This window comes from Pholcus phalangioides, unplaced genomic scaffold (assembly GCF_987345545.1).
Source record: "Pholcus phalangioides strain wild (caught in Gottingen) unplaced genomic scaffold, Ppha-v1.0 ptg000009l_1, whole genome shotgun sequence".
NCBI lineage: Eukaryota > Metazoa > Arthropoda > Arachnida > Araneae > Pholcidae > Pholcus > Pholcus phalangioides.
The window spans coordinates 36,755,219-36,868,549 of NW_028301602.1; the positions used below are offsets into that span (position 1 = coordinate 36,755,219).

The 113,331-nt window shown below is 33.3% G+C and overlaps 2 protein-coding genes and 1 non-coding gene across 3 annotated transcripts; 2 read left to right on the forward strand and 1 right to left on the reverse strand.

Moving 5' to 3' along the window:
* Positions 1-546: 546 nt before the first annotated feature.
* btv (dynein cytoplasmic heavy chain beethoven) lies at positions 547-90,262 on the reverse strand. Its single transcript, XM_089236050.1, has 76 exons — positions 90,199-90,262; positions 88,915-88,996; positions 88,565-88,784; positions 86,871-87,177; positions 86,226-86,492; positions 82,878-83,110; positions 81,776-82,024; positions 78,773-78,846; positions 78,446-78,602; positions 75,013-75,182; positions 73,939-74,131; positions 72,532-72,759; positions 71,388-71,486; positions 70,307-70,446; positions 69,923-70,151; positions 69,391-69,518; positions 69,051-69,297; positions 67,972-68,121; positions 67,222-67,424; positions 66,371-66,523; positions 66,047-66,182; positions 64,766-64,933; positions 64,444-64,602; positions 62,675-62,898; positions 61,062-61,194; positions 60,126-60,356; positions 59,771-59,896; positions 57,248-57,510; positions 56,983-57,122; positions 54,407-54,525; positions 53,044-53,226; positions 52,311-52,534; positions 52,077-52,198; positions 51,584-51,798; positions 50,261-50,437; positions 50,034-50,121; positions 49,678-49,885; positions 49,348-49,477; positions 48,427-48,582; positions 46,205-46,297; positions 43,568-43,725; positions 41,973-42,219; positions 40,190-40,341; positions 36,918-37,062; positions 36,314-36,584; positions 35,390-35,509; positions 34,108-34,340; positions 33,417-33,639; positions 33,012-33,154; positions 31,788-32,021; positions 31,342-31,479; positions 30,465-30,594; positions 30,174-30,318; positions 27,693-27,816; positions 25,570-25,691; positions 24,953-25,166; positions 23,843-24,094; positions 23,426-23,524; positions 22,998-23,121; positions 22,540-22,703; positions 22,192-22,446; positions 21,808-21,951; positions 20,923-21,078; positions 18,737-18,856; positions 18,279-18,483; positions 17,010-17,167; positions 16,483-16,608; positions 14,934-15,044; positions 14,563-14,718; positions 12,813-12,894; positions 12,511-12,710; positions 12,158-12,379; positions 10,839-11,057; positions 4,956-5,155; positions 3,821-4,019; positions 547-781 (listed from the first exon to the last, which is right to left on the reverse strand). Exons 3-76 carry the CDS (start codon positions 88,760-88,762, stop codon positions 623-625), a joined length of 12,870 nt encoding a protein of 4,289 aa, XP_089092176.1. The 5' UTR covers positions 88,763-88,784; positions 88,915-88,996; positions 90,199-90,262; the 3' UTR covers positions 547-622.
* On the forward strand, positions 56,449-56,520 carry TRNAA-AGC (transfer RNA alanine (anticodon AGC)). Its single transcript has one exon. It is a non-coding gene; the product is annotated as a tRNA-Ala (tRNA).
* On the forward strand, positions 90,221-110,123 carry LOC149083001 (type 1 phosphatidylinositol 4,5-bisphosphate 4-phosphatase). Its single transcript, XM_089236051.1, has 8 exons — positions 90,221-90,588; positions 95,923-96,116; positions 97,338-97,444; positions 98,712-98,811; positions 101,063-101,112; positions 103,367-103,451; positions 104,558-104,615; positions 109,401-110,123. The coding sequence occupies exons 1-8, from the start codon at positions 90,510-90,512 to the stop codon at positions 109,484-109,486; spliced, it is 759 nt and encodes a 252-aa protein (XP_089092177.1). The 5' UTR covers positions 90,221-90,509; the 3' UTR covers positions 109,487-110,123.
* The last annotated feature ends 3,208 nt before the right edge of the window (positions 110,124-113,331 follow it).

Below are 113,331 nucleotides of genomic sequence, written 5' to 3' on the forward strand. Positions count from 1 at the left end.
GATTGCCAAAACATTTTTCCAAGAAACGAGTGTTCTTTAACAAAAGCCATTATTTCCATCATAAATGAAATGTAAAACAGGCTTTTACTAAATTTTAATAGTAAATCTGCCACTCGCAAGCCCAATCCCACTCACTCCCAAAACCAGTGACAACATAAACAATAACAATCACTGCGATGTTATTCTTGAGAAGGTAAAGGACAGTGGAAGGAGAACTTGAGGTCAAGACTAGCATGCAACAGGTCTACTTTGTAAAATTCCGTCTCTAACATGAAGAGGAGGAGAAATGTGCATATGGTCTAAACACTAAAAATATTTTTCTTTTTGACCTTGAAGATGGGATAGCAAAAAAATTCATATATTTTGCATCAGAAATATGCAAAGTTAAAAAAATTCTAGCCCTACCCCATGATTGAAACAGCATTAATTATCTACAACACTATTTCTCTGTTCTGTTCAGAGCAGGTGTCCATGTTAAACTCACTTCACTGTATAAGAGAATTATGAAACTTCATATTAAAGTTGTAGGGGGGGGGAGAAGAAACATTCACAATATAATTTTATTTCCCGTAAATAAATACAATGGCGAATACACATCCATATACATACGAAATGTGTGTGACTAGTTGTTTTTGATGAACAGTGCCGCTCCGAATTTTATGCATGAGTCTTGATCTATACCACAAGGCACATCTATTGAAGTCACAACCTTGTCTCTTTCCGATGTAAAATATACAGGCAATGATACCAGCTCATTGCTAGCATATGGACCTCTGGAGTCCTGATGACAAAAATAAGGAGTTTAATAATAATATTAGAACAGGTTTTTTTTTTTAAAGCAACAAGAAAAATATTCCTCAGTTAACATTTTAATACAAACTATGCACTTAGAAATCAGCTATATACAGGACACTACACATGGAGTGGGGGAGGGGGGGGTGATTACAGTCAATTCAGAATAACTCGTCTCACTAAGTTATGTGGTCCCAGAAACTTCAATGATTAATAAATCAGTTTATTGTCAGCCGCTTTGTGTTAGACTCTTCAAGATATGAATATTTTGATCGCTACCATCTCTCTTCAATATAAGATGATTCGGTTCAGTTTGAATATCTCGGAACATACAATGAATGAGTAGAACATGTCACAAAGAAAGAGTTGTGCTAGAAGTAGAACAGTCGAAGACTCCGTAGAAGTCTAAGTGCATGCTGCAAATGCGGGCTGGGCTCCCATATGAAAAAGAGTGTCTGCAGAAGGCTGCCAGACCTTTAACATAAGTCATCTACTGCTTTCAGATCAAAATATAAAAGACAGATGGCAGCACTCTTCGAGGTGTAAATGTGAGTTGATATTCAATTTTAAAAAAAGTCTCTCCATAAAGAGAGGTCAAGCTTACATTATTTAAAAATTCATGCAAGCAAAAAACACCCAGCCAATTTGTCTGCTTCCAAATTTGGCAGCACTTTGCAAGCCTTCCACAGAAACAAACTTTACATTTGGTACACAGCACATTTTGATGTACCTATTTACCTCCAAAGCAGAATATGCCAAAATCTGCAATATATGTCATACAACAATCAGTGCTGCTGCAGAATAATCTGGAACAATTTCAAGATAAATTATGAGATTATTTACTGCAGAATATTTCCAGTCAGCCGAGAGCTCGTTGCAGAACAATGTGAAACATTTTGGGTTTATAGAGGAATATGGACGAGAGAGAAACGTGTGATTCGTAGATGACAGCACCACAAAAACATGAAACTGCAACAACATAAATGCCACACATTCGGGCATGTGCCACAATTCATCAGAAATTTCCAGAAAAAATCGAAAGAGAAATCAGATAAATCGAAAAAATAGACCTGTATGGATATTATGTCGAGGTGAACTTGGTTCAGAAGTCACATGGTCTGTGCCTGGAATTGAACTCTGGTCCTCTGCAGGATGCTAAGGATTCACCCTGCAGTGCGTAGAATTTGAAAGGCAGCATCATTTCTCCACTGGTGTAAATAGTAGCACACTTGCCAGTTCGTAAGACGACCTGGGTTGGATTCCCAGTGGAGACCAGATGACTTTTCTTATGAGTTACCTTGGCATAATATCCAGAAAAAGTATTTCCTTGATGTATTGGGATGAGAAAAAAGCCATCTCACTCTTTTCCCAGAGGAATATTTATGAGGTCAATGCAGAGTTGTTGTAGTCTAAAGACGCATGTGTTACGTGCTGCCATTTATTTTCAGAAATAATTATCAGAATTCTGCAGAACATTATTGTATAGAGTAAATTTTTTTGTGGTGTGTGAGTTTGGAATGATATCAGAAGTATAACTGGCTATGACACTGTGTTGGTCAAAGTGACAGGACCCAGGTTTGAACCCCACTGTCGCTACAGTGGTGGTCGGCGGAAGTTGGTTTTCTGCGGTTTCCAACTTCGAGCTGATCTCCCCTTTAAAAAGTCTCGCCACAGACAGCAGCAGGCCTACAATGTTAAAAATCTTCAATCAGTACACTTCCCTTATGGTTCGAAAATTCGATGGCAGCACACTACACATAAGCATTACACAGAAACAACTTTACGTTGCGTTCACAACACGAATACTCCAACATTTACCAATTAGTTAGAATTTCCACAAAGGAATACGTGGTTTAGTAGTATAACTGGCTATCCCTGTTACAGATATGAGAAGTAGCTATAGTAAAAAGTGTCTTTCAGAAAACAAAAGCATTAGATAATAAAAAATATGAGAGTTTCATGTTAGCTGTGTACTACTGTTTACAGCATTAAATTTAAAAACGAGTGATTGTTCTTTTAGGTTTCCCACACTGCCTTTCAACTAGTAAAAAAGTTGCACATTCTAATATTTTGTTTGATATCATTTAATACATAGAAAACACATTTGTCATGACGTTAATTTTACAAGGACATGCTATATCTCAACATTGCCGCTGTGTTGTGAGGGCATCATACTGGACTTTCATCGAGAGATTCCAGGGTTGAACCCTGTTGATGCACAGTGATATAGTTGGCTTTCTGTGATTTTCCAACTTCAAGGTGGTGATTGTGAACCGGTCTCCCATTTTAAATTCTCTCTCCACAGAGAGTAGACAGTCCTTTTATACGATACTTACATAACATGAATATTCAAGCATTTACCATCTTTACTTCAAAATATGAAAGGCAGCACCAGCAAGAAAACAAATTAAGAACGATTCTGATAGCTTAAATTTGTTAGGGCCACATTTACACTCAAAACACACATTCCAACATGTACTGATTCGTTAGAAATTCTATTGAGGAATGCGTACGAGGTGCATGCGTGCATTTTACTTTTGAAATATATGACATCCATATTTGTTATGGGTATCTTTTTCTCAGCCACCTCGTTGCGCATTTTGCCTGTTGTGGCGTTGTATTTGTATGTATATACGGTTAAGTAGCAGTGGTGTCTCAGCATATAAATTTTTATTAATGATCAATTTTACATGATTTATATGTTTCAAAAAGATCTGAGGTGGATCCAAGAGGAGTCGAATGGCTCCTTTGAATCCTCTCTAACAAGTTTTCTTCTAAGTGCTCAATTGGATATAGATGGAGACATGTTAGTTGACAATTCAAATGTCCCAATGGTAACTCGTGTTTTTTGTTACGTGTTTCGAGACAAATGTATTTCATCAGTCATTCTGAAACATCCCATTCTGAGAAAAAAATATACATTTATGGGTAAATATAGTCATTCAGCATGCTGAAATACTGTATAACTTCATTTTATCACCTATCATACTATTAAAGTAAATTTTGATTAAGGGGAAAGAATGTTTACCACTGGAATCCAAGCAACAAAGAATGGAGGCATTGTTACAATAACGGGCGAATTATGGCTGCTCCTGGTCAAATGAGTGCCATCGAAAGAACATCCTTCTAAGTATAAACCAGTGAGTTTCATACATATAGATGATCCAGTGATAGACCCTTGCCAACTGCATACTAGTTTCAGATCACTCATGGACTGCTTCACTAATCTGTGCAAAACAGGAAATAAACTTTTATTACATTTTGTTATAAAAGCACAGTGGTACTTTGGCTATCAAAGGTAATTCATTCCAGAATCATCCATTTGTTAGTTAAAACACGATTCTCATAGGTTTCTATGGAAAATTGTTTAATTCGTTCTAGACTCCAACCAAAATTTAAAGATAAGATGTATATAAAACACCAAGAAGCACTATAACAAAAGACAAAACACTGACAGAATGCTATGATGAATAGTTTTGCAAGCTTAGAGAGATCATTTTATTTTTTACACTATGTATGCAACCCAGTCATTCATAGGAGGCCCCCACATGTGGTGCAGTCAGCTCATTTTTTGCTGTCTCATAAGTGCAGATGGAAAATATGAGCTCCAGACTAATCAGTCTGTTGCACTGAAAACAAGTCTAGGTTATTTTTTTATGCATTTCCAGTTTGCTTAATCTATCATTTCACATGAAATGGTTCGAAAATGTTCTGAAAGAGAAGTGGGCATGCATCTGGAAAGAAATTCCAAAGCTGACATAATTAATCGAGCTCAAGTGAAATCAGTAATCAAATGATTATTGTCGCAAAAATTCACCTCACAGCGTGGCTGTGTAAGATTAGTATGTGCATCCTTATCTAGAAGTTCCCAAGGAATATTAACCATGAAAACCGGACACGGTTTTCATGTGCATCCTTATCAATAAAAATAACTGTTAGTCGAACCTGTATTTCTTAGAAGAAACCAAAAACTGTGAAAAAAAATCTTTGTTAGCCAAGGTATCACTGTAAAGTTAACTGATAAATCAGATTCAAGTTATAAAATGAAAAATTCATTTATCTCATAAAAGTCCCATTTAAGATAATTATTATTAAAGTGAGAAAAAAAGATCTTAATGTAATCAGTGTAAAAATAATATTTTATGTTTCAAAAAAATCCCAACCTAGCAGTTTGCTGTCTCAAGGCATTTAGGAACGCATCAGGATGAAATAATTCAGATACGTCAGTAAGATCAGAATAAAGAGTGTTGCTAGCCATCCTGTCCAACCATCTACATAATGCCTGAGCTCTTCTCATAACACCACGTAAGTATAAAAGTGGGTCATCTGGTCCTTCCCACAACAACTGCCATGCCAGAGGTGTCTAAAAAGAAATAGATTAGTATCTATTCTCAAATAAAATTCCAGGAGAAAAATTTCGTCAAGCATGTTAAAATATTCAAACAATATGGTAAGCTGATGTGAACTCCTTAATCCAAAAGGTTCAAATTAAATTATTGCTTCAAGGAAACACAAATATTTTCTGGATATTATGCTGAGGTGATCTCTGAAATAAAATTCTCGAACCCAGGTTCTCTTGCATACCGGGAAAGCACACTACCATCTACACCACTGGAGACATGACCCTGACTTCCTTCAAGATGACTTTTCTTTCCCAATTCACCTCAGCATAGCATCCAGAAAATATCTGTTTCCTTAATATCTTGGGCTGAGAAAAAAATGTCTCTCTCTAATTTATTTCTTATTTAAAAGCTGATTTTTTTTATGCTTGATGAACAATCATTGTCCAAAATTCATTATTCAGTAAAGAAAATAAGAATGAGAGGAATGTGGATGCTTATATTGTTATTATATCTGTGCTGGCATTGCCACTTAGCAAGAAATAGGTGAATATTATTTCCATTAGATACATCTTAAAAATTTTAAATTCAGAAATTCTTGGTCTAATCCGGTGGTTATCAACCTTGGAACATTCTAAGGGAGACCAAGAGTGAAAAGAAGTCATGATAGGTGGTTAAGGGACCACAGAGAGCTGTAAAAAAATTCAGATGAAAAGAAAGGGTGTTTGAGTGGGACATGGTTTGTCCATGGCAATAGGATACCACAGTTATGCTCGGTCTGAAAAAAAAAGATGGGGGAAAAGTGTGAATATATACTTTCAGAATCCAGCAGAAACCACCCACCCAGAAGAAGAAATCCAGAGCTATCCTAACCAGGATTGTCAAATTTGCTCCCCGGGTAGATACCCATTTTCCCTACCGGGCTGGGTTTTTTTGGGGAAAATGGGTTTTTTTAGGGAATATTGTTTGTTTTCAAAGAAAATGTGTTACTTTCAGGTTAAAATTTTAGTTTGAGCTTAGTTTATGTATTCCAAAAATTGCTGCATAGTGCAGTGTTTAGAATATGTATATTTTGAAATATTTTTTAATGATTTTTTAGGAACAAAAATGTGATAATAAATAATTTCTTGGAATCACAAACACCCTTTTTATAATTCTTCTACCTTTTTTATGTAAGCATTTAGGTATGAGATTCACGTATTAAAATATTTTACAAGAAATCACAAACAGAAAATTGTAACCATAGACCTTAGTTTAAAAAATATACCTGATATATGTGATAAGCATACCTACAGAAATTTATTTATAATACACAATAATTTTTCACACACACACAAATCTTTGTATAAATAAATTGAAGCATCTGTGAAGAAGCGAACCAATGTATGCAAACTGAATTTTCATTTAAAAAATATTTACATGTTTTTGCAATACTTTTTTATAAGTTTTATACAGGTACATCAGACTTTCATAACTGAAATATCAAGAGACAAAAATAACATTATCTTATAATGAAAAGAAAATAACTGTGGGATTCTTGAATTGAACATTGGCAACGAACATCTTCAATTGAAACAGAACGAAAAGTATAGTTTTTCTTATGTGAAAATAACTCCTAAGCAAAAAATAAGCCTTATCTTGATTTTTCAAGATGCTGGTAATATAAGTCCGACCCAGAAAATTTGCCTGTTAAAATCGTCAGCCAGATGAAGGTATTCTGTAGGTCTGTTGCTATACATGACAGGTTTCTTGTATAAAGTGAAATCAATATATAATAATGTTATTGACAGTTATGTTTAATGATAATTCAAGTTATTCTGTAGTTTTAAGTTCCCAAAAATGGCTAATTTGGACAAGTGGAAAACATCTCCAGAGTAATGAATCCTCAGAATGACGGCTATCTCCTCCTTTTAGCCAGATCATTTTTTAATTATCACTGCTCCTTTAAAAATATTTCAGAATTTAATTTAATGAAGTAGGGATATTCTTTAACAGTAAGGAATCTAAGAAAAAGAGAAGCACGCAAGACTTTAGCTCCTGAAAGTTTGGGTTCAATTATAAAAAAAAACTGTGGTTCTGGTTACATAGCTGAAAGGTTTTATTTTTGACTTATCAGGACACTTTTGGTTACATTTTCTGCAGGGTCTGAAAAATTTGGAGAACAAAAAAATTTAGGCACCATTCTGATTTCTCAGAATTTTCATTATCTCCAAATTCATTTATTTTACCACAATTTTCTTGCTGCAGTTCTGCATACAACTCAAGGTTCAGATATAGTTACACAGAAGTGGGTGTGTTTGTGTGTGAACAATTATTCCCTTACTTATAATCATGGTCAATTTTATTGATCAAATACATAGTTTAACATTCACCAAAAATGTATACTTAGACATAATATAAGATGTACACATAAAGTATGTGCATTAGGGCGAGTCGAAAAAAAATATTTTATTTGAAAATGGCTATAGTGCGGAAAAGTAGCCTCCTTTAATAGAAAGAAAAATGATGTAAAAAAATTTAAAATCGATTGACATCTTCCATGCATTGTACTTGAAGTTTATGAAAATTGAACATATTACTTAAAATTTGATGATCGATGTGCAAAAGTTTTTTATGCTTATTTTATGGTTCAATAAAGTAAAATAAATTAAAACATCATTGATATTGCAATGTCTATCGGTCGCACAATGTGTTCAGAAAACTGAAATTGACCAAATTTTTGCAAGTTTCATTGCATAACAAAATGACCCAGAATTTACCATGAAGAGGTGGCTGCACATGATGAGTTTCACCTACACTCTATCCAATCAACCATCCAAAGTAGGAGAGTGTATGTACTTTACATGATAGTTACCAAAATTGACTAGGATTTACTGGTTTACAGTTTCTTCTATTGTTTCTTTTCCAAGTGTTCATGTTTCAAGTCTAACTTTTGCACAATGAAACTTGCAAAAATTTAGTCAATTCCAGTTTTTCAAACACATTGCACGACTTTACTTTATTAAGTAATATTAAAAAATTAAGAAAAATGTTCAATTTTGTCAATTTTCATAATCTTTAAGTACTATGCGCGACCGGAAGATATCAACTGATCTTAAAATTTTTTATGTTGTTTTTCTTATTAAAAGAGGCAACTTTTCCACACTATAGCAATTTGAAAATGAAACTTCATTTTTTTTCAACCCACCCTGTTGTACATACATGTTTAAGTTACATTACATATTTTGAAGTTGTGGAAAAAGAAAATTCAACTTTCCTCCCATTTTGCCAAAAAATCCCGCCTGGGCTGTAAGTGAATAATTATTCTCTTATTTTATTATTCCCAATTTTATTAATCAAATACATAGTTTAACATGCACTAAAAATATATATTTAGGCATAATGTAAGATGTACACATGTTTAAATTAGATATTTTGTGGTTGTGGAAAAAGAAAATTCAATTTTCCCCAAAAAAACCCGGGTTTTTTACAACCCTGATCCTAACCCAGTGATAGCCAAACATTTTTAGCAGCGGGCCAAAAATCAAACAATAAATTTTGGCGGGTTGGACATATTTTTACATTGATTCTCATAACTGGAACTTTTATGCTTAGAAATGATGTGGAGAAATGTGTTATATACTTTGAAAACCACCACAGCTTTATTGCAAAGGGGTCATTCAAGTAGTAGATCAGTATTGATGGGGGGGGGGGTTCAGGTTTGATGACAAGTGCTGAGAGGTTTGAATAATGCTTGCGTCATCAACCACCCTTTATAACTTTTATAGAGTGCTGTAGTGGTGGGTTGGTAAGAAACCGAGTTAGAGATGGGAAGAGTTTAGGGTACATGAGTTCAAATCCACCTACCTCCAGAAAATTACACTTTTGCCGCTGTGGTGGTCAAGTGGTTATAGTGACAGACTCGCGATGCGAGGATCCAGGTTCGAACCCCACAGTGGTGGTCGGCTGAAGTTGGTTTTCTGTGGTTCCCAACTTCAAGGCGCAAATGCGAGCCGATCCCCCCGTTAAAAAGTCTCGCCACAGAGAGCAACAGTCCTACAACGATAAATCATTCAATCATAACACTTCACTCATAGTTAGAAAAACTGGTGGCAGATGGCAGCACTACACATAACAAGCATTACAGGGAAACAAAAAAAACTTCATGTCAGGTTCCACTACACGTACACATACACTCCCGCATGTACCGATTTGTTGGGGGTTCTGCGGGGGGGGGGGGAGGGGTGCATGTGTGGTGTAGCAGTAGTAGCCTCCAAAATATGGCTCGGGGATCCATGATGTTCTTAAGTCAGCCATCTCGTTGGGCAATTTACCTGTTGTGGCGTTGTATTTGTATTTGTATAAAAATGTGAGATATTAATGACATCTTTCTTGATTTACAAAATTAAATATGTACAAATATGTTTACAAATATGTAGCCAGCCACTTAAGTGCTTTGGAACTGTGCAGAGCATCACTCAAATGCATAGCCCCACATCCTGTAGCAGGGTCCCCTAGGCTAGGTTCTTTGATGAGCCCTTCTACAGTTAATTAGAATAGGGGCCACAAGAAGAAAATAAGGTCCAAAGTGGACCATGGCTACTACTACTTAACCATTCATGCTCCTCATACACAAATTTCTACATGCTGAAATGTGTGTTCTGGGTGTATGTGTGCACCCTAATGTATTTATGTTGTCAGAATTGTGCTCATTTCGTGTTCTTGGTAGTGCTGCCATTTTCCTTCCATATTTTGCTTGCAAAATTAGTAAATTCTTGCAGTTTCATGTGTTTTACATGTGCCTGCTCTCTGCAGAGAGACTTTTTAAGTAAAAGACGGGCTTGTATTCACATCTCGAAGTTGAAAACTGCAGAAAGCCAACCACCACTGTGCATCAACTGAGTTCCAACCTGGACTCACATAATTAGATTCCAGCACAATGCCCTTGCAATGCAGAGTGGCTGAATCATGATCTAAAAAAAGTTAAGAAACACTAGCATAACCTGCTTTTATCTAAAAGCAGGTTATCTGTAAATCGGGCGTGTTCAACAATGCATTCACACAGTGCAGGCTACATCAGAAATTTGAATTTCAAATTGCTTATTAAATTAATGAATTCAGTATTAATGTTATACTAAGAGAAACCTCTACATTAAATGGTGACCAAACAACATTTTGGTAAAAGTGGAATAATCCGTCAAGCAGAAAAATAGATTGTTCGAAATACTGAATTCATTAACTTTTTACTAACGACAAGGAAATTCATGGTTTTTCTTGTTAGCCATGGTATATTGTATGACTGAAAAACAAAAAAAAACAGGTTTTTGCACAATTATTATTTTTAGGAATATCCATATGATGGAATTGATTTGTATCAGGCCCGAGTGTGTATCAGGCCCGAGTGTATATTTTTAGCTGGATCTGTTATTGCAGTGTTTCTCAAAGTGTGGGTCACTGTTCTTAGCAGCATCGCCAACCTTTGTCAAGGGCGTCATGAGTTGGAAATATTGATGTGTGTGCCTATTTATGCTTTGAAGTGTGGCTCTTTTATGGATATACCAAACTATTCTGTGGAGCTGCAGATGAACCCATGAATAGAACAAAGGGAGTCGTGAGTGACAAAAGTTTGAGAACCACTGCTCTGTTGTAATAAGATATCTTCAGTCACAGGAGCATCAAAGGTGACCTCAATTTAACAAATCAAATAAATTTCATACCACCATTCACCTCATTATGAAGAAGAGATGTTGCAAGAGTGCGTGTTCTGCTGTCAAGAGGTGCAGAATTCCTAATAACTCTGCTTAATACTGTCAAAGATCGATGGATGCTTTGTACCAAAGATATACCGTTTTGGTATTCCAACAAAACAAATCTTTCAACTGGGAGGTCTGATCCATTTTGAGACAGGTGGATAGGCTTCAACTGCACATGTATCAAGTCTAAACCCTGAGTGGAAAAAAACATTAACTACACTTAACAGCAAATATACACATACAATTCATCCCATTGAAATGAAGAAAGATAATTCTGTAAAAGAAATTATATAATATTATATCCAAATATATATTAATTGGTAAAAGAATAGCAAATGAATCGATTCCATAAAATAATAAAAAAAAACAAATACTTTTTTGTTCAAACTAAAGCCTCATTTAAATGGGAAATTTAGAAAAAAAAAGGAATTTTTTAAAATTCCTCCTTAAAAAATTAGAGATTTTTGCTAAAGCCAGTTAACACTTCACAAGATGTCTGACAGTTTCCTTCATTTTCCAAGAGAGAAAAAATTAGGTATGAAGCCCCAATATATAATTCACAAAGAATAGAATACTAATTTCTTCTCTCTACGGGGAAAAAAAATTGTCACACAAGTTCAATATCAAGAAATAAACTGGCCTTTAACCAGCAATCTTTCTCAATGTAAACAAGGCTTAAGAAGTAAACTGTTCCCCCTTGTCATCTACATATGCAACCAATAAATGGCAACATAAGGGCAAAAACATAGAGAGAGCAGTAGGGATAAGAAAAATTTCAGTATTACAATCAAAATGAAAAAGAATATTAGAACTATGCTATTTCAATGAAGAAAATAAAGAGGGACTGAGATAATACAAAGTGTGGAAGGGTGGAGGGGAATCTGATAGGCTCACTTCTTATCCGGCCCAAAGGTTCAAGGGCCCCATTCACCAGTGCCGTCTTAATGCATGGGTCAACCCGGGGGTCTCAAGAGAAGAAAGAGCCTCACAAAAATTAAATGTGGTTGAAATTTTCGAGAATTCGCTTGATAGGGCCTCAGAAAAGTCACTTGGCCCGGGGACCCATGATGCTCTTAAGACGGCCCTGCCACTCACTATTCTATTCTAGATGCTAGTCCTCGACAAAGTGTTTATTAATAATCCAAACATTTTGCTGTTGTTGCCAGTGGTGTCCCTACCAGTCTCAGATGATGTTCATCTATAAATGCAGCAGATTACCTGCAAACTAAAAACATACCTCAACATTGAATTTCACTCATAGTAATGATATACCCACAACGATTTTACTAATACCTGATTGAGCTTTTTCCATAAAACTAAAATTGGTGATAATTCTGTGTTCCACTGTTGGACATTGAATTTATCTGCTGCTTCAACATTTCTTGATAACTGTTTCAGCTGAATTATGACATGGCTGCTGTGAGTTCTTTGAGCAGTGCGTTCTATGTTTGCAGGTAGACCAAAATATTCTGACTTATCTTCATCTGGCAAAGTCTTGATATACTTGACAGAACTCTTTCAAAAAAAACGTTAAAATTTTTTTAGAGAATTTCAAGAACGAAATTTTTATTCAAAATCATACAATATAAAAAATTTGGGAAATTTTTGGTTATTAAAATTATAAAATAAAATATATTGTAAACTACCTTAAAGTCGCATGCCCCAGGCACTGTAATACTTTCTGCAAGGGAGGCATTATTTGTACTAGACCCATTTATTATTCTTCCACTGAAAAACTCCTTCAAATACACATCAAGCACTCTCAAGTCAAAAGGATTGTCTATATGATTACCATAGATTGCAGAGTTGAACAAGCCATGGACATAATCCCATTGGATTTCCTGAGCTTTTTGACAACAATTTAAAAAAAATTGTCACTAATGTAAACCATAATTTAAATGATAAAAAATATTTTAGCACAATTTCTCTTTAAATTTCTTTTTCTTACCTGATTTTAAACATAAGCGATCTATAACATCAGCAGCAGCTCTTAAATCAGCTGAACTGAATTCATAAAATTTTGTCCATCCCTGTAAGATAAAATTTCTAACCAGTTTAAAGTAAGAAAACCCACACATAAATTCATATATTTTTAATAGAAAGCAAATTTATTCACTATTTAATTAATAGCAATGAATAACCAGTACATAACTGCCACTGTGGTGGCCGAGTGGTCACCGTGAGGACCCGGTTTTGAACCCCCCACCGTTGCTGCAGTGAAGGGCGGCTGAAGCTGGTTTTCTGTGGTCCCCAACGCTGAGGTGAAAATGCGAGCTGTTCTCTCCATTGAAAAGTCTCACCACAGAGAGCAACAGATCTACAATGGTGCAATTATTCAATCATTACATTTCACTCATAGTTAAAAAAATTTATGACAGCACTACACATAACAAGCATTACACAGAGCCATACTTCACATTAGGCTCACAACACGTACACACACACATTCTGTGCATAATAACTGGCGCAGAATAAGTTGATGAATAAACCCAGTCCAATGCATTCAATCAATTTGTGCTTGACTAGTTTTATGGGTTTCCTACAATTTGAATCAAACTTTACATTATTACTCTCCGGTATCTGACAAGAATCATGAAAACTAATTGAGAAAGATTTACAAATGCCAAACTATACAGGGTGCATAGGTAATAGGGCGTATGGTATTTTACTGGCAAACTGTTTATTCTAGAGGTATACTTCCAATTGGAAAAAAGTATCCAAATAATATATAGTACTCAAATATATCATTCATGATGCAAGGGGGTTGCATAGTTTTTAAAATAAAGTGTTAACTTTTTATATGGACACCCTGTGCTCAGGAACTCAATTACAAAGTTTTGGTTTGTCTCTTCAGATGCCAACAAAAACATTTATGCTTCTAAGGGCAATATTAGCTGAGATATTGGAATTCGAAAAACGGAGGAAAGGTGGGGACGGGGAACAGCATTAAATGTGGATAAAATGGTTTAACCACATTCACACACAATGTTTTTTTCCAAACTTTCCTCCATTTTTCGAATTCCAATATCTTAGTGAATATTGCACTTAGAAATGTGAAACTTTTTTGTTGGCTTCTGGAGTGACAAACCAACAAATTTGTAATTGGGTTCCTGAGCACAGGGTGTTCGTATAAAAAAGTTAACATTTTTATTTTAACTGCACAACCTCTTGCAACATGAATGACATATCTGAGTACCACAAGTTATTTAGAGACTTCTTCATGATAGGAAATGTACTTCTAGGATAAATGGTTCGCCAGTAAAATACCATATGCCCTGTTACCAATGCATCTTGTATATTCACCTTTTTACAGGCTGAATTCAGATCAGAGTTGATTTCCATTATTTTTCTCTTTTAAATCCTCCCCTTTTTGCCTTCTGATCTTTCACTTCAAAGCTATCAATCGAGAAATTTACAAAATAATATTTTCCTATATGTTTTCTAGACTTACCAAAGTGTCCATAACAAAGCAACAAAATAAAAAATTATTTTTCGTCCTTGAAAATGGGGGGGGGGGGGGGAGGGGTGATTAAAAATAATTAATTTATGGCATAAGTGCTTAAATGAGAGAAGCTTTTGTTTTCTAAATTAAATTTAGAATCTTGCACCTTGAGGAAAAAACAAAAATACAAAAAAAATGTGTTAAAAAGGTCAATTATTATTTATTAAGACATGATTTATTTTTTCTGATTTCTTACATGGGGAATATGATTCCGGCGTTCTTGAATAACTGCATGAAACCATGATAACACAAAAAGTGCTTGGCATCTGATAGGATTTGGATTTTTAGCGATGTACTTATTAGTCCAAGTCTCGTATGTTCTCATCAAATTTCTGCGTATTCCAGGTGGTGACTGCAACATAAAAGGGGGGAAAAGAATCAAAGCTTTTCTATTCAAGTCCATATCAACTAAATGTGTGTTAGCATAGGCAGAAGAATGTAGAATGTGGCAAAAAAAAAAAAAAATTGCCACTAGTCAACAAATTTGTTGTGTTAATACTTCAACACTTACAAATCTATTTTTTCTAAATTTATGAATTGCATATGCAGTCAGCCATTATCAAATACCTCAAAAGTAACTTTCGTGCACATCTCAAGTAAGTGAGCTGGAAATTCTTGATGGGCTTCAGACGTCAACCACAGTCTGAAATTTTCTGATTTCTCCACATCTGAAAATTCCTTTAAAAAAATGGGTGGGTAAATCAAGAAGAAACTAGATATTTAAAACTATCAAAATACTTAAATAGCTGTTGGGTCAAGGAAAAAAAACAACTCGGAATGTAGCATTATGCCAAAGCCTTCAGTTTTTTGCTTTCATTATAAACATAGGTTTTTCTTTAATGGTTAAAATGTGAATAAATATTATATTTGTGGTAAATATTATAAATGTGGTTAAATATTATATTCAACAAAATCTGAAACCAAAGCCTATTCCTCATGAATTCAGGCCAGGGGTAAACATGAATTTTTGAGCCCTTTATATATAATAAGCTTTGAAGCATAGTGGGTGTAATTACTATTAAAATGAATTCTGAAATGTGTTGCATCATTTGCTTACTTTGCATCTTCTTGGTATAGTCTTCCATCCACGAGATGAGACTTGGCTATGTCATGTCAGATGATTCGATTCTTTTTAGGTAAAGCGAGTGTGCATTGAGAATCCCTCATCAGCAACTAAGCTTACACACTTGACTTCTCCTTCTGCAAAAGCATAGGATCATCCAATATGATATAGCCAAGTCTCATCTCGTGCTTGAAAGAATATATTCAATTTTATATTGAAAAATTCAGCAAGATATGAAAGTGAATACACAGAACAAACTCTTAAGTTTTGGAATTCTGGAGGCCTCTTTAATTTGTGGGCACTGAGTACATACCTCATTTACCCATGCGAGAAACAGGCACTGGGTAAAACTTAATCATTGGCTAGATATCCTAAATAATAAATAAAGTCTAAAATTGAAGTTGGAATGTTCTGAGCTGTTTATAATTTTAATGGCCCAATCAGAAAACTATATGAAACTTTGGGAATGTCTTAATGAAGAGACAGAAAATAAATGTAAAGTGAAAGGAAAAAATATTCGACATTCAACTCTAGAGGATGTTTTGAGTGCAGTATACAGAATATTTTTTTACAGAAGTGACAAAACTGCTCAATTTTCATGGAATCATAAAATAGTTGTGATGAAAATAAAATGTTTTATCAATTTATATACATAGGAAAGAAACTTTTCTGGGTTTTATGTAGAGGGGTGAACTTGGTAAGAAAAATTTGCTATCTCCTCCAAGAATTGAACCCCGGTCCTCTTGCAATCTGAGCAAGTGTGTGCTACCTACATACCACAAGAGACAATTCATCTTTCATTATGGGCTGAAAGAAATCTCTTCCCTCTTTTATCAATTGTTTGCATTTTTAGATGTCATAACTAATAGAAATGACAATTTAAAAAAAATTAAATTATTTATTTTCCATTTTCATTGGTTATAGTGTATAACAACTTAGTTGAAGCAAATTTTACAATGATCTTAAAGAATCATTTGTATATATCAATAGAAAATAATACATACAATATATAAATACAAATATAAATAGAAAAAATAAATACAAATGAAAAACCTTAATAAGTTTTGGCAACCAGGATATCACTAAGTGTAAGTTCTTGAGACACAGCCAAAACCCTTCCGTTGCACATCTTCTCAAATACTGCACTGCAATATCCATTTGACCCTGACCCATGGATACCTGAAAATAATTTTTGGAACATAGCTGTAAAACCAAAAAAACATAAAACTAATGATTGTGATATAGTTTTAAAATCAAATCTGACTGAAGAAAGTATTTCAAAATTGTGTATTCTGATCATAGCTTAATTATATTTTCTAGAGGCTCTTGGTGATTTTTTCCACATCAGTGCTCATTATCGTTTTATTCTGGTGAAGTAATTCAGACTCATTTTGGATAGCAAAGCAATATCAGAAATCTTATAATAATAAAGCATTTTGATAACAGTGTAATTTACAACAATATATTTTAAGGATAGATTGATCAATCTAATTTTCTTCAATAGGCCATATGTACCTAAGATAGAAAAAAAAGTTTTTAGGGAAAATATGATTATTCCCACAGAAAATGTGATTAGTCACCTGCATATAGTTTTGTGAACCAACAAATGATTCTGCAAGTTCCTGCAATTCTTGAGACGGGTCTACTCCTGCAGAGATGATGATAAGAATCGGGCTTGAACAGGGAGTATTTACCAAGCTCCTGAGACTTTCATCATAAGAATGCAGACCTTTAAAATCTACAAAAATAAGTAGAGGGTAAGGTATTAACCACAGTTTATTCATTCACAAAATATTTTGTTGAACAACACAACTCCATAAAAGTCTTATTTTACATCATATCTATAAAAAGAAAACAGCAAATGAAAAAAAAAGTAGGTCCAAACCTTTTTTGTTAAAATTAAAATGATTCAGCAGCTATAAACAGAATTAAAAAGCAAAATTCAAATATTTTCTGTATCACTAAAATAATAACAAAAATGTATTTTATTACATATCTCAAAGATGAGGATAATATTTAAATTATCCTGATTGATACATTCATAACACCTGACGGACAATGCTAAAAAAATTAAGCAGCAATGGTGTTAATATAATTGTTTTAACTATTTATTATAACCTTTAAAAAAATGCTGCATATATAAGATGTTCATAAACTGTGGAAGAATAGATAAACTTTGCCTAATAAAGTATTACAGTTACAGTATATAGTATTATAGTAAAGTATTATATTATCAACTTTGTTGATAAACTGTTTGGAAGAAATTGAGGGGGTGATAGTATCCATCAAAACGAACAACACTAACAATGAAACCTATGGTTGCAATGCACTCAGAGTTTCAGATTCAGAAAAGTGTAAAGTACATTTTCTTTGTTGAAGTTTTAACAGTGAAAAAAAAAGAAACATAATGATATAAAATTATCATATGAAGATCAGTGAAAAACTCAAAGAAGATGTTCAAGGATGTCGTTGTACAGTTCACATTGGTGAATGAATGAATGAATGAAAGACTGGCAAACTCTCTTGTGGACTCCTAGTGTCGTATTGTACTGATCTTGTTTGATTCAACAAGGATTCTTGCAACGAGATCTTCCATAGAGTCTACAAGTGTCTCGTACAGCAATGCTTTTGAATGATTGATGGTTATGTTCTGGAGAAGTGCTGTGTCTGTGGCATAGAGCAGAAATGGTGTCAAAAGCGAGGACTTGGGCTTGTTGGAAATGTTTCTATTTTCTGACGCTGAGTGAATTGTGACCATAGGTTGGATACCACCCCCATCCAATTATAGAGTTACAAACAGCCTGTATTACGCTGAATATGCCAATAGGAATATATATATATTTTTTTACCTAGAGCCTGGGAAGTGAACTTTTTCATGGCACTTAATAAACGATCAGGTTTCAGAGCTTGGATTAGTAGAAGCTGTTCAAATGTGCTCATCTGACGAGAAACATTAATGGGAATATTCTCTTCACATTGATTGCTGGTAGAAAATTTTTGCCACATATCTTCTTTTTCTAGCTGCAAGTTGGCAAATAGTTCTGGAAATGTGTTCTACGAAAGCAATGAGTAAAAAATAATTGAGAATTGCATAACGAAAAAGGTAATAAATAATGACTGGAAAAAGTTTTACAAAACAATCACTCCCTTAGGCGGTGGATTATTTATAATATCCTTGTTAAATTCATCATAAGCATTGCATGATTTAGATACAAGTTCATCAAAACTTATAAAAAATTTAGAAATTTCCATCATGTAAAAAGTAATAAAATAAGCAAAACAAGGTAGGAAAAGGTTTTTTTTTTACCTTGAGTAGCATAACTGACAGAATGCGATCTTCTGGAATCCAACTCGGTAAGTTTTCTCTTGCAGTCTTGACATCAATTTTTGTATCGGTGATAAGCATTCCAATAAAAGCATCCCATTCCTATATGGTCATAAAAGAGAGGAAAAAATTGTTAAATAGGGAAAAAATTATCTTTATATAATCAATTACCATGGAATTATACATGGTATCTAGCACTAGGTTTACAAACTTGAGAAGGCAAAATGCACTCAGACAATTCAGAATCATACAGCAATGTATGTGCAGGTTTGTAAATTCTTCAAACGGTACATGGCATTGCATGGGAGTAGGAGTTCCGGGCTTTTGGTACATTGGCTTGCTCAATCACTATCTATCATGCCTTGATTATAATCTCCTGCCGACCCCCCCCCCAGACAGAGACATATCAAACAAAACACTAGTGTATGACACCTCTGTTAACAGCGATTAGGAACTGGTTGCATGCATTGCAGAGCAGGGCCATCTTAAGAGCATCACGGGCCCCCAGGCCAAGAAATTTTTCTGAGTGATTTTACTTTGACTTCTGTTACATTGTGTTGATGTACGATTATTAATGAAACACATATTCATTTATGTGGTTGTGGTATTTCTGTGTGTGTTTTGGTGTTTTCTGTGTGTCCTACTGTGCCTCCAGGAAAGCATTCCCGACCATACAAATACAAAGACCGCCATAGACAAAATGCTCATAAAAAATATGGATGGAACACATATCTAAACTATATCAAAAATACAGCAACCCACACAATAAGGGGAAAACTCAATTCCATTTATTATAACAACCCTATTACAGAAAAACTCCCTACAACATCACAACGTAGAATTTTCTCTTACCAATCAATACTGGTATCCCCCTTGTTGAAGCAGTTGATTGACGATGTATTAATTACTCATGGTTCATTTTATCCAACCCCTTGAAAATTTCAAACACTTCAATCGTATATCCTTCCCTCGACACCTGCACTCTTCCAGTAAACATTTTCAAAAAATGAAGTCTCTCTTCATAGCTTAACCGCCATGATGATCGAACAGCGCATTGCTATTGAAGGAAGTCTGCACACCAAACGTTTGACGTTCAAACCTCTCGGTGAGAAACAATAAAGCTGTTCAGAATCGGCTGTGAACTGTGCAAGTAACGGTCCTATTGCTCAGAAAATGAATGTGGATTGGGAAAAAAAGGTTAAATGAGCATGTTTTTCATTATCCTGAATCTATATATGTATAACTAGGATGACCAAATAAAAAATAAAGAAAACAGAAAAAAAACAGACATTTCCATTGACGCATAGCTTGTTAAAATAACGAATTCACGATTTAAAAATTTCAAAGTGAGTTTTTTAGCAAGCTTGACAAAATTAACATTTTCATTGAAATGATGAAAAATAACCAAATATTATAAAAAAGTAATTCTGCCCCGTAAAATATGGATCATATGGTCGCACTATGTGTAACTCACAAATATATATATTTTTTTACACTTTTATCTACTGCAAGTGAGTATTTTCGTTTCGCAGAACGAATGCGGACTTTTAGGACACCCTGTATATTGAAAAAATATTCAAAATTTGTGAGGGTTCTGCGGAATAGCCTCATAACTATCAAGGGTTCCGCGCGAGCTTTCACGTTGGAAACCATGTGATCTAGATGTAACCTACACCATTCCTAGAAATTTGTAAACCTACTGCTGAGACACCCTGTATAAACATAATCAATAACATGAGTATATAATCATGTTAATTACGTAATTCAAACTGATATACCTGTATGAAGGACAGTCAAAATATATTATCCACAATCTATGTATCTTCACAGAAATGAAAGAATTAAAGCACAAATTTGCAACAAAAATAAAGGTATGATTATTGATCAGGTAGGATAAAAACGAATATTAAAGAACATTGATTTTTTTCTTTGTCAGTTATGTGAAATATTGTAGACGATATTAATAGAGAGAGATACACAAGTGAAATTTGAGGTTTAAAACACAAAAAAAACTGAAGTTTCTCTCAAATTAGAATTTTCAAACCTTTATGGGTTTCAAAATGTTAAAATGCCTCTGTGCATGTTTTACATACTTGGTGATAATGAGCTTAACATAATAAGTATTGAAGAGTGTTACTCTTAATTTTATGTAGAATGAGTTGCCTCACCTTATCTTGAAACATTTGAGGGAAAATACCTCTAACCAAATGCATAGCAAAGGTTAGACGATCTGATTTGAATAACGAGCGGGAATTATGCTTATAAACCAAGCTGAGGAGACTGTTTTTTAAACTGGATACGCTTTCTTTCTCACTTTCTGAATTCTGAAACGTGAAAAATAAAAGTTATTAAATATAATGTTTTTCAATTGAATGTATAATAACAATGAAGTTCAATAAAACAATTTTTTGGATGATATTATTGAATAACATAACTGGTATCATACACACGTAACAGAACAAAAAAAACAAAAAAAATGAAATCGAACATTAAAAAGAAACGAAAACAATTATCTTCATCAAAGGCCAGGATGAGAGGAATAGTTCTCATTCTCCCAACTCACATTTACAATTAAGCCAGCAAGCTTAAGCTGGAGGATTCATCATTCAAATATTTCCCATCCCATAAGTTGAGCATTACAATTTTACTTTACAAGGGAATGGGGAAGGTTAGTTGAAAAAGTTTAATAAATACTAAAAATACTATTTCACCAAACACAAACTCTGCCATATTGCTATACTGCAATTTACAGCCAAAAATGAGTTGGGTTCGAAATGAAGGCACCATTTATTGGTGGTCTCCTCAAGCTTGTTAGGGAAAACATCTTGGTATCTATTATTTTTCCCCCAGTTCTAACATGTGACCTGATGGCAAAATTCATGCTGGTGGATGAACATCTTACCATTATGCCACTTGAGCATTATTACTAAAAATAATGGAAATCGTTTCAAGAAACAATCAGCAAATATCAAGCCCTTAAAAGAAAAGAACAAAAAAGTCCCATAGCAAAAAGAAGTTACATATACATAAGATGCATTAAAAAAATATCTCACCTTATTAGAGGTTAATGCTTGACGAAAGAGAGCCAGAAAAGAAGATAAACTAACTCGATACATAATGTTCAACTTTTTCATTTTTTCAATCAAGAAGTACAAAGTGCTGGCAAATTCAGCTGCTGGTAAATAAACTTGGCGATCCTACATATGATATATATATATATATAAAATGATAATTTTCAATATATATATATATATATGATACAGAGCCAATTGACATAAAAAATATATTTATGTATCTGGTGTCGTATTATCTAGTACTATACTGCAGGTAAGATAGCAGGCAATAAGATCAAGGCAAATAGCTTGAAAAACATAAAATCTTTAAAATTTTCATTTTAACACTTGCACACCAAACATATAAAACAAATTTGTACTAACTTCCTCTAATGAATTCTGGAGAGCACGAGCCTCATTCAAAGCTGCAGAAATTTCTGTGCTGCTGGATTTCGTTTCATTGAGAGATAGAATCAACTCTTTATTCTCTAAAATGTTTCCATGTGTTGAAACTAGTTTTTCAAGCAGAAGTTCTTGTAGTTTATTTAGCTGAACTTTCCCTTCTTCTTCCTGATGTAGAAGTTGCATCCGCCGTTCTTCTAATTCTGGTTTCTTCTCGGACAATACAGCAGCCAACAACTAAGTTTTCAAATAGAATATAGAAATTTTGTTACAAAAAAATTAAAGGCAACACCCTGTCTTGAAAATGTTATGTAAAAAAAGAATTCATACTTGGTTAGTAAGTCCCTCTTTGGTAACACTGAAATTGACAACATTCAAAACTGAATACATGTAAGAGGGCTGACTTGTTGAGGAGTTCCTTGTTGCCAGAAACAACTTGAAATTCTGATTTACTTCAACCGTTTTCTCCCCGATTTGTACAGAATGTTGCAGTCCTATTTAAAGATAGAAATGAAATACAATTTTATCACTCACGATTGAAGAATTCTGTGCAAAAGAGTACTTTTTGTAATATAAGTGGACATTTTGAATTCTTGTTCGTATTATAACACTCAAAACAGTTTGAGCTCTCAGAATACAAAAAATGACTCTAGGTATTACTGTATTTATGTAAGAGTCCCACTTTTATTGTGACAGAGATTAAAACCATAAAATACATGAAATCACACACGGTCAAAATGAAACATTGATAATGAAAAAAAAAATTAATTGAACACAGAAGTACATACCATCAGAGCATAAATCTGAGCTTAAGAGAGGGAAAAGTTCTGGTCTAACTGTATCAACATCTTTAATAACTAAAATTTTGCCAAATCGAGCAGCAAATTCAATGCTTGACAATGCATTAACATCCTAAAATATGAGAGAATAACTTCACAAATATAAACTAAAATGGATGATAAAGAATGCTATTTAAAAAAAAAAAGCAAGCAAATGCTGCAGGAAGCTTTCTAATAATACATGCCCTCATGTTGAACCATAAGGGCACAATTGAACCATAAGACTAAGAACCTCATAATTGAACCATAAAGACTTAAAATAAATAGTGCAGAGTCTAGACAAAAGTGTGTAAATGCAATCATGATGAGGTATGACATATTTGAATGTGATCCCGGAATTCCAATTAGTTCAAAAAAAAAGGAGGAAAAATACATACATCTTGAGAAATCACTTTAACTGGTGTGGTCTTCATGTGTTTCTGAAGCCATTCTATTGCTTTATCTGACGGATCAATAATGAATGTGCAAAGCTTATTCTGTCAAAATAAAGAGAAATGTGTATCATTAAACCCAGTATGTGAATTCCTTCTCTTTTTTTTAGAAATCTTTTTTTTTTCAGAAAAAACCACATGGATTTGAAAGATGCAACACCAAAATAAAATTAGAATTATTTGCTAAAAATAATTTTAACTTTCAACAATTAAGTGTGAGTAGGTGGTTTGTGATTGAACCACACATGACTATATGCTTGAAATGATAACATTTTAAAAGCATAAAACCGAGTAATGAGTTTTTTAAAATAAAATAGTGTTATGATTTGAACGAAAAAGAAAAACACACACACAAGTTTATACCTTGAGAATAGCTATAGCATTTTCCACAGATAATCTATCTGATGGAAGACCTTCATTTCTCCATGTCAGTTGATCTCTATCTGAACTCAGAAAATTTGCAAAAGAGAAAAGTTTTATTCTGCATTCTTTACACCAAATATTGAAGGCATTTTGCCTGACATCCTCCGGCTCTGAAGTAAGGTAACTGATGAACGCAGCAGCTAATATTGATTTTGAAGGCAGCTCATTCAATTCATCATCTATATCTGCCAGCTGAAAACATATAAATATTCATCACACTAATGAAGTTACAAAAAGTAATGTCATAACATTAAATTTTTGTACATGGTGGGCAAAAAGTCTGTAGAAACAAAAAATTCATAAAAAACGGAAAAATAAGCGAAATAAAAAACGGTTTGCAAGGTTGCATCGCTAGGTCACAAGAATTTTTTTAAGACAGGAAAAAAATAACTAAAAAAACAGCTGATAGGTGGCACTGGCGTACACAAGTCAAAGAAAAGATATGCAAATAACAAACAGAATGCCTCCAAATCGTTTATTACAGCAGTATGTGTTCCACATGACCACCACCACAGGGGATAACATTGCAGGTGAGTCACAAATCCAGCAACGGCAGAAGGTCCACATACACGTTTTACAACGGTGAACTGCTTGCGGATTAGGAGCACAAGTTCTTATAACCGTCTCATTTGCATATTTCCACTGAATTCACTCGTACCAGCGCCACCTATCGACAGTTTTTGAATTATTTTTTCCTGTCAAAAAAATTTCTGTGACCTACCAATGCTAACCCAGCAAACCATTTTTTATTTTGGTTATTTTTCCGGTTTTTATTCATTTTTAAAGTTTCTATGGACTTTTTGCCCACTCTGTATATATAAAGATAACTTAAATGCAACATTATAAAATTATATGTATATATTTTTTTCATTGATCTATCAGGATAAACTACTCTGCTATCCCCACATGGATCATCTTATGTTGTTTTTTTTCAAGACAAAATATTGAAATAACAGTAAATCATATGAAGCTGAGCACAAAATACAATATTGTATAACATAAAAAAATTCAACATAAAGTTGATAATCTTGATAAAGACATAAAGTATACCTGTTGCGACCATCTCAAATATTCATCATTTAATTGGTTGATCAAGGACTCCGCAGCATGAATGGTTTCTTTAGAATGCTTAAGGCGAATTTCTATTTCAGCTGCTTCTTTAGTGAACTTGTTCAGTTTGTCTCTGAGTACAGAAACCTCTTCTTCAACATCAACAAGAGCTGAACTGAGTTTGGACATCCTCTTTTCAGTCATCAACAAATTACTGCAGGAATTACATACAGCAAAATATAAATGTAAAATTTGATAAAACATAATGCGATGAGAGATGAAATTTTTTTCATTTATGATTCCTTCTCTTTATGATAACTGTGGTTTTAATTTTTATCTCTTTCCTGACATGAATACTTTGCAACTGAATAAATGAATCAGGAATACAAATTATCGCAAACATAACAAAAAATCAGAGCATTTAAAACTGTTTCACTGTCACAAAACATTTCTTTTGCAAAATGATTACCCTTTGCAATTTGAATCAAATATAATTGAGCATTCATATCATAATTCAAATTCATTAATTACATAATCATACTTGTATCTAATAAACATGAATGTAAAAAAAATAATAAGTTAATAATATTTAGTTATAAAACTAAAAAGTGCTCAACTGTTTTAATTTAGCTTGCTCTTTTTCTAGTGGACCAATTTTTTCTAATACTTTTGCGTATCTGACATTTGCCTTAACCCAGGTAGCCAATGGAGCTGCAGCAGCTGATGCCCGCTTGGCACTCTGAAATTCAATAACAATTTAGAGCTAATACAATTTTCAATAATAGCATCCAAATTTTTCCACAAGTCAATAAAACTCTTTTTTACTATTAATAAATATTTATTATGAACACTATTTTTCACTTACAATTTTCGTTTCACTAAGAAGAAACATCTTAATTTCAATGAAACATATGAAATTGAAAGAGTGTTATGCAACAAAACATAAGTTGAGACCATCCCAGTAAGTGGTCTATAGGATTTTTTCTCCTGAAGAAATTAATTAGTCTATATAGGCTAATTTGAAATTCCTGGGTGGTATGTAAGACACAACAAAGCGGTATGCAATATTTAAATGAATTTTTTTATTGTCAATAAAATGAATGCTCTCAATTCTAGACCAGTGTTTCTCAACCTTTTGAAGCTTGTGGCACTCTTGGGAATAACATTAAAAACTTGGAGTACCCTTCCTTATGTGAATACAGTTTACTACAACAAAAATCACTGAATGAAAATACATCAATAGAGTTTTGTTCGATTAATCATCAATGTGAAACTGACTAATGCTTAGAGCACAGATACTTGATATTAGGTCTTAAAGTAGGCAACAAAACATGCATATCGTCCTCAAGGGTCTTGCAGTCTATTTCTTGCTTTGTATTTTTTTTTTGTCGCCACAGCAGAAAAGGCTTGCTAACATAGATATGTTAGAAAGGGCAAAGTGTGTTAATTGCTTTTTCATTAAATTAGGATACTCCTCCCTCAGTCGAAGCCAAAAAGCAGTCATTGACACCTCATTCTAGGTGAACTTACCATAGAGCGTGGAATCATCGCAAAGATAAATAAATTCATCTCGTTTGCAAGCAGTGAAATCTACTTCCTCTGCACTGTTTGCGAAATCAAATGATGAGACAACCCAGTCGAAACTCTCAGTGGAAAGAGATGGAAAGTACATATCTATCGCATCTTGCAATCTTGATAAGTGATGACAAATGAGGTCTTTCAGCTTATCCAGAGATGATGTCACTCTCCGCTATTACTACAAAGGTTTCGACAGCTGGCTGATGTGAAGATAAGTCTAAGAAGGAAAATTCAACTGGCCTTGCAGGAGAAATCAAATTTACATCCTCTCACTTGCCCAGTGAGCGACCTAGACTACAAAGCCAATGAATCCTCCTTCTGTAGAGCTTGTGTGCTCTGAATGGGGGGCGTACATGGACAACTAGCATTAACTCAGGCCAAAGCTCACATTGCTGACACTGCAACCAGATAGTGAACGTACCTTTACCTCAGATATTTCTGTCTTTCTGTAATGTGCGAGAGTAACTAATTTGTGGACCGTGATATTTTTTTATTTATCTCCATAATATCTCCTAGCACCCCTTAGCTGACATCGTGGCATCCTAGGGTGCCGGGGCACATTGATTGGGAAAGATTGTGCTAGACTATGCTGTCGGTTATGCATCTCTTGTCACTTCTATTATAAAATTTTTGACAAATGAAGGAAATAAAATTTCATTTTACCTTTTTGAGTTCTTTTAGTAACTGCACATGCCCATTGCATACCCGGCTCACCATGCTACTTGGCCACATGACTATCCTGAATGTTAAATAATCAAATAATTGAAGCCTGGTATGCAGTAAAGTAGGAATCATTTTCATAAATTGGCCACTTGATCATCATCAAGTAATCATCCCATAATGACAAAGTTTTCTGAGAACTGAGATATCGTATCATATTTTATTATTTTTATATTTAATTCATGTAAATTCTATTGGTTCTGAAAGTTTAACAATCAAGTTTTTCTCCCTCAAAAATTTTGGGACAGTATTTTTCCAGAACACAAAAATATAATAGCTGCAGCATTTTTCAAACAGTACACTCCAAAAATGAAAATAGCAGAGACACCAAACAATTACAATAATTGATAAACCAATAATAAAAAAATAATAAATTAGTGAAAGTTCAATGATTATAAATATGAATGGCCTAAAATGAATGAAAGGCCAAAAAATGACAAACCTTGTCATCAAAAGATGAAGCGTTTTTCTTCAAAAGCTGTTCAACACTTTCTCTTATGTCTGAAGAAATACTCCGAGCATCAAAAGCCATAATCTCATCCTTTACTCCTCTTTTAGAGAGAAAACTATACAATACAAAAACATATCTATAAGATTACTTGAAACAAAATTATTGTATAAACATATACATATCAGGCTTAACAAAAGCAACCACCTATTTTGATTAATGATGAGTTGTGAGTAAAATAACAATTTTTGTTTTATACAAAAAGTCATTCTTGTCATTTGTACTAAGGAATTCTAAAATTGATTAAATTGTGTGCAAGCTAATCTTTATGATATAATGGCAATTGTATTAGATAAAAAAATTAAATTAATTTATTATATTTTGCTTGTACTTCTTCAATGACATTCTATGATTTTTACATGCGCGATTCATACTTATATTATTAAAAGCAATTGAGAAATTTAATGTCTGTGAAGAATTTCTATCATCATTAAGCTAATTATAGATTGATTGATGAAATGCCACAAAATATTTATTTCAAATTCTAAAACAGCTAATTTGGAGACAAAATTAACACTAGAAGGACCATGCCGGTCATTTTGACCATTTTTCATCTTTTCGCTCAATTTTCATGATCAACCAGGTTGTTTAGAATGTTGAAATGTCATGACTTTTTCTAAAAATGCTTAAATATTACCCTAATACTACCAAACCACACACGCACCTCATGCACATTCCTCTGCAAAACTTCTAATGAATTGGTACATGTTGAAAATGTGTGTGTATACATGTTATGAATACATGAAGCTTGTCTCGGTGTAATGCTTGTTACATGTAATGAAATCAGTTTTTATAACTATGAGTGTAGTGTAATGATTGAATAATTGTACTGTTATTAGCCAGTTGCTCTCTATGGCAAGACTTTTGAATGGGAAGATCTGCCTGTATTTGCGCCTCAAAGTTGGGAATGTGAATATTACGCTGTCCAACTATCATAAATTTTTTTAAAAATCAGCAGAGATATTTTTAGTTATACCTAGAAGGGCCATCACTGGTCATGGTGATAAGCATATAGTGTGACTAATAACATTACAGGCCCTTTCATAGTCCAGCAAATATTTCATTGGATCATGGCGTCAAACTACAACTAATATAGATATGCTCACTTTAGCTAATTGAAAACATCCTTAATGATTGATTAATTACGAAATAAAAATACTAATATGCCAAAAATGTAGTGATGCAAATCATTGAATCTTATCTTAAAGATAGTAGAGAAATTTCAGCACGTGATAATTTGTTTTCCTTTATCAATGCTTGCTAAAATACTGAAGCAGAATAATACTGCCTTGGCAGGTATAATAATAAAAGACCGTAAAGAAATTTCATGTAAAATTTATCAGAGACTCCTTTATGCGAAACATGTTTGATGCATTTATACACAAACATGCATAACTGTAACTAGCATTCCTGTGCAAGAATTTGCATTTAGACCCCCCTTCCAAGTGGGCCCTGTGTGAGTGCGCCTGTTGTACCTGCCTAGTTACGGCACTGCAAACACGTTATATTTTATGTTTACTGGGTAAGAAAAGGAAAATATTCTTCTACTACGTTCAATGCATTGAATACATATTCTCAAAGTGAGAAAACTTCCTAAAACCATTGAGTTTTACAATGAAATTAAGTATAGTGTTGATCAGATGGCTCCAAATTAGCTAAAAAAGAGACTTAAGTATCCAATCTGAATTTTACTAACAACAAAAACAAGCGCTACTGTACCAGGGAAAAGATAGATGTGTCAGGTCCTGCAATGCAATAACTTTTATAAGAATAAATATTGATAATGATAATAATATTAATTGAATAAATTTTCCTCTAATGTAACAAAGGATCTCTAATGTAACAAAGGTATTGAAAAGTGTAGAAAGTGTGAATATGCAAATACAATCAAAATTATAACGTTTAGAATGGAAATATTTTTTCTATCAGTTATGCAATGAGGAACTTTTAGATAAGTATTTTCCTCTTCAAAACTGAGCTAAAACCGGCAATTAAAAAATATATTTTTGATTGATTTGTGTTTATTGTATGTCAAAATGGCCTTTAAAAAGAAAGGAAATTATAATTAATTAATTAATTAGCTATCCTTATGCATACCCCAAGTCTTGACTTTCAAAAAGAATCATTAAAAAGCATTTAAAATCGTTAAGAAAAAATAGATACACATATGTGTGCCTCTAGAGCAAAGAGGTTAAAAATAAAAAATTATAAAATTTATTTGGAAAACTGAGTTTTTATATTATGTTGCTTACCTGCACTCATATCTACATTTAAACATAAAAAAACACTAATGAAAATTGAGATTTTATAGTGAAAATCAACCTCTGATCATTTTGACAGGTACTAGTCCTTCTAGTGTTAAGAAATATCTGATTTATATTTTACACTTTATTTTCACTAAGCTCATTACTTTACCTTTTCATGCTGACCCATGAAGTGTCAAAAATTCCCATCAGTCTCAACACTCCTTCTAAGATATCTCTGATGACAACAGGTGGAGCACGTAAAGATCTTATTTCAGAGAGAGATTCTGATTTTATACTTCCTACAGCAGATTTTGCTACAAGTGAAAAAAATAAAGTGTTATATTAAAATATTCATTAAACATATAAAAGTAGGGATGCAAAAAAAAGGTAAGAAATAATATTTTTTCCAAAGCAAGTCTGTTATTTGTTAAGTTATGAAATAAATAAAGTTCAGTGTCACCTTCTTGGACAAGCGGTTCAATTTCAGAAAGTTCTACATCAATTTCCTTCTTTCGGTGCATTAATTTCACATTTTCTTCTTCCATTTGAGCTTTCAGTTTTTCCAATTCAATTTTCTGATCACCAGAGCTCTGAGAAGAAAGACAGTTGTTATTAATGAATGGTCATTTCTATTTTACTTTGAAAATCACATATAAAAATTTTAAAAAGTGTGTTAGACTAAATATAGTAAAAGCCAAAAAAAAAAACAACCAGTTTATGTAAAAACTCACTATATTAGACAACACAACAACACAATTATAACTACCTTCTTTTCTATAGTTGTACAGTACTGAATATGATCTTTCCATTCTAGCAATCAAAACTAATAAAAATACTTCAAATCTGATTTTGAAACTTGTAAAGCTATTAGTAGGCCTAAATAATTTACTTTTCAGTATCATATGCAACAACACAAAAAGTTACTGAATTGCAGCTTAACCCTATAAGTGGCATTGATGAGATATCTCACCTCCTTAAAAACCTCTTATTGGGCAATGACAAGCACAGACATTTTGTATAGTTGATTTTGCAATGGACACTTTTCCCTATATCTCTTAGTTTGCACATATTGAAAATCAGGAGGTCAACTTCATTTGAAAAGGTATGGCATTTTGAATGGGGTTTAGCGATTTCTGCTGTGCCACGTGAAGGTTAATAAACCCTTGGTGGTTTATAGTGTGTGTACAATAATTCAAAAATATGTTCATTGTTACAATGGTCAATAGGATTTTAAAATAAGCAAATATTGTCATATGGCCTGGATATCCCTAGATTCAGTGATCAATAGGATCAAATAAAGCAACAGAGGATAAAAAAATAAGAAAAAGTTACTCAACAGTCATGCTAGATGTGATCTGCCTAAGAGCTTCGTCAGCTTCTTCTTGTTTTTCTGCTAGAAGAGAACTTTGCTCAGCTGCTTCTTTTTTCATAATATCAACACTGTTTCGCACTTCATTCAGTTTTGACACACCTGCCTGAAAAAAACAGATTTAGAACAAGGTAATGCAACATTGTTTAAATAATTTCATTTCCTTCATCAAGACCATATTTTTAGAAAACATCAATTGTAAATTTTGAACAAAAGAGTTATATCCCTGTCATTGTTTTGAAATTTTTCAACAGGCAAACGGAATGCTTGAAACACAAACTAAAAATTTAATTAAGCTAGCAGTTAAAAAATTCTGAAGTTGAATCTCAATTAAAAAATTAAGCAATATAGCCATTTGAAACCATGCAAATAAGAATAATAATAATAATATTTTAATTCTTATGGGATAAAAACCTGTAAGTGAGGCCTGTCCTGCTCTATAGCTACTCTTTTATCAGTATAGATTGATTCAAAAGTCCGGATAAACAGAAGAAATTTTCTTGGAGTCATGTTCTTCTCAAGACTCATGGAGTGGATTTTGTAGAACTTTGAAGAAAGACTTTCGTCATTGCTATCATCGTTGTCATCATCCTTCTCTTCCCAATTCAAGCCATATTTCATTTTTGATTGTAATAACAGTTTTGGAATCTGCAAAAATAAAATTAAAGCAACTGAAACAGACAAGAAGTAAAATAAAAGAAACATGTAGAAGCAAATAAATAATGAAATTTCAATATGTATAAACAAATATCAATGAATTTGTTTATCATTGAAACATCAATGATAAAGAAATTTTCATCAGGGGTAGCCAACAGTTGGTCCACAGGATGTATACAGTAAATTTTGTGTAGCCCCCTCCCCTCAACAAGGTAAAACTACTGTGTATTAGATCAAATTTCTGATCATTATTTAGGCTATTGGTTCCAATAGTAGACTTCCTGATTGAGAAAATAGTTACATTCACTATTTCTAATGATTAAAACAATTTATATTCTCACCATACCAACTTACTGCGTGTGTGAATGTGTTTATGTGTTCTCTATACAAATCTACAATTTATAGAGAATCTAGGAGTTAATGGTTGAGAGATAGACATCTGACAAAACTTTGTATTGCCAGGCATAAATGAAACAGACTCTTCATCTCTGCTAGAAACATAGTTTTCAGATAGGAATCAACATACCATCAAAGTCACATCAAGATTGTAAGAAAAGATTCCAATTAAAACATAATTATTATAATTATTGTTCTTTAAGTTTAGTTAACATTTTATTTGCAAGCTAATTATGTATCTAGTTGAATAAAATTGCCTCTGACCAAAGTTTGAAGAATCACAATAACTTCTTTTACATAATAGTATCAACTTATCCAATCAAATATTCAACTTATCAAGTTAGGCTAATAATACAGTCATTACAATCTGATATGGAAACACAGATGGAGTAAATGTTTTAGCCATTTTATTCATTTTCGGACCCATAATATATTCATTTTCACTTATTCTTTTCCTTTTTTTCACATCAGTTACAAATCTTTTTTTAGAGCCTATTTTTACAATTTTTAGTGCTCAAACTTCTGGTCTCTAATAATCAGTGTACTAACGAAAATAAAAAGGTTGTGTTATTAAAAACTGCCTACCTGCATCATACTTCTCTCACTCCACCCTTCCATCCAAAGCCAAGAACAATATTTATAAAGCGATGGATTCATCTTACATTTCACAGAAAATCTTTGATCAGCGAAGTCCATAACAAAAACTATATGCAGAAACTTCTTCACTCCTGTGAATTCATAAAAAATTGATAATTATAATAAAATTACATAGAGCTACAATACTTATATATTTTATTCATTTTTGTACAATGATTTCATTTTATTCAGATTTGAATAATTCAGTTGTCATGCGATTTTAAAAATTCTTGATTTTTATAAAAAAAAAAAAGGGTAAAATTAGAAAACAATATTTAAAAAAATGCTTCCAAAGAGATGAATAAATTTTTTTTCACAGAAAAGGGAAAAAAACAATATATGAAATTAAATTACTCATTGTATAGTAAGAAAACATGGACCCTCTCCAGCTTTCTTGTGATGCTACATCTTTGAGTGGATTTAAAATTGATTCCAGCTCCTGGATTGTGTATAAGCCAGGAATGTCACCAGATGAGAGTAGACTGCAGATCAGCTCTAAAAACTGAGTGTCATGCAGCTGATGATCATCGAGCAGCAATACAACATGTTGCCCTTCTATTCCACAAACCTGCATAACCTATAAGGATTATAAATCAAACATTTGTAAGAATAAAAATTTAAAACCATATAGAAACAAAATTTAGCAGTTGATGCTTTTTTAAATCCTTTTAGACCCTGTACATACAAATTTCTAGGTTGCTTTTTCTTGCTGTAGGTATTCTTTTTTTAACCTCAGATAGTTCAGCTCTGCCTTTAAGGATTATGGGTGTTTTGAACAAAACTTTGCAAAGCAAGTTTTTGAGTTGTTTCTGCATTTTTTAAATGAACAAAATTGCAGAGTTCTAGCAAAAAACACTGCATCTTAACAGTTGTGATGTGGATTCAATAAAAAAAGAAAAATCTGCTTCAGTCATAAAATTATGGGGGAACCTAAACAACCATGTAGTTTAAGGATTTTCTGATTAACTTAGAAAAATAACACTTTAATGATTAACCAACATTAAAAAAATAGTTTTAAAAATAAAACTTTATGCGTCAGGCTTACATTCTTTAAATCATTCTTGAGAGACTGTATGCTATAATTGCTGTGAATTTTAGGAGACACAATTTTCATTTTATGCCTATGAGCAATAATCCTTGTTATTGTATGACGACCAACCCCACTGGTTCCTGCTAAAAGCAAACAACCTCCATCTAAGGTGAGTACACGGTCAATGAAAGCCATATTATCCAGCATGTCATCAAAGAGAACAAGGTTTGTTTCCTCAACTTCGTCACCTGAGTTAATAAGAAATTATAGAGATATTACCAAAACAATGAACAGATATTTTGCAAAATTGGCAATTATATAATACAATTTAGGAAAATAAATACCAGACGTTGAAGTTGCAGTCTTAATCCTGATTTAGAGAGAGACATTATAACATTCTTAAGATAATAATTTGCAATAAAATTTTTAAAAATGTATATTTTTGTTCTACTTCAAAATAGAAAGTCATGCCCAATGAAGAGGCCATAATCCTTTGTAATCTAGATTATACAATTAAAAAACTTAAAGACGTAGTTACTTATAAGCCTGCATTTAAAAAAAAAACCTATCATCACAGACTTTGTTAATGAATCATGCTATAGAAAAACAATCATACTTAAAAATATAGCCTTGTTTTCAATAGTATTTTAAAAATGTCCTAATTAATAAAATTCTTTTATAAAATGTTTAATTACGTTAATTCATTTTTACTGTGCATAATTAATAATGAAAATATTTTTGATTTTTTTTTATTGCATTTTTAATTGGGTTGCTGTATTTCAGTAATATATGACATCCATACTTGTTATGGGCATCTTTTTCTCAGCCACCTCATTGGGCATTTTGCCTATTGTGGCTTTGTATTTGAAAAATTTTGCATCATATTTAAATACATATTATGACAATTATATAATGATTTTAGTTGTGCAAAGCTGAATTTAAATTCCAGTTCCAGCATGGATGTCTTTTCAAATGACTCAAACATTCCTTGGACAAATTACAAGATATCCTTGGTAAATGACATTTAAGAAAATACTTTACATCTGCAATGACTTTTTTTTGCAACAATCTTCATTTCAGCTTCAATTCTGCTAGCAGTCCTTAAATAAGATTATTTATATGAAAACATTTGATGAATACTAAAATATTCTAAATAAGAAAAAATAAATAAAAAATTATTAGCTTAATCCAGCTTTATACTCAGTCTACAGAAAAATAAATTGAATATGAACAAAAACACACATTTCAGATATTTCAAACTAGCAGAATAAATAATTTTTACAAGGGCATTACTTACTGAATATTTTTATTTCTTTTTGAATGACGGATTTCCAATCATCTTGACTAAGTTTCTTCAATTGTTTCCCAAATGTAACAGGTCTTTCTCTGTTATCAGAGATGAAATATGAGTCCTCAGCTTCGGGAAAATAAATAAAAATGCAATTTAAAAAGATTTTCTCAGCATAAAACATTTTTAACATGTTTTGGAGGAACGTTAAGAATACTTTGCACTTATCTTATTCACTGCAAGAAATGTAGGGGTTAAGTTTCATCTCTTTCTCAGATAAAGAGCAAAAAATATATAAAAATAGATGTCAGACTGTTGAGAGAGAATAGTTGATGCAATTTATGATTTACTTTGAGCCTTTTCAATTTCTGAAAAATCCTCACTATTTTTCTTCAATGCATCAAAACCTTGCTGCAATTATAACAGCTAGGTTGTTATGTCACTCTTTCTAACTTTACTTTAGCATTATTGGAATTTTTCTGACTGAAGTTCTAAAAACTTTCAAAACCATGACTTTCTACATGATTCCAAACACCTAACTATCGATAGGTTACTCTCAGAGTCAACTTCACTTTTCATTTCACTTTCCCTCCTCACTATGTGTTTATCTTAAGTAAACAAGTGCTTTCACCTGCCATTTTCTATGCAGTCTACTACCACTATGAGTGCATATGTATATTGTCAATATTTTCATTGGAGTCTTTAATGAGGAAAGGTATTCAACAGAAAGTGTTGGTGAACCTCTAAAGGATATTTGTTACAATAAATATCCAAAGTCTAGATGTTTCATGAAGTGGCCAGTTATCTCAAAGTACAGTAATATCTATTTCCTCTATAAAACTCTAATAAATATAACCCTTAAATAAGCACAAAAATTGACTGCTAATTTGTATAGTAGTCTTAATGAATTAAATTGTCGGAGTAAGAGTTTACCTGAATATGTTGCAACTTCAATCCACTCATGTTTAAACAATTCAGATAGTATTGCATCAAACTTTGCTTTTGATGTGAAATCAACTAACGTGTCACGAAACATCCTACATGATTCATAGACCCATATGCCAGCTAATTCTTTCATAAGATTTTCATGAGAAGAATTGAAACTTTCAAAATCATAACGCATCAAATATTGAACATATTCTGTCAGATTTGCTGGGGTAAAAACGTAGTGAACCTGGTCATCAGAAGAATACTCATACCTAACCTACATTAAAAGCAAATTCAAGTATTCAAACAAATTCACGAAACATTTAAAACAAAAAAAGTATTTCAAATAAAACATGATTTAACGAAAATATATGACAAGCAAATTTGAACAATCATAAGATATGGATACATTTTGAATACAGCAAAAAAAAAAAACATCTAAAGAGATTCAGCATAAATAAAAATTAAGTTGTATATATATTGAAATGATAAATACTTGGACTTTGATACAGTATTGTAGCAATTCAACTTTTCATCATTCTTATTTCTAAATAAGAAAAATCAGCTAAACAATGAAGATGCAAATCAGATGTGTAAAATGAAATGTTACCATCTCTAAGACTTGAGTCATGCTGTCCGAGAGGCGATGTATTGCATGTCTAACCCAAGAACTTTCAGATTTTTCCAACTTGGTTTGAAGAAATTTATATAAAACAGCCCTGTATATTCTTTGAATTTGTTCTTTTGAAGGGTACCTATTTATAAAAAAGAAAGAAAGAGAGAGTTCTATAATAAGGGTGGGATAAGTATAAGCATATTGACTACAGTATACATAATGTTTGAGATACGTAAGTTGAGTTAATTATCTAATAAACTACTAATTATCAAATCACAGAATAAAATACATCTGATACTGATAATTAGCAGATTAGATATCAAGTACATATACACAACATACACCACACATCAATCCCTATAACTAATAAAATCTTATACATCAATCTAAACATGACCGTCTATTTGAAAAAACTGAATTTTAAACATTCCTAAAAAATAAATGCTTAAAGCATTTAGAACAGTGGTGCAAAACTCATGGCCCAAACCAGTAATAAATATGTGGCTTAACAAACAGATATTAAACTGAAAGAACTGAATGACTGATATTTTTAATACTGCTTCAGATAAATTTCAAGCGTTTTTCCAGCGTAGGAAAATAGATTTACTCATTTTATTGGTTTTGGAATGGGGAATTTAACTTTAAAGCTTGGGAGTTATTTTCTGTTTTTTACATGTTGCCTACAACAGTTTTTCCTCTGCCAGTGTGACCAAAAACAGTTTTCTTTTCTTCAAATGTGGCTACAAAGAACCCCAAAAGATTGGGCATCTCTGGTTTAGCATATTGGACTTAAAAAAACAAGTAGGCATTGGCAACAAATAATTCTGTGGTGTTCGGTCAGAACATGATATCTCCAAAAAATAGCTTTTTGATTTAGTAGTAAGTCTTGCTAACCTTTATAAATGTGAAAGTATGTCTGTTCTTTATACAAATCTACAGTTTTAGACAGATCGTCGCCACAGATTTTGCATATATACCAAACAGGACCAGGATTGAATCGTAGGCTACTTAAAAGTTCGTCATAGCTAGACAAATGCCCAAAATGGGCGAAAAACTGTGGGGCAACAATGGTTTTGGGGCCTCAACAATCACTTTCCGAATGTTTATTTTGGTTACCGTGGTTCCCAACAATGCGTTTCAGACGTGTATATGCCTTTACAATAGTTTATCACATCTTTAATACTGTTTATACATTATAACAGTTTATTCCTTTATAATGGTTTGCCACTTTTCCAATCCTCCCAGTAATTGAAGAAAACCCGGGAAGTGACAGATATTTTTGCTTGCCTATATACAGGGTGTCCTGTAAGTGCTAATGTGGCCTTTATCTCATCAACCACCCATTTTAGAGGTATAGTTTCAATTTAAAAAATGCTTAAAAGGTGTTTGAATAATATTTGCTGCACAAGCTGGACATATGACGTCACTAACAACAACTACGACAACAAAACTGGGAATAAAAATGTTCAACGCCAGCTGATGAACTCAGTGCCTCAAATCATCAACACTCTGGCATGAAGTTAAAAAAAATTATCATTATACACCAACATGGGAGCACCAGCACTGATATCATTTTCACATCAGTTGATCAAACTTGGCAATGGAAGAATTCCTGTAGACCCAAGCACTGGATTGATTATGTTCCAAATGGATTTTGCCAGTTGTTAAACTCAGTGTTCAAGAACTTGCAGACAAAGTCTTCCCAAACATTCAACAAAATCCCTGAAACCATGAGTGGCTTTGTGAGAGAGCGATTCTGGCACCGAAAAATGACGATGTCAACGATAAAATCCTAAAAATTATTCCGGGAGACTCCACATCTTACAAATCGGTTGACACTGTCACAGACGCTGCAGAGTTTCTGAACTCTTTGGATATTTTGGGTGTGCCACCACACAACTTAACCCTCAAAGTTGGAGCACCTATAATGCTTTTAAGAAATTTGGAGACACCAAGACTCTGCGATGGCAACAGACTCTGCGTGAAGAAATTGCATAATTACATCATTGAAGTAACGATTCTAACTGCCAAAGGAGAAGACGTCTTCATTCCATGTATCCCAATCATCACTGAAGAAATGCTATTCACTTTCAAGCGATTACAGTTCCCGATTCGTTTAGCTTTTGTCATGACAATCAACAAAGCGCAAGGCCAGTTGTTAGCAGTGGCAAGTATCAACCTACTTGAGCCCTGTTTTTCACATGGACAGCTTTACGTCGCCTGCTCGCGTGTTGGTAATCCCAAAAATTTGTACATCTACACACCAGATGGACAAACAAAAATATTGTAAGTTTTTAATTAAAATATTTAGAAATAAAAGTAATTTTTTCTTACTTAATGCAGAAATTTTTTTTGATTAAGAAATAATTAATAAGCTATATATATGTAAATTTTTTACAGGGCAGGCAACGTCGCCGGGTATTAGCTAGTTATAACTACTTAGAAGTGAGATAAATGCACAAATATGTGTATATGGCTAAACAAGATGCTGACGTATGATATTTTCATTTGCATTTGTGTGTATGCTTTATTTCTGATTTTTAAATGACAATGAAAATACTTATATCTCAAAAATGTGATTTTGGAGTTATCATGTTCTGACCAAACATCACAGAATTAAGCTCTTTATAATTCTTCAAGCTTAACAGTTAATTGAACTACCAAGAATAAAACAACATATTGTAAGAGATGAAAATGTAGTATACATTACCAAGTTTAGTAATTGATTTTATGTTGGATGTACCAAGTTCGTGATCTAAATACACACAGTGAAACCTATCTATAATGATGCTGTAGGGACCTAGAAAAAATATTTTTATACACAGGTTATCATTGTAGACAGTTGAGCATTTGCTCTATTTCCTACTGAATAGGAATTCTGCTCTGACCAAAGAAAATATCATATAGGCAGGTTTATCATTATACACAGGTTTCACTGTAATGATTCATTATTTGTTAGTTTTCCAATAAATTACTGCAAATGCTTTTCTTTTCAAAAATCTCACATACTTAAAATTTGTATTTTTTTTTTTTTTGCAGTTCACTTAACATAATTCTGAACATAAATTTAAACATGACTTAAGAAGTGTGCAACGATAATTTTTACAAAATTCTCAAAGAGGAAATTAAAAACTTTAATTTGACTACTAAAAAAAGTTTCCATTTTTATAACATTTATATTTTTTCAACAAAGTAGAATAAAACATCGTGGGAGAAACAAGTGAAATATTCAAGAGTCTGGTAAAATGAGATACACATATACTCACTCAATGCTGAATATGCGAAAGATACTGGAAAATCTTGCTGACAAAGTCTGCTTTTCTCCTGCAGCTCTTATGCATACAGATCCAATTATTTGAATTTTTTCTAAAGAAAGCCACTCCATATTTTCATTGAAAAATCCTCCAAAAGAAATTACCTAATGGTAAAAAAATAAAATGTGCAAAAATTAAGTATGCCACTTTAATTTCTATGACCAGAGTTGAAGATTCATTCAAAGGCTAAAATATTCGAAAAGTGCCATAAAATCAAAACTAACGCAATGAAGTTCACAGTAATTAGAACTTTGATTCAAAGCCAAATCTGCATCTAATGCATAAATCTACATAAAGTACACAAAAACCTGATAAAGGGCCATTCAAGTATTACGTAAGCAGATTTTCTGCCATTTTTGACCCCCCCCCCCCATCAGCAAAAGTCAGCTAAACACTGACCCCTCTCTCCCTGTCAGCAAAATTTCGTCAGCAGCTTAGAATATTTCATAACTTCAAAAAGGGGTAGTTGCTTATGTAAGCAACCTTCAAACCTCCCCCCCCCTTTTAATCAAAAGTCAGCAAATCCGAAACCGCCCCCCCCGATGCTGACATAATATTTGAATGACCCCTAACACAGATATATATATATATAAACTCTCTCTCTCTCTACTACTTTACCTCACACAAACTCTAATCATATATATCGCCATATATATAAACTAGGTTCTTTTATAAAAAGTGTGCAAAATTTCATCTCTCTGATTATAGAATTACAATTTGTTCATGCGTGGATATTTGATTTGAACAATGAAGAAAAAGCCAACATGAAGATAAAATTTGCACTAGTGATAATAAACCAATACTATTTGTGCAATATGCAATGTGCACTTTATACAGGGTGGGCAAAAAGTCTGTAGAAAATTTAAAAATTCATAAAAACCGGAAAAATAACAGAAATAAAAAACGGTTGGCAGGGTTAGCATCACTAGGTCACTTTTTAAGACAAAAAATTAAAAAAAACAGTCGATAGGTGGCGCTGGTATGAGCGGTACGGTCCTGGGTGTATCAATCCAGTCCATCCAATCTGTCGGAACTGAAAGATGCGATCCACCAAGAGGTGTCATGTATACATCCGGACCTGCTGCACTCTGCCGTTGCTGGATTTGTGACTCGCCTGCAATGTGTTATTCCCTGTGGTGGTGGTCATGTGGAACACATACTGCTGTATTAAACGATTTGGAGGCATTCTGTTCTTTAATTTGCATATTTTTTCTTTGACTTGTGTACATGAGTGCCACCTATCGGCTGTTTTTCGAGTTATTTTTCCCTGTCTTAAAAAAAACTCCCATGACCTAGCCATGCTAACCCTGCAAACCGTTTTTAATTCTGGTTATTTTTCCCGTTTTTATTAATTTTTAAAGTTTTTACACACTTTTTGCCCACCCTGTATATTCCCAGATATAGCATCCCATGAACAAAAATAAGTTGTATAAATGTTTCAGAAATGTAATGATTTAACTAAAAAAAATGAAAAATTGAATAAGAAATTTCCTTTCAAAAAGAAAAACATAGTACATTTTTACCTATATTTTAAATATTATCTAGATAGTTTTTATTCACTTGAAAAAAAAAAAAGTTTGTAATAACTATCAGTAACAATTAAAGAAAAGCATGAGAATATTCAAGGAAATCGATTAAAAATTTTTTTTTAATACAAAATTTTTACATCATAGAACTTCTTCCTTTCCCCTCTTTTTATATCACCAACAATAAATTAAGTACAAAAAAGTAATACCTGCTGCAACCATGCATGCAGATGGCATGTTCCATATTTATCCGGCTTAGGAAGGCCAATATCTTTCAAAAATAATACCAATCTTTCGCAATCTTTGGGTTTCAAAACACTTCCATTGAAAGCACTCACAGTTATACAAAACAAAGATAATTTTTGCAATACATCTTGGGGAGATGTTTGAGCACTACAGCGGAAGCTAACAAAACGAACAGTAGAGACACCAGCAAAACAGCTCTCCAGCAATATACTGAAATTTAAAAAAAAATCAAGAAGTCAACATATATTTAATGGTAAATATTTTTGCATGCATATTAATGTTCTAAAGAGATAATGTATAATGTAAATATAATAGAAGAGTTTAATGATTTAATTCTAAACATATTAGTGGTAAGAAGAGACCAATTTTGATATAATGAAATAGAATTAGTAAAACCTGAGTGCACATGGGGGTGTTATTAGAACAAAAATTCATAATCTGTAATATGCATTAAGATAATGCAAGAAGTGAAAATAAATTGCTGTAATTTATTGTAATAGAGCCACGGCTTATGTAGCTTTAAAACTGAATTTTTAGATCTTATGGTTAATAGCTAATTCAAAGCCACAGCCAATTCAATAATTTTTTTCCCTGACATTCTGGTTTTACTCAAAAATAATGTCTAATGTCAAGTCATATAAAATTCTCGAAAAAAAATTGAAAAGCAACTTAAATGCATGCACATTTAATTTTATATTGATGTGTTTTTTTAATTCTTTTATGAAAAGTATGTGCAACTTATAGGAAGCATGTAAAAACCTGGCATTTTTACAAAAACTCTTTTTTTGAGGTCATTTTTCTTAATGCAGCTTATTTACTGAAAAAATTATGGTACTAATATTAAAAGTCTTAAACTTTTGCACCAAATAAATGCAGTATATCTTTATGAGTGTTTTAACATTTTAGCATTTTTTTAATTAAAAAAAATTAAAAAATAGCAGTTTAATAGCACTAAAGGGTGAAGATAAATTCTGGCATCATCAAAACAGTTTTTAATAAAAAAATAAGCTTATATATTGAACCTTACTATAACCAAATTGCTTTATATGAAACAACAGACACAGACAACACAAAACAACAACAACAAAAACAGTATTCGCAAAACATAAGATAATTTAATTTCTTAATCATAGTAATATTATAATAATTAAGAAAATGCTGCCATTTTTATAGAAATCAGTTGTCCAATGCTAATATGACCAAAGTTAGTGAATGGTAGAAAAAGAAAGGCAATTAAGTTCTATACTGTATACTTCATTGACCTATGTCATGAATATCAGGCACGTGCAGAGAGCCAGAAAGAATGCTTCAGATAGAGTTAGAGAAAAATTAAAGAAAGAAACTGGTTTGCTCATTGGCTTTTAAACCATGCAAACAAAAATGACCATACAAAAGAGTTGTTTTCCCATTTTAAGCAACTTACATTCAAACCAAAGAAAAAGAAAAGAAATAAAATTAAAATAACAATTTTAATGTTTTAATAAGTTTTTTAAAGCACACACACACACACACGTCACTATTTTTTACACATTCGTGTACAAAAAGTATGAAGGCCTACCTTTTTCCACAACATTCAGGTCCAACAACCAGCAGATGTTGATACTTCTCTGGTTGGATCCATGGCATTATGCAGTGTCTGTTTCGAAGAACTTCCTCTGTTTCAACAATACATCCAAGTGGATGAAAAGATGTATCTTGAAGTATATTTTCTACAGGCTGGAAAAACACAGAGACCAAAACTTATCCATAGATGATTAATAACATGAATCAGAAAATATATCATGTTTTCATTTGATTAAAACTGTTATTTGATATTAGAAAGCACTGAAATGCTAAGGTTAAGAACATAGTGAGACAACAAGCAAATCGATGAATAAGGAAGAGAAGCGAGATGAAAATATAGCCGCGAGCAAGGAACACAGCACACATAGTGGGGGCGTTTGATATAGCAGAGAGTGTCGAATAGAAACTCACAATCTCTCTCTCTCTCTCGCACACAGCTTGTTTTTTTAAATTAAAGAATGCTCCCATTTTAAAATTTGCAAAAATTTCATAATTATAAAAACCATTGCTCAGACAACAGTTTAGAAATAAGTGTTGCAAATATCGCTATTTTTAAATATAATTACGAAAATATTCCCCTCATAGTTTGGTTGCTTTCCTCCCTACATCTTTTCCCGAGGCACTCGAGTGCGATCACTTCCTGAAAGATCAATAATATTTCCTACTAAATTTATGAGTAAAAAATTGAGAAAAATATCAAGTTTATCAAAGGCCCCGCCATTTAAATTTGTATCATTAGCATAGGCAGGAGGGCAGAAGTGGAAAATCCGCCCCCCCATTCGAATAGCTTTATTTGTATGAATATTTGTTGGTTTAATTTTTTTTGTACAAGAAATGTAGTTATTGACACACAAAAAATTCCAGCATAAAAAACATTTGGTATGCTTCCAGTATGAAAATACTGACAGTACAAAGAAAATAAACAAACAAATAAAACAAACTTGCTAATTTTTCCAAAGAAACAAACATACATGATTTTTTTTAAAATTCAGACTACTCAAATACATTTTCCCACACACACAGTGCATGATAAATTAGCTTAAAATTCAAAATATAAATCATTTTTGGTTTGGTTAAGCACGTGCGCATGAAAAAAGTTTGATGGGAAATTTATGAAAATTATTCGATACTTGCTGTTTCTATTTGATCGTCCAGATGATTTTGAAGTACGTCAAGAAGTTAACATCAACGATTCTGGTGACATTTTTGACCTCACTACCACTTTTTAACAGCGAAAACAAGCCCTTGATGACCATCTTCACAAGCAAGCAGTGCAGCAAAAACAAAATATCTCGATTCCTTCGCTATTATTGTTTGTTGCAGAGTTCCCACCCTGCTACAGTGCATGCCACTTTATGCAGGCACATTGAAATTCATGTGTTTGATTTCACTGCTCGGATCTCTTCTCCCTTCGTTGCTTTGCTCTCCGCCTACTTTTTATTATCACTTAAATTTTCTATCCAGAAAAATCTTTTAATGAAATATAAATATAAAATAAAATATCATATAATAGTCTTTCTAGAACAATGATTCCCAACGTGGATGTTAACGTCCCCTGGGGAGTGATGGAATGTTCCAGGGGGTGGTATAAGCTACAGGTATAAGGATTCTATGGGTTGGGGGGGGGGGCGGTGAGAAAAAAAAAATTCTGAAGAAGGGGGGCGATGGGACAAAAAGGTTGGGAAACTATGTTATAGACGATAATTTTAATTGATTTAATTTTTATGTAAGATTAACTAGACGAATAAAAAACTATGTAACGCGAAAAATGAATTCTATTTTTAAATTTTAATAGTCAAAAAAAAATTTTCAGCAAAAAACTTCCAAAAACATCATGACCATTTTTATTTGTGAATGGTTAATTCAGGTACCAGTCAGAACAAATGAAAAACTACAACAACAACATGAATTATAACAATTGAATTATATATCTATAAAATTAAATATTTTTTCATATTTTAATCTTAGAGAACTGGCAAAAGTTAAAAACCATAAACTAAAATGTAAAGCTTTAGTTTTTTGGCACTGTTGTTGTTTTAATAATTTCCCTTCCCCCTTTTGGAAACACCAATATGGTAAATATAGTTAAAACCAAAATATTATCTTCGACAAGAATGAAAAACTTACACATCCCACATTCAACAATTAAATATAGTTGAACCCCAATATAACGGAACCATTTATTTTGCAGAATTCTGGCAATATAACGAGCTTAGCATTATACTGAATTTGAATCATGGTTTTACGTATGTAAGGTTTGGAAATAGGAAATTTGTTCACTGAAAATTTCTGGCACTAAGCGGATTTGGCATGACAATGGGTCGGTACATAATGGAGTTCGACTCTGGTATGTAATTCAACCCATTAGGTTTTCTAGTCCAAGGAAAAATATAGCCCTTTCATTCTTATCCCCCTATATTTCTACTTAACTCACATGATTTTATTTCATCTATCATATACAATCGCTACAACAAAAGCATTTGATTTCATACCTTTTTAATCACATAAAATTCGTATAAAGTGACTAGTTAAAGTATAGGTTTTTAGTAACATCGGTTTCTGGTACAAAAGTTAAGGTGATTTGAAGAAAAACATTTTTCAAAATGAAAAAAGAAATATAGCCTATTTTCACCTGATAAGTTTTTAAAACACCCCTTTGTTCATCATAATAAACATCAGCAGAATTTTTTTGATCTGGAAGAACAAAGCCCATCCATGTGAATACCTGTAAAGGGAAAAGTTTTTTTTCAAATTGTAAACCTGAAAATTGTTTCTCTTAAAATGTGAAATGAACTTTTTTCTGAATTAGTTCATGGATTGAAGGTGAAATCAATAATATTATTGCTGTGCAGATATGCACAACTTTATGCGATTAGTAATTACAGTTGAATCCCATTATAACGAACTCCAAGAGAATGGAGAAATCACTTCGTTATAAAGGAATTCCAGGTCTCTGAACTTTTTCTATGTAAACCAATTTGGAGGATTAGAAAAGTGTTCATTAAAACGAGAATTTCGCTATAACGGTATTCGTAAAAAAGGGATTCGAATGTAATATATTTAAAACTCTACAAAGTATTGATAATTATTAAAACAATGGTATAGACAAATCGTCTTTCAATGTACATAGTCGAGTCAACATTATTAGGACCAACATAACCTAAACAGCACATTATATCTGAAATAAAGCATATGATGAGAGTTGGTTTGATGTGAATATATTTTAGAATGGGAGACGTGAAAATTCCGAAAATACTTTCACTGGTTGAACTATTTATCATATTTTCATAAAACAGATGATTGTTTACTTTCCAGTCAATCCTATCTCTGAAACTGAACAGTGAAATTTTTGTGTGTTGCTGTCAAAGTGTACTATAACTAGCAAATAGCACTGTTGCAGATAACCAAGGGGAAAACAGCAGAACACCAAATTAGGGGCCAACCATCCAATTGAAGTTATACGATTCACTACCGAATGAACCAAGGAGTTGTCAGAAGTGTATTTCATTATATTGCTTCCACAACATTTGGCTGCTGCATTTAAGAAAATACTCCACATCTACAATGACTTCTTTGCAACTATCTTCATTTCAGCTTCAATTCTGCTTGCATTCCTTAAATTAGATTATTTATTTAAAAGCATTTGATGAATACTGAAATATTCTAAATAAGAAAAAAATAAACAAAAAATTATTAGCTTAATTCACTTTTATACTCAGTCCAACGAAAAATAAATTGGATATGAACAAAAACACATTTCAGATATTTATTGTTGATATTTATAAGTTGAGCACATTGTGCTTGTGCTAGAAAAAGGGGTAATTTTCTGATTAGCTATGTGGTTTTGATAATGTGGTTTGAATACATATACATGTATACAGTGATCTCGCAGTTATAAGACAATTTTCTTCGTTTTAATTTTGTGGAGATGGACAGTTTACTACAAGGTGGCAGCACCTTAACTGATACCGAAATTGTTGAATGTATGATTGACTCAGGTGATGGAAATATAGCAGAAGGTGATCCAGAGGAATTAATGAAAAAGTGACAGTGAAGAATGTTGAACATACTGTAAGAACACTGTGCCATTTACTGGAGCAAACTGAGAAGATAGGGCTTGAAATAATTGCAGCTCTTGTAGTCAGAGCTACAACTAGAGGAGGGGGAAGGGAAGCACGTGCGTCAGGTACCCGGATGCTGGACCGAAGAGGGAGGGAAGCACGTGGGTCGGGTACCCCAGATGCTGGAATGGAGGGGGGCACAAATTTTACCCTTTAACCTCACCTTCAACATTACAAGGAGGCGCCAAAATGCATGCTTTCTCTGGCTGATTAAGCATCTAGTTGCGGCCCTGCCTGCTAGTATAGATGACATTGTAAAGGCTAAGAGAGTAAAAAATGTGCATCAATCTAAACTTATGAATTATTTTAAATAAGGTATGTAAAGCTTATATAAAGTACATACCTTATGTACTTTTATTTACATAAATAAAAATTGAATTGCAGAAAAAACAAATTAGAACATATTTTTAGTGTACTTGCATATAGGGCAATTGAACATATATTTAACTTGACCAATAATTTCATTAGTGTGTTGCAAAATATAGTACAGTATTTTTAATTTTTATCAATCAAAATTTTTGCCATTTTTGATGTCTTTCCTTTCCTATGCAAAAAAAAAATTGACTTCTCAAAAACGCCCTATCTCAAAATTTTTTTAAGTCCTGTAAGTTTTGAGATAGAGAGGTTTGACAGTATACACTTGTCTGGGATGTATGTTTCACGTGTTGTATTAATAATAATAAAAAGAAAGCGTGTATAAGTTTAAATGGTTGTTTTTATCAAACATACAAACCTCTTTGTATAACTCCATCCTGGAGACTGTTTTCAAATTACCCCCTAAACCTCTACACAGGTTCACTGCAAACTGTTCGGATGTTTTCACTTCACAAAGCTGGGATAACGCATTTTTGACCAAATTAGATAGAGATGTATCTAAAGAGAAGTCATTCTGGAAAATGGAAAAAAACCTATCAGAATCTATACTTGGGCTTTACTTTGATGCCATTTCTCTTCACAAAAAAAAACAAAAAAAAAACAGTACCTGTGGTTAGAAAATAACAAGAACAAAGCCAATATCGAGCTTTAGAACGACAGAATGTCTTTTAGTTTTCATGCATATCTTATTGACATGGGCAGCCATTCTCAACATTTTATCAATCTTGTACACTAGAGTTTATCATGATAGTAAGATGTTTTTTTAGGAAACTTCATAGGATTAGATAATTTAATCCAGATTTGATTCATTCTTTCTGATGGAAAACATAGAGACATATGAGAATCGCAGTACCACAGTATTAAGCAATGTCAACTATACCTGAAGTTATTACACTTCTTTTCAAGCCAATGATGTACAAACGTTTTGAATCTCATTGTTCATATAGTACAACCTTCAAGCGTGGGGGGCATTGCCCCCCCCCCCAGCGTCAAAGGTGGAGTCGACTGATCTAATGTATATATGAATTGACATCATCCTCATCGTGCCCCCCCCCCCGCAGACTTCTAAGTCTATCTCCGCTTATGCCTTCAAGCTAATTATTATCAGATAAAAGACATTACGACCAGCTTTCTCTTTTGAAATAAGCACTAATCTAAAAAAAATCACTATCACTTCAATTATTCAACTGATTGCCTTACATGAAATTTGATAAAATGAATGTGTTGCAATAAACACAATCTAAATGAGGAATGACGGAAAAAAGAAAACAAACATTACCTTTCGAACAACCCACTGCACAGCTTTTGAAAAATAATCATGAATAAGGACTTTCAATAGATTTTGTTGGGACTCTGGCTGCTTCTGCAACCATGCTTCGGTAAGAGCATTTATACTGACATCATCATCACTAAAGATAAAGTACACATATTTGAATGATTTGACAAAAATCATAATTGTAATGGTTTATAAATAAGCAAGTTATATCATTTTGAAAATTAAAAATTAAAGCTATTTGTCTAATACAGCATAATATGGTATTTTACAAACAAATGGTATTTACAATGTAATTTATGGTATTTTACGAAATTTTTAATATCATATTTATACCTCAATGACACCATTCCCATTCTCGAAATGGTGGCAGGTGAAGCATTACTGAGATCATGTGTTTCAAAAATAAAATTTATATTCGAGCCAAACTGTATCCTTTCTCCAGATGGCATTGTAAGAAGATGGTTATCATCCAGAACCGAATTCAATGATTCTATCCATTCTGGGTCAATGTCACCATCGCATATGATCCATGAACGATCAGCTACAGGCATATATAAAAAGAATGTTTATCATTTTAAATAAACTGCTGTAACTTGATTTACACTGAAATGCAACTCAAATACCATCAAAATCTATATCTAAATGGTCATGAGTATAAAAACACACAAATATTGAATTGAATTTTCTACCTGAAGTATCTTTCACAGCTTGTCTGGCTATGTGTGTCAACACGCCATCATGCCATTCTCTGGTGTCAATATCTATATATCCTAAGAACTGAAAATATAAAAGAAAAGGTTTTGCTGAATTTTTATACCAGAATATATATTTCTTTTTGTATTATATACTAACAGACAGTAATATGACATTTAAATATAAATAAGGTGAAAGAAGAAAATGAGACATTAAAATTTACCTGTTTCTTAGGCATGGATTTTGGACTGATCACATACGTGTTCACAGGATGTCTGGATTTCTGCAATGCAAGCTTCAAAACTCCCCATAAAACTGATTTACCACTTCCACTAGGACCAATGACGATAACCCCAACTCTTTCTTGTAGTTGTTGATACAGTTCAATAATTCTTTTATGCTGAATAAAAATTTAGTTTGAGAAAAAATAACATTCACACTTGTATTCAGTATAAAAATCCCACTAGTAACAGCTACTAGAAGTTTGAACACTTGGAAGTTTTTCACAGGGGGAGAGAAGTTAAAATACTGTAAATTTCCAAGAAATTACAGTATTTTAATTGGGGGAGGGGCAAGGAAAATGGGTATGATAAGGACATTTCTGACTTTTGCAGCTTTTATTGAAAGAGCGGCAGCATTCATGATAAGATTCCCTGTGCAGTGTTACCTCTGTTTTCATTGATAATCCATTTGAAAACAATCTGCGAAATCTGAAACCGATGAAAACCGAGGCAATCATTTCTATATGAATCAATGTAAATCCAATTAATTTGTTCCAGACTCTCCAAAATAATACAAAAAACACTTTTTATAGAGAATAATATAGCGCTTAATACTAAAAATAAGAATTTGTTATTTTTAATATTTTAAAAATGAATATAAAAAAACTAATGTAAAGAATATAAATGAAAATTTAACATGGAATTTATATTCTTATATCTTTCTGAAGACTCCTCTAGGTGTATGGAAGATGGCGAGAAGGGGAGGGGGTAGAAGTGCAGATATTGTTCGGAAGGGAGAATCCCCCTCCATAAGAACCTTAGGTATCAAGGCACTATCTAGGGTTACTTCCTGAGGCAGTATCCAAGTCCACTTGAACTTTGACACCAATTTTTTGGCCCCAGACTTTTCCGAACCGAACCTGCACTGTGCCTAGTAACAATGCGTATGGCAGTGCAGCTTTCAAATTTTTCGAGCCAGCCTCTGCTGGCCTGTGTATAAGTGTGTGTGTGTATAAGTACAGTCTCTCTATAATAAGTAAATACACTAACACTTGTCCGAGGCATTTTCTTAATGAGATCAGCATACAACAAAATTTGTTGTATGCTGATGTATGACAAATACGATGTCAGGGTGAGAACTGAGGGAATATTTAATTATGATGCAAATAATTAAATTCACAAAAATATTTTTCTTCTGTCGTTTTCACACTTATACATTACAGGGCTACATCTTCAGAAGAATGCAGAATTTTTAACTGCACAGTCAAATAAAAAAAACTTACTAAAATATAAAGTTTATGTAAAAAATAATAGCTAAAACATGCCTGATTTCTATTATACACAAGCTTCATGTCTTTTAATGCTTCTGTGATAGAAGAATCAAGCCATGCTAAATCAGAGTTTTCAACTTTAACTGCAGGATACAAATCTTCAACCAGCTCTTCGAAACGCTCACAGTCTGAACTAGTCAGTTTCGATATTGTACTTCTAAAAAGAGCTCCAACTATAATTTCAGCTTCCATTGTCTCACTCAAGTTTTCTAGGATGAAAATGTAAAATCAGATAAGCAGACATGATAAAAGGCATACAAATCTCTTTGTTTAACTTCAAATAAAAAAAATCCACAAAGATAAAGACTGTTATATTTAGTGGTCAATTTCTTGCATCATAGAAAATTCACTTCTAGAAAAAAGAGAGAGTTATATCCTTTACTCTCTTATAAAAAACTCACAGTTGAATGAAAAATATACCCTAGAAAATCTGGGACCCAAATCACTACAAAAAGAGCTAAAAAAATTCTCTGTTAAATCAATTCACCTTTTCTGCTTATGTCGGTTAGTCTTTCAAGGTAAAATTGACGCTGTTTTCCACAGCTCTGTAAAACTGTTTTCAGAGCTCTCAGACCCCAATCATAATGCTGATGAGGAGTAAGTAGTTCTCTATAAAATAAATTAGCAATCAAATTAATATTAATTAACATTTTGTTTTTTAACTTTTATAAATATTTTTTCCTTTTCGAAATACTGAACATTTTTTAAAACACAGTATCACCTTGACAGGCTGAAAACTGCAACTAGCTTCTTCCCCAAGACCCTAGCATACTTGAATCCTTCAGAGAATAGAATCACCTCAGAAATAAGTTCACTATCAGGAGATGTCATGGACACTGGTCTGAAAAGTTGCTTGAGATTATCAGGCAATTTACGTCGGCCACCATAGTGTTTTCCAGCAGGGTTCATAGTGATGAAAATTCCTGTATGAGGATCCATTTTGACCTTTTAGTAGTGTTAAAAAAAAAAGAAGATAACCATCAACACTGTACATTCTTATAAAAACAATTATTCTTTTTGAAATTTTCAGACTATATTGGGTAAATACAGAATTCTACATCAAAGATTAGCATATTTCATGTAATCATTAAATAAATAAAATCCAAGCTAAAAAATTATGATTTTTCCCTTGATCATTTGCTTGGCCTGCTTCAGGACTACTTAGTTTTATCCACAATAAATTGGATCAAACACATGTAGAAAGAAAGAAAAAAGTGACATGAGATGTAACACGTGTAAAAAATTGTTTCATTTATCAACTAGGTAAATATTATTCATATCAAAGCCTCTTAATGTATGACTATATTATATAGAAGTTTGATTTTCTAAGTAAATTATGTATTTAACCTATTCATGAAAATATGTGGTAACCATTGAAAATGAGCGATTAAAATTTAAATGAAGGACATAGCTTGGCTGTCATTAAAAAGAAATTTAGATAGAATGGAATATACCTTCTTATCAACAAGTTCAATTTCTTGTGACTTGTTTTTTAATGCAAACTGTATTGCTTGGATTTGTACAGACAATGCTGAAAGAACAGCTTCTTCTAAACGATTGAACTCATCAAAACAACCCCACGCGCCACTTTTCACAAGGCCAAAAAATATGCGACTCATTGACTTAACATCAATGCCCTGTGGAAGAAAAAATACTTCAACATTTGATGATAAAAAATTCTCCATATTATAATAAGCAATATAAATTCGTATTATTTGTAATGAAGCAGCAAGCTCGTAATCCAATTTGTAGCCAATTTCTGTACTCAAACACAATTACTTCTGAACATTTTGCAAGAATTTTCTAATAAATATTTGTTTGCAGAGCACAAGAACTGCTTAGAAGTTGAATTGAAAGGTATGGCCCATATGGCAATGCAGTGCTTATGTTCACAAATATATTTTTGTGTTTTTCTTATGTCCAAATGTATATTTGGCATTTATTCCTAGAAATTTTAGTGCAGGCAGTGCCATCCAAGATGGATGCTGTTGCCACAGTATCTGCTTGTATCGTCCTGTTCTTGTAGGTTCTGTAATTTTAATTGTGTAATAAATATGTTTTATAAATAATTTTTTAATACACAATTTAATACACCTTAAAATTGTGAAGGAAGTGTTTGCCATTAACAGCCACATACCCTCTACAATCACAATTAAAAAAATCGTATTTTACATGGCCATCATTTTGTACAGCTAAATAATGCCATATATTATGAATTACTATCAATTTAAGCAGTAAATATTTTTTATAAATTTGGTATCGCTTAGCAATGAATCTCTCATTTTTTTATTATAAAAATGGTTTTATTTAAATCCTTTTAATTTAAGTACGTAAGTAAAACATGATTTCAAATTCATATTTTTACAGCAAATCAAAATATCAAATCACAGTAGAACCTATATGAAAAACAAAAAACAAAGAGATTTTCATTTTATAATAAAGTTCATACATTTTGAGCTGTTATGCCATGTTTCAAGCTTTTTTGAAGCAGATGTTTCGTCCACTACTGCGGTGAACATCTTCAGTGCAGTTTGTCCACTGCAGTAGGGGAAGCCTGGAATATGACATAACAGCCCAAAAGGTGTGAACTTTATTATGAACTCCGGCCATGAAAGATTGTGTTCTCTTTTCAGATTAAATTTGAAATCTTTTAAACAAATTTTTTGTTCTATAAACATGCACATTAAAAAAAATTAATCATCGAAAAGACTATCTTTCAGTCTTGTTCAGGACAGGTTTCCATCTGATACAGTGTCAGTCTTAGACAGGTTTCACTGCATCTGGATAGGCATATGGATAAAACTGAAGTAAACTCACCTCATCACAGTTAAAAACCAAGACATGCCGGCCAAGAAGACCCCCTAGAGCTTTAACTGACTCAGTTTTTCCAGTACCAGCTGGACCGTATGGATTTCCACCCATTCCCATTAACATACCTGCACAATAAAATGTAAATAAGTGTAAAAAACTTGAAAAATTGTACAAAAAATATTTTTTGCATTAATCTGTTGATACTCTACCTTGGCATTGTAGTATATTAATCTTAATTAATATCATAGTAAGAACTATGACAAGAGCCTGAATATGAAATGACAATCAAATCAAAAGTTAGGTTCAATAATGAATAATAAAAAAAGTGAATATATTTGATAATGAAACAAATGGAAAATTTGATTTAATGATTATCAAAACACTAAGAATATCTATTTTTTTCTGTGTGTGCAGCAAGCCAATATGTCATACAAAGTTTTCAACAGCTGGTTAATGCAAAGATGAATTCGGGAAGTTCAACTGCTCTTGGGGGGAATCAAATTCATGTCCTCTCACTTGCTGGGTGAGCACCCTAGACCACTAAAGTACAAAAGCAACGAATCTCAATGAATTTTCCTCAGAGCTTGTGCCCACTGAATGGTATCATACATGGACAGTGGACCAAAGCTTACAATTTCTGACACTGCCACCAGATGGCGACTTATCCAAGGATGATGTCGCTCTTTGCTACCCATGCAAAGGTTTTCAACAGCTGGCTGATACGAATAAGAATTTAGGAAGAAAAGAAAGTTCAACTGTTCTTGCAGGGAATTGAACCTACTGTCTCTCACTTGCCGGGTAAGCGCCCTAGACCTCTAAAGAAAGATTGAGATTCATTGATTTCATAGTCTATTAGTCTCTTTGAAGCACGAATGCGAGAGAGAGTGACGACCTCCCCGTTAAAAAGTCTCGCCAGAGAGAGTAACAGGCCTACAACAATACAATTATTCAATCATTACACTTCATGAATAATTAGAAAAATTGATGGCAGATAGAAGCACTACACAGAATAAACATTACACGGAAACCTACTTCACGACAAGTTTGCTACACATACACACATATTCCAACATGTACCAATTCGTTAGAAGTTCCCCAGAGGAGTATGGAAGAGGTGCATGGGCGGTTCAGTAGTAGTAGTAGTCTAATAGTGTAGGGGAACTCACCTTGCAAGTGAGAGGACGTATGTTCTATTCCCCCCAAGAGCAGTTGAATTTTCATTCATTCCTGAATGCATCTTTGCATTAGCCAGCTGTTGAAAACCTTCATATGGATAGCAGAAAGTGACATCATGCTTTGACAATAATATTGTCATATACACCAATGGTTAATTTTAAGATTTTGCATGCACTGAAGCATTTTCACAGAGCATGTCTGAGCACATGTGCAGCTTAGATAGAACATTGACCCCCTCCCCCCTCACCTTCCATGCCCTATTTTTACTTCTTCTCACTGAGTATTTTGAAAGGTCTGATGTGCCCAGCAGAGATCTTGGCAACTCCTTGGGAGGATTGGCACACAGTTTGACACTGTTTTTTTTTTAACTAGGGGATAATTAAATCAGTTTCATTATACTTATCTCATTTTTTCATTTTCAAAAAAATCATTCAATAAATTATTATGGTGATTGCAGGTAATTATAAGATATATTAAATGGGAGGTTTTGAGTTCAGGGAGATAGTTTGTTCAAGATATACAGAAGACTGGATGTTGTGAAGATATTTATTATTTGAGATGTTAATTTTTTAAGGAAGGAAAAAACTCATCTCTGCCTCTACCGGGAGTCGAACCCGGGTCCCTCAATTGCCGGACGAGTGCTCTGACCACTAAGCTACAGAGGAGATAGAGATTTTCCTTCGCTAGAGCGTATATATGCCAAACGGAACCGTGCAATGGACGGCGAAACCGATCAGCTAATAGCTCATGGACGACGAGCCACCAGAGGGCTATATATATGACATGAATGTCGCTCTCCACTTGTTAATACAAGATATACAGAAACGGTTCCGGTCGGCATATATACGCTCTAGCAAAGAAAAATCTCTATCTCCTCTGTAGCTTAGTGGTCAGAGCACTCGTCCAGCAATCGAGGGACCCGGGTTCGACTCCCGGTAGAGGCAGAGATGAGTTTTTTCCTTCCTTAAAAAATTAACATCTCAAATAATAAATATCTTCACAACATCCAGTCTTCTGTATATCTTGTATTAACAAGTGGAGAGCGACATTCATGTCATAGATAGTTTGTTGATAAGACATGGTCAATAAACTAATTCAATCTTAAATCTGTAATTTTTTCAAGGAAGTCAATGATAAAATGATCAAAAAACATTTTGATTGAATTCATCATCTCATAAAATGAAATAGCAAAGAACTATTTGTGTTCATGTTTTAAAATAATGGGTAACAGAAATCACTTAAGTAGTTGTAATTAAAGAGCAATCTATTGCAAACCCGAGGAAACTTCAGTATCAAAATCAGCATTTATTGTTTTCAGTGTCATAATTTTAAAATAAAAAATCCTTTCTCAAAGTCATTTAGTAAAAAAAAAGGAAATAATAATGGTTTTTTTTTTCTCAACATACCTTGAGTAAGAGTGAGATAGCATTTGTCCGTGAGTGGTGTGTGTACAAGTTTGGAGGCATTCCCTTGATATTCATAACTATATTCAAAGGAAGCATCTACCATTTTGCATATGGCTTTGTTTTCATTGTTCATGTAGAACCTAAAAAAAGATATTTATCAAATAAAATTTTCCTTCACAATTGTAAAAGTTGATCTAAAATAATTTTATTCTCTCTGTCATATTCTTTGTACCTTTAAGAGTAAGTCATAGTTTGCTCCATATACCTTATTTGTCTTTGCCAAGACCAGTCTGTCACAGAAGTAACTCTTTTGCTTATCAATTCTTCAACAACATTAAGAAATTTGATGACATCAAAAATCAAAGCTTTCAACTTTAATTGCAATAAGCTGTCATTGTTTGTTACGCTCACACTGGTATATGATTTCAATTGCTCTTTCAGCTCGTTTTGAAAAACATGAAGCGATTGTTGAGAAATGGCATACTCGCATCTTTTTGCAAAAACCACTTGGCCAGCCAAACAAAGAATCTAAGCAGAATAAAATATTAATTCCATTACTGTAAGAAAACATATACATTTATATACTTGTACCTCAGTTCACAAAATTATAAACATCCCTCTGTATGTTTTGAATCAAATCAACTAAGCTCATTATTTGTTTTGGAACAACATGTCTGATATCTAATATCTCAATAAGAATAGAGAAATTAATTTATCAAGGATAAAACTGAATTAAGCCTTTAAGTAGCATTGACGAGATATCTTGTCTTCATAAAAGCCTCTTATTTCATCACTGACAAGGCTAGATACATTATAAAGTTCATTTCGCAAAGGAAAATCTCTCCCTATACCCCTTAGTTTGCACCTGCTGAAAACAAGAAGAAAGTCAACTTCATTAAAAAAAAGATATGAGATTTTGAAGGAAGATTTAGCAATTTATAATCGCCGCTTAATAGGTTAAATGATTTCTGGTTGAACTTTTTTTAACTTTGAAGCATTCAACAGATATCTGCAATCCATAAAAACTGATTAAATTCACATTAAACCTGCAATCTATAAAACTAATTAAACTCTTATTAATCCTCTAGTGTTTGGAACTTTTCTATGAAAAATTTTTGAGAAATTTTGTTATTTCAATTTGAAATATAATATGGAGAAAATATGAAAAAGAAAATGAAAAATTTGAGAAAAAAAAACAGAAATTTTAATGTTGTTTATTTTACAATATCCAGGAAATGTGGTTATCAAAAAAAAATGTATGATAGATAATAAATGTCACCCAAGTGTTAGATCCCTAAAACTTAGATGCAATGTGAAAATAGTGTGGTCCCCAAAATTGCACAAGAGGAATGTGATTTCCTGGTCGCTTGATGTAAGAGAGTTATTATGCGAGTTACAATAGTGAATTTATAGCATGAACCCCCCCCCCCCCCGAAAAATGGCAGGAATTGTCCCAGGCCCCAGAAATGAAACCGCCATCAGCCCCACTCTTGTGAGGCCATGCAGTCAAACCTCCATGAATCAAACTTCTATAACTGAAATTTTGGAGGTTTTAAAGTAAATTCAATTTCTAGTCTAATACATTTTCTATAAAATCAAGTTCTATGACTTTTTTTCAAGGTACAGAGGGATTTTCAAGGAACAAGTGTGAGCCCACAACTTATTTTCTTTGCTAGAGATTTTTTCAGAAACCACTTGCATAAAAAAATGCTCGAAAGGATGTGAAATCACTTTAGCTGCTATTGCATCAAAAATATATTGTACCAGCTATAATACCCGGCGCTGCCTGGATTTTCTTCAATTACTGGGAAGATTGAAAAAGTGACAAACAATTATGAAAGAATGAACTATTTTACATAATACTGGCAGGATTAAAGAAGTGACAACCATTGTAAAGGCATATACATGTCTGAAACACATTGATTGAGAACCACTGTAACCAAACTAAACATTCCAAAAGAGAATGTTGAGGCCCAGGAACAATTGTCGCCTGACAGTTTTTTGCCCATTTCAGGCATTCCCAGGTCTGACTAACTTTTAAAGTAGCTAATTGTTCAAGTCGGGGGCCCGTTTAGTATATATGTGGAATTAAGACAATGATTGATCTAAAATTGCAGATTTGTATAGAGAACACACACACAGATGGAAAATAAATTTCTGATATATATGTTACCGCTAAAGCTCGAAAGCCATTAATATGCACATTACCTAGCTAATCTGAAGATTAACTGATTTGCTCACCCTAGTTAATCTGTACAATACCTAAATAATCTGCAGAATAACTGATTTCCGCACTTTAGTGGTAACATACATATAAACATAGACGTACGCAGAATTTTCGCGATGGGGGTTCAGATTTTTTTTCCTTCTGGGGGGGGGGGGTTTACTTTTTTTCCTGCAAAATAACACTATATTCTTGGCTCAGAGGAGAGGGTTAGAACACCAAAACCCCTTTGCGTACGCCAATGTATATAGATATACTTGTGTACAACTCAAGTTTTAGGTTAAAAAGTTCGTCCCAAAATTGGGGGAAGGTTCGACTTATGTGCGGGCCAGTTTTCGTGAAGAAAAACCTTGATCCATATTATAGTTCTGGTGAGCCTCAAGTTGTGGGGTGGGGGAGTTGACTTTTAAATGAGGTATTTGACTGAAAATCCAGGCTGGATTTCAGGGTTTTTAATGAATGAAAAAATGCACATATACTACTGAGTTATATTCATAAGTTAAAATAATAATAAACTGATCACATATGCAATAAATGAAAAATGATAATATAATGGAACAAAACCTGCATAGGATATCTTAATGGATCTAGCATATTTGAACCTTTGTGATAGCCAGAATCTTCTAAACATTGTTGGAGTAGACTCTTTATGGTATGCCTTATTTCAATAGTTAATTCTGAAAGCCATATCTGTGAATAAAGATGAGAGGAGATATGTTACTAATAGCTATAAACATGAATGAAATGGTCAAATCTGACCATGAAAAAAAATTATCACACAGAAAGGTCATTGAGAAAAGGCTAAAAAAAATAAAATAAAAAACAAACAACAAATGCTGAAAGAAAATTACCATACAAAGTTTTGCAAAACTCAGAACACTCACACATATGATAGCTTACTAAAGAATGGAATTCTTACTTCCGGATTGCCAGTTATTTTTATGGAATGTAGTAACTCTACAATCTCCCCTTCAGATGACATAACAGCTGTAATATGGGAACAAGACTCATCAAATTGAACCTGACTAACTCCTCCAAATATCTTTTTCAAGTGAGACTGTATAATTGCAGCAGCTGTTGGTTGACCCATGATTTCTAACAAATCTTCATCTCCCAAGAAATAGAAACGAGGGAACATCGATCTTTTACCCTTTATATGGGGAAAAAAAAGAGAAAAGTTTCATAAAGAGAATGAAATGAATAACAAAAGTTTACAGATTAAAAATCACCAAGTTTAAATTTTAAATGCACCCAATATCGTATATACTAAAATGAAAACATTTATGATTTTTTACAGGCATTGAAAGTAAATTTCTATTTCACCTAAAAATTTCTATTTGAAAAAGAAAGTGAATGCTTCTATTTATTTTTATTTTTTCTTTTATTTTACTTTTTGTCCCTTAAAAACAATACAAATTATTCTAAAGTTATTATATCATTGTGAATATAAATCCACCCTTTTCACAGTTTTTACAGGACCAAACCAATATGATAATTATGTCAGCAGGGATGGGAGTTTTGTTAGCTAACAATAAAAAATTACTTTAAGATGAAGCAGTGATTAACACCATAAAATAATCTATAAGCAGAAAAACAAATAAAAAACAGTGGTGACTTATTATCATTTTTCCTTACAGAAAGGTATTTTGACTTAGTTACATTGTAATTTCAAATGTTATATCAAGGATCAATATAATAATCATTTCATGTTGAAAAAAAAAATCAAACACAAATATTGATACTTGACCTACATAGACAGTTAGGTTATTCCTCAAGAGTTGAACCATTTAAAGATAGTATGAAAAATTTGAATAATGCACAATGTTTTTTTTAAAAAAATATGGTGTATTAGTACCTCAAGATACTCTGACAAAGCTTTCTGGCAGTGAGAAAGTTGATCGGAGAGATTTTTTAAGGTGTTAAAGAATCCAGATGAACTTCCCAAATTCAGAACTCTGCTGTCGTGTTGCACTGAATTCAACACAGACCTGCAAATATGAAATTTATAAGCAACTAGCTGATACCCGGCGACGTTGCCCGTCTCTTAAAAAATGTATTTACGTATAGTTCAATTAGCCTGTATTTCCCAGGCTCATGTGAAAGAAAGTGATTCAATAATGTTAAAAGTGACAACAAGATTTAATAATTTTAAATTGATTCGCTTTAACCCATTAACAGCCAAATTTTTTTTTTGAAATTTTTGGCCAGATAAATTATATATATGCACAAAAAGTTGTAAACGTAAAGCACGTAAAATTCCAAAATCTCCAAATGGGGATCGTGGCAGCTAATGGGTTAAGTTCATAAAATTGGGTTGTTTTCATTAATTATTTTGTAAATACAACTACCTACATTTGTGAAAAAATACACTGATTGCAGCAACACTTGTACACACACACTGAAAAAAAATACATTGATCAAAGCAACATTTGTACTCGTCAATTAAGATTTGGCGTGGAACAAAAACCAATTTGACTTTGTTATTCCTTTATCCTTTGTTTAAATTCAAATTACAATGGATAACCCATTAAAATGTGCATCTTTTGTGCAGAAAAAATTTGAGAAAAAATTGGGACATTTTATTTAAAATATTGAAAAATGGTGAATCATCAATTATACAAGCTAAAGCATTCACAATGTGATAAAATAAAAATGACAAGCTTATGCATGGAAAAAGTGGGAAAAATCTATCAACACTGCTCGCCAAATGTCTTAGTTTTTTGGGTTTTTTCATACAATTGTTTAAAAGAATATTGTAGTCATTCCCAAGTATTATAAGATACTTCCCAATATAAGTTTGTAAGAAACATTTCCTCAAATAAAAATGATCCACTGATTATATCCATGAAGAATATTTTTATGAACACCCCCATTTAAAAATTACACCAAGCATTTATTTCTCTTGGTACATTCCATTATAATAACATAGTTATCATGCCTGAATTTGATATCTATGAATTAATCAACAGATACTAACTGAATTGAACTTCTCAAAAGATGATAATTGAATTCAATTATTAAACAGATGATAATTGAATTGAATTTTTAAACAGATGATAATTGAATTGAATTTTTAAACAGATGATAATTGAGTTGAATTTTTTAACAGATAGTAATTTTGAATTGAGTTTTTCAATAGATACTGATATAATTCAATACTTTTTGATGCAAAGTTTCCATCAAAAAGTTAGAACTTTTTATCAATTGATAATTTCAAATGTCAAAGTCTGGAAAACCGATAACAAAATAATTGGAGTAAAAGCAATAAAATTAATTACTTGTGAATCTGATTGCATTTCTACACCACTTCATTTAGTATAAAAAATAAAGTTACAATAATTGCAGCCTTCTTCCATAAGAAGTGATGAACCGTTAATTATTTATATAAAATGAAAAACATTATTTTTTTAATTAACACTTGAGCGAACACGATATTTCAACCTGTAAATATAAGCATGTTTAAATCACCTGAAATCTTTACTAATAGATTCAAAGCGTGAACTTTCTGAAGAGAGGGCACCACGACCAAAAATGGGCTCCAGGTAAACCCATTTTCGTTGAATTTTATTCAAATAATGTAGGTACTGATCGAGAGTAGTTAGTCGCTGATCCCATATGGCGATCTGATCCTTGAATTGTCCATAATATGGGGCATCTTTTAATGATTGTACCAAGCAAAGGTTTTCTGCCACCTAAAACGACAGTTTAAGAAGAGAAATAATAAAAAGTTATAAAAGATATATTTAACTGTTAATAAAACAAATATCTTGAACAGTGGTCCGCAACCGGTGCTCCATAAAGACCTGGGGCTCGGTGTAAAAAATGTTCCTTGGGCTTTGAATGAACTTCCCCAAGGCAGCAGGGCCACTCAAGGGGAAAAAACAAATTGGTAAATTTGATTTTTAAAAAAAGAAAAAAAAAGAGGACCACAGGGCTCCGTAATAGAAATTACAACATAAAAGGGCTTAATTCATGAGACAAAACATAAAATTAGTGGAAAACATGAATATACTTTCATGCCTGTTCATTTTTTTAAATCAGATTTGTGATAGCTGAGATAGACTATGACAAAACACCAATGGACAAAGAACTATGTTGACTAACACTTTTTGAAATAATGAGTAAAGAGCAAGGAGAACCACAAAATGAAAAGCATCATTTCTAATGCAATCAGGCAGCAAACAGATGATTTTAGCAATGCTCACATTAGCCATGATCTTGTGATAACATTATTAAGCAAATTCAGTGGTAATAGCCTTTAGTTTATGCAAGCTACATGAAAAAAATGATGATTTATCATTAATGTTGCTACAAACATCTTTGGAGACAAATTCCTTTTGGAGCAAAATAGGATATACTGTTTTTGCATGTGTTGTGTTTATTTTATATTACTTCAGTCCATCATTTCGTCTTGCCTCTATTTACATTTTGCTCATGTGTGTGTATCACAATGTACATGTTTCTGTGTAAGAAAAAAAAATACCTGGCAGTTGCCAATCAAGCCATTAGCTATAAAATAAGATTCAATTTAGTTGTGCAGTCTATAGTGGAAAGCTATAATAATATATTTTAATAACCTGTTTTTACATGAAGATAAATTTACAACTGGTAATCTTATCTGCAAAAATACATACAGCAATGAAGTGACATCAACATATATGGTGCTGTGGGCTCTTGAGCATCAATAATAGTTTATAACATTGGTATGATCACACCCAGAATTGATACAAAAATCAAAATCTCCTACTTAAAACTCAAGAACATGCTTAAATCTGAAACACTTTAGAAAACCCTGCAGAAATGTAATACTATATCTGTACCTCAGAACCATACTATCGTATGTCCATTTTTGTTAATTCTGAGATATTACTGTATTCTTGTAGTTCTTATTCTGTAGCTTAGAACCATAGTATTGTATTTATAGTAGTAAAAGTATTGTATTTATATACCATAGTATTGTATTTTAGCAAAAATCATTTTTAAATTTTAAAAATTATTTTAGCTAAAATACAATAATATGGTCCTAAACTACAGAATGAAAACTACAAGAATACAGTAATATCTGAAAACTGACAAAAATAGACACATGATAGTATGGTTTTGAGGAACAGATAAAATTAATAAAATAAATAAATAATTAATAATAATACTACATAATCAAAAAAATTTCATTCATTATTTTATTGATTATTATCATATAGTAACTCCAAGGGGAATATATATAACCATTACATCACCTTATTTAATATATCTTTCCAGTTTTTAATAAGCATTATTGTCTGTCCTTGAGAGTCTTCATGAACAATGGTTGCAAATTTTGTTTTAGCACCCCATATTTCCAGTTCTTCAAGTGCTTCACGAATGGTAATTTCTCCCTGTGCTCGTTCATTCAATGCCTGTTTTTTTTTTTTTTAAACAGATGAAAATAAAAATTCACTTACATAACTTACATTACAGTAGGCCTATATCAGTATCAATAAAAATAAAAGTCCAAAAATAAATATAACTAATTAAAAATCCATACACATATCAAGAAATCAAGTAACACGCACCACTTACCTTCAAATTATCAATGTTGAGTGAAATGTTTTCTTTTGCATTGATAAAATCAATTACTTTCAAATTTTCAGCAGTTACTTGAGGCATTTTCAACAAGGAAAATAGTTCTCCCCAATGATGAGCAGCAAAAGAGTCACCCATACAATACTTTAGCATAGGTAACAGAGCCTAACCCAAAAAAAAAAAAACCAATCCAAAATTATATTCACTGTTGTATAAACACTCAGTATCTTAATATTATCAATTATTAATAATCTTATGCTATTACATAACAACAAGTCAATTATCATTAGTAGTTGCCTAGAGCACTTTAGGTGAATGGAAATAGTAGAAGGCAGGTGAGACACCATAATACACACGAAAAATATATATATATTTTAAAAAAATGTCTAGCATACAGATTTGTAATGACTAAACCATCATCAGGATTGCTATTACTTTACAGCAGTTGTTTCTCAATATTATGACACCGGTGGCTACCTTGCCACTCTGAGAGCCACTGCTTTACAGGATTTTGTTGGCGAAAAAACCGGTGCAGTTGCTGCTTCATCATCAATTTTTTTAAACAATTTTTTATATCCTCTGAGCAAGTCACACAGCAATTTAAAAGTTCATCAGCTCATTGATTAAAGCTGCCAAGCACTTAAGTACACCTAAAATAAGTCGCCTTTGATAGATCATCAAGTGATTATAGGTAAGAAAAGCATGAGTTTGAGGAAATTTTGAACAACACTAGACACCATTGGTCTCTCCTAACTAAATATCCCAATACAACTTAATTCTTTGGTGGTACAAATATAATACACACACAAGGCCATAACTGGGGGAAGCAAGTGGTCTAGTGCCCCATGAGCTGGAGCCGGGGCAAAATTTCACCCTTCAACCCCTCCTTGCACATTACTGGGGGCTCCAACATGGGAACTTGCACTGGCTGACCTGACTAAGTATGAAGTTGCGGCCCTGAATACTCATTGCACCAATGGCAATAAAGATAGACCCAAAATTGGAATTGAGGATACTCAATAATAATAATCTATTCTATTAAAACACACATACACACACAAATGCAGTTTTTTTCAAAGTAAATACAATGGGAAATAATTTATTATTGTGAAGGTTCAGTGCAAGTGAGAAATTAATTATTTCACTACCATAAAATTTAAATAAATTTTAATTTAAAAATTAAATAAATTTATAAAATTTAAATAAATTTTAATTATTAATAAATTCATGCTACGTCTTGTGATTTCTTTTATGAAGTATGGCAAAAAAAGTATGAACCTTTTGTCCCTGAATTTCTTTTTCAATCTTTAATAGGAGAGAATATGCTTCCTTTTCATTCTCAACATCATTTTTCAATAATCCAAATTTCTCTGTCCAATCATCTAGCAAATTTTCATATTCCCCTAAACGTCCTCTAGACAGAAAAGTTGAGTAAACCAAACTCATATATATCTGTGTTATGAGGGGTATTAAAAACTGTGCAGACTAAATAAAACATTAACTATAGTTAGCCACAAATAATGTATTCAATTAGTGTATTTCCATCAAACTCATATATATAGGGAATATAAATATGTAGGGAACATAAAGCAAAACATTTACTTGAAAACAATCCATTCTTCATTTCCAATATTTTTCAGTTCTTCATGGAAATCTCTAATGAAAAACCATATTTTTTCTGTATTCCCCAAATCATATTCTAACTCTGGCATCTGAAAATCTGGATGCTCCAAACTAAAGTGTGTCACAGCATCCCTAAAAAAAAAGGGTGAAAAATATGGTAACAATAATGATTTTTTTTACATTATCAGGTGAATATAACAGACAGCCGCATTCACCAATACAGTTTAAACTGCAATCACAGGTGAAAGGATTGAAGATCAAAACGAATAGGTTAAATTGAGGATTTTAACCAATCCGTGTCGATCGCTAATCCTTTAACCTGCAATTGAAAACTCTGTCTGTGAATATGGCTATTAGATAACTCAAAAATTTGTGATTTCAGGTCAGTACAAAAAGATGAAGCATCTTGACATACGCTTTGATATGCTACAATTAGACAATTAGACAGGACACAACCCAGATGGAGTTATTTTTGTTTGCTTCAATACAGGTTATGCTAAACATACACTTCATTAGTGTTCAAATGTATTTTTCCCCTACAACACCTAAAATTGAGTGGTCCAGTTGCAGTATTCACCCAACAAAATATGTATACATTCCTCTAGAAGAGGAAGTTTGCAGTAAAATATTTGAACAGTTTTCTTTTTATAATAGTAAAATAAAAATGTTTTTTATCTGGTCTAAAAAATATATGTGTGAGGAGGAAAAATATCCCCTCAATTTTGATACATCATTAGATGACACTTTCCATTTATATAGTTATAAAAGCTCACAAAAACTTTTAAAAGCATTCAATCTTTAGAATATGTATAAAATAAAAAAACAATTACCATATTTTTCTCTGCCATTCTTTTAATGAATCTAATTCATCTCTCTGTTCTTTAAGAAAACCCAAAACTTGCTCTACATATGCAGAATCAAAACTAAAAGCTTCACTTTTAGGTTTTAATTGTTTCCATTTAAGGGAGAAACGATTTTCATCTTGCATGCAGTTTCTAAGTTGAGAAGACAAATTGACTTTCAGAATTTCTTCCTATAACAAGAAAATGATAATTTATTTTTTGTTATATGAGTTTTTCACTGAACTTGTAAAACATCTTCATCTAAAACTAATAAGATTGAAACACACTTTATAAAGAAAGGCATTTCACACACAGACACATCTATTCATTTTTTTATTACCAGGGGTAACTGTGAAAGCTAGGATCCCAATTAACATCATCATATAATGCCATTGCCAATATAGAACTATCATGGACTGCTAACTACTAAAGCAAATTAAAATTATGAAATAGATAAACTTCAGAGTAAAAAATTATCATTCAAGCACCTTACATAAAAAAAAAATTCTAATTGAATCGTTTTGTTCAGAAGAGCTCATCAGAGAACAAAAGCAAATTAAAAATAAGTTAGAGAGCTTTTCATTTAATCACTGAAAAAATTATTTCAAAGTCAAAATATATAGATTTTAATCTAATGTATTTCTTAATGTAAAACTTCATACACAGAAATCATATTTTTATGATATATATAAATGATAAATTTTAAAAAAATATTTATTTTCCCTAAAAATACTACACCTGTTTTTGCATGAAATTATCATGTTGGGCTAACATTTCTTCAAGAGAAACCCACTGGCCTTTCAAAAAGTCCAGTTCTACTGAAGCTGATCGATTCCATTTCCCTAGAAATTCATTCTTTGAGATAGCTTCTTTATAAGCTTCGAAAACCTAAAATAAAGAAATTTGTATTTTTTTTAATTGCTTTGAACAAGTTTAATTTGAGTTCACTCTGTGAATAAAAATAGGACTGTACTTATTTCTCCTATACATTTTACATATGAAAAGTACAATGAAGAAGCATCCCACAAACCTTCTTTATCTATTAGATAGCTACTGTTTGTAACAGTATTTTTGTTAATTTTTGCTTATGAATGCATAAAGTGTATTTACTGTCATGATAACAATAAATTTTAAATAATTTTCTATCATAAATATAGTCATAAACTTGAAAAAAAAAGAAAATGTTCTATGGATGATTAGGTCTATTACACAAATAAAAAATTTGATGATAATTTAAAACTAGTAGCAGAGATTCTTTCCTTCCTCTTCATGGAATTACAAATCTATATAAGTAAAATTTATTTTCTGTCTTTGTGTGTATGTTCTCTATACAAATTTACAAAATTTAAATCTATCAGCACAAAAAATTTCGCATATAAACCAAACAGGACCGGACTTCAATGATGAGCTGCTTTAAAAGTTTGTAAGATCTGGGCAAAAATCTGTCGGGCAACAATGGTTTCTGAGCCCCAACAATCACTTTCAGAATGTTCACTTTGGTTACTGTGGTTGCCTAGCAATGCCTTTCAGACATGCATATGCCTTTACAATAGATTGTCACTTTTTCATTTCTCCCAGTAATTGAAGAAAACTTCAGCAATGCAGAGTATTATAGTTAAGTAAGTAACAAAAGTGGCTGACTGCATATATAAATAGCTCTTTTCTTAACAACAAAAATTATTAGAGTGGTGTTATAGTTCATTTAGTTTGAAGGGAACCTACTCTGTCATGACATTTTTATCATAAGAACAGTGAAAAAATTTGGAAAAAATAATGAGAATAAAAATAAAAGATTGAAATAATTGATTCAAAATTACTTTGTTTTTCTCTTGCACCACTTCTTCCCTTTTTTTACTAGCTGCTGTAATATCATCAATAGATTGTGGATGTTCTGAAAGAGCAGCCACTGCTTTCTTCAAAAATTCCTCAACTAAAGCAACTGTAGACATGATGGAGTGGCGAAGGCACTTTATCAGGGAGCGATCCAGCTCTGATATTAAAAAATCCACAAAAGCCTTTATGGGCGAGTAATTCACAGTAATACAACCAAAAGTCTCTTCATCACTATAAAAAAAATTTGTGATTTAAAAAAAACCACAATAGAAGAAATCAGGTTATTTTTCAATCATGCATTTATAGGATCATGAAATTACATACACCAATAGTTTGCTGAAATCCTGGCTTTTTGCTTTAATAGCTTTAAAACTTTGCTTCCAATCCTCAATGGTGCAGCAATGAGAATCTACAAATTCTTCTAGATTTATTGTTGCAAGTGAAACCCACTCCTAGAAATTGTATAAAAGACAATACATTTGTAGTTCATACAGAAACAATATCCAGTTATATAACAATTCCAGGTACATGAAACCTGGCATATGATGACCCTCCAGATATGATATATAAGCAAAATTTTCCGTATTACCTCATGATATATTTTTTTATTAAATCAAATATGTTTAACTGAATTTTTGGTCCTTTAAAGTTTATAATAATAAGGTTTGACTAGACTAATAAAAAAAGTGATGCAGTGAAATTTTTTGAGGATCTATGAATATAGTGAATTTGTAAATCTGCAGCAAATCAAATTAAATAAAGTTTTCATAAATGAGAACTTAAAGAAATATTAATGAATTTTGAAAGGAGGAAAAAAAATAGATCTTCATTATGAGCAAAAAATTAGATATTTTACTTTAAACTTTGTTTTTGCTCCTTCTAAACGAGAGAAAAGGTCTTCAGCTGCTTCATAAACACTCAAAAACCGTCCAGCATTTCTAGTCATCATAACTGGAAAAATCAAGTTTCCAGATATGTCATTAACTCCCTTGAAGACCATGGGTGTTAACAAAAACTTCTTAACTTGACCATAATACTTCGCTCGAATTTCTTCAATTTGAGGCCTGTACTGTAACTTTCCATTCCTTTGAATAATAAGAAAATTTAAAAGCAGAAGTTGCATCTGATAAATGTAAAACAAGATATCCGATTAATTAATAAATGTTCATTGATTGAATTAATGCAATAAACTTGAGACCATAAAAATAAATAATCATTTGAACCATATTTTCTTACTGACCTGAAAATTAAATCAACTTTCATTTCTGGCATATTTTCATTAAGTTCCTCAAGGCCTAGTTGATACTGATATTCCAAAGCTTTATATAGTTGTCGATCCCAATGTGATCTCCATGGGCGCATATTTTCATTATCAAATCCCTTAACATACAGAAAAAATGCAGTTTAAAAAATTGTTAGTTTAGTTACTGTTCAATCAATTATACAAAAGCTCACCATGATGTAAATTGTGAATATTTCCAAACATGCGTTTATGGGAGTATATTTTAATGATTGTTAATTTAATTTTAAAATTAATTTAATTTTAATAATTTAATAATTTTACATTAAATTTTTATAATTACGTCTCTTCCTGGTGAAGTCCTTTGAATATATGTGTTAATGCAGTGTTTGATCAATAAATAGAAAATTAGTTTAGGTACTTTAATAAGATAGGATAGAATAATTGGATAGTTGCTTTCTCAGACTCTTGCTATAATCACAGGGAGGTAGTTTTTAGTTGAATGAAGAGCTTGACAGATACTTCTTGTTGGCTTGAATATAATCTTAATACAATTTTACAAGTTTCCAGAGTCTGTCAGTAATGTAGGAGATAAATGGAAGGAATGCTTTTCTGCATGGTGGTTCTTCATTGTTTCTCTGTTATTCTTTGCTATGATGCAGAGCTTGAACTACAGCAATAAAACACCAATCATATACTTGTCAAGGTTTTCCAGTAAATTAATTCCTTCAAGGCTCAATTTATTATGAGTTTGACGGTAGAAAAAAAGTATAATTTTTAATTCCTATTTTTTTATGAACTTAAAATCTTCAAACATTATTGCAAAATTAACTGGCATGGTTAACTTTCAGCGCTTCCATCAGTTGAATTTCTCTCAGCCCAAGCTGCAATTGAGAAATTCCAAAATGGCGGATAACTTATGCTACAGAGTTAGGCTGAGAATGGGTTAAAGCTCATGTAGCAGATGCATAGAGCAGAACTCGTGTGACACTCAACTTTTTTGAAAAATTAAAAAATAAATTAGTAAGTTACAAGAAAGTGAGGTAAAATTGCAATTGATAATGAAAGCACAAAAAAATACTTGTTCTTGTAGTTTAGCAAATATGCGTCGAATCTCGAGTATTGAATTTTTCCATCTTTGTTGTTGTCGTAGAAGATCAGATGACATTAACTTTACAACCTAATGGTGTGAAACCATTGAAAAAAATATTAAAATAATTATTCTGCAATAAGAATATATATAATAAATTTTTGATAAAAAATTTTCATACATAGAAAAAAATTAAATTTGTTCAATTAAAAATTACATTATTCTCTTATGTTACAAATAAGCACATGAATTCAAGCAGAAAATTCATGATTTGTGCTGTAGTGTGATGATTTAAGTATCACGATGACTAATTAAGTATCACAAGGTATTAAATCATTTTAATTAAGTACCACATTGTTAAAGCCTGGCTCAAATCAGAACAGTGGTGGTTGGCTGAAGTCTGTTTTTTTTACAGTTTTTCAAACTTAAATCCTTTAAACGGTTTTTGAAATTTTCTTGATCCACATTATAACTGCCACATTGGAAATGACTAAACTTTGAAGAAATTGTCACATATTTTCAAGAAGGGTTTTTTTTTTTCAATGGCAAGCTGATAAATGCTTCTCCCCCCCCCCTCTCCAAACAAGAAAACTGACTCCACCCATCGCTTTCATTTCCTTCACTATGATACACATGACACCTGTCATGAAGTGTGTCAGTCACAGTGCCGTCTTAATGCATGGACCAACTCAAGGGCCTCAAGAGAAAAGAGGCCTCAGAAAAACGAGAAGTAGTTGAATTTTTCGAGAATTTTCCAGGTAGGGCCTCAGAAAAATCACTTGGCCCGGGGCCCCACGAATCCCTTAAGACAGCCCTGCTGGCAGTTGATCAATTGGAGGGCAGGCGGAAATGGAAAACATGTTTGGCTGTAAAAACAACTTTAATGCTTATTTGGGCTTCACCAATGCTGAAATAAAAGCATTTTAAGAACCAGAGATATTTTGGGATGAGGGATATAAAGCAGATCGAGTCTGACAACATATCTCAGGATTGCCGCTGTAAGAGTCAAGATGCAAATGCAAGCCAGTCTTCCAGTCAAAACCACTCATTATCAGCATGGAAGTTAATAAATAACATTTTAACTCAAATATTTTAGATTTACATTAAAAAAATGTGAAATTGATGCCATGCCTACCACTTCTAAAACTACAGAATGCTGTTTGCGCAGCATCCTATTTTCTCGTGACAGCTTCTCAACAACTTTCTTCAGCAAAGCTATAAATTGTTCCAGAGCATCTGCATCCTGCCAAGTAATATTTGACTTCTCTTTAATTATACGGGTAAAAAGACGAGCTGATGACAACATCAGAGGCTGTTGACTAAGAATCATGTGGTCAGCAATAGTGCGGTAGAAGTTTGCCAACTGTTACAAAAAAAAAAAGAAGTATACCTGAAGTGATATGCAAACTAAGCTTTCGAACAAAAAAGTAATATAAATGCTGTAATTTAAAATTTTATAGACTAAATACTTCAACAGATCAACATGGTGAAATATCAGTATATACACGAATGGTGAAAAATGTATGGCAATACAGTGAAACTCCTACATAATAGTAATCCAGTTACTGGAGAAGCATATTGTTACAAAGGATTTATCATTATAGATGAAATATATTAACACTATGAAAATGCATTGGGATGAAAGAGTAAAACCACTATACAGGTGATTATCATTATACAGAGTATCATTATAATTGTACAGAGTATCATTATACAGAGTATCATTATAATTATACAGAGTTATCATTATCATTATACAGAGTATCATTATGTCGGATTTTCACTATACATATAAAAACAAAAATTACAAGCAATAAGGAGGTATAAATGGGGGTTCTATAATCATTTTTAAATAATTTTAAACTGGATAAAAAAAAAATCGTTATCTTGATATTCAATAAAATGTAATAAACATTCAGTAAAAGCCAATTAGTGCAAAATATTCAATATAATGAGAAATAGAATTTTCTGGATGTTGATGCCAAAACTGATATTTGGAAAGAAAAGTGATTTGCCTCCTCCGAGAATCGAATCTGGTTCCCCTTGCATACCGGGCAAGTGCGCTATAACCAATACACCAGAGACACACTTTTCAATTCCTTTTAACACGCATTAGTGGCGTGAAGTGCTGATTGGAGTCATAGCAGCCTCCCTTAACTACAGCAATTTTCGCCCCAGTTGGCATTTTTGTATGAAGAGATGGTATTTTTTCAGCCTGAATATACCATCTCTTCATACAAAAACGCCAACTGGAGCAAAAATTGCTGTAGTTAAAGGAGGCTACTATGACTCCACTCAGCACTTCACGCTACTAATGCGTGTTAAAAGGAATTGAAAAGTGTGTCTCTGGTGTATTGGTAAGCACACTTGCCCAGTATGCAAGGGGAACCAGGTTCGATTCTCGGAGGAGGCAAATCACTTTTCTTTCCAAATATCAGTTTCGGCATTAACATCCAGAAAATTCAATTTTACAGTATATTTCAGGCTGGAAAAATACCATCTCTTCATTTAATATAATGTCAGACGGAAAAAAAATATTAACCTGTTGCAAAGTTTTTGCTTGAAAGTAAAAGTTCTTCGCTTTTCCTTCAATTTCTTGAATTTGAGGTGGAATACTATAACCTAATACTCTTAACTGCCTCACTTCTCTTATCAAAGACACAATATTTGCACTATAATTTACAGATGGCTGTCCAAGCTCATCAACAACCACCACAGGCTGTCCTGCATCAATTCTACATAAAATGAAAATTAAACATAAAAAACAATACAAAAATTATTTATTAATCATGTAAAATACTTCTATGCCTTAATATATATTTTTTTTTTCAAAGTAAAACAGTTCTATAATATTATGTATTATTATAAATTTTAAAGTAACATATACGATCGAATCCCGTTTTAACGAATACCGTTATAGTGAAAATCTCGTTTTAATGAACACTTTTCTAATCCCCCAGATAAGTTTACATAAGGACATTTTTAAATAACCAGGAATTCCTTTATAATGAAACTTTGTTATAACGAAGTGATTTCTACGGTCTCTTGGAGTTTGTTATAACGGGATTCGACTGTAGTTCACTTTTTTCCCTTCAAAAAAGTTTGATTTGTTTAATTTGGTAACAGCTGTCAGATAAACTTATCAAAGGTCTTAGGGAAGATTTCCGGAAGTCTGGACAAAATAATCATTATTTTTTATTATAATATACTGAACATCATTCTGTAAAGGAGGTATGTGGTCTCCTTTATAATAATGGACCAAGGAATATGTGGATCACTTAAAGATAAAGAACTCCTAGGATAAGCAAATACTTCACTTACAGAAATACTTTCAGGAACCAAAATTTCTCCAATGCTTTAAGAGCGTTGTTGAAGTTTCATGCTTAATGGAATAATTTTGGCAACTTTTACCCAAATACAGAGGAGAGGATTTTTTAATCTCAATTATCAAATAAAAAGAAAAATCCTTATAAAGTCAAAGACAAACGGCAAATACTTCCACATAAAATAGAAAGTAAAATAAATTTGATTATATCAACTGAGCTGTATTGGAATAGTTTGAATGCTCAGAAAACAGAAAAGAAATTATTATGGGATTGACTGTTCAGTTTCTTACCCTAATGAATGATCTTCCAGGCACTGAAATACTTCGAAACACCATTTATCAAACTGAGATTTTTTATACTGATCACAATCACTGATAAAAGACTGTACATCATCATGAAGATTATGGTAACCATAAACGTCTTCTAATAACAAATTTGCCATTCTGGATAGCTCATTCACCTTTGAATATAGAAAAGAAAAATTTTATAACTTGCATAGCTCACTAATACATTCAACTGGAGCTTAATCACACTAAAAATGCCCTAGTTTTATATGTGGTACAAGAGACCGCAAATCAGAAAACTCATTTAGTCCTGTTTAATTACATATGTATATGACAAAGTAACTATCTAAATGAGCATGCAAATTCTGAGTGCAAGCCGGGGTTGGTAAAAAAAAATTCTTTTTTTTTTTAAAAAAACCAAAAACAGAGTTCTTTTGGTTTAAACCAGTTTTTTTTTATTTAAACCAGTTTTTTTTAATTTAAACCATTTTTTTTTTTTTTTGGTTTTAATAGCATTTACATTGAAAACGATAAATTTCTGAAAAAACCACTCAAACCTCTAATAATTAATTAAAATAAAATATTTATTAATGTACAGTTGGCCTCTGTATTCGTGGGGGTTACATTCTGGGGGGTGACAGTAAATACAAAAATACACAAATAACCGAATCATAGGTTTTTTTGTATATCTCGTTTATTAAACATCAGGAGAAGAGCAGGGTGATGCAGGGATAGAGAAGGATATGTAAAAGAGGGTGATGTTTTCTGAAAAATTACTGTGATTTCTGTTTGCCGTTTCTTCTTCATATCAAGTATGTTGGCTTCCTTTACTAATTTTTCAACATATGAAGAACGTACCATAGAATTTGAATTCGCGAAGCCCTTCCACTATGTTACACATGATGAACTTGTCCTCCATTTCTTTATCTTGATCTTCTTCATCTGGTACAGCTTCAGTTTCAGGAGCAAGCAGTCAGATGCATTAATTCCACTTTGGTTAATTCCCCTGAATTGCTATTAATTAAATGTTCAATTTCTTCTATATCCATATCATTGAACCCTTCTCTCCCCCCCCCCCCTTTCGCTAACGTGACAATGTCTTTTATAATTTCTTCAGTTGGCTTTGTAAAAATGATTGTGTACTGGAGCGCATGTTGTGGCCAAAGGTTAATACAACCAGAGTTGACTGTTTCTCTCTTAAGAGCTACCATGGCTCCAGTGATGACAGTAATGGCATTAGCGATAGTGTAATTCTTTCATACTTTCAAGACATTTTCTGCATTTTCACCATCTATTGCGTGCACAGTCTCCATTGCACGACATGTGTAGTGAGTCTTGAATGCTCCTTAATGTCCCCTGATCAAGGGGCTGAATTACTGTTGTATTAGAAGGCATATAAAGGACTTCTACACCATCAGCTTTGAGCTCCTTGACATCTGGGTGCCCAGAAGCATTATTCAATATCAAAAGAACTTTGAATGGCATGTCTTCAATCTCGAGGTACCTCCTGACTTCTGGAATCAAACACTGTTTGAACCAATCTAGGAAAAGTGTTTTCATTGTCCAAGCCCTTTTATTGTTCATCCAAAATACTCTAAGAGCTTTAACTTTTTCTTTCCCTTCAATGCTCGCGGATTCGCAGATTTGAAAATAATGGTGGCCTTTATCATGTGCTCACATGCATTTGCACAAAACAACATAGTAAGTTACTTGCCTTGAAACCAGGAGTTGGGTTTTCTTCCTGGGTGATAAATTTTCTTTATGGCATTTTCTTCTAAAATAGTGCTGTTTTGTCAGTGTTAAACACCTGCTGAAGTGCATAATAATTCTCTTCAATAATTTTCTGAAAAGTCTTTAGAAAATTTTCTAGCTGCCTTCTGCCTCTTGGATGCTATTTTGCAAAAACTATGATAAAAACTAGGCAAATACAGGGTGATTATGACTAAAGTTCTGATTTCAAAACACTGTAAAGTAAAAACCACTGGTTAGAATGGCTTGAAAATTTATATGAATGTTCCTGAGCCAATGGAATTTTGTATCGTAAAGGGGGGAAAAATACTTAAAAATGTAAAATAGATGACACTGTACTCATCCAGAGTGTGGGAAATTCGCTCGCAGAATGGATATGACAGCCAGGTGATATATTTAGGCCACTTTTATATGTTTTCTTGAAAAAAAACCAAACTGGTTTCTCCTTAAAATAATCACTTGTTTTTAAAGTAAACAACCCTGGTGCAAGCAGTCAAATTTAGGAATCTTTGGTACATTTTGAATTAACTCTTTATTCATTTGTGGTGGTACTTTTGAGTACTACATTCTAGCCTGATATAACGGCACCATTTATATCACAAAATTCTGGTGCTATAACAATTTGATCTTTGATCATTTGAGTCGCACCACGGTCATTTTCTGCACACGAGGGCTAATTCGACTGGGACCTACAATTTATTGCTGATTCCGAACGGCAGGCTTGTTTTTTATACTCATCGAGAGGTTGGTACGTTAACACCTCAGTGGGGGAACTCCCTGCGGAGCAATTTTTTGCTGCAGTCAAGTCGCTGTTTTCTGTTGTACCCCTGTGTCAGGAAAGTTTTCTGACAAGGACGAACCGGGTATCGAGCTCGCGACACCTCTAAACATCCTTTGGTACTTTAGGCGAGTATCTTATCGACCAGGCTACCGTTGCTATAACAAGATCTGCATTATATCAAATCACGGTTTAACACATATAAAGCCTAAAAATGGAAGATTTGTTCACTGAAACTTTCGGGCACTAAGTAGGTTTGGCACGACAAACATCGGGGAAGGGGACTATAACAGGGTTTGACTGTATTTCATCTAAATTTGCGTATCAATAAATGCACTAAAATGAACTTTTAGTGCAAGAATAGCAAGAAATGCTATCCTTTTTCTTGTGTGTCATGTAACATATATACGTATACATTTTATTTTTCCCCAGTAATAAAAGCATGCAATTTTGTGTGAGAACCTAATAAGTGGGTCAATAATAAACTAAAAAATTTTGGTTCATTTAACATTTATTTATTTTAGCATGATAATTTTTTAATTTATTTTTCATCTTAATTTCTATAACATTATATTACGTACATTATCATCTGTATGATGTTTAATTATTATTTTTTGTTTGATAAAAAAAAATTCAGTACCCAAAATTCAATGCCATAACTTAACTAATTAAAGTGTTAAAAAAATTTCTCTAATCCGCTTTTTTTACCAAAGCTATCAAATGATACCAAAATTGCATAAAAAATTCATAAGTAAATTAATTAAAGATTGGAAAAGTTATGGACTAAATTATTTGAATATCAAACGGGGCACAAAATCAGTTATGGTAGTTATAGCGAATTTAAAAAAAAACAACTATATAATAAAGTAATTGCTAGGGGGAAAAAAAAAGGAACTTTTTTAAATAACTCACTTTTTCTTCAATTTGATGCACAAGCATTATATGATTAACTATTTCTGAAGAACCATACTGTTCACCTATGCAGTTTCCCTGCTGATCAGATGTGCAAAGATGAAATTCATTCTTCAAAGATTTCACATGCTTTTTAAGCTCTGTAAGTAACATATCTCTAAAAATGCAGAAAAAATCAATTAATTTGTTTACATCAATTAATTGATTTACATTAATTTCAGCTCATTTAGATTTTTATATTGCACACAAAAGTACTCAATTATAATTTGAATTTCAACTGAAAATTCTGCATCAGGAAATCAGAGTTCACATATTTTTATACCCTACCGTTCAGCAGAGAGTTGCTTTCTCACTCCAGTCTGTTTAATCAGCTCTTCATATTGATAAAAATGTTGCACAACCTAAAAATTTAATAATACACAACATACATTTTATTAAAATTATGTAACAGATTTCTATACTTTGCACCTACGATGACTGAGCAAAATATATACACAGTTAGACCTACAGATGGACCTAAGAAAGTCAAATGAGTTCCAGAAATAACTATTGAAACCTTACCAGGTAAAAGATAGCAACACTTGGTTGAAGTTTAGCCCAAGCATCATGCTTGATACATAATTTTTAGTGAAAAGAACATTCTTTAAATAGAATACAAACTATTTGAAGACAAATAAACCCTCATTTTCACATTATAAGAAATCATTCTCAATGATTGAGAGAAGAATCTCAGATAAAACTGTTCTTTTTTATACAGTAAAAGTCAGTTGTAACAAGTACAGCATATAATGAGAATCTCACTATAACGAGTAATTTGAAAGTGATTGCCAATAGCTAATGTTTAGGATACGAAAATATTCACTCATAGCATTTATGAATGAAAATTAGAACACATTTGCTATAATGACAATGAAAACTCTTGAAAAGCATGTTTTATTTTCTCCTTCCTCTTACAGTTATACATAAAATGATCGGGAAAGAGTGGCATATTTTAAATCTCTTCAACCTATTTACAGGCATTTATAAATGAGACCTGTTAGTACCTCCCAATAGATAAGAGAACCACATGCCGTATCTTATTTTCTTGTTATATACACTCATGTCCATAAATTAAGGATAATGCCAGCTCCAGCAAATAAAGGTTAAGAAACAAAACAAACGTTACTTATTCATAAAGCCCATTTATTAAACAAAAGATAAAGAACAAAAACGATGGTGTATGTATGATACCATTCATAAAAACTGTGATTTTTGCTCCCTGGAGCAATTGTAAAAAATATCTCCTTTACAAAAACTTACTATTACATGGTTGGTATGATGGTTAATACATTGTATGTCTCCCATGCGATGAAATACAGTCCGTACAACGCCTAGGCATGCTGAGTATCAAATTATCTATCTGATCTTGAGGAACATCACTTCACTCAGCAAGCAATGCTCTCCGAAGTTCCCGTACACATGTAGGAGGTGGTCGACGGGCTGCAACTTGTCGGCCACACATGTCTCACACATGCTCTATCGGATTCAAGTCAGGTGAGAATGCTGGCCATTCCATACGGGCTATATCCTCAGATTCAAGGCATTCGTTTACGATGTTTGCTCGGTGAGGATGGGCGTTGCCATCCATAAACACAAATTCTGCGCTCATGGCACCCCTAAACAAACGTAAATGTTGTTCCAGAATGCTGTCCCGATAAATTTGGGCTTTCATGGTTCCGGTTTGAACATGCAGATCTGTTCTGGAACCCCAGTGTAATTCCACAGTAATTCCCCAGTGTAATTTCCGTCTGTACACGGTTTGCCTTGAAACTGTGGTACTCGTGGCAGATAGCTGACGAGACAGGTCGGATGCTGTGCTCCGTCTGCATCTTTTGGCAGTTATTACCAAATACCGGTCTTCATTCGGCATTGTAACTCGGGGCAACCTGTACTGTAACGTCTACTGACATTTCCGTTATCTTGGAATCGTTGCCAAAGCCTAGAGATGATACTTTGGGCAATTCAAAGTTCCTTGGATACTTCCATCTGAGTACGCCCACATTCCAGGCGGCTGATAATTTTACCACGTAAAAAAATCATCCACATGCGTCCTCTGTGTCATAACTATTCGCTTATGGCACTGAGAGCCTTACAGAACTCTTGTGTACAATTTCACTTCTTTGCCACCATTTCTTATATACCCCCTCTTACACTCTCGTCATTGTGACGTACTATCGGCATCATCTAGTGGCTTCCTGAAATTTGCATATCATTCTTGCAGATGTGTGTGATAATTCTACAGGTGAAATTTTTACTTTAGATTTCGATTTCCGTGTGATTCTGAATTATCCTTAATTTATGGACATGAGTGTATATAGAACGAGGAGAAGCATAAAATTTTATCTGCAGGTGTGTTGGTTGGGTAGGACCTCCCCTCTCCTTCCTTGCAATCATCCAAAACTGGACAAAAGGCAAATCCCGGTCTTAGGCCAGGATTATGCTATTAAAAAAAGTTTGATAAAAGATCAATAAGCTTATTGGTTACATTCGAGTGAATGCAATCAATAGGATTATTGGTTGCTTTTCAAGTTTTGTAAAGTATATTTCATCAAACTTTTATAGTGTAATCCCGGCCTTAATCATTTTCTCTGTGAAATTGCTTTCACTGAAAAATCTTGCAGCTTCTTTTTTATGTAAAAGTTGAATCAGTGAGATAGTCTCTGTTTTTTTAGCCTTTTTTTGATATGGAAAGAAAAAAGGAAAAGTTTAGCAATCGAAAAAACTCAATTTTATTTAAATGTGAAAAAAATAATGAAACAAAAGTGCAATAGCAAAACAATTAAGGCTTACATCATCAAATTTTTTTTTGTTATAAAATCAGCATTGTGTATACATAACCAATTAATTCCAGATGCATATTTCAGCAAAAGTTGTTCAAAATAAAAGGAAAAAGAAAGATAAATTCCTCTAGTTTGTTTTTCCGCCCCCCCCCCCAATTTATATGTTTCTGCAGTCCAAAAAACAAAAATTTGTTTTTTAACAAGGAGTCCGTTATAAAGACAATCTTCTCTCTGATTATGAACTGTCGCTATAACAGACTTTTATTGTATAAGCAACGTTCAGAGCATTCATTCATGCCAGACAAATTTCAAGCACATGATCTTTGCAAGCTAAGGCTAAAGCTAATTCGTATAAAAAATAATAAATAAAGAAGCAAGTATATAATATGTATGACATAATGTAACATAATTTAACCTAGAATTATTTAAGTAAAAGCAGAATTTTTTTTTTCAAAAAACATACAAACATTTTTTTATGAACAGTTTCATTTTTATTTGAAAGTTATTTTACCTGAAATAAATTATTACTTGAGGTTTGGAATAGTATTCGAAGCTTTGAGGCAACTTTGGCTTCTGCCAGGTTCAAGTTCTCATAAAACTGCTTTACAGCGAAGTTCCACTCTTCTTCAGTATATGGGTTATAATACAAGGGATTCACAGAAGCAAGTGGTTCAAAGCAATGATCTAACTTGACCTCCTGCGCTTCATTTGAACTGAGAAGCTTTTTCAACTGACTTTGGAAAGACCTCATCGTTTCTACCTGTGTGCCCATGAATAAAAACATTGACAGTGCAGATTAGTGACTTATTGTAAACAAAAAATAAAATACATCTTAGAAAATCTCATTGAATACATCTACAAAAATTATATTGATTTTTCAATCACTTCTGTTAATTTTAACTAGAACTTATGATACAATAGTAAAGATCTCAAAATGTCAAATTAGTACAGTCAATGCTCGCTCGATATAATGACCCCCTTCATTCTATATAAAACAGATGTTATATGAGGAGGGTCATTATATCGAAAGTAAAGCATATATAATAGTTGTTCTATGAAAACATTTGGGACTTATCCTTCCGGTCATTGTAATGGAATGGTCGCTATAGTGTGGCGTTATAACAAGCATCTACTGTGTACTTGTCAAATTTTACCTTGAAGACCGGACACACCCCGTTTCCCGTCTCAGAGATGTCAAATTATACCACTCAGAAAACTGATTTTCTCACATGCCCCTATTCATCACAATTAGCTTTCGAAATGCATATGAATAACGAGAATCAAAATTAAAAGCACTTACTTTATGCTGAGGATTATTTCTTGTATATTTCAAGTATAAATATGTGTAAGTCAAAATGTTAAAATTCACGATTAATTTTGTGTAAATATGAAATACAACCTAATATACAATAATTTGAAAAAAAATTTCAATTTTTAGCATTTCTTTGAATATTGATTCATTACACTTTTATTCAAACTAATATAAGTGTTATCTTGTGTCTTAAATTTTTGTATGAATAAAATGAATGTAATTATTTTTAAGAAAAATAAGCAGATTTTCTTGGTCTACCTAACATGTATGGTACACAAATATGAGTTCTTGAAATGTTTACCTCTTTCAGTCTGTGACAAAACTTCTCAAGATATTGTGGTAAATATGGTGCTTCTTCCCAAGGATGAAGTCCATAACTTGACCAAAATAATCCCGTCAGCTTTGTGCAATAGTTTGTCCAAGCTTCACATAGATCAATGCTGAGCCTTAGCTTGTCTTGAAGCAATGTAAACTGCTCTTTCCAAAGATTTATGGGTTTTAAATGTCTTTGAATATAACTTACCACACTGTCACCTGAAAATTGAAAAATAATTATTTATTTCTTACAAAACATGAATGAAGAATATTTACTTTTTTTAATTTACTTTTACAAAAAATTATTAAAAAAAAACTATGCAAATTATATCAGGTAAAAAATAAGAATCCAGATAATATTCAAAAAAGTCACAATCATTTGAGCATCATAATTCCGTTACTTTTGGAATCTTTCAAACTCTCCTATGAGGAAATTTCTATCAAAATGGGACATGTCAGAAAGTGTTTTTGTATTTATATGTGCATCTCAAGCATATTTATGATTTCTAAGGTGTGTGTGTATCAAAGAGTGCTGCCATTTAGCTTCCGAGCTGCAAGTGGCACAAATGTTTGAATTTTTGTGTTTTGTAGGTATCATGGCAGGGCTTGACAAATTGAAAGACAATAAATTATGCACCAGCAAAATTTCTTAGGAGATAAGTGTATATATATATATATATATATATATAAATTTTGCTTCAGAAAAACTGTCATTAATGATGTTTTATAGACTAAAATTCTTCAACTTTTTTTACAGCTCCGGGCCAGTGAATGTAGTTGGTGGTCATAGGTGTCTAAATCTAGTGGCTGGGGTACTTTGAGCACCCCTCAATAAATTTTGTAAGAGGCCCCCCCAATAATTTCTGAAAAACACTGCAATGCACCTTCCCTCTCCTGCGTATGCGCTTGAGGCCGGTATATACGGGACAACCAGTAACTTTCAGTACCCCCAATGTTTTCTACCAGTCAGGACCTCTGTTGGTGGTTTCCAACTTTGAGGCATGAATGCGAGCTGATCTCCCCATAATAAGCCTCTAGACAAAGAAATCAACAGTCCTACAATGGCATTACACTTCACCCATAGTTTGAAAAATAGATGGCAGATGGCAGTACCATAATAAGCATTACACAGAAACAACCTTCATGTTCGATTCAGAGCATGTACACACACATTCCAACATGCACCAATTTGTTAAAATTTTTGCAGAGAAATGTGGATGATGTAGTTTAGTAGTGAAAGTCCTTGAACAATTTCATAGACCAGAGAATATGTTAGAAATAATTAGCAGATTGGCAAAAATAAATAATTAAGGGAAATACTTTGTGGACCAGTCAAAAAATATGTAAATAAGGCATACAGGGAACTTCCATTCACAATTCAACAGGCAAAATGCCCAACGAGGGGGCTGAGAAAGAGATGCCCATAACAAATATGGATGCTATATATTTCTAAAATATAGCAACCCCCAATTAAAAATGCAATCATAAAAACTAAAGACTATATATATAATAAAATATAATACAATTCCCATAAAAATACTTATGGTTGTCTTATTCTAAGTACGGATAGCTTCTTGATTTACCACAAAATGTTTATGTATTTTATTTTGAAGGTGTCAATTGTGTTAGAATTTACTACCCCCCCCCCCCCCAGGGATAAGCTATTCCATTTATTCACAACCTCATTAGAGAAAAATTCCTACGACACCACAACCCAGAATTGTCCCTTACCAATTGATACTGGTGTCCCCTTGTCAAAGCAGTCGATTGATGGCATATTAATAATTCATGGTCCATCCTATCCATCCCATTGAACATTTTGAACACTTCGATCATATCCCCCAATACCTGTGTTTTTCCATCTTCAAAAAATGAAGTCTCTCTTCACACCTCAAGCCCCATGTGCCAACAAGGACATGCATATCACTTCTACAGACAGAAATACTGATTCTCTAGTCATCAAGGCAACCTGGCACCTGGGATTTGTCATCTCAACAAGCTGAAGAGAAACTATTTCAAATAAAAGATCAGTTTGTATTTGTGTAAAAACTAGAGAAAACCAACTTCAGTCAAATACTACTGTGTTGGTTTATGGGTATTGAAACCTGAACTCCTCACAATACCAGGCCATCATGACACTCATGCGACAGCACAGTGGCAATAATTAAGCACTTTGCAGAGGAGAGGAAGATTTATGGTTTTGCTGCCAGTGGGCAACTCAGATTTTTCCGCCTAACCCTGTTCTAATTTAAGCTTCCCATTCTCCAAAGTTTTGGCCCTGGGCTTAGTCCTCACTTCTTTATTATATGCCTCTGCAGTAAGGCATATGTTTTTCAGTGCATTATGTAATCTTTTTACCATTGCATAAATCTGCTGGTATGTCATGAAACCTAGTGAAACATGTCCTCACACATCAGAACTTCATTTTGAGAAAATGAACCCCTTTAACAAAACAGCCTGGAAAATCAAAACCCCACAGTCACTTCAACACCAACTGGATGAAGCGCATAATCACCTTTCTGGAACAGAACCTACATTTCCTCCATGATAAAAGAGCAAGGGGGAAGAAATTTTAAGAACATAGACAAATCAGATCCTGGCTGATTCATCACTACACCCAAGAAAAAGCACAGGCCGAGTAGGCCTTGAGTATTCACCCCCACAAGAACCAGATTCAAATTCAGATTGTTACCTCGAGGCACTGAAAATAAAACTTCTCCACCAGCGATGCGTTCCAAGGCAGGAGGACAGCTCTTATCCCAAAATGGGCCTGATCAGGAGAAACATCAGTCATGCTACTGAGAGGTGAAATAACTGGACTAAACTTCAATACTAATAACGACACAAAGCGAATGATCCACATCGCTGTACAAATTTCAAATTTTTATCCCCCATACTTCTGATTGGGCGATTTTATTTTGCAAGCACTGAATGGAAGCTCATGACTCAATTTATAAATTCCTGATTATGATATTTTTAATTTATTTTATATTTTTACTTTTGATGATGTCACAGCTTTGCTGCCATTTTAGGGAATTGCTGAAATAATTTAAGTTTAAAAATAAAGGAACCCAGATTCATCCATCCTCAGGGAAATGCTTCAATATCTTACAAAAGATGTGAGTCAGGGTGAATTTGGTCATGCCATGTCATATGAAAATGTGGTAACAATCTATAATGCATTATTTCAATGGAAAGGCATATAAGTACAAATTTAAATATATAAACTTTGAAACAATGCAATCTCAATTCAAGTGAGATTATACCCATCAAATTCTATTTCATAAAGGAAATTTGGAAATCTACAGAATGAAGATTGCACAACTACACAAACCTATAGAATCCATTAGAGATTTAATTCTTTGATGTGGATAGGGTGGCAAATAGCTGTCTTGTTTCCATAAGTCGTCAAGTACTCCAGATGATACATCCAATAAATCTCTCACATCTGGAAAGTCTGCAGATTTAATAGATTGGAAACCAGAATACAATGGCATGAGAATGGAGCAGAACAGTTCTGCCTTTGATCTGACCTCTTTATCTATTCCTGGAGCACTCTGCATATTTTTCCAATATTGAAACTCATCACAAGGAGATGAAACTGCAATAATAATAATTATTATTTATTATTATAAGTTTATTACCTGGAACTGAATATGGAGTGATATTGTAAATATATTGCACAGAATTTCAATGATATATAACAGAAATTTTATACCAGACATCTTTCCAAACATAAAAAAGCAGATGGAACTGCATTCAGCTGAATGGTAATTATAAATCTATAGCCAATAACTTTTCGATAAAAAGAAGCATTACTTTGAAGGAAGTTCAACTAAGCTACTTATATATATATATATATATATATATAAGTTAATTTGCAAGTAAAAGAAAGTTTATATAAAAACTTATACAAAATGTAAAATTTACAGTACTCATGAAAAATGATCAAAATATGTTTTACTTAAATGACGCTAACTTGAAAAAGAGCTATCTCCATCATCGACACCATTGGTAACAAAGTTGTCATGGCTGGAAGAGAAGCCCAAAAAAATTTCCATTTCTTGAAGAAGTACTTGTAGTTTTGGAGAAATCTCATCACTCTTAGAGTCATTCCGAAGCAATAGAGGCAGGTACACTTGCTTCAATAGGTGATATAACGACACACTTGATGATTTATTGACAGACACAATACATATGTTTGAGAAAGGATCTTCCACCGAGACTAGAATTGGTTTGCATTTGAAAAAAATTAATGATCTTTGCTCATCACTTTGATATGTAACCTGAAAAGGAGATGAAAAACATTTAAAAAATCAAAGAGAACCAGAAAAAAGAAAAAAAATCAATGACAAATATTAAAAAAACGCCAGTTAAACTATTATATAATCAAGAAAATCGAAACTGAAAATATTTTCAGTAAGAACAATTAAGTTTACAAGTAATTTCTTTCTTGTTTTTAACTAGCCATAGACAAATCAGACAAAATCATGGCATGAGTAAAACAGTCAGTGCTTGATCTGTTTACATGAGTTAAGTATTTTAGTAGTTAGCTAAATTTTAAGTGAATTCAGAGCATGTAAACAATGATTTCAAGTTGTTAAGTGATTTAGCGGTCACAGAGATAAGTAGAATAGAAAATCCAATGTATTTTTTTTATTAAGTAGGCGCTATGTGCATTGTGCATGCACAAATGGGTATGTTCTCATAGGATCCAATGATCATTTACTACTTAGTTACTTACATTGAGGAAGATTTTAAGGTGTACTCAATCACTTAAAATTTAGTTAACTACTAAATCCCTTAACCCGTGTCCTTTAGTTATTAAAAATCAATTTAAAATGCTTTGATTAAATCACCAAATGCTAAATGTGGATGTAATGGTCGAATAATGAAAGAGTACACTCTTATACTTACCAAAGCAGAATGTTTTGCATTGTACTGCAAGAAATTTTTGACTAACTGAAAATGTGTTCTGTGGTGAAAATCTAGGCAAATTAAGTATATTAAATTTGGAAAAGGAATGTGTATGAGGTGCATGTATGATTAAGTAGTAGCATAGGCACTGGAACATAGAAGCTGAGGCCATTTGAGACCCCCTCCCCAATGTTTTCCTCAGGTAGATGCCTCTGAGTAGTAGTAATAAATATCTATGCATTATTCTCACCACAGTACCATATTTAATTTAAAACTATTTTTGGTATTGTTTTGCTTCAAGATTCAGTATTTTCTTCTACAATTTCCATAGCAGTGAAGGAAACATAAAAGATTTATTTTTCCTTGTTTTCAAAATTTTCACAAAATTGTTCTACAGTGGCACTGATTGTTCTGTGACATATGTGACAGTTTTTGGTACATTCAGTTTTAGGGGCTTGCCTTCAGCATCAACCTTAAAGCTGTTTGTGTACATATGAATCCACTTGTCAATGGCATAATGAGCACATACTGTTTTTTGCAATGAATTATCAAGTATTCAAAACATTATTGAAGAAGTGAATAAAAAATGATGTAAGCTATAAAATTATAGTCACATTCTGTTGAAAATGTAGCCTAACTATTTATTTTCCATGTAGGCTAAGTAGAGGTACAGCATTTTATACCTAAATCAGGAAATAACCTGATTTGATAGTTACAACCAACTTGAAAAAAAAAATAAACTCACTAAAAACTTACATTATTTAAGAGGGAAATCACTGTAACATGATTTTCGGTTGAAATGAACGCACTCAATATGAGACATGTCTTTTCATTTATGAAACTATCTAAAGCTTCATCACTGATTAGGTTTGATACAGAATTCTCAGGAACTTTTAACTGGAAAAAGTCTTTGATGACTCCCAAAAAATGTTCTTTGCTAGTATCCATATTCATAGTTTCCTCTAACTTTCTGCATCTATAATACAAAAATATGAACACATAAAAACTTACGGGGGAAAAAAAAGATTGCTTGACCACATGCATGATGTGATATAGATAATATAAGTCACAAGTAAAAAACAATACAATAATCATGCAATACATACCCAGTATATACTATAATAGGCTCAGGCAATTTTATGCCATTTATAATTCTTTCATGCTAGTGGTTACCAATGCAAACTGATGCTGCAAAAGACAAATTTTTAAAGATAATTGTATGATATTGTATGATAAGCCAATATTGATTTGCGACTGATAGTAAGTATATAAATTCAGTGCTTGTCAGGGTAGTTTATAATTTCAAGCCATTAAACTGTGAAACCTTGCTACAACGATACTGGATATATATCAAATCTCTCTACAATGATATTTTTTCAGGTCTTGTTTGGAAATGCCTTTTCCTTAATGTTAAACTGCTGCCTTTCAATATAACGATAATCCATCTACAACAAATTTTTTTTTTGGTTCACAGAGTATCGTTATGTCAAGATTTATTATAACTTTTTAATAACATTTATAACTTTAGGCCATTGAATATAATTTGCAATTTTAGGAAATTATACATAATATATTGTTTTAGGCCATTATATATAATTTATAAATTTAGGCCATTGTATATTATTTATAATTTTAAACCATTGTATATAATTTATAATTTTAAACCATTGTATATAATTTATAATTTTAAACCATTGTATATAATTTATAATTTTAAACCATTGTATATAATTTATAATTTTAAACCATTGTATATAATTTATAATTTTAAACCATTGTATATAATTTATAATTTTAAACCATTGTATATAATTTATAATTAGTTGCTGACTCAAGAAAAAAATCTCCACCCATGCAGGTCCTATTTTTGAGAGCTTTTGAGGACAAAGCTTTTATTCTGTTTTTTCATCTCCTCCTGTGGCCACACGGGTTGCACAGCCCAAGAGCCGTCCCTGATAAGTTTATTAATTCAATCTCACGGAACCCCCTGAAATCTCGCCAAGGGGGGGGTGGGGGTTCACGGACCCCTGGTTGAGAACCACTGCATTGAAAAATGCCCAAGCACAGTCTTGGCCTAAAGGGGCCATAGTAATGTGACCTTTTAAAAATATAATGATCGCAATCGTATTTATAAATCACTGTTAATAATAATTTTATAAATCACTGTTAATAATAATTTTATAAATCACTGTTAATAATAGTTTTATAAATCACTGTTAATAATAATTTTATAAATCACTGTTAATAATAATTTTATAAATCACTGTTAATAATAATTTTATAAATCACTGTTAAATATTAGCAATGTTATATAATTCATAATTTTAGGTCATTATATAAAGCCATGGGTAAATATCGATATGTTTAAAATAACTTGAATTGCTACTAACCGTCGCAAAGTCAACGTGTAGTAGCGGGATGACACGCGAGTCTTCAAGTTCACCCTCATGTTTTCATATACAACTTCTCTTCGTTGCCTTGGAAACCGGGGATGATAACCACCAAAATAAAAAAAAAGACACAAGGTTTCTCTGCGCAGCGCCCTTTGTTAATTATCGTGTTGGACGAAGGGACCTCGTCTTCGCTGTGTGCCCACGCCAATATTGCAGAAAGTCACGGGTTTTCTTTCCCTTTTTCATATTTTGACATCGGATGATGCATGTTCAAGTGATTAATTGAAGAACTAATTAATGAAATAAAGATGTCAACCGAAAGATCACCGCTCTTGTCCGGGGAAACACATTCACCACAGAATGAAGATGGCAGCTGGAGAGAGCCAGGTTTGTTTTCACTCTACTACGGTAATAAATAAGAAAAGACTACCTCTAGAAGCATTCAAATTTTATTCATTGTCATGTCGACGCGCGTTTTTGTTTCACAATAATTTCTCCGAACATTCTTCCAACATTGGGCGTGCCTCTTAAGTTCTCAAGAATGTATGATATACAAATGGTGTCCTTTATAATCGTTGCAATGTTATCAGCTGATCCGGCGTTTAAAGGTCCATTTGATAAGTGTATATGGACGACAGTCGAACCTAGTTGATACCAACTCGCTTTAATGCGAAATAAAAATCTTGTACATGTTCTATTGAGAAATGATATATTTGTTTAACACCGGGGGGGGGGTCTTCAACCATTGATACAGTGCAGGCCACATTTGACTTTGTAATGAGCTACTGAACCACTACAACATGTTATGGAAGAGCTCAGTGGGCCATGCGTTGAAGACCTCTGATTTCATATTAACATATGAACGCTATTAACCAGTCAAGTAGTTATGACGGCATTTGCAGTCGCTGCCATACGTAACGGTGGTGCCTACGACGGCATTTGCTGACGAGCAGACTTTTTTCGATCTTTTTCACCAGTCAAGTAGTTATGACTGCATTTGCAGTCGCTGCCATACGTAACGGTGGTGCTTATGACGGCATTTGCTGACGAGCAGACTTTTTTCGGTCTTTTTCACCAGTCAAGTAGTTATGACGGCATTTGCGGTCGCTGCCATACATAACGGTGGTGCCTACGATGGCATTTGCTGACGCGCAGACTTTTTTCGGTCTTTTTCACCAGTCAAGTAGTTATGACGGCATTTGCGGTCGCTGCTATACATAATGGTGGTGCCTACGATGGCATTTGCTGACGCATAGACTTTTCTGTCTTTTTCACATAGATATGATGAAATAATTTGTTATACATATGCTACCATCTGTACAGCCATCCTTCTACTTTATTATCTCATTGCTAGATGGAGTTGAACAATTATATTTCAAGGTCTGAGATTATTATTACTATTATCTTTGTCATGTTTTGCAAAGCTGCATCCCCATCGTTTTTTTTTTTTTGATTTCTGATTCCCTTGCGAAGATGCATCTGTTTTATTACTCATATATCTTTCAGCAAAGGTTCAACTACTATGGTTCCACATAAATCCATCAAGAACATTTCTTTTAGTCACAGGACATTATCTCCCCCCCCCCCCCCACTTTTGGGGTGTCATATTACGTCTCGACACATTCGAGCTATAAAAAAGTATTTTAATATTTCAAACTTTCATGAAAAGGAAAAAAGTGCATGCATCTTCAAAAAAAGTGGGCACTGTGAGTAATGCTCAGAGAAATTAATTGGACAGTTGACTGGTTGAAGGCTTGGTCATACATGTTAAGTGATTTTTAGTAATTAATTAAATTGAGTTCTCAAGTACTTCGAAATGTACGCAGATGATAAGGGCCGTTTACACTGCATTTAGTTGTTTATCAAATAAAGACGATTCCATTTTTTCTGTTAAGTAGACCTATGTGGCAGTGAGCCTCCAGAAAATCTACATTCAGTGGTGAATGAGGTCATTCAAGTATTACGTCATCATCGATGGGGGGGGGGGTTCCGATTTGCTGACCTTTGATGACAAGGGGGGAGGGGAGTTTGGATAATGCTTATGTCATCGACCACCCTTTATGAAAATATGAGTTAGGATGCAGAGGAGCAGAGCTGATTTTGAAATTTTGCACACAAGAGGGGGGAGGGGGTCAGCATTTTGCTGACAAGGGGGGGGGTCAAAAATGGCTAAAAATTTGCTTACGTAATACTTGAACGGCCCCAATAGTGCTACACAAAGACTACTTTCAATGCTTAAATACAGATGGCGCAGCACTGAAAAGTCAAACATAACACTACATACGCACTCAGACTGTCAGGTACACGCACAGTTACACTTCCGGCACAACTCACTAGGTAGTAAATCGCCCATATATGGTGATAGACCTGAGTTGCGCTCAGTTTGAAAGAAAGAAAAAGAAAGGCAGTAGGGGCCCTCCCACGAAAATCATCTAATCAGCATTCACTAAATACATTTAACGTGTGAACACTTTTTTGAGGAAACTTGCCAACTTAAAATTCAGTCGAGGCCGTAGCAGGGGGCCTTGGATTCCCCCAAATGTGAGAAAATGACAGAGAAAAGGGAAAAAGATGGGCAAATCTATTCTATCACTTCGGTCCCCTCCCCAGAACGAAATTTCTGGCTATGGGCCAAATTTAGTTACCTACTAAATAACTTAACGCATGTAAACAGGCCTTAATATTTAACCATACAGATCTGGATTGACTAGATAGACCCCCCCCCACCCCTCGTTCAGCCAAAATTTAGGTCAGTTTTATAAACCCTTCATAAAATTCTGATCTGAAAAACTAATCCTACATTTCTGTGGTTCCCAACTTCAAGGCGCAAATGCGAGCCGATCTCCCCGTTAAAAAGTCTCTCCACAGAGAGCAACAGTCCTACAACGATAAATCATTCAACCATAACACTTTACTCATAGTTAGAAAAACTGGTGGCGGATGGCAGCACTACACATAACAAGCATTACAGAGAAACAAAAAAAAAACTTCATGTCAGGTTTCACTACACGTACACGCACATTCTCGCATGTACCGATTCGTTGGGGGTTCCGCAGGCGGCAGGGTGCATGTGTGGTGTAGCAGTAGTAGGTAGGGCCTCCAAAAAATGGCTCGGGGATCCATGATGTTCTCAAGTCAGCCACCTCATTGGGCAATTTGCCTGTTGTGGCGTTGTATTTGTATTGTATAGAAATAAAAATTAATGAAATCATAAATTTCTCATCTTTTGTTTTTCTTTTGTGATACATTAACTAGATTGTTTTGCTTCCCACAAAATTACTTATTTTTCTCAAAATTAATGACCCTTTTTACAAAAATAAGGAAATTTTTTAAAAAACAGGACTCTACAAAAAAATTTGTAAACACCCTACAACGTGGATCACTTTAAGGTACTACTCAACTCACATGACCAAACGATTCTGATAACATAAATTGCCTAGCGCCACTACTGAAACATTAGTAGGAAAAGTAGGTTGTGTGACTGTTTATCTACAGAGTGTAACGAATTTCACAGCAACACTTTGCATCAGGTCTGATTGACAGACTGGTTCTGGAAGAGTTAAAGCTGGGTTTTTCTAGGAGCAATTTTTTCTTTCTTCACATTGATTCTATAGGATCATCTCGTGTTGGCAGCAACTTGTACTTTTATCACGCTATGTGTTGTGTTTTCCTAGCATGGTTCATCGGCTATTCTGTCATCTGCATGCTTTTGTCTAAAAAGAAAAACAGTAAAAACGAAGAGAAGATCACATCAAAACATTCAGCTCACTGAGCATTTGGCTTCTCTGAAAGCAGTTGGCCAATCATGCTTGACTAAAAGCACAGGCGTGAGATGTATTACGCTGTGTATGAAAACTCAGTCATACTGCTTTTTTCTTATAAGTGAGTGGACGCCTCATCATGCTGGGCAATTCACATTGCATGCAGCATTAAAAACCTGCTCCTAAGAAAACCCAGCTTAACCAGTGTTTTTCCTAAGATCATGTTTTTGTGCAGCGAGAGGGTTGAACCTGAAATTCAAGATTTTTAGCCAATTGCCTCATGCTGCACATGGCACAGAACCTGCTCATGGGAAAACACCACTTTAATGACATTGTACACTGCACATTTTCCCCGATCTTCAAATTTTTGTTGTGTTTTCACAGAAATCAAATGCTTGAATGGAGGTATGCAGACACTAGAACAGCTGATGCAACACGCTAGGAAAATACAAATACATAATGTGATAAAACTATTCGTTTTTGCCAATGCAAAACGGTGATATTTGATTCATGCTGTGCCAAAAACCTGCTCCTAGGAAAAAGGCTTCACACATTCCTCTGTTGAATTTAACGTGTGAATGATGCCGTCTGTTTAAGATAAAATGTAAATTACATTTCATATGATAGCAACCTGATTTTAAGCTCAACTTTTGCCCTGGAAACATTTAGGGGGAAAGATTCTGTTATCTTAGGATCTTAAGAGCATCATCAGTCCTCTAGGCATAGGGCCTGTTTCATGTTTGTGCAGGAAAACTGCATGTGCCTGGGCTCACAAGTTTTTGGGACCCCAAAACGGACTGCCTTTTCATTTTGAACACAGACCCACATGTTCCTCACTGTGCATCTGTATATGCCTTGCCTCAAAGAACAATAGGCTAAAAAAACCTTTGCTCTCTGTGGTATCATTCTAAAATTTGAAAAGTCTTCAGAATAGAATAAAATTGCAATAATATAACATAAGATTAATCCGTCCTTTACCTGTGAAGAGAATTGCAATAACTTTGATGAGGGAGACTTGTGTAACAAATGAATTCTTTGGTTTTTTTATTGTTTCTTATGGGGAAGTTTGTTTTTAAATATGAGTGCTTAAGATAACGATCACATTTACAAAACTAATTGCATTTTAAACCAAGGTGCTATGTCATTATGTACATAGTATAGGCTTCCTCATTTCTCTAGGTGAGTCAGTATGTAAACAGGATTTAAACTTTATCAATGAGCGATGTCTTGCAATAGAAATAGTGCACATTTTATATCCTCCTAAAGATAAGGACTAGTCCAAGAGGTTATGCATATACATGTTGTCTATTGAGTGCCATGTGATCACAACTGAGAGAGAATTAAGGGTTTTTCTTTTTCTTGTGGTTTAGGCAAGGTTGTTCTAACAAGTTTAGGTGACCCTGTTATGTCAGAGTTGAAAATTCATTATTTGCCATTAGTATAGTAGGCTACCCTTCTTTCTTAGTTAACCATATTTATATGTTAATAAATTATCTCAGTAGTGAAAATTCAAGGTTGTGGACTGGCAAAGAAGAAATCTAAGCCAACATTGAAGCAATCCTCTCTCTCTACTTACCATTCAAAATTAACTTTTGCTAGTTTAACTCTTGCATTTTAACACATGGAAGGTATAGTCCTCCTACCACGAGATGAGATTTGGCTACGGCACGTCATGTCACATCAAACGATTCTATTTTATCCTAGAAGGACATGCCAATCGTGAAAGCTCAGTCACTGATGAACTTTTCTCGATGTGCAATCGTTTTACCAAAAAAAAAAAAATTGAATAAAATCATCCAACGTGACGTGACATGACGCAGCGAAAATTCATCTCGTGGTCGGAGGACTATATTCTGTCTACGCATTTTCAGTATACAATAGAGCCTCTATGTTTGGGAATTAGATATTTATTAGTATATGTAGGTCTATAACTTTAAAAATATTTTAATATTATTTGCAGGGGGTCCGGGATCTACTCAGGGAGGAACATTTGTTACAGTTCCACCTATTGGACCAGATGAGTTGCCACCTCCATACAGCTCTCTTCAAAGTGGTGGATTGATGATTAGTTGTAATGTATGTAAATCCATGATTGATATAACTGGCAAGAAGGACCAGCATGTTGTGAAATGTAGCAACTGTAATGAAGCTACGGTTGGTTTTTAAATTATTATTTGTCTTTATTGTTCTTCCAAAAAATTCATTTGTAAATTGTCTTTAAGGCATTATTTTCTTGTAATAGTCAAATTATTATTTTTTTGTAAATTTATACAGGGTGTATGAGAATTAGCCTTACAACTCTTTGACACTCAATGAAACCTGAAATAAATTAGTTCCTTTTATGTGTATCAGCACCTCATAACATTACAAGCTCATTTCTTTACAATTTTATTGAGTATCAGGTTTTAAAGATAACAGGATTAAAATGGATAAACAATGTAAGTGCCACAAAAAAATTTCAAGCACTGTTTTTCACGTTAAAGTGTCAAATGAGTAATGCTTTATATTTATAATGTGGTAAATGTAAAAAGTGTCTGGTTGTCCTCTAAGTAGTTCAAAAGAGCCTATAAATAAGTTGCTCGTGTGTGTCAGACATGTGCAAAAGGTCATTGGTAGGTTGATGGTTTGAATCCTGCTCACAACGATAGTTAAAAAAAAATTTCCAGCACAACCCAACCCAACCAGGTAACTAGGCTAATATCCCAGAAGGGACAGAGCTCGGGCCTTGTTCGGTCTTACAGATATGTGTAAAAATAGGTTTTTTTTTGCAATTTCCAAACATTTTCGCCTTTGGCACTTACTATGATTATCACTATTAGTCCTCAATTCCCTTATGTATTCTTTATGTGGTTCTCTTTCTTGAATAATAATTATTTTTATGATTGAGAATGAAAATTCTATTTCTTGCACATCTTTGATGCTTACTTAAAAATACTGCAACAAAACTATAGTTTTCATTAATCATATTGTGCATAGGTATTTGTGCTTCTCCCAAGAAAGTTAAAAAATATATTTTTTTAGAAAATGCAAAATATTGAAACAGCTTTATCAAATAAGAAATATACCAAAATAAGTATCAAAGTATGTTTTTTATCAATTTCTATTATTTATAATGATATTGTTTCAAGGTCTCAAAATTTCTTTGGTAAAGATTCTCTCTTTACCTACCCTCTTTCTCTATAATCTGCAAGTAGGCAACCTTCCAAAAATCTGTCCTGAACATATGTATCTTTCATTTGATGAAAGACATTTAACAATGTTGCATATGTGCAAAGAACAAAATATATATGTTAGTCAAGGCGTTACTTTATTTGTTTAAATGTTTTTCCCCCTTCAAGAAAACAATCTTCTAAAGTAATTTTTTTTGTTCTGTAGCCTATAAAAAATGCTCCATTGGGGAAAAAATATGTGAGATGTCCTTGTAATTGTCTTCTCATCTGTAAGTCAAATTCAGAAAGAATTGCATGTCCAAGGCCTCTCTGGTAAGTAAACACTTATTTGATGATCAGAATTAGGTGCTTGATCTTAAACTTTTTTTATGACTTTGATGTATATGTCTCACTGCCAAAGCCAGAAATTGGCCAATTTGTGAAGTGACCGGCCCCGCCATGAATTGGTCAATTTCGTTAAATATTGACCTGTTCAGTTCGCAATGTGGCTGGTGATCCTGGCCAAAGTCTGATAACAAAAGACGATTCTGGATCATTGTCAAGTTGGCGTATTTTTTCATGATAATTATGTCCACGTTAGTTATGACAACTTATCGAACCATAGTATTATTTTTCTCCAAAATTTCGCAGAGAAAACTGTATGTTTACATAATTAATTTTATAGTTTTTTCCTCAAATTTTACTTTTTTTTCTTATCACATGAAGCTAATCCAATACAGCTACTATACATAGACATGTATCACACATTGGGGATTAAAAAAATGGATTTGGCTCCTACCAGGCCGTTTTACATCAGCACATTGAGGTTTGGCCAGGGATCTCTGGCTACTTTGCAAAATGGCTGGCCAAAGTCAATCATTTCTGGAATTTGGACTTTCACCAAAACTTGATCAATTCGCAAAATGGCTGCACTTCAGGCTTCTTCAGTAGCATATACATTACTGTTATACCATTAGCTTCATGACTTAAAATAAGTCTTCCAGAAGTCTATTTCTTAAAAACTAAATGATGTAATTGTAATATTAAATTGATGCTCATTTGAATTTATTTGAAAATTAATATTGAGAAAAATAAAACATTTTTTGAGTTGTTTTAAAGATTAATGATATTTTAGAATAACAAAGTAAGGATGCCGATTCTGCTTTTCAACAATTAGCATATGCATTTAGATAAAATTAAATGATGCAAATATATGTAGGCAGTTTTCAGTAAATATATTATTGCTATATAAAATACAACTTAAAAGTAATCTTGATTTAGGTTTTTTTTTGTTTCTGGCAACTTTTGAAGGCATAAAATTTATTCCAGAGAAGTTTTAAACAGTGTGATTGATAAAAAAGTCAAACAATTTATTGAATCCTGAAATCTTTTTGGGAAAAAAAGAAATGCATTGAGATAAATTTTAGGAAATCTTTTCTTTTTTTTTTTTGCTGTCATAAGATTATATTTATTAAATATTGGATTATGAAAAGACCGGCTTTATTTTATTATGAAGAAAGTTAATAATGAGCATTACTTGATATTTAATTTTAAACTTTTATGTTCATATGATCTAACATTTTGTATTTTCTCTCTTTAGCAAGCGAATAATTAGCTTACAGACTTCTCCTCTGCCTTATACGGCAAATGTTCCTGGAATGTGCCAGGTATCATGTGCCCACTGCCAGGATTTGTTTCTTGTGAGTAATAACCATGATGTTTTAAATTACATATGTAGTGGAACTTTGGGTTAATGAGCTCAATTTCTTCTGCCAACGTGCTTGTTATTCGTATTGTTTGGATATCAAATCAAACTTTTCCATAGGAAATAATAGAAACATGAATAATTCATTCCACAATTATTGTTCATTCACACAAAAATGATTGTAAACACTGTTCAATCAATAATACAACACAATAATATGATTAATAAAATATATATATAATAAAATGTCATAAATATATAATAATGTTTACAAATTAACTTATTCTAAATGATGAGATAGAGCGGAGGACTGTGTCATTTAGGACATAGTTTCCCAAACTTTTTTATCTCATTGCCCCCAACTCAAGCGAATCCATAGGATCCTATGTTATACCCATAGCTTCCATCGTCCACCAGGGGCAATATTGTCTACTTTGGGAAACACTGGTTTAGGACGATTTACAGACTCTGTTTAGAGTGAGATAGATGGCTTTTTTACTCAGCCCGAGATGTCAAGGAAACAGTTATTTTCCGGATATTATGCTGAGGTGAACTCGGAAAGAAAACTCATTGCGTCTCAGCCTGGACTAGAACCCAGGTGGAGATGTGATGACGTTTCTTTCCAAGTTCACCTCAGCATAATATCTGGAAAATAACTGTTTCCTTGAGACTCTCTGTTGTTTGCAAACTTATTCTTTTTGTGTGACGTTCAAAAAAGAACCTATTCAATGACACATGCTTTTGCTTCCTTTTCAGGATTTCTCAGAAATGAGAAATTGCTTCATTGTTGCACGAATTCATTGCGCGCTTTGCTACATCTTTATTTGATTGTTCAAAATTTTGTAGAAAAGAACCAGATTCCCACATTTTATACATCTTATCTTATTTGAAGTGTAGGAGGAGGACTTCTCCCTTATCTCTCTTCTTTATGCGACATACCAGTTTATGAACTCTCCGCAAAGAACATCCATCAGTTCATCTACGGTCAGCTTCGGGCCCATGTTCTACCACTAGTTCTTGAATGCCATCCTCATGCACCTCCAGTCCCATGGTCTTCTCCAAGACAATCTCTTTGATAAATGTTGCTTCCTATTCATAAGCTAGCTTCATCAAAGTTGTGTTCAATAATTCAGCCTATGGTTTTCTCCAAGCAGAATTTAAAAAAAAGCTTCATGCATGTATCTGTGGTGTTTGGTCAGACCATGATAACTCCAAAATCACAGTTTTGAGATATTTGCGTTTTCATTGTCATTTAAAAATCAAAAATAAAGCATAGACTCAAATGCAAATGAAAATATCATACATCAGCGTGTTTTTTAGCAGTATGCACGTAATTGTGCATTTATCTCACTTCTAATTGGTTATAATTAGCAAGACTTACGTTTAGATCAAAAAGCCATTTTTTGGAGATATCATGCGCTGATCAAACACCACAGATATATACATATGCGTACAATGCTTCATCCAGTTTCATGCTCTAAACAGTGACGCTCGCACTTGTCTTAATTTTTCGAGTGAGGTGTGCTGATCAGAGACTAGTGGAAAATATTACCCTTCAATTCCACAGTGCGTGTGTGTGGAGGCAAAATAAAAAAAACTATCAGCTCAGTTGTGATAATTTGAAAATATATAAATTAAGTGTGATATTTTTGTTCATAATACAAATCATCACTCGTTAACAGTCAAAATTTGTTCAAAATTTTTGCTCGTTATTCTAATTGTTCTTCAACCAAATGGTTGGTTAATTGAAGTTCCATTGTGTACTCATATTTTTCCCATACATGAATGTCTATTTGGTTTTGGAATAAAACAAATTGTTTCATTTTGTGCAGTTATAGCTGCATTAGCTTCACATAAAACCATTCATTTCATGATGCAACTTTCAATAAGTAATTATAACAGGCCTTTTCATTTTTAAGCGTAAAAAACAAGTTTAGTTTATGGTAGTTATTTATGTCTCTTCGTAATAAAATTAGTGGCAAGCTGTATAGTTTGTATTATATTCACTTAGAGATAAAATTAAAATGTTTTTCACTGTGTTTATCTGAAGACTTGTAAATAATATGTTTTCAAAGGTTCACATTGAGATAGAATTGCTGAAGTTTACAAATAAGAATTATTTGTAAAAGAGATGATAAATTGGGAACTAGGCTTAATTCAGTGAAACGTTGTGCTTATAATTATAGATTTTTTTTTGTTTTTGCTATTTGAAATATTTTTTATGATACTTCTTTGTTTTTCTAAAGTTCAATACCCTGAATAATGCATTGGCAAGGTGTCCACATTGCAGAAAAGTGTGAGTATTTGCTAATTCATTTATTAAATTATATTTTGGGGAGTTCAATCATGTATCATGTTAATGATTCAATTTGTGAAAAAAAAAACCATTCAAAGTAAAATTATAAATTAACTGACATTTTAACGTCTATGTCTCGTCACTGAATTTACACTCTCATGCAAATTTTGTCTTCTGTAATTGTGGCTGCTACTTGTTTGATCATTGATTTACATCCATTGCTCAAAATCTTTATTACCCATATTTTAAACTTTTTATTGTATCCAGAGATATTTTTCACCTTACCATTGTGAGTAGAAGCATTGTTTCTAGGGCTGGGAATCGATTAAAAGTTTTAACTGGTTAATCAAAAAATTTTAATTGAATGTTTTCAAATGCTGTTCATTCATAGCAAATGTAGTGATGGTATCTGTACAATATCAATTGATGATATAAAAATATATTTTATTCAATTCACGCATCCATCCACTGAATGGATGTAAACAAATACAGAAATATATTAAGAAATAAAGGCTGTGCCCCCTTGAAGCTATTTAATATCGCCCCCCCCCCCCTTTGCCAGAAACATCAATGTGCACATTTATAGAACTATTGAACTTTTGAATGTTAACTCTACGTATGTCACTCTATGGAAGTTGTTCTCCTAAAATTTTTTTTAAAATGTATTTCAATAGGAAATACATGTTTGTGTTTCTGGAAAAACTTAGATAGCAAAATAAGCGATCCTTCCAGCTGATGAACCCAAAAATAAAATTTGCACATTTATGTCTCTGGTATAAAAGGGATGATATGCTGAACATGCTTGGCATATCCTGGAATTGCTTGGAATAACTTGGATCTTTTTTTTTTAATCAGTAATTTTAGAAATCATCACTAGTTTTCGTTGAATCAACTTCGAATGTCAAAAAAAATTTATCAAAATATTTAATTCTAATATTTTTAAATACGGTCACTTATCTGAAATGTCATTTATAAGAACATAATTTGAGACATTTAATCGGTTTAGTTAAGAAAATCAAGTTTATAATTTAGCTTTCAATAAAAATTTTAATTGAATTTTAATCAAATTGATCGAGTCAATTAACTCAACTGAAATTTTTAACTGTGATTAACAATTAATAAATTAACTGACAATTAATCGGACCAGTCCTAATTGCTTCTAAACCATTCGTTTTCTTTTTTAGTCTATTATATTCTAATTTAAATGTAGACGTATCATCTCTGCTAAGATTCTTGTTCCTATTTCACATTGGCAGTATACTTCAAATATCCTAATTATACCTTCATCACAAAGTTTTAGAATAGATGTCCCACATCAGCTGGCAGAAAAATAACTTACATTTACTTCATGGCCCCTCACACAAGGGTGAGGCTGACCGGGCTACAGTCAATCACCTTTTTTTTCGTGCTATTTTCGCTGTAGAAGGGCCTGTGAAATGTCTGGCTCAGGGGGATCACCAATGATCCCATCCTATGGAGATCTGCTCCAAGATGGAGGGTATTATTTACTTTAATTTCATGGAGACCCCAAAGCAGATTACACCGAAAAGTTCTGCTTAACAATTTTGAGAAGAATATGAGAAAAGGAAGAAAAAGAACTCTTCTGTGTTTTTTTCAACTCTTATAGGAATTTTTATTGCAGAACATTTTCAGTTAGCCGTCGGCTCATTGCAGAATGCTGCAAAAAATTCTGCTTTGGAGCATGGATATTTCACAAGTTGTGTAATCATTAGTCAAGAGTGCAATATTCTTGTTTGGCTCTCTGTTTTGTTTATGTAGTCATTCAATTTATCGTCATTCAATGTAGTGTATGCAAGTCATCTAGATGGATTTGTTTATAAAATAATCAACTTACAGACTCATTTTTATTTAAAGTTTGGGTGTTTGCTCTTGTCAATCAATGCAATTCTGAAAACATGAAAAAAAATGGGTAATGTTGTAACTGAAGGAACAGGTAACTCAACTGCAACAAGGGGAGGGGGAAATTCAAGTCGACTAAACTAACTGAGAGCAATAATGAATGTTGATCACATTAATGGGAAATTTTAATATTGCCAGATATTGGAGAACTTGGGCCTTACCAATTATGGTAACATTTAGTGAGAGCTACTGTATATTTATTTACTTTTATCTGTTACTTGTTTCACTGCATCATAAAGTTTTGATGCTCCTATTCTGTAATTTGATTGTTGTTGGTTTACATTCCAGCCAACTGTTTTTTTTTTAAATTAATGTGTTCTATATTATTTGCCAGGTCATCAATTGGAGATTATGCTCGCAGTCGTGGTTTTGTATTTCTTTTCATAGCTTTCATCTTGCTTCTGATTGCAATTATTGTGGTAAGTCTTTTACTTTATTATGCATTTTTCTTCTGCAGTATTCGTGTAAGTTTTTTCAGTATTAGAAATTCATTGCGTTAGTGAACTTTTTTTACTAACCCTGGTTGTGGACTAACCTTAAAAAGCCCTTCAGCCCAAAAATTCACTTTTCATCTGTCTATGGCCAGGAATCCTAATTAGCTACATTAAGTCCATTTGCTTTAATTTTGTTTCTTCATGGAGGCCCCAAAGCAGAATGTTTTGTGACGTTCTGCAACGAGCCCTCAGCTGACTGAAAATGTTCCGCGGTAAAAATTTGCATATACATAATAGCATTTTTCTCCACTTTTCTTAAAATTCTTCCAGGTTGTTCTGCAACGTACGTCGCACATTTCGGCATATTCTGCTTTGGGGCATGGAGGTAGACTAAAATTGTGACTTGGCTTGATGAGGGACACAAAATAGTTGCAAGATAATCAACCAGAAAACAATTTCAATGATTCTGAACCTTAAAGAGTAGGCTAGAAGAATCAATTTTCAGTTGCTTCTCATGTAGATATTACAATCCTAATAATATGATTTTAAAGATTGTGTTAATTTTGATTATGTTGAGCATTTCTGGACTTCATCAGATACTAACAATATGAAGTTTTTACACATCTTGATATGATTTTTTGTTGTTACAATGTCAATATTAATCAAATTGCAGCATCAGCTTGTAGATATCTTTATTATTTAAAAAAAAATCACTATATTAGTCATCCGCTAAAGCAGAATATACAAAATACTATGATGTACTGCACAATGTAATCAGTGTTGCTGCAGAGGAGTCTGGAAAGAACTAAAAAAAAGAAAAGAAACTTCATATATAAATCCTTTTAAGTGGACATTTTTACTGCAGAACATTTTCAGTTGGTTGAGGGCTCACAAAGCAAACCATTTTTGCTTTGAGAGGACAGTTGTATAACAACCATTAATAGCATCATTTAACAACCCAGAGGCCCTATCAATGAGTGAGATTGAGGGTTTTCTGAACACAGAAATTAATGCATTACATATAATTTTTTTGTGATATAAATTTTAGTAATTCAATATTTTAATTTATTTCATTGCTTCATTCTTTTCAGCCTATATGGACTGTTCCATTTGCAGTGACACATGGAGGAATGTATGTGTTATACGTAGGTTTGTATCTGCTTGATTTATTCTTTTATAATATAATTTTTTTTTGTACAATAGCAGATCCTTTCTTGCCACATACAAAATTTAAACCTTCCGAAATTTTTCCAAATTTTTATCAGAAGGTTTTTTTTATTCTTTTGATGTATAAAAACTTTCCAGTCAGCACTTGTGTAATCTTAAAATTTTTAAATAGTTTATTTTACTGAAGTATATGTTGTGCTTTTGTGAAAAGATGAATATGCAGGGTGGTTATAATTGAACCGACACTACTCAGATTTATATAGCACCCGTTCTGGTAGCCGTATTCTGTGGAAACTTGTATATGCATGATATGGATACTGCAATAAAAAATATTTAAATTTTAAACCACCAGAGAGAGAGGGGGTGAGGTAAAGAAGTGGTACGTAAAGAACAAGAAACATGAACCTAAACATAAAACTTTAATTAGTCACAACATTTGTTCAATGTGCATTTTCGTTTGAGCCAATCACATGCTCAAAACATGTTATAGCCTGTTCAACAATAGCACGAAAGGGTGTTTTGAGGAATTTCAGCGGCATGATCTGTTATGTTTGCTTTCAATTCAAGCGGAGTCTGTGGACTTGATCTTTCAGGAATCCTCACAACCACAAGTCACAGGAATTTGAGTCCAAAGAATAAGTATAGGCCAGGCATTTGGATAACTTCTCAAAATTACCAGAGTATCTCCAAAGTGAGGATAAAGAAATTCATTCACTTGTCGGCCAATATGTGGTGTTGTACATTCCAATATGAAGACAGTAGTATCTAAACATTCTTTAAAGCAGGAATGATTTGCTGCTGCAGAAGTTCTCAGTAGCAGGCGCTTGTGACAGAGCACCTGTTAGGGCCTTGAGAAGAGCATTCCGAAGGACTCGCATTTGGACATATGGTTGATGCAAATAGAATGCACATTGAATTAATGCTGTTATTAAATGAAACTTTACGCGCATGCTCGCACACACACACAAACAAACAAACAAAATAAATTTGTGTTTCTTTTTATTTAAGTTCCACTTATTCACCTGGTGGTTGAAAATGTAATACTTTTTTATTGCAGTTTTTTTCCCCCAGAGTCCATTTAATGTATATACCAAGTTTCAACAAAATACATCTACCAGAACAGGCGAGCATAGTTCTTAGTGTCAGTTTAATTTTAACCAAAACTTAAAATACAATTACTTTTAAACTTAAAATACTTATACTTTTTGCATTGTAATATGTTTCACCATATGACTTAGTCTTAATTAGATATACAGGGTGAATCCGACCTCTTCTGCCAAACGAAAGGGGGGGGGGATAGACAAGCCTAAGTGGATCATGAATCACCCCACCAACCCTGTCCTATCTCAAACCATTTTCAAGTTATGGTGGATAGTTGATTATGGAAAGAATATGTATCAAGTCTAAAAACCTGTATTTGTGAAGTTTTAAGAGACTTACACACAAACTTAGCACACATTTGGAAAGAACAGAAAAAAATCCTATGAGATGACATCATTCTCACCAAAATATCTGGATTTATTGGCGAGCTACAAGTGCTTGAAGATTGGCAAAGTTCAAAATCAAATTGTTGCCAAAAATTTTCATCAATTACGCAAACACCCTTATAGCTACAATCAGTCAAATTTACCAAAAACTTGTCTGTTGCACCAGCTTTTGAAAGAGCCTACAATAAACTGCCATATCAGTGTTCTGGTTCAGGAGAAATTTAGCCTTCATAATACATCACTGAAATCTATGTTTGTCTTAGATATTCAACGAAAATTCAGAATTAGTTGTTACAGATTTTGGTGACAATTTGATTTTGCAGAAAAAGTCATATAAGGTGATATTACAGGATCATCACAACATCTACAGGATATCCGTATTTAATGGTGATCTCCTATTGCTAAGAGATTGGTGAAGTGAAAAATAGAATTGTTGCCAAAACCTACTAAAATTACTTTGACGAACGCAGATTCTAGTGATGTATTATGAACATAGGGATAAATTTCTCCTGAACTGGTCACCTATCGCCTTTTCCATTTGGAAGAATAGGTCAAATTCACCCTGTCTAAATATTGCTGTACTATATGTGGCAGTACCGGAACACATACCATGCATATAAACCATGGACTCTGTCATCTCTTCAGAGGTAAAATGGTAGTTTCTGTGGGGATAGAACCAAGGCTGTTTATCGTTAATGAGTTATGAGTAGGTTGAGTCGAACATAAAAGCCGGCCCGTCATTTAAGGAGGCAGGCCCCCCCCCGGCTTTTGAAAATACACTATAAATGGTATATACAGAAAAACCTTGATAAGTCATCACCTCATGTTATCGAAAAATTATGACGGTTTAAGCAGAGTGACGACTTAAGCAAAGTGCCGTCAGTTTCAATGTGCAATATTGTGGAAATCTTATAAATTTGAAGTAATATAACATTTATTAAAATATGAATTTAAAAAATTACAATATTTAGAAAATTTATAGATTTAAAAAAAAAATTGAAATTTCTACCTTTTTATAAAGCTCTTATTACTTAATTTATTGTGTGAAAATGTACTGGTACATTTTGATTTATACTAACAATTTTTAATTTAGGACTAACTAGAGCAACTGTTAGAATAATTAGCTTTTCTTCATGACAGAACTATTGCATATTAATTTTACATATACACGAAATTTAATTTTAGTGTTTTAATTCTTTATCAGTAGTTCATGAAACCACTACAAGGGTAATGTTGGTAAAATTTATCAAGGTAATCTCTCACACACTTTGAGGGACTTGTGGAGGGCCCGAGGTGGGGAAAGGCACACATTAGACCTCAACTTTGGAAAAAATGGCTGGTTTTCGACAAAGATAATTAGTTTAAATTGGAAGCTCTAAATTAGTAGGGCCCATGCAGAAATCAGATCTAGCTTGAACAGTCCCTTATGTTTCAAAAACTTTTGTCAGAAAATGAACTTCCCTAGCGTAACTTTCGTTACTTGAACTGTTCTGTTTGATACATAAGGCTTTTATGGTGACTTTCAAGCATATGACAATGCTATTAACAAGCTATTTTGTCAAAGGAAGCCATAGAAATTATCTGTTCCTCTCTCTCGAGCTTTTTCATGGTGACGAGTTAACCGAAATTAGCAACGAGTAAACGAGGGTTTAATAACATTGCTGTCTATGAAAGCTGGACAGGCCTGAAGAAAAATTACGACTTATAAGCGTAACGACTTAACGAGGTTTTACTGTATATGTATATATGTACCTTTAGTACATGCTCTTGGCCCCCCCCCCCCCCGGAAAAAGTTGAAATGACGGCCATCCATAAAAGGGACTACTACAATAGCACATGATTCTTTTCACTCTTCTGCAACCTGGAAACAATAAAAATAGCCTATCAAATACAGTCATCCCCGTATTCGCGGGGTGATGTTCTGGAGGGGAGGGGGTGGCCGCAAATATGGAAAATCTGCTAATAACTGAAACCTTCGGGTATTTTTTGTATATTTCGTTTATTTAACATCACGAGAAGAGCAGGGTGGCGCAGAGGGTAGAAGGGAATGTAAAAGAGGGTGCAGCGATTGTGTTGGCAATGTTTCCTGAAAGAACATCGTGATTTCTGTTTGCCATTTCTTTTCTCCATATCATCAAGTATGTTGACAAGGCTTCCTCTACTAATTTTTGTACATGTGAAGAACGTAACATTAAGGGATCTGTGTCATGAAAATAATCTATTGCTGATTTAAACTTGCGAAGCCCTTCCGCTATGTTACATATGGTGAACTTGTTTTCCACTTCTTTATCTTCATCTGGTACTTCTTCACTTTCAGGAGCAGTCAACTGCATTAATTCCTCCTTGGTCAATGCCTCTGAATTGCTAATAATTAGCTGTTTGACTTCTTCTACATCCATATCATTGAACCCTTCTCCACCCACCTGTTTTGCTGACGTGACAATGTCTTTCTAATTTGACCCGAGGTGACAGTTTTTCTCGTAAGAGCTGCCACGGCTCTAGTGATGACAGTAATGGCATTAGCGAGTCATCCTAAACATGCACAACTGAAATTTTGTAAACAAAACAAATAATTAGAGTGAGATAGATGGCTTTTTTCTCATCCCGAGATATCAAGGAAACAGTTATTCTCTGGATATTTTGCTGAGGTGAACTCGGAAAGAAAAGTCATCACATCTTTGCCTGGACTCGAACCCAGGCTCTCTTGCATGCCGGGTAAGCATGCTACCATCTACACCACTGGAGACATGACTCTGCCTTCCCTGTTTCACACACTGTGGCGTGAGGTGCTGAAGTAGAGGCATTAGTAGCCTCTCTTAACTTCAGGAAAAAAGCCATTTATCTCACTTTAAACCGCCCCACCCGGGGGAAAAAATATAAGCAGGTGATCAAAGTCGTGGGGCATGCTGGAAGAAAATTCATAGAGATGCTAGTGAATTATGGAGAGGAAGCATACTTTTTTTCAAGATATATTTTTTTTGAGAGGGACCCACTTTCACTCAAAAAGAACTCAGATTTTTGCAAAATTAGAGTACAGCGGCATCTCTGTTGTCTCTATAGTTTATTGTTCACAATATCTATAGTTTATTGTGAAGATTAGAACTGGGAAGTATTTTTATATTTTGATTTTATACACAAATGTTTATTGAAATTGTGCTTTCTCAGAAAGTGTTTTTGATTTTTTTTCTTCTTATTTCATTTTTTCATAGTTTTTTTTTAGCTAAGCTTGATAATAAATAAATAATAATAAATAATAAAGCTTGATAAATTTTTTTTCTAGCTTTGCCACTGATTGCTGTGTTTTTACTCGCAAGAGGCTTTCAGTTCCTTTGCATGAGAGTAAGTGTGATTGAAGGGCCTATATGAACTGAACACGGGACATTGTCTCTCATTGGAGATATAATTGATATTTGGAAAGTCTCTAAACATTGTCACTCTGTGTGCATATGATCTGAATTGAAACGTCTTTTTCTTTAACCCATTTATACTGATTTATTTTTCAAATGCTTTTAGCATTGGTGGCAGCAAATGTCATTATAACAGGTTAAAATCACATTGTTCATTCCCCCTCCCTTCTTTAATGTGTGAAGTTTGTGTTAGAGTTGTATTTTGTAAAGTTCCTGCGTTTCATTTTTTTCTTTTTTAGAATTTGAGTGATCAAACTATGCAAAAGAAAAGTGAAGACTAGCTTTTTAAATGTGTAATCATCTCGTGACATATACACACATATATATATGTACATACATGTTTTTGCTTAATATCTTTAATTTTCAAAGTTAATTATTTTTTATCATCGCTCTCTGTTACTCCTGGTCCGAGACTTGTCAAAATGTTCTTTAAGAAAAAAATAAACGCATAAAGTTATATGATATAAGCATGTCATACAAATCAAAGAGCGTTTTGAATGAAGTTAGAATTGTACATAATGAGTCAATATTAAAATAATGCATTTTACAGCATATGTTTCTGCTTGAATAAATGACTGATTTACATGATTTTTTAATACTTGAGTAAGAAATTGTTAATTCAATTTGAAAATTATTGTTTGAAGTATTATCTATTTACACTCTAAATACTAATTTTCACTGGCAATTTAATGCATTCTTTTTTTTCCTTATTTCAATAAGAGAAAACTGTTCAAAGGGTAGTGGTCTTTCTTGTGAGTATGATTGAGAGCATCACTTGTAAAGTTTGTTGGCTGTGAATTTCTGTCATCAGCAGTCTCGGGTACATTCACCAGTGTGTCTCAGATGGGTTTTCTTTTCTGGCCACTCCATGTTTTTATAAAATGCCCATTCCTCCCTCCATGTTTTTAAGAAAGCTGATTTTCCTTGGCGTGATTATAAACCAGCTCCACTCATCTTTTTTCCCCCTTTCTTTCCTAATTATAAAGTTCAACAATTTCGGAGTTTTCTGAAATCTATCGTCACTACTTCAACTATAGATCATTCAAATTTTTTGCCAAAAGCATGTTCATGAAGGGGTCCAAGCAGGGCCCCCACATCCTGGAGCGGGGCCCCTCGGTCAGACTTTTCACTGGCTTCTTCTGTAGTTAATTTATAGCGTAAAAAGCAAAAAATGATGAGAACTGTCCCCGGCCCCAGGGCTAGAGCCCTGCCAGCATGGGTCCAACAAAGCTAACTCTTCTTGTGTGTATGCATTAATTATTTGTACTCTTTTTTACAGAAATTATGTAACATTAATAATAAATATCTAATGATTTGTACAACTATAAATTGCATTATTGAATAGGTTTTTTTTTCAATTTATTCAGAGAAAATATACAAAATTCATTTTTTACTATTTCAAATACAAATTTCTCTAGGACATTCCCCCATTTCAAACTTCTCTTTTTGAGCAGCGTGAAAAGATTAATTAAACTGAAAGAAGATTATAGATCCATCAGTAAGGTGAACAAATTGATGATTTCACCCTTGTCAAAAATTTTGTTTTATTGTAGAGTTCTAATGATTGCTGCTTTTTGGTCAAATAGGGTATGTGATAGCTTTCATAGAAAAACCCCAGGGTTTTTTTGATCCACTGTGGTGCTCAGCTGAAAAGTTGGTTTTCTGTAATTTTCCAACTGGGAAGCAAAAATGTAAGCTTATCTTTATTTAAAAAAAAAAAAAAAACTTGCCAACTGCATATTGTGACTAACTGACCTAGCAAAACATTCAGCAGAATAATCATCCAATCCTACTTCCATTGGGGGGAAAATACAGGGTTGGACCTGAACATGTAACATGCACTACACTTCATGTAAATACACAGCTGAGTGGTACAATAAAAAATTTCAATACAGGGCTATCTCAACAGATTACAAGTGTCTGTGATATTCTGGGGCTCCCTATTGAAAATTGCTTGCTCACAAATTTATATACTTTTGAAAATCGTAGTACAAAATCTCATTATCACGAGGGTCCATATGTACTTCAGGTTCCCAGGGCTGTGCCCCATGTGGGCCCCCATGCTTGAAGATGTCCCTGCTTCAACACAGCCACCTCTTCCGAGGAAAATTTGTGCTGAATTAATTTTATGGCACTAGATCTCTGTTTGTGTATGATTAGTAAAGGTTTTCTTTCTTGATGCTTGTTCTCAATTCTGTGCTCAATATATGGACTTTCTTAATAAATACCTCATACATTTTGTTTTCAAGAATTGGTGATTGCTGATGTGAATTTGAGAATACATCGGAGGTGGCAACTTGCCACATGTGCTGTGCTTTTCTACTGATGCTAACAGATGCAGAGAGATATATAATCAAGGAGATACGTATTTTTTCTAAATTTTATGCCTATGCCGAGGTGAACTCCGAAAGAAAAGTCACCTGGCCTTTGCCGGGACTCAAACTCTGTTCCTCTTGCATACCGAGCAAGCATGCCTACCATCTACACCACTGGAAACATGACCCTGCCTTCCTTATTTCACGCACTGTGGCGTGAGGTGCTGAAGTAGATAGGAACTAGTATAGTCTCTCTTAACTCTTCAACAAATGACCCCCCCCCCCCCGGTGGGATGGTAGAGGTAGATGACTTTTTCTCAGCCCAATACGTTAGCGGTTCCCAACTTCAAGGTGCGAATGCAAGCCGATCTCCCCATTAAAAAGTCGCCGCAGAGAGCAACAGGCCTGCAACGGTAAAATCTACAAACATTACACTTCACTCATAGTTAGGAAAATATGTGGTAGATGGCAGGACTATAACAAGCATTACACAGAAACGAAGCTTTCCGTTAGGTTCACAACACGGACACGCACATTCCAACATGTATATATTCGTTAGAAGTTCCGCAGAGGAATATGGACGAGGTACATGTGTGGTTTAGTAGTAGCCCAATACATTAAGGAAAAATTTTCTGGTAGCATGCTTGTCCGGTATGCAAGAGCGCCTTGGTTCGACTCCTGGCGGAGACCTGATTTCTTTTATTTCCGAATTCCCTTGGCATAAATCCAGAAAATATGTTTCCTTGATATATTGGGTTGAGAAAAAAATCTAATGTGTTTACAACTCTTGAAGAGTCATTGCACAACCATGATCTAGGCTATGTGGTATATTTTAAATGTGATTTCTGAGAGAGCCCTCTTCTTAGCACTGGCAAGAGTGCTAGGAATTCAATGAAAACGGTCCTCACATTTTTCAAAATTACGACCGTGACCAACATCGCAAAGTGTTTTCGTCCACCCTCATCTAAAAAACTGCTCACGTACAAGTATTCATTCGGCACGATGGAGTGCGGAAGCCGTTCCAAGAGCTCTATATGAGGGACCGTTTCAAGTGATCCGACGACATGAAAAGACATTTGACATTGATGTCCGTGGAAAAAAAACGAACAGTTTCTCTGGACAGTCTGAAACCCGCCTTCCTGGCTTCAGACGTGAACGATTCCAGTCCGTCATCAGCAAGAATTACTTTGCCTACGCCTCCCGTTCCTCAGACAAGAAAAACACGTTCCGGACGAACTGATCCATTTCCCGGACGGTTTTGAACTGTAAGTTCACTAATGGGGGGGAGGGGTCTGGCGGCTCACCGAAGACTGGCCAACAGTCGCCAAGTGGGGAGACTGCGCGAGAGGATGTTTGTGACTCGACAGAGCAGAGCAGAATGCTTTGTGTTGTCGATCAAGGGCGTAGCGGGGGGGGGGGGGTACCCGACTCCCCCCAAAATGTGAGAAAATGACCGAAAAAAGGGAAAAAGATGGCCAAATCCATTGTT

Bases quoted from the DNA above. Each gene is read 5' to 3' on its own strand.
- btv (XM_089236050.1), bottom strand. From the start codon at position 88,762: ATGAATATGGATACTAGCAAAGAACATTTTTTGGGAGTCATCAAAGAC. The intron at 33,155-33,416 runs GTAATTTAATTT...ATGAATTCACAG, and splicing joins GTTTTCTTACTATACAATGA to GAGTGAAGAAGTTTCTGCAT. The intron at 18,484-18,736 runs GTAAAAAAAAAA...TTGCTTTCGTAG, and splicing joins TGTCAGTTATGCTACTCAAG to AACACATTTCCAGAACTATT.
- LOC149083001 (XM_089236051.1), top strand. From the start codon at position 90,510: ATGTCAACCGAAAGATCACCGCTCTTGTCCGGGGAAACACATTCACCA. The intron at 103,452-104,557 runs GTAAGTCTTTTA...CATTCTTTTCAG, and splicing joins TTCTGATTGCAATTATTGTG to CCTATATGGACTGTTCCATT. The intron at 104,616-109,400 runs GTTTGTATCTGC...TTTTTTTTCTAG, and splicing joins AATGTATGTGTTATACGTAG to CTTTGCCACTGATTGCTGTG.